The sequence below is a fragment of the Vicia villosa genome, linkage group LG2 (assembly GCF_029867415.1).
Source record: "Vicia villosa cultivar HV-30 ecotype Madison, WI linkage group LG2, Vvil1.0, whole genome shotgun sequence".
Classification (NCBI taxonomy): domain Eukaryota; kingdom Viridiplantae; phylum Streptophyta; class Magnoliopsida; order Fabales; family Fabaceae; genus Vicia; species Vicia villosa.
In genome coordinates, this window is record NC_081181.1 from 144,807,103 (window position 1) to 144,928,998 (window position 121,896).

At 35.3% G+C, this 121,896-nt stretch overlaps 5 protein-coding genes across 7 annotated transcripts; 4 read left to right on the forward strand and 1 right to left on the reverse strand.

Moving 5' to 3' along the window:
* Nucleotides 1-14,401: 14,401 nt before the first annotated feature.
* Nucleotides 14,402-17,058, forward strand: LOC131652322 (pentatricopeptide repeat-containing protein At1g32415, mitochondrial). Its single transcript, XM_058922156.1, has one exon. The coding sequence runs from the start codon at nucleotides 14,752-14,754 to the stop codon at nucleotides 16,990-16,992; it is 2,241 nt and encodes a 746-aa protein (XP_058778139.1). The 5' UTR covers nucleotides 14,402-14,751; the 3' UTR covers nucleotides 16,993-17,058.
* A 1,233-nt stretch (nucleotides 17,059-18,291) lies between these two features.
* Nucleotides 18,292-21,491, reverse strand: LOC131652323 (haloacid dehalogenase-like hydrolase domain-containing protein Sgpp). Of its 2 annotated transcripts, XM_058922158.1 has the most exons (6): nucleotides 21,334-21,491; nucleotides 19,717-19,831; nucleotides 19,405-19,556; nucleotides 19,064-19,325; nucleotides 18,813-18,984; nucleotides 18,292-18,607 (listed from the first exon to the last, which is right to left on the reverse strand). In XM_058922158.1, the coding sequence occupies exons 1-6, from the start codon at nucleotides 21,363-21,365 to the stop codon at nucleotides 18,603-18,605; spliced, it is 738 nt and encodes a 245-aa protein (XP_058778141.1). In that variant the 5' UTR covers nucleotides 21,366-21,491; the 3' UTR covers nucleotides 18,292-18,602. The 2 variants fall into 2 exon arrangements, with proteins under 2 accessions (XP_058778141.1, XP_058778140.1); XM_058922157.1 differs by having other exon boundaries at nucleotides 18,292-18,984.
* Nucleotides 21,492-61,565: 40,074 nt separating this feature from the next.
* LOC131652324 (regulator of nonsense transcripts 1 homolog) lies at nucleotides 61,566-73,680 on the forward strand. The gene is made up of 29 exons (XM_058922160.1): nucleotides 61,566-62,293; nucleotides 64,860-65,111; nucleotides 65,197-65,367; nucleotides 65,486-65,536; nucleotides 65,710-65,802; nucleotides 65,969-66,064; nucleotides 66,226-66,276; nucleotides 66,371-66,489; nucleotides 67,231-67,339; nucleotides 68,166-68,288; nucleotides 68,388-68,459; nucleotides 68,541-68,612; nucleotides 68,741-68,807; nucleotides 69,015-69,157; nucleotides 69,237-69,308; nucleotides 69,380-69,508; nucleotides 69,709-69,864; nucleotides 70,046-70,159; nucleotides 70,248-70,346; nucleotides 70,423-70,500; nucleotides 70,637-70,771; nucleotides 70,990-71,064; nucleotides 71,221-71,332; nucleotides 71,555-71,928; nucleotides 72,026-72,088; nucleotides 72,189-72,260; nucleotides 72,444-72,575; nucleotides 72,664-72,783; nucleotides 72,986-73,680. Exons 1-29 carry the CDS (start codon nucleotides 61,781-61,783, stop codon nucleotides 73,106-73,108), a joined length of 3,786 nt encoding a protein of 1,261 aa, XP_058778143.1. The 5' UTR covers nucleotides 61,566-61,780; the 3' UTR covers nucleotides 73,109-73,680.
* Nucleotides 73,681-81,797: 8,117 nt separating this feature from the next.
* Nucleotides 81,798-82,415, forward strand: LOC131650233 (uncharacterized). The gene is made up of 2 exons (XM_058919952.1): nucleotides 81,798-82,166; nucleotides 82,248-82,415. Exons 1-2 carry the CDS (start codon nucleotides 81,798-81,800, stop codon nucleotides 82,413-82,415), a joined length of 537 nt encoding a protein of 178 aa, XP_058775935.1.
* Nucleotides 82,416-86,422: 4,007 nt separating this feature from the next.
* Nucleotides 86,423-102,267, forward strand: LOC131652325 (uncharacterized). 2 transcript variants are annotated; one of them, XM_058922162.1, is made up of 23 exons: nucleotides 86,423-86,659; nucleotides 87,918-88,911; nucleotides 89,525-89,640; nucleotides 90,742-90,950; nucleotides 92,554-92,673; nucleotides 92,829-92,957; nucleotides 93,071-93,196; nucleotides 93,572-93,627; nucleotides 93,752-93,851; nucleotides 94,220-94,337; nucleotides 94,462-94,671; nucleotides 94,847-95,171; nucleotides 95,448-95,541; nucleotides 95,735-95,843; nucleotides 95,925-96,190; nucleotides 96,312-96,436; nucleotides 96,728-96,962; nucleotides 98,396-98,584; nucleotides 98,673-98,956; nucleotides 99,186-99,393; nucleotides 99,475-99,714; nucleotides 100,559-100,644; nucleotides 101,286-102,267. In XM_058922162.1, exons 2-23 carry the CDS (start codon nucleotides 88,070-88,072, stop codon nucleotides 101,443-101,445), a joined length of 4,347 nt encoding a protein of 1,448 aa, XP_058778145.1. In that variant the 5' UTR covers nucleotides 86,423-86,659; nucleotides 87,918-88,069; the 3' UTR covers nucleotides 101,446-102,267. The 2 variants fall into 2 exon arrangements, with proteins under 2 accessions (XP_058778145.1, XP_058778144.1); XM_058922161.1 differs by having other exon boundaries at nucleotides 87,924-88,911.
* The last annotated feature ends 19,629 nt before the right edge of the window (nucleotides 102,268-121,896 follow it).

The following is a 121,896-nucleotide window of genomic DNA, read 5'->3' on the forward strand; positions in this document are numbered from 1 at the left end:
GAGACTAGGTATAGTGCAATACAAAAACTCTGCCTTTGTCTATATTTCTCTTGTATCAAACTAAAGTATTATATAAAGCCAGTTGATGTTTATGTTTCGTCTCATTGTGATGTGATTAAACACATGCTATCAAAGCCTATATTGCATAGTCGAATTGGCAAATGGGCGTTGGCCTTTATTGAGTACTCTTTGATATTTCAACCCCTTAAAGCAATGAAAGGTCAGATCGTATCAGATTTCATTGTTGACCATGTAGTTGTTGAAAACCCTCAACAATACGTAGAATTGAAGCCTTGGAAGCTATACTTCGATGGTTCAACCCATAAAGAAGGAACTGGCGTTGGAATACTAATAATTTCTCCTGATGGAATTCCAACAAAGCTCAAGTACAAAATTGAAGGTCCCTTATGCTCCAACAACAAAGTTGAATACGGAGCACTGATTGCTGGACTTGAAGCTTTGTTAGAATTGGGGGCAACTAGAGTCGAAATTAAAGGAGACTCTGAACTGGTGATAAGCAATTGACGAAAGAATACAAATGTATCAAAGAAAATTTGATCATGTATTTTGTCATAGCAAATAGGCTGCTCAAAAAATTCGAGTACGTGGATTTAAATCACGTTTCAAGGTTGAAAAATCAAGAAGCGAATGATTTGGCACAGTTAGCTTCAGGATACAGGGTATCAAAAGAAAAACTAGAAGAGCTGATCGAAGTAAGAGGCAAGGCAATGGCTACCAGACTCTCCCCAAGTGACTTGGAGAATTCACAATTAGGTTTTGCCAACAAACAAGAGTTTGAAGTTTTGAATATAGACTCTTTAGCAGACACAGATTGGAGAAGTCCAATTGTGAACTATTTAAAAGATCCTTCGACAGACACGGATAAAAAGGTAAAATATCGAGCTTTATCATACTTTTTAATGGGAAATGAATTGTTTAAGAAAACTCCCGAAGGAGTTTTATTAAAGTGTCTGGACGAAGCAGAAGCATATTTGGCTCTCTCAAATGTACATAGCGGAGCATGTGGTGCGCACCAAGCGGGGCACAAAATGAAATGGCTTTTGTTTCGATACGGAATGTATTGGCTTTCTATGTTGAAAGATTGCATAGAATTTGCAAAGGGATGTCAGGAATGTCAAGAACATGCAGGTATTCAACATGCTCCTGCAAACGAGTTAAGTTCAATAATAAAACCATGGCCTTTTAGAGGTTGGGCATTAGATTTAATTGGATAAATTCACCCCAAGTCTTCTAGAGGTCAAAGGTATATTTTGGTAGGAATAAACTACTTCACAAGATGGGTCGAAGCGATACCACTTGCGAATGTGGATCAGGAGGCTGTGATTGAGTTTATTCAAAAACACACCATATACAGGTTGGGAATCCCAGAAAGTATAACCACAGACCAAAGATCAGTGTTCACTGGGCGAAAGATGCAAGATTTCGCCAAAGATATGGGGTTCAAGTTGTTTACCTCTACACCTTACTATGCTCAGGCAAATGGACAAGTCGAAGCAGCAAATAAGATAATAATTGGTCTTATAAAGAAACATGTAGGGAAAAAACCCAAGAATTGGCATAAAACTTTGGACCAAGCGCTTTGGGCTTGTCGAACATCGCCAAAAGAAGCTACAAACACAACACCTTTCCAATTGACGTTTAGACACGACGCAGTGCTTCCAGTCGAAATATACCTGCAATCAGTCAGGATCTAAAGGCAAGCAGAAATTCCTCCAAACACTTACTGGGAATTGATGATGAATGAATTAGTAGATTTGGACGAAGACAGACTTCGAGCATTGGAGATGATAAAAAGACAAAAATAAAGAGTGTCCAGAGCATACAATAAAAAGGTGAAAGGTAAAACGTTTATCAGTAATGACTTAGTTTGGAAAGCTATTTTACCTATAGATCGAAAGAATCAGGCGTTAGGTAAATGGTCCCCACATTGGGAAGGCCCTTTTCGAATCTTGAAAGTGTTCTCAAATAACGCTTATGAGATAGAAGAATTGGCAGAAGATCGTAGGATTTTTAGGGTAAACGGGAAGTATCTGAAAAGATACAAACCAAGCATTCACGAAGTTAAGATTGCAAAAACGTAGATATTCAAAGGATGCTACGTAGGCCAAAATGGTTGAACAAGCACCAAAATGGCTTTATATTCAAAAGTGTTATGTGATAAGTAAAATAAACACAGACAAAACAGTATCAAAATGCATTTCGTTAAGATTGGAATACATTACATTTCTGGAAAAGATTATGTTTCCATTAACAAAAGGACTACAAATGAAAAGAAATATGCTAGAGATGAACAAAAGGAGGCATTCAGAAGATTTTTGGATAATAAAAAACTAAGGCCTATAACGCCTTCATCAAAGCCTCAAATAAAGTACCCTCTAGTTGACCCTTTGCTCTAAACCCTCCAAGGATAGCAGGGGCAAGCTTTTTGCTTCGAACATGTCTAGAGACCCCGAGTTGCGCATTCTTCTCACTATGCCCTTTTTGAGGAACATGTAGGACAAGAATCTTCCATAAGGAAGACACGTGACCACACCTTGGCGAGAAGCAGCCATGGAGACAGCTTCAACTAGCCCTTTGAAGATCAGCAATGGGAAGTTAATCTTCTTTCCCCGGAGGGCGCAGAGTATAAACTCCAGATCCTCCATCATGATGCTATCTAGGTTATGGCTTCGTGGGCGGAAGTTACCCACCAAAAGCTGGTGCCAAATCTTGATGACTTTATTACTAAAAGGGTCATTTTCCATGAGGGTCCTCAACATACGATAGGTGGTCATGTTGATGGTGTTGTCATCAAAAGCTTCTCCATAGTTTTCACATCTCAGCAAGTCAGAGATGGTGGAAGGAGTGATTGTAATGTGAGCCCTTCGAACCTCAGATACGATAGTGGTCCTCCCTTCCGGATCTATGCGCAGTGACGCAAACATCCAGAAATCTGCTAACATATTGGGATAAACAGATCCCTCCAGGATTACAGGATAGAACCCAAGATGTTGGTTAGCAAAGAGTGCATTGAAGCTGATATGGTTTTCATCAAACTCCTCCTCAGAAAGTTTGAACTCTTTCTTGATACAGGCTCTGATGGTATTGTAGGTTAAGGGTTGCGCCATTTGAGAAAGAAAAAGATTTGGTTAAACTCTGTGTTTGAGAGGATGCAAGAGGAAGAGAGCAAAATATTGATAAGAGTTTAGTGAAAGTGTGAAGAAAGGAGTAGAACGCTAACGCCTTATATAGACTATGTTGGCAGAAGGAACGGTTTATGTCTTGATTATTGATTGGACTGCGTTTGGTATCCCCAAGAGAAGTTATGGCCTCCGCCGTTTCCCGCCTTGGAAGTTGAGAAGTAATCATGATTGAAAACTGATGCACGCACGTCTCAAATAGACGTTTTGAAAAAGGTGATGTCATCATTTAATGATGGTCATGGCTAAGGGAAGTGGAAACGTCAAGTCTAGGTTCAATGGGCTGCGAAGGGTAATCATGTCATGTGGTTACATTTATTAAAATCACTGTGACAAATAAAAATATATTTTGGGCAAATTTTAAGAATTGCTAAAATACTACTCATGACAACTGCAAAATTAGACGTGCGAAAGATAAAATTGCATATAGATTTTGGAGGAAGTTGGATTACAAAATAAACTAAGTACGAAATACAAGAAGAGTAATCTAAGGTCCAAAGTGGCTAATTAAAATCCTTGGGAAGGTTGTCTTTTATCTTCGAGTACTGGATCTCCCATAAGGACATATGACGTTCGATCAATGCCTGTTGTCTTTTCAGTTCTTCGATCTCTGGCACTAGCTTCTGTACCGTCTCGAAGTGTCGAATCCCCGACTGTGCCACTTCAGTTAATTCATCTTGATTGGTTTTTTGAATTTCTACCTGACGAGACTGGGCATCCTTTATCTTCCCTTTGAGTTGCTCAATTTCTTGTTTCCAGGCTTTGATATTCGCCTCACACTCTTCATATTCTCGCTGGTTCTTCGAACGATCGAGCTTAAGGGTGTCAGCCTTCTTCGTTGCATTGTTAGCAGCTTCCCATGAAGAACTGTGAGAATTCATTTTTGCTGTGAGTTGTCCGTCAATATCCCGTTTTCGAAGGAGATTAGATTGGAGTTGTTCAATCAGAGAACTCAATAAAACAATTACTTCTGAGACTTCCACTGGAACAAGAAGTAAGTCCACTTTTTTCAGAAGGTTGTTTAGACCATAATATTTGGTGGAATCCTTGCTGAGAGCTTCGACGAGGTTGGTTTCAAAGAACCTCTCCCTTATCTGATGAAGGGGTTTAGGAATATCATCCTTGTCACCAGCACCTGCCAAGACATCACTACAACGAGGAAGGGCTTTAAAAGCGCTTTTTATAGCCTTTAAAAGCGCTTAAAAGCGCTGTGAAAGCTGGCGCTGGCGTAGCTAACAAAAGCGCTTCTAAAAGCGCTCTGGTAGGCCCCCCCTATAAGAGCGCTTTTCTGGAAAAAGCGCTCTTGTAGGCCCCCCTTTAAGAGCGCTTTTCAGGAAAAAGCGCTCTGGTAGGCCCCCCTTTAAGTGCGCTTTTTCCAGAAAAGCGCTGTTATAGGCCCCCCTGTGAGAGTAAAAAATAAAAAAAAAATGCAACATACTAAAGCGCTTTTGGAAAAGCGCTCTTATAGGGTGGGCTTTAAGAGCGCTTTTTCCAGAAAAGCGCTCTTATAGCCCCCCCTATAAGAGCGCTTTTACAAAAGCGCTTTAGTATGTTGCTTTTTTTTTATTTTTTTTTGCTTTTTTATTAATCTTTGGCAGCGCTTTTACAAAGAAGCGCTTTAGTAGGTGGGCCTTTAAGAGCGCTTTTCAAAAGCGCTTTCGTTGCTAAATGAGGTATTTTAATGTGCAGCCTGTAATTTAATCCTCCCAGTCGACCTGTAATATTTTCGACCTGTAATATGTTTTCAACCTGTAATATTTTCGACCTGTAATTTATTTTCGACGATATTATTTCAGCCATCAGTAAGACAATATATATATATATATATATATACTAATATAATACCATTATAATATCCAAAATTTTATATATACATCATTACAACATCAATAATATTATAGTTCAAATCGACACAAATCCTACATGAAAAAGCGCTTAATATAAAATTGACACAACTCTTCTTTGATTTCTTCCAACTTAAGCTTCGGGTACGCAGCAGCACGAAATTCGTCAAGGTACTACAAAACAAAAACATAATATGAATGATACATTTAGTTAAATGTAATAAATTATATGAAATTATCTTAAGTTATAAATTCATACCGTGAGCGGAATCTCTAATTGATTTGCCTGAAGGATTTCTTTCATAAACCTCAATACAAAGTATCCGCAATCGTAACTGTTTCGCTGTTGCGGACACTACATAGAAAAACAAATAAGATTCTATAGTTGTGCATTGTTTTATCAAGTAGCATAAATATATTATAAGCAACATTGTGAAAAATAATGTACCTGCACTTGGATCCAAGTAATGTTGTTAGATTTAGTTCGGGATACCTGTGCGTCCCGTTGACTTCGGAACACTTGTATTGATCTAATTAACAAATATATAAAAGCATATGTTTAGATCAATCCCACAAATAAGTAAATATATATATAAATATACACGAATATATATTTAGAACGATCCCACTTACAAATCAACGATGTCCTTCATGGCCGGATAATTGGTCCATTCACCATTTACCGAATTCAGATAATACACGACTTCCCTTATAGGGTTGATAGCAAGCAGCAACCAGTGTGCTCTATAAATAAAAACAATAGGTTATATGAAAAATTTGCTATACACAAAAGAAACAGAGATTAGATGAACAAAGAATGAGAAACTAACCCTACTGGTCGGGTATTATACGCCCAAAGATGCAGACATTCTGTATTGCCGGTGGACATGAATCTATCGACTAATCGCTGTCTAACTGATTCCCGTTCCGAAGCAATTGCCATTCCGCTGCAGTGGGCGGAAGACACGAAACGGAATCTGTTAGACAACGGAGTCCCGCGCAACACTCTGTCATACAACAACCTTAAATAAAAACATAATAAACATTAGATTATTTTCATTGAAATGTGTAAATAAATTATATTGTGGGACTAATTAAATAATATATCGGATGAGTGAATATTACCGGATGTATGAGTGCATGTTAGTGACGCCTAGTTGATCATGCTTAAAAATCTCCTCCAAGTCATCAATTGTAATAAGTGACTTGAATTCAATACCGAAGACACTCTCATCCATAACGATTTCACGTAAAGCACCATCCTTCATATCGGACATATCAACCATTGTTGCGAGCGTCGACCGGTACCGAGGCACAAAAGCACCGCCTTTTTTTCCCGCTGGCTTCGGAGGACCAGTGGGTGGTACGGTACGAACTTGACCGCAAACTCAAGCAAGGACACGGCATTCGAAGCGGGTCTTCGGAGTGCTTAACCGCAAACTCAACGAATTCCCATACCCCTTTCTCGTACTGTTTCGATAATCGGTTTGAATTCATCCATGTCTTATCCATGTCTTAATTAAGCTAAACAAATGCTTCTTGGTTTCTCTATCAGGTACTAAGGAATTCTGTCAAGATAATAAATAGCTATCATCATAATAGAATACCTAATCAGAATACCCGATTTCTTAAAGAAGACATTACCTTATTTCAAGGTAATATAAGTCCACAAACCAAAAAATTGGTTGAGAGACACTAAATTGATATTAAATAGAACCATAAACAATAAACTATAAGCAGAAAATAACAAACTATAAGCAAGAAGAAAGGGATAGTAACCTGAATTAGACTTGATGTGGGAGATGGTAGGTTTGAATCGGCGTTGTACAAGTAGAAACCAGAGACTTCAAAGTAACTGTAAAATTAAACACACACACACACGATGCAGTTAAATACAAATATCATAAAAGTGAAGGAAGTATATGCAAACTGTAGCATATTCAACTATTTGTTCAATACCATTATTAAGACCAAAAACTACCCTCTACAGAGGAATAAGAATATATTAGGATTCTAGTTCTACAAAACATTAGTTAGTGGTTGCATTTGTGAAAGCATTTATGAACTGCCTTCAAAATATATGGTTGTTGTGTCTCAATGTCTTCAAGTATTAATAAAAAGAGATAATACTAGTACTGCTAAGCCTCAAACTGAGACTTATCTATAATGAAACAGTGTGCAATTCTCATTAAAAAAACCCTATAAATAGTACCATAAAATATAATAGAAGTAGACAAATCTCACTTTCAATTTCAAAAAGTAAGAGTGGCTAAGCATAGATAGGATAAGGATGGCCACGGTTCAGTCAATAATATTTTATAAGAAGTTTAATTATCAAATACCACTAGGTGGAATAACTTAAACACGTACAGGAAGATGACTGACCAAAATTTATTAACTCAAATAAGTGCTTTTTATTTTATCAAATAAGTGATTTTTTAATAGTCACTAAATCACGAAAGTAACGAGAATTAACATATCTTTTCCATGCATGCATGCTTTGAATTAATAAGAATGTTATTCTATCGTTAATTTCAAAGGATACTATTAAATCTTAATAATCAATAAGATAGCACTCAAAATATCTTCACTAATTTGTCGGTGTCGTGTTGTATTTACACACAACATAACCTACAATCACTCAAATTATCTTCACTCTTTTATGAATATATTTCAACAAGAATCCAATTTCCAAACCAAATATAATCCGGGAATTTTCAAAAAAGAGTCATTAAAATGCAATCCTATCAATTACTATTTCTCTTCCCTAAATGCACCTGGACATGTTATAATATCATCAAGTGTAACAAGAAAATTAGTAAGTAAGCGTCCGGTTCATTCACCATAGATGCATGTTTCGGCATAACCGATCCGATTGTCATATTTCGGCATGATATCTCAACTTCACCACTCAATCGACACTAGTAAAAATAACTATAATGTTTCAGCTTAATTGAAAATGATTAAAACCTAAGCAGTATGAATAAGAAGTATGAAGAGAACACTAGAATACAGAATCCTCTCTCAGCATATTCAAAAACCTAAGCAGTATGAATAAGAAGCAGAAGAGAACACTAGAATACAGAATGATATGAACCAGATGATTCAATATGAATAAGAAGCAGAAGAGACAACATAGAAATTACCTAAAGGGATGCAGCAAACCAGAGGCGGAGGGAGAACGGAGAACGGCACTGAAGCGGCGGAGACGGCACTGCACTGAAGCGGCGGAGACGGCTGAAGGTCGTGGCAGGTCGTGGCAGGTCGTGGCGGAGGTCGTGGCAGAGGATTGAAATTGATTTAGGGAAGAAATTGATTTAGGGATTCTGTGTTATGTCGCGAAGGAGAAGAAGAGATACTGAGAAATATTGGGGCAAGTTTAATTTGTTCTATTTTAAAACACCTACGAGGGCGCTTTTGAGAAGCGCTTTAGAAGGACCCCCTATGCCAGCGCTTTTTAGGAGAAAACGCTTTCGTATCCTACCCCTATAGCAGCGCTTTAGAAAGCGCTTTCGTAGCCCATTCTGTAAGAGCGCTTCTAAAAAGCGCTGTCATACCCACCCCCTTTAAGAGCGCTTTTAGAAAGCGCTTTCATACCCACCCCCCTATAAGAGCGCTTTTGAAAAGCGCTTTCATTACCCCCCCTTTAAGAGCGCTTTTTTAGCGTGTTTTTTTATTTTGTTTTTAGTGCAACCTATAACAGCGCTTTTTACTAGAAGCGCTTTAGTAGGGGTGCTGCTAAAACTTAAATTTGGCGTAGTGCATTCGGAGGAGTTCCAAGGGGCGGAGCGCCATCAATACTCATCATGGTTTTGAGGAAGCTCACAGGATCAGTTTTCTTGAGCTGCTCTAGTTCTAAGGGAGTAAGCATCACAGGGGCTTGCTTCGAAGTAGTCACAGGAGTGACTGTAGTCCCAAGGTTCGAAGTTTCATTAGAACCAGGTGTAGGCAGTTTGGAAGTTTCTTCTGCAGCATCTTGTTCAGATATAGTGTCTTCGCTGCCAGTTGGTTGTCCAGCTGCATTACCACTATTCGAACATTGTCGGTTCTCCTCCATAGTTTCATCTTGATGAATGGGTGGAGATTCATCATTTGAATGGCTTTCTTCAGCAGACGCAGCCGGAATGATGGTTGCAAGAGGTTGAGTGTCTTCGAGAACGGGAGAAAGCACATGAGATTTGTGTTGAGAAACACCTGCGATAGACAGTTAGAATCGATCAAAACGGAGAAAAGGGCAAAAAGCCCATCTGTCATTCGAGAGAGTGGATATTTACCTCGAAGGTTGTCAAGGTCAATGTGTAAACTTGAGGTTTTGAGATCAGAAGTAGCGATACCAGCATCGTCCTGCATTTACAAGGTAAAATGTGAACTTAATCATTAGAATTAGAATGTAAGGAAATGATTAAATTATGAAACCCAAAATACCTTGGTCGGAATGTTGTCTGGACTAGAGTTATGACTCTCCACAATGGGGATAGTGCTAGCAGCCTTCAGGGGTGAGTCCTCAGAAGATACCTTGTCACTCGAAGAAGTGAGCTTCGAAGTCCCAGATCCCTTTCCTTTGACTGAAGGGGTGGCAGCTTTCTGTTTTTTCTTTATTGCTTGTCTAGTACGAGGAGGGGATTTATCCTCATCGTCTGAATCGGCTGTTGGGGGAACTTTTCGCTTCGAAGACGCTGGAGGTTTCAAGCTCTGAAGTACATATTAAAACCAAGTGAGTGATATTCATTAAATTTCACAAGTTAAAATATAAGGTATCCATGTACCGTAGGTTTCTTGCCAGTGGTGACAGAATCACTCCCACTTGCCCTGGTGTTCCTCGAAGTTCCAGAACCCTTTTGTACAGGGGCTTCCTTGATTTGTCTCTTTCGAGCAACAGCTGTGAACAAAATATAAATCAGTATTTCAATAAAAAGGAAAAATTAGTCGAAGGATTGTCTAAACCCCAACCTTCAGATATTGGAGTCAAAATGCGAACGTGCTCAAGATCTATATGAAGATGTCCTTTGAAAATATCCAAGGTATGCTTAGTCGGGACCACTCGTTCAGCGTGTTTTTTAGATTCTTCTTGAAGAATTTTTATGAGATTCCCACACACAAACCAGTCTGGAAAAGGAGGGCTTAAGGCCACCCCAAAATCAACACTAGGAAGTGGAGGAAATTTTGGAGGATGAAGTTCAAAAGCCACTTTATAACGTAGTTCAGGTCGAACAGACGTAGGCAATTTCAACTTATCCAGTTTAGCAGAAAACTTTTCACGTAAAGTAACCGCAGCCTCACGAACGGTCTAACTAAGGTCATCAGGCTTGTAGATAGTTTCAAAGAACTTTTGAAATGCTTGAATTTCTTTAATATGAGTCGAAGTACCTTTCTGGAAATTCTCCTGCACATCAGCAAAAGCTGCAGTTAGTTCCTGAGTAAGGCTTTCAGCATCGAAGATTTGCGCAGAATAATATTTTGTCCACCATTGATGAAAATCTATGGTAGAATAAAAAGCAGGCTCGAAGGAAACGGGAGACAAAGTGGTGATGCCAACATATCGGGAGATTTTTTATTCATATTCATCTTCTGCCAGATGCGAAGTGTGTAGACACATGTGATTCCTTTTGTCATACAAACACTTTGGTTTGAGTTAAACCAGCCCAAATTGTCTTGAAACCAAATTTGGTTGATAGCAAAGGAGACAGCAATGACTTTTTGGAGATCGAAGTCGGTGATATAACAGCTTTGGGGTGAGGAAAGCTTCCCAGATGGCCATAGATTCAGCTTGTTGATCAGGAGAAGTTGCTGGAAACTCTCGAGTAAACCATTCGGGACCCACCTTACGTTGTACAAATGGGGCCATCGAAGGAGTGAATTGATAACGTTTAGCGAACATCATTATGAATGCCAGGAAGGTTTCACGAAGTTTGCCACTTTCTTCCTTTGGAGTTAGGTAAGCCAATCTGGTTCCTTCCACTGTTCGATCCTATATGGATGCACTTTCTTCATCCACAACATTTTTATATGGGAGGTGAGCCTCAAAAGTGGCATTAAGCCATAGTTGCAGCAACCAGAAAGGACCAGCGAAAAGAAGAGATCCTGTTGTGTAGTTCTTAACAAGGTCCGTTGCTTCACCAAGATTCTCATAAAGAAATCCTAGAATCAACTGGCCTAAGTTTAATTTCTTCCCAGCATTTAACTGGTTGGCCATGCAGAGATATCTTTTTGCTACTTGTATGGACCTAGAGCAAAAGACGCATCTCGAGAGCCAAAGTGCTAGAAATGCTATGTGTTCTTCGTCAGAAACGTCTGGGTCTGTTTCGTTGTGGTAGTGCTGAATGAAGGCAGTATAAGTGACTGTTGCTTCGTTAAATTGAATGGTGTCAGTATCCATGAAATTGGGGTCGAAGGTTTCTCCAGTTGGTCGAAGCCCTGTGATAGCAGCTACATCGAAGAGGGTAGGGGTAACCATCCCGCATGGAAGGTGAAAGGTATTGTGAGAAGCATCCCAGAAGTAAACTGACGCTACTAACATGGTTTGGTTATATTCTAAACCTGTTTTGGATAACTGGATTAAATCATAAATCCCTAGTTGTTTCTAAAAAGACGCTTTTTGCTTTTCTACCTTCGTTAGCCAAGCATAATACAGTTCAGGATCATTTGCTAAAGGGATTGACCTAAAGACTTTCACAAAATTGGTTACATAGTTTAACCTAATTTTCTCTAAGACCAAAGGAGTTTCAGTTGAGGTCTCTTTTGGGCTATCAGGGTTAGCTGAGACTGGGTGACCTTCATCATCTATCTTATTCTTGCTAACTAAGGGCCTAGTTTTGTAATAGGCAGGGAAGAATTTACTCAAAGAGGGGTTACTTCCTCCTGGTAACGGACCCATGAAAGCATGAGTTTTTCCAGAAAGTTCAAAAGGGATGATTACCTGAGAAGCGTAGATAACGCGCGCCTCTGCGTCATTTGGGTCTGGAAGATGTTCTTGATTCTTTATCTGTGTAGGACGTTGGAATTTTTGAATGGGTTGAAGAGCATTTGAAGAAGACGCCATGATTGAATTTGATTTGAGAAATAGGTTAAAAGAGGACAAAGAAGATTTTTCTCTTCTGTGTTGAGGATAAAGAAAATAGAAGTGGAAGTTATGCGAGGGTAAAAGTTCAAGTATTTTAAGGTTTAACGGAAACCCTTTCAAATCTTTTGGGTAAAAGTCAAAGACACGTGGCAGATGTTGATTTAATCCAACGGCGGTCGAATAATTATTAGCTTTACTCCTAGTATATAGGAGTAATGATCATGAGGTAATGACAGAACGTGGGAATGTAAGTTCTGAGAGGACATCTTTGAAAATGACAAGACGTTTTGAAAGTAGAGCCATAAATGATTATGACGTTAGTCAGTTGTCTTGGAACTCTCAGAAGTGAGTAAAACAAAATCTCATTATAACAAGAAACGCCTATTTCTCTTGTTATTTGAAACAGGCATTTATTGGGGGCAATTTGTTGGCTGGGGATTTCGTTTGGAAAGAATATCCTTTGAAGAGTTACAAATCGAAGGAAGATGGTTACTGATGACCATTTCTGAGTTTAGAAATGGCTACTGATGCCATAGGACCGTTAGGGTCGAAATTAGTATAAATAAGGGTCTTAATGTTAGGATTCTGGGTGTTCATTTTGTACAAGTCACTCACAAAATCACTCAAGTATCAAGTGTTTAAGAGAACGAGTTCGCTGAGAAATGTACGTATGACACCAACATCAATTTAAATACATTTGTGTTTTCCTTTATTCAAGTATCTTTTCATTATTACTGCTTCCATCTACTTCCTGTTATTTATCTTCTTGCATTCTTTTTGTTGCGTCTAGACTTTAATTTCGAAACACTTTACATTCCTGCATTTTACATTACTGCATATTATATTCCTGCACTTTACTTTTTACGCAATTTACATGCTTTTATTTATGTTTCATTGAAAATTATATTAACTCGTATGACCAGTATTGTTTCAAGTGAAAATTCATAAGATCGAATCACAAAACAAGTTTTCTCGAAGTCAGAACAGGCAAACATGAATCGAATCATTTCAAAAGACATTTGTCTGACTATGTCCTAGGATCAATCTAGTCGATCCTGCGAGTAACCAAAGTATATTTTATAGTTTGGAGGACTAGCGGTTGTTTATCGGAAATCACCGTAAAGAGTATGGGACGGGGTGGATACTATGGGGTCTATATTCGCTTCTTTTAGTGGGTAGTTAATTACCCGTGCCCATTTTCGTACCTATTTTGCGGATTTTTACCATACCCATTATATGTAATTTTTGCAGGTACCCATTAGAGATGGGTCCAATTGTCATCCCAACACACACACACAAATTTTACTATCATCACACAAAGTCCCAAAGATCTCAGTTTTATAAATATTCAATTTGAGATCTAATCTTGGACCTGTCTCTCGAATGATATCAAGGACTTTAGCTACCTCCTCCAAACCTCCTATGATGTTCATATCATCAAGATATCAGACATGAAAAAGAAGCTTAAGAGGATGTAACACGGGATTATAAAGGAACGGTCATAACATGTTACCTTGTTGCACTATAGTGGCTAACATAATATGTCTATCCTCAAGGTACAACCTCACTATCTGACCATAAAGAAACTCAATCCACAAAGAAATAGTTAGGCATTTCACTCTCACCTGCGTAGTATGGCCGATTGATCTACCATGCTAAAGCATACAAATAGTCTACTATGAGGATAGCCAAAGAATCATCTCCATGTCCTTTACTTAACACTATGTTGTAACTCTGCAAAATGGCCTCAGCATCACCCGATATTCCGACCCCAAATTGAAAGTCATTGAAATATTATGTCACATCTTATTAGACTCTTTTTATAACAACTTTGGACACCATCGTCCTCCAAATAGAGTCCACGGTAATTGGATGTATCCCACCATCAAACTTTAATAACGGCATAAAGAATGCACAAGCAACAAAACTTTGCCAAAGTTATCAAACATCTTTCTCAAATCCATAAGTTAATAACTAGATTAATTGCATATAAAAGATCTCTTGTCATAACAAAATCTTCTTAACACAATGCATCTAATATATGTTGTGCTCGCAAAACAACTCTACCGTTTGATGTTCCTTTGAGAAATAGTTTGATGCACTTGAAGATAGTATTAGCTTCATGCATTAGGGGAGGTTCAAAGAACAAGGTGGTCGACATGGTGGGATGTGACATGTACGAGTGTTTAGTCTCCAAAACTTTTTGTTGTATATCTAAGATATGGGACCACTCTATATGGCATCAACACTTTCACAGCTATTATGAAGTGATCACATGCAACCTTGCGGAGGCATTGAGTGATGTTGAAGTTCATATTTTTTGTCTTTCTCCTCGATGTGAACTCCATCATGTTTCGGATCATCTTACTCGGACATTTTCAACTAGCAAGGTTATTTGCGTCTCTCAAATTAGTAAAACGCCTCAAAATATGATGTTGTTGTTCTAAAGACTTATATGATTCCCAAACATGCGATCTCATATATTCTAAGGTTTGACCACCACTTTATAAAAAGTACTATGTATGAGAGAAAACAAAATGACAACTAAGAGATATTAGTGGAAATATGTGATATCATTAACATTTCGAAATTTGCGCATAATTTCCAGATTAAATATAAAATCGAAGAATTGGAGTTTCATGATGCAATGCAAGTTTTTCACCACTCTTCAATCATTCAGCAGTTGATTCGCGGTTGCAGTTTAAGTCTAAGATGCTTTTCTCTTTCAATTTCCAACAATCAAAACCATTCTCAACCCTCGAAACCTCTCTTTCCTTTCCCTCGTAAACACGATTACGACGAGTCTCAGCTCCTCCACTACCTAACAAAAGGGTTGCTTCACGAAGCACGAAACATTCTTCACTATTTCCCATGCGGAAACCTCCACACCCGTGTTGTTCATTGGACTTCTTTACTCTCCAACTACGCAAAACATGGTTACGTAGAAGAAGCTCGAAACCTGTTCGACATAATGCCTCACAGAAACATTGTCACTTACAATGCAATGTTGTCTGCGTATCTTCAATCCGGTATGCTCCAACAGGGTCAGATGTTTTTCGATGAAATGCCAGAGAAGAATGTTGTTTCTTGGACCGCAATGCTTAGTGGGTTGGCTGATGCGGGGAGGATTGAAGATGCAAGAAAGGTGTTTGATGAAATGCCTGAGAGGAATGTTGTTTCGTGGAATTCGATGGTTGTGGGGTTGATTAGGAACGGTGATTTGGAGGAAGCGAGGAAGGTTTTTGATGATGCCCCTTTTAGAAATGTGGTGTCTTGGAATGCTATGATTGAGGGTTATGTTGAAAATGGTAGAATGGATGAAGCAAGAATTTTGTTTGATGAAATGGGGTGTAGGAATGTGATCACTTGGACTAGTATGATATCTGGGTATTGTCGTGTGGGTGAAGTGGATGAGGCTTGTCGTTTGTTCTGGATTATGCCGGAGAAAAATGTTGTTTCTTGGACCGCGATGATTGGTGGGTTCACTTGGAATGGATTCTATCGAGAGGCGGTGTTGCTTTTTCTTCAGATGATGACGAATTCTGATGTAAAGGCTAATGGGGAGACCTTTGTTTCTCTTGTCTATGCATGTGCTGGCTTGGGGTTTCCTTGTCTTGGCAAGCAGTTGCATGCTCAGATGATTGTTAACAGATGGGAGCTTGATGATTATGATGGTAGGTTAGGGAGAAGTCTTGTTAGGATGTATTCTGTGTGTGGTCTTATGGATTCTGCACGCAGTGTGTTTGAAGGTGGTCTGAAAAATTGGGATGATCAATCTTTCAATTCTATGATAAATGGTTATGTTCAGTGTGGTCAGTTAGAAAAGGCTCAAGAGTTGTTTGACATGGTCCCTATTCGAAACAAAATTGCGTCGACTTGCATGATTTCTGGGTACCTTAGTGTTGGACAAGTATTAAAGGCATGCAATTTCTTTGATGAGATGCCTGATAGTGATAAGGATTCCGTTGCATGGACTTCAATGATTTATGGGTATGTTCAAAATGAGCTAATTGCTGAAGCCATAAGCTTATTTGCTAAAATGATGACTCGAGGTGTTTCTCCTATAAATTCTACTTATGCTGTTCTTTTTGGAGCTGTGGGATCTGTTGCATATCTTGATCTGGGTCGGCAATTACATGCTATGCAGCTAAAGACTATATATGAGTATGAATATGATGTGTATCTTGAGAACTCTCTAATTTCAATGTATGCAAAATGTGGGGAGATAGAGGATGCATATAGGATATTCTCAAACATGACTTGTCGAGACAAAATTTCGTGGAATTCCATGATCATGGGCCTTTCGGATCATGGGAGGGCTTTTGAGGCTTTGAAGATGTATGAAACCATGGTTGAATTTGGGGTTTGCCCAGATGCTGTTACTTTCCTTGGTGTCCTAACAGCATGTGCTCAAGCTGGTCTTGTTGATAAAGGGTGGGAGTTATTTAGTATAATGGCTAATGATTATGCACTTAAACCTGGCTTGGAGCATTTTGTTAGCATTATCAACCTTCTGGGCCGAGCAGGAAGAGTGAAGGATGCAGAGGAGTTTGTGTTGAGGCTACCTGTTGAACCAAATCATGCCATTTGGGGGGCATTGATTGGAGTATGTGGTTTGAGTAAAACACATGCAGATGTTGCTAGACGCGCAGCCACACGACTGCTCGAGTTGGATCCTCTGAATGCACCAGGCCATGTAACCCTTTGCAACATATACGCCGCAAATGATAGTCACATTGAGGAGATAAGTTTAAGAAGAGAAATGAGGATGAAAGGTGTGAGGAAGGCACCTGGATGTAGTTGGATATTAGTGAAGGGTAGAGTTCATGTTTTCTCATCTGGAGATAGATTAGATCCACAAGGAGAAGATATGTTGCTACAAATTTGAGGACGAAAACTAAATACTTTTAGCCATAACACTTTGTACATAAAGAAACTGTTTTTGACACAAAAAGATGTCATTGTTAGGTTGATAAGTGACCAGGTTTTTGCCAAGATTTTTCTCGTTACTATTATCAGAAAATAAGGATGAAACTCTAGAAACTATATCGAAGACTAGTGGCGTAGGACTAGGGTAAAAATTAGCTGGCTCTCGAATTTTCACTGGCCTGGCGAATTTGACTGATTTGTTAGTGTTTTCAAATCTGTTTTAGTATTTTAACAATATGGAGGAAGCTATATGTTTGGGTTCATCGGTTGGATCTGCGAGTTCATCCCCTCGCGATGGAAGTGAGAAGTCAGTGAGTGGTATTAAGTTGAATAAAATAGGACAAGAAATTGAGGGATTGATAGTTCCATCCAAGAATGAAAACTTGCTGCAATCTATGGAATTAGAAGTGAAAGACAGTTCCCCTGTATCAGTGCATAATCCGTGGTCAAGTGGAAATAGCTCGCCTTCAACAAACAGCTTGCTGGGAAATATCGTTCGGTGACGTAAGCCGCCGACGATGTGAATAATACTTAAGGCATATACATAAAAGTTTTATTTTCTTTTTCAGTTGTCATTGATGTTTTTATGTGTGATTAAGATTCTAGTTTACTAACAACTTCTGAAAGCTTGTATGCAAAAATAATCAGCAATGATATACAAAATTTTCTATGCAGACAAGATGTAAACTATGAATAGTTACTATTGTATATTATGACACAAAAAGACCAACTTTAGGCTACATTATTTTATTAAGCAAGTACAAATGTGCAAATTCAGATGAGTTATGATGCATCAGTAGTCTATGTAATGCCTAAGGCAGCAGTTGACAGTTTACACTATATAATTATATGCTTCACCCATGTTTATCCATTCTTCAATTTAGTCGTTGGTGTTTTCGCCACGTCTCGTATTTGTAAGCATGGCAGCAAATGTCAATTAAATTTCTAAGTCATTGGTTCTTAATTATAATCACAGCTGCACAAGAATGTTGTTTCCGCTTTCCACTAAAGCAGCCATTGGTTCTTAATTATATTGAAGAAAGCCAGAGACAAGGTAATATTAAGCATCCATATCTTTGAGCTTCGTTTTTGGCTCGATTTCTTCTTCTCTTTCTTGAATCAATTTCTTTCTCTTCTTTTCTTCATTTCTGTTCGTATCTTTGGCATTGCTTGTGGCTTGTTTTTTATAGTCTTAGGCAATAATTAAAGTCATTACAATTTTTGGTTTATACAAACATATAAACGAGTTGCCATGAACTAAACACAAAATACAAACACATCCATTTCTTCGGAAGAACCCATCATACACAAAAATAAACCACAGTTTGAAATCCACTCAGTGTTCAAAGTTCAAACACATAGTACACAATATGCTGCTAACCCAAATTAAGCACAGCTAATAACACTTTAATCAACTTAACAATAAGCTAACACAAACTTCACCTAACTTAATCTTCATTAATTCTCGATCTGAGAATTGAATTATAAAAAATAAAAATGAAAACTCAACTCATGATTTCATTTTCATCTCCTAAATTATGTCAATGGCACTAGTAGTAATTCAAAACTTTAATGAGAACCCAGGGACGTCTCAAGTTTTTGGAGGCCCTGTGTAGATTATTCATGGTTCAATCATGACAAGACAATTAAAGGCCCTATTTAACCACATTTTAACAATGGCAAAGATTCATAAGGCCCTATTTAGTTAAAGTTTAACAATAAAAAATTTGAGGCCCTGTGCGGTAGCCCACCTTGCACGCCCTCAAAGACGACCCTGAAGAGAACCAGACTTGTCAAGTTCTTCCAAAGCTGCCCACAATTTTGGATCATCATAATCTTTAATCAAAAAGGTGGGTTTTGCTTCCATCAGCAAATGCTCTGGGTTTCGGGTAGCTAAACCAATAACAGGCATCCCAGCGGCCACACCAGCTTTGATTCCTGAAACAGAATCCTATGACAAAAACATGGATCTGTCAGAAGCATAATAAGAACAAAATCTATAGCAAGACAGAGAAAAGAAGCAAACAGACCTCAAATACAAATGTGTGATCTTTAGATGCTTTTAGAGCTTCAAGACCTTTCAAGAAGGGCTCTGGATGAGGCTTGGCATGTTCACATTCATCGCCAATAATAACAGCTTGAAAGAAATCTGTGAGACCGAGTTTTGAAAGAGCGAGTTCTGCATTTGGTCTTGGAGCGTTGGTAACTGCAGCTCGCTTCAACCCACGATCTTCAATCCATTTTCTCACTTTATCGAGGCCATTTAAAGCCGTCAGTTGCTCAGCTGCTAATCTAGATAGTCATGAATTATGTTCAGAATCTTCAAATTAAGCACAATGGGGATAGTTCGGAGGAGGAGAGCATGGCTTACCTCCGAAACATGGCTTCCTTATCATCTAAAAACTTTAAGCCTCTCTCCAGCTCGCCAGGAAAGAGAGCCAAGGCAATGTCATTATTATGCTTGCCAGCAACAGTGTCAATAAAAAACTCCTCTGTTATAGGATTACCTCCGTTGAAACCAATCTGGCAACCACCAATATTTGTTAATGCTACCAATTGATCATGTGCTTAGTTGTGCCGATTTATAAATAAATACAATAAAAGGAATATAGTGATAAAAACTTTAATATCTGTACTTCTGATATTCTGCTTTAAACTTCATTGCAGAGAAAATAAGTACTACCTCTTGGAGCATCTCACGGAAAGCAAGATAATGAAGTGGATCAGAATCACAAAGAGTTCCATCTATATCAAAGAGCACTGCTTCAAGTGGAGCAAGTCTGGTGAGAGAACTCTTGCTGCAGCCACAAATCGTGTATTGACCAATTAGCCCAAAGATTAAAGTCGTTGGGTTAAAGCACATGAATGATTATTACATCCCCTCAAGGAAATTCTCTAGGGAATAAAGTATGGATAGCTTACAGGAATACCTTACTTTGTTTTGAAATTTAACATTTTATTAAAAAGAATAGGGATAACAAGGACTAAGCTCTAGACCATGTGGTCATAAGAAAGTATCCTCAAAGCTTATGCTATTTGGGTTAAGTTACATACTATATTTAACAATGCAAAACATATTTCAATTACAAACATGCCAAACCCTTTGTTGCTACTTTGTTAAACAAGAAGAGAGCATTTCGGAAAATACAAAAAAGAATTTTTACACATCACACATGATGCTTTCAGAGTTTACTAGTCTAGGCATTGAGTGTTAAACTGCTCACTCATATAGTTGTTTAAAGGTAAGCCATATAAACCAATGCAAATGAAACTATAAATAAGCCAGTACGATTAATTGATTATTGGATGTTTCTTGAAATATGTAAGATTGAAGGGCATTTGATCAAAATTTGGAACGCGACATTCTAAGATAATGAATCTTTACAAATAAAAAAACACTGATACTTTAATTGAAGCCATAACAACTTAATAGAGATCTCACAGTTAACATTGGCACTACTTAGCAAAACACTGCATACATACCCTTTCCACTAGTTAGCAGTAGAAAATATGTTTAAGTCATGTGTAGTACTCCCTTCGACTCTAATTATAAGCACTCATTGGGAATCCCATGGCGGGCATGACACTGAAGGTTTGGGTCGTAAGAGTGTGTTGTTACCAAGGTAAGAGGTTTGAATCTCGCTACGTGCTAACAATCCTGTGTTGAGTCAATCTATACAGGGCTTTGTTTTGGCTTTAAATGAGCCCTGCTAATGGCCAATAAGATTGATTCCCTTAGATTAGTCGGTTGCTAATGGCCAATAAGATTGATTCCCTTAGATTAGTCGGTTGCAAGCCGGATCATTGTGGGGGAAAATATTCTTAGTATAAGTCTCCTGCATTTGTTATTATTTTTCCAAATATAACCCTATTCAATACAAACTACTTTGCCTTGTAATGTGAAAAATTAATATTGAATGCTTCTTTATACAAAGGACAATTTAGGCATAAAATTATATAAATTGAACAATAACTATGCTAACTTGGATTTAATAAGTGAAATATACAATCTACTGGAACAGATTTCTGGTTCATTGCAGATCCCAAAATTCGGAGCATCTTCAATGGAGTGTAATAATACATTACACAATTACAACGGAACAGAAGAAAAGAAGAGAGAAATGAAAATTAGGAATAACAATTAATTATTGACGATAGAATGATGAGTAAATCAATGAAGATCGCGGAGATATAGAAAATGGGAAATTCTATGAAACGATACAAGGAAGAAAAGACGCGATGATAGAAATGGAGATTGTGATAAATGGAATGAAATTAAGAATATGAAAGGAAGCGTTACCTTTCTTCGATGCAATTTTCAGATGACGCCATGGCTTTTCAAAGTTACGTTGGTGTGGTGAGGGAGAGAGAAGTAGTTATTATTATGCTTTTATACGATGATATTTTAATGGAATCCGCCAAAGAATCAAACTCACGTGGTGCATATGCTGCCTAATATGCCACCCACTTAAAAAAAGAAAATTTCCTTCCAGAATTTGCAAGTTGTGGTGGACAAAATTATAATTCTTATTAGAAAATATTTAATTAATTACAATTCGGTTGATTGCTAATTGTAGTGTTATTTGGGTGATTCAATTGTTTTGTCCAAATAACTCATCGTTAGTTAGTTAGTTCAGTAGTAATTGATCCTTAATTTAATGGGGAGGACCGCAGTCTGTAACCACTTGATGTCAGAATTGACTCCAGAATCGGATTATACCAGTGGTGAAAAATAAAAAAAAAACTACTTTGTCCAAACATAAAATAATAAACTAAAAAATAGTTAATTGTTACTCACAAATTAATCTAACTTGAAAATTTTTAGATTGATTATCTCGGTATTATATTAGACTGATATATTGTTTATTTTAATAGAAGACTCATCAATCGGACGGATTTCACAAATTAATCTAACTTAAAAATTTTAGATTGATTATCTCGGTATATAAAACTGATATATTGTTTATTTTAATAGAAGACTCATCAATCGGACGGATTCATACATTATATATTGATGTGGTTACACGTAAACGAAAGTATGAACTAAATTATATTTAAAAAATAATAATATTATTTAATGAAGTACATTTGTAATGAGAATCGTCTACTATCCATTTCTTGAAAATGAGCTTAAATAACATGATTATTAATCTTCCAAGAACATAATTGTTAACCTGATTTCTATAAAAGTTAAAGACAAAGGATAAACGAAATTGTGAGGAGGTTGATGGCAACCTATTTTTAAATAAGTTTCTCTTATCTTATTTTGGATGTCAAGAATAGTTTGAAATCGGAGGTCTAATTCATGGATCCGTTTCTAATAATTCACAATCAACAACTTTAATCCTATGTTGAGTTTTCGATACTTCTAGATTAGCCGAAGAAGTAATTTTGTCTCTAGAAAGTAAGAAAGTTTTTTATTTTTTTTAACAAATTGAGGTTCTATAGTTTAGCTAAAAATAGAGAAAAGAATAAAGGAAAATTAAAATACTCACTTTACCTTTAATTTTCAATCACTCATAAAAAAAATGTGGCCAAATGAAATAAAAAAATTTGAAAAAAATGAAGCACTAACAGAGAGAAAGAAACAAGCATGACAGTGAGATTTGAGAGGAAGAGAAAAAGAAATTACAGTGAGACATAAAAAGGTGAGAAGAAGAATTATAAACAAGTTTTTAATGAATATTAATTTTAATTTAAACTATTTATGTAATAAACTTTGAGATATGCACTCTCATGTTTGCCAATATGAGAGATGTGGAAAAACTAAACAAAATTGGCTTAATTGCAACTTTAGTCCCCTATTTTCTCTTTTTTTGAATTTTGATCCCCTTATTTTAAAATCATGAATTTTGATCCCTTTTTTAATTTTGTTTTTGAATTTTAGTCCCCCTCCCCATTTTAGACTAATTTTTAGTGACATGGCCATGGATAGTGATGACTTGTCATTTCCATAATGACTAGATTTAAATCAAGTCATTTTAATTAATAATAATAATAATAATAATAATAATAATAATATTTCATTAAAATAATAATAATAAAAACTTAATAGTTTAATTCTTCAATCTGCAAACATTTTCTTTGTTCCCAGATTTGTAGTGTTATTTTGGACATTCTATAGGATTTCTTTTTTCTTTTCCATCTCTTCATTTCCATTTCTTCCAACAATGTCAATGCAGCCAATGTCTCACCGTTCCTGCACATCCCATTCATCAGAGACATATAAGTCACCTTATCAAGGAAATGACCCTTTTTCGCCATAACACATAACAACTTCTTAGCTTCTTTGACCCGGCCAGATTTCGATATCCTATAAATATATCCTATAAATAAATGTAGTGTTTGATAAATTGGGAAAAAAGTGCAATAAATAGATTTGCAAGATTGGGTAAGAAGGATATGGTAAGTGGATTTCTCAGGGGAGAATGAAGAATGAGTTTTCGTCATGAGACAGAGAAAAGTGATGGAATCGTTCATGGTGGAAAGTGAAGTGTATGATTGAAGAAGGGAATTATGAAAGCGGAAATTATTGGGGGCAATTGAGTTGTTAACGATGGAATTTAAAACGGTTATGCGTCCTAGAGGCATGAGGATTTGAATGGGGATAAGGGTTTCGGAGGTTGAGATTCGTGTTGGGGTTTTTGAGATTTTCTTCGAGATTTTTTCTATATATAGCATTGCAGATTTGTAGTGTTTTTTGGACATTCTACCTGTTTGTTTGTTTTTATTTTACTAAATTGATTTCTTTAATTTGAGAGTTTTTGGTAATCATGGGATTTGACTCCAAAATGTTTATAGCTAGATCTGGTTGTCTTCTTCTTCTAGGTAAGTTTTTTTTGGTAATCTTGGGATATGAGTTTTTTTTCCTTTTTTTACTGATTGGTTGTTAAAATCTTTATCTAAAATTCTTCCCTGGAACACCAAACAGTGTTATCACTCCATGGAATTTTCAACTTTTTATTTTTCAAGGTTGATAGGTTAATCTTCATGTTACTAGATTATTGTGTTTGTTTATGTGTTTTGGTTTAAAAAATAAAATAAAATATAAATTTTAAGCTAGTATTTTTAATTTGGTACGTGATTATTTTTCCTTGTTTTGCAAAAAAAATCTGGAAAAAAAAATTATTATGAATGAATTTGGAAGGAAGAAGATAAGAATAAAACAACTTTAATTAAATTTAGAAAACAAATTAAATTAATTTTAATAGAATATTTATGATCATTTAATTTAACTTAATTTAATTTATTTTAGTTTAGTTTATTTATAGTTTATATATTATTTAAATAAAAAATAACTATAAATGATGTGGAAATTGTTTTTTACTACTTACGTAACGCCACATCATCAATTCAACTGCCAGGTCATGCAAAATGACATTTAAATGGGCTGGGGGACTAAAATCCAAAAAAAAAAAACTTGAAAAAGGGACTAAAATTCCGGATTTTAAAATAGAGGAACCAAAACTCAAAAAAAGAGAAAATAAGAGGACCAAAATTGCAATTAAGCCAACAAAATTTAAAATCAAGTTCATTTTGAAGGTTATAGATTGTATGAAAATATGGCTCGTTATGATAGGTGTGAGAAGGTTGGTATGAATTTCTTGGAGGCGGGGAAAGGAGAAAAAATGTTGAGATATGTTGAAAGAAAATTTTCGAGGGAGAATGGGAGAAGGGAGACCGAGATTAGGTCTAGGAAGAATATGGTGTTGGTGAGGGTGAAGGAGGAGGCTATAAGGATCGAATAAGAAAAGGAAAATATCATAATGGTGAGTGTTAAGGGTGTGGTAATTAAAGGGGAAAAGGAGAGGGATGAGGAACTAGTCATTATTTCAAAGGGGAATGGTATGGTGGTGTTAGCCTGGATATTTCAGCTAAGAGGGAAGTAAACAAGGATCTTGGCATGGGAAATGCCAAGTGTTAAAAGCATTAATCAACATTTATTAAACATGTCTAGATAGAAATAGTGCAATCGACTGAGGAGCTTCGACGAACATGATAAGTACGGTTTGAAAAAATCTCAAGAACATGATATCACTCTTCCCTTTAAACATGTCCATAATCTCAAAAAGGGGCTTCGGCAGAATAGTGGTCGACGAAGTCACTAGTCGTCTGAGACTTAGAATATTTTTAGAGGTTTTAAGAGCAAACAAAAGAAGAGGCATCTTAACAGTTACTGAACCAGATAATATTTAGGGGCAGATAGTGGTTCTGAGTAGTTTTGAACGTGAGATAATGAGTTTTAGCAATTTTTAGAGACTGACATTGTGGGAGCGTTTCAAAAGGCATAAACTGCAAGTTTTGATATGCGTCCTTCATCTGAAAGGACAACAGTCGAGGACGGTTATTACAAGACTAGTATAAATAGCATGCTCATGCATTGTAATCAGGATCGCAAAATTTTAATACATTCTCTCTATAAAACTGAAGTACCCAACCTAAAGATCGAAACAATTTGTGAGAAACATGTATGTGTATGCTTCCCCTCATTTCATTGTCATTTCCTTTTCTTAAATGAAACATTTATCATTGTCGTTTTAATATCACTTATTACATTTTACATTTTTGTCTTTTGTCTTCATACAACAGTTGCATTCATTTCACACACATTACTTTTTGTATAATTAATTTGCACAAATTGCTTTAGAGATTTTTCGAGTTAATCTCACCAGCACAGTAAACTATAGACTGTTTTAAAAAATATTCATAAACAAACTGGCACGCCCTGTAGGACCCTTTTGTGCAAATAAAATTAAAACTTTGTGGGAAAGTGGTGCCTTACGTACTTTTATTTATTAGTTCTACATACGTAAAACTATGCGTGTTTAGCATATATGCGTCTGAGGAGTGGTAAAGAAATTTTTGAAATGTCTCACCCAGGAAGAAACCAACCTCTTCCCCATAATAATGCTCCAATTTCAAGAGAACAACATGTCGGGTCGACCGTTGGCACTACGGGGATCTCAACATCTGTTAGAGAAGTCCCTACTGCCATAAGACGTGTATTGACTTCGGCCATCTCCTTAGAAGTGATAACTTTTCCAGCACAACTATCAAGCATTCCCCCCACACCTAGGAGTTCGCAAAACATAGTAGACCAAATGCATCATTTTCATTTAAGGTTTATAATGCCTCAACATTATGGAGAACAACCATATGGCATGTCAACTTCGATGTGGCTAGCCTACAACCAAATGCACCAACATATACAGATAATACAATGGTTATATTGTCACCCGTAAATCCCTATCCAGACCCAAGATCGACCATGAATAACTTTGATCGGATGTGGTTACAACCACGAGGATTAGGATACTTTCCTCTAAGCATGCCATCGTTAACCAATAACTCTCTCCAGTGTGTAAGGCAACGGGTGGACGAAAATAACCATATAATGGTTAATATGCTTACTCAACATATAAGTATTGTATTTCACCCATTAATTCAAAACACAAACCAACGTTGTCAACAATTGACCCATCAAATGGGTAAGATTGTTGATTTTTTTCTTCGTATGCCTCAAATGTCAGTTGCTATAATCCCTAACAATCCTAGGTTTGTCGACCCACTCAAAGTGAGGTAGTAGAAGAAAATGATGGGCGTAACTGCCCTGGAGTGGTCATGGTCCCACGAGGCCAAGACGTTAATTAAGTAATGAGGAATGTCCAACAGGACAATGTCGGGGGGGGGCAAAATAACATAAATAATGTAGTTGAGCAAATTTTGGCATAGAATGACCTTAATGTAGGCCTACATAGGCCAAATTTTGTATCTCTGTTATCAAAATACTTACGGTAAACCGAATTGCCAAGGAGTTGGAAAGTCCCTAAATTCACAAAATTTGCTAACAACACTAGTTAATCTACAGTCAAACATATTGCTAGGTATCAGACTAAAGTATGTGATATAGCCAATAATGAAAATATGAAGATAAAATACTTTCCAAATACGTTAACAAAAATTCCTTTACATGGTTTACCAAATTTCCCCAAATTCCACATTTAATTCGAACCAACTAGAAAGGGCATTCTATGAGCAGTTTTACATGGACCATTCTAAGATTAGTCTCAAGGAACTGGCTAGTGTTATGAGAAATGGTGTTGAAACCATATATGTTTATCTCAGTAGGTTTATGATATTGAAGTTGAGGTGCTTTACTCAAGTACCTGGACATTAGTTAGTTAAATTAGCAACATGAGGTCTCGATTGTTCCATTAGGAAGAAACTAGATACACAATATCTAAGAAACATAGCCACGCTACAGTGGCCCCGAACTATGTCGAATCCCTAGCGTGGAAATTATACTTCGACGACTTTAGCCACGCTAAAGGGATAGGTTTACGGATCCTTATTATTTCCCCCAAGGAATCCCAACCAAGTACATATTTAAAATCAATGGTTGTTGCTCCCATAATGAGGATGAGTATGGAGCTTTAATTATACACCTTTCAATTTTGCTAGATTTAGGGGAAACAAGAGTCGAGATTAAATGAGACTCAAAATTGGTAGTAAAACCATTGACGAAAGATTATAAACGCATTAAATAAAATTAAGTAATATATTTCGTCGAAGCAAGTTCGCTGCTAAAACATTTCGACATAGTTGACATTGAACATGTGCCTTAAATTGAGAATCAATAGGCCAATGACCTAGCCTAAATAGCTTCACGGTATAATGTTTCTAGAGCTAAAAAATGATCATAAGATCTTAAAAAGAAGAAAAGGGAATAAAATTTGGGTTGCCCCTTAATAATGTTGTTTAACATCATTATCTCAATGCCTCATACAACTTAACAATCACCTGATTGAATCTTAATGGTGAAAATGACAAATGTTATAAATACCTCATCAGGGTTCATGTAGTCTTTTAAGTTTTTAATGACATCTTTATGTTTAATAAGCTTCATAATCGAGCACTGGCGGTAGAAAGGCCGATACTTCACGCGAAAAAGCAAATTCTTTTTCTAAAAGATTATCAAGGTGTGAAAGGTAAATTTTGGGATGATCCTCACCAACCTAAGACACAATAAAATAATAACTTTAGTCATAGATTATATGATGTTATATTCATAGTAAAAAAGGGGAAAGTTTAATTAAAAAGAATGTCACATACATCTTTCTTAATCTTCTGTCGTGCTTTAGAAGTAATACCAACAATTGGGACACATTCTTTGTCCCAAACATGAAGTTTCCAACATGACCATCAAAATTAACCTTAATTTTCAATTTTGAATTTACAACATTAGTAAGTTTCAATTAATAGATAGGAAGTAATAACATGAAACATATATTTAGTTGTATGTTGATAACTTACTTTGTAACTGAGACAACCCCATTGCCACCACACTTATAGTACCAACCAAACTTTGATGGCTTAAATCTCTTTGTTGTTCTAGTTGTGGTGCGAAAACAGTCTTGTGGAAAGATTAAAAGCTTGCCGAACTTATGCATTTTAGATAAAAAATATCCACAATAATATAGTTGACCATTGACATAACATTAATTTCAATGATACTCTAGAGTTCCCTCATATTTGTGAAAGAGTTGTCATGTGATCAGACTATAAATAATTTGTTTGTTAATCGCGACTTTATGTGTCTATTAATTTGAGGACTAGAAGTGCACAGTCGTGTCGTGTAGTTTTAAAGATATCAAATCCACAGGGACTATGAATCGATCTACCGTTATCTAGAGTTACTGTGTAAAGGTAAGGCTAGTGATGTTTCAATTGTTTGTAAAGGGGAAACTAAAATCTTAAATCTAGACGAAATATTAATGTGGATATCGGTATATAATTCGTCTAACTTAGGTGATCCGAAGTTCCATTGGCCACGTTCTTTATCAGATCAAAAGTCTTTTATTAAATATGTTTGTTTAAAAGCCCTCCTCTCAAATTCTCGCTCTATTGACTTAGACTACGATCCTAACTCATAATGTACGCTCTCATTGTCCCATCAAATTTAGAAACGCTTTTTGAAAATAACAGAATTAATAAAATTCCTTTTTCATGTAAATATTATTCACTTAAAAACCCTCGTCTCAAACTCTCACTATATTAACTTAGATTATGCTAATATTCCTAACGTACGCTCTCGTTGTCCCGCCGAGTTTAAAAACACTTTTTGAAAATAAATAAATATCTAATTAATTTTAGTACGCTCTCACTGTCCTTAAAACTAATGCCTAGTGTCCACTATCTGGTTTTAAACCTCAAACTCTCGCTTTGCTGATTTTAAACCTTCGTAAGTTTTTAAATCTCAAACTTCCGCTCTGTTGATTTTATAAACTTTAATACATTCAATTAGACACTAAACCATAAAAAGGTGATTTTTAATAAAAACAATATTTAGGCCAATTTATTTCGGATCCTTTGGTTAGATTTATTTACATACCGATATCTGGGTAATTTAGCCAGACATACTTTTTAAATTAAACATGCATAAATGATTTAGGTTTATAATTTCATGCATATTCATTGGTGTTATACCCCAAAATTTGCCCGCATATTTTTTTCAAGAAAACTCCAATCTAAAAATTAGGAGTTTCATATAATCTTGGATTTTAATCCTGATTTATGAAATACTTAGTTTTTAGAATTTTTCTTATACGGTATTTTGGCTCGCTGTTGGATTTACTCTTACGCAAACGCCAAATACTGTTTATTACTTCACACACGCTATTTATTTGAAATTTATTTACAGATAAATAGTACTGACGCAATTGGTACAGAACTAAATCTTTTGCAGGCGCAGAGTCCAGGATTCAAACTGTACTGGTAACAAGTACATTATTATTAATTTTTGTTTCCCACTCACTCTTGTACTATATTCCATTATTTTCAAAATCTTTTCAAATCTCTTTTTCAAAAATCAAATCCTAACTTTATTCTATACATCTCTCTTTTTCCCAAAATTTTCATTCACTTTCTTTCAAATCTTACTTCCACTCAAATTTTTTCTTTTATACGGAATCACTTCATTCCTCAAGGTCTCTATCCTTCTTTTCATTCTATAAATACATCTCATTTTTTCCATAAAATCTCACATCAAATTCTAACTCATCTCTCAAATTTCTACTTCATATTCATTCTTTCTTCTTCCCCGACAAAATGGCGAAGCGGATAGAAACGTGTTTTCTTATGGTCATCACCGTTGTGGTGGTAATCATGTCTTTCTTCTGTCTACATAGCCCCGAAAAATGTGGACCTGGGATGTTGACACTCCCAATCATCTACATGTTATTGTTTATAGCATGGGTTATTAATCGTCATTCTAAAAGTTTGCCGTATCTCTTATTTTCTTAAATGTACCGTTTACTCGTCGTACTGTTCATTATAGTATGTAATATTTGTACTATCAGTATTAAATGTTGTACTATTTGTCATACTGTTGCTTAATTATCCAAATAATATTTTGTGTGTTTTCTGCCAGTTAAATTTTTTTTTCTATGCATTAAGTGATTTTCAGGGTTATTATCGGTAATTTTGCTCGCATACGGTATATATCATTTATTTATTATGTCTGTGTTTTTCTAACAAGTCATGTAAATAAATTTTCAACATTAACAAAAACAAACAAAAAAACAACAAAAAGAAAATTAACTTTGACTGTTGATTTTTCACTCTACATTAATACCTGAACAGTCAGTTGACAGTCAAACTGCTGACAGTACAATTCTCAGAGTTTTGTACCATCAATCAAATCAATCTTTTGCAATTCAAAAATTCCAAGATTTTTGTCCTAGAAGTCTTCTGAATATCACATGATTAGCAGAGACTCAACAATGCACAAAAATCAGGTACGCTTAACTGTCTCCTACACAAATAATCCCTAATTAGGGTTTATTGTTTTTTCAGGAGAAACAAGTTTTTGAGACCTCAAATGGATTTCATGGACCTCCATACATCTCAAAGTACCATCATACAAATTTTCAAACTTCAATTCACTCAGACGCACCGTCAGCAGCTCAAACAGTCAACAGACGTCCCGTTTGACCAAAAAAGTCAACAGACAATCTAAAATGAAATTTTTTGTAAACATCCATATTTTATCAAAGGATTCATCATTTTATCATTGGATGATCATAATTCATCAAGGAAATATCAAAAATCAACAAAACCCTAAGATTCAAAATTAGGGTTTTCTCCTAAAAAGTCAACTGAACTTTGACTGGTCATAACTCTCTCATCCTTCATCCAAAAAATTCAAACCAAAGCTCATTTTGAAGGAAATTCAATTATCTTTCAAATGCAATTGGTCCCATGGTCATTACATTCACCGTTTGAAAAATATGGACAAAGACATTACAGGTCATTTTCAAAGTCAACAAAAAGACACTTTTTTCAAAAGGACACACAAGGAGCATCAAAAATAATTATGACATGAGACCAAGGACATTGGTTAGAGGACTCTTTGAGGTTTCCAAAAAGTGAAAGATCTCCTTCATATGACAAAAATTGAGGGATTTACACCTTGTTGAAGTTGGCTAAATTTTGGGAAAATGCATAAAACCAACATTGATCAAAAATGTATTTTTTCCAAATGGGGCCAAGTTTTCATAGTTCAAACATGTTTAACATGATATAATGGGCCTCCCACGACCAAGACAAAGCCCACATCATTTTTATTCATTTTTGGTTTAATTTTATCCCATTTAAGATTAAATTGAAAATGGAAAATGGAAGGATAATGAATGAATTAATTTCTAAGCATGACTCATCAAGGGAATCAACCAAAACTCTGCCCCAAGCCAAGTACAACAGAAGGATGGTGGAAAGTCAAGCCATGGTAGCTTAAATGCAAAGCCATATGTGTTGAAAAAGTCAAGAATTCAACAAAAGCACTTAATGCTTTCTAGCTTAGTTCTTAAGCACTTCAATGCTTATATAAGAGCTATAACACTTCAGTAATAAAGGGAACACGAATTCAGAGCCAATAGAATGCTTATACCACTCTTGTAATCACTTGAAATTTTGAAGGAAATTTAGAATTCGAATTTTAAATTATAGCTAGTTTCAACACAAACTAAACACTTAAACACATTCCCTAGCTCTCACTGAACATAATCAGATAAATTGCAAGTCTTGAAACTTACTGAATCGAGCTACACAGGTCACGATTTGTCCAAACCAAAATCAGTTCGTATTTGATCATACACGCATGCCTAGCAAGATGTAGACATATATTTGAGTTTAGTTTGATGTGTAGATCATTTCTGGAAGTTTGATTGAGTTTTGGGTGCTTGTATACGTGGTTACCATTTTTAGGGTTCTTAGATCCTATTTAGGGGTTTTTCGTTACAAGCAAAATTAGAAGAAACTAAGTGTTATACCCCAAAATTTGCCCGCATCTTTTTTCAAGAAAACTCCAATCTGAAAATTAAGAGTCTCATATAATCATGGATTTTTATTTCAACAAATATCCTGACATATGAAATACTTAGTTTTTAGAATTTTTCTTATACAGTAATTTGGCTTGTAGTTGAATTTATTCTTACGCAAACGCCAAATACTGTTTATTACTTCACACATGCTATTTATTTATTTACAGATAAATAGTACTGACACAATTGGTACAGAGTTAAATCTTTTTGCAGGCGCAGAATCAGGAAACTCAGACTGTACTGGTAACAAGTAAATATTAGTTATTTATTATGTCTGTGTTTTTTTTTAACAAGTCATGTAAATAAACTTTCATTTTTCACATAAAACAAAAACAAAAACAACAAAAAAATTAACTTTACCTGTTGATTTTTCACTCTAACTGCTACGTCAATACCTGAACAGTTAGTTGACAGCCAAACTGCTGGCAGTACAATTCTCAGTGTTTTGTACCATCAATCAAATAAATCTTTTGCAATTCAAAATTCCAAGATTTTTGTTCTAGAAGTCTTCTGAATATCACGCGAATAGCAGAGACTCAACACTGCACAAAAATCAGGTACGCTTAACTGTCTCCTACACAAACAGTCCCTGACTAGGGTTTTCTTGTTTTTACAGGAGAAACAAGTTTTTGAGACCTCAAATGGATTTCATGCACATCCATATATCTCAAAGTACCATCATACAAATTTTCAAACTTCAATTCACTCAGACGCACCGTCAGCAGCTCAAACAGTCAACAGACGACCCGTTTGACCAAAAAGTCAACAGACAGACAAAAATGAAATTTTTTGTCAAAGTCCATATTTTGTCAAAGGATTCATCATTTGCTCATTGGATGATCATAATTCATCAAGGAAAGATCAAAAATCAACAAAACCCTAAGATTCAAAATTAGGGTTTTTGCCTGAAAAGTCGACTCAACTTTGACTGGTCATAACTCTCTCATCCTTCATCCAAAAAATTCAAACCAAATCTCATTTTGAAGGAAATTCAATTATCTTTCAAATGCAATTGATCCCATGGTCATTGCATTCACCATTTGAAAAATATGACCAAAGACATTACAGGTCATTTTCAAAGTCAACAAAAGACACTTTTTTCAAAAGGACACACAAGGAGCATCAAAAATCATTTTGACATGAGACCAAAGACATTGGTTAGAGGACTCTTTGAGGTTTCCAAAAAGTGAAAGAACTCCTTCATATGACAAAAATTGAGGGATTTACACCTTGTTGAAGTTGGCTAAATTTTGGGAAAATGCATAAAACCAACATTGCTCAAAAGTGCATTTTTTCCAAATGGGACCAAGTTTTCATGGTTCAAACATGTTTGCCATGTTATTATGGGCCTCCCACGACCAAGACAAAGCCCACACCATTTTTATCCATTTTTGGCTTAATTTTATCTTATTTTAAGATTAAATAAAAAGGAAAAATGGATGGATAATGGATAGCTTACAATCTAAGCATGAGTCACCCAAGGAATCTCTGATTTTCTGCAGAGGATTGAAGCACAAGGCAAGAGAAGTAAAGAAGAGCATGACTTGGTCAAGTTTTCAAAGATTTTTAATATTTAAAAATCAAAGTTTCAATAAAGCTCATCAATGCTTTTAGCTTAGTTTTTAAGCACCATGTAGCTTATAAATTAGGTAGCATACTTCAATGTAAAGGACACACACGAAATTAGAGCAAGGCATAACATAGAATCACTTCATATTTTCAAAAAATAATCAAAGAAACTTCAAAATTCGAATTTAAATTTGCAGCTAGTTTCAAAGCAAACTAAGTCCATAAATCACTTCCTGGAACTTATTTGAGTAAGTTCAGATCCATAACCAAGTTCATAGAGGCCTGAAACTCGAGTTCTCTCACTCTCCGATTTGGTAAACTTTCATTGATTTCAAATTCAAATTTTATGCGTTGTTAACATGTCTCATGGTTATGGTTGAGTTTATAATCATCATCAGATCAGGTTTGAACCCTAGCATGGGAGTTCTAACGTCCTGAACATAGGTTGCCATTGCCAACCGTGAGTTTATGTTTCTCTTTGAATCTCTTAATACAAGTACTTTCAGTCCAAACTAACCTCACCATTGGATTCCCAGACCTCGATTTAGGGGGGTAGGGTCTTCATTTGGTGTTTAAACTAACGTTTTCGCAGGTTTGGCAAACCACCTCGCCGGAGAAGACAACCGGAAAACACTGTTCCGGTGGTCAGCAAGGCTAGGGCGTGGTTGACTGCACGCGTGGCTCCTTCCATCTCTCTCATTGGCCAGTCAACATGTCCAAGGCTTGCATGGCAAAATGAAAAAACATGATTGGCTCTGGTTTAAAACGTGGACCCCACATGATTCAAATTCAGAAAAAAAAAAATAGAAACAAGTGAAGTGGGCCTGTGCGTATTGATATCCACACCCCTGGTTTCTGGCCCAAACGCATCTTTTGAACTAAACTTAGTTCTTTTCCATATTTACTTAATGCACCCCCCTGCATGTTTTAATTAATAATCTCTATATTTTGCATTTTAATTAAAATCAACCAATCACAAAACACCAAAAATATTTTATTTTTTAGTTTTAATCTGATAAAATATTTATTTATTTTTAGGCATAAAAATATTAATATTTTATTTAAATTAAGGCTATTTTGTATAATTAATTAGTATATATTTATATATTTGCTTTTTAATTATTCTTAACCAATCAAAAATCATAAAAAAAATTGTTCTTTATATTAAATGTTGTTTATATATTATAAACTAATTTTGTACATATTTTGAATAATTTTCTCTTTAAGTTTTAATTATTTGTATAATTATTTGTATAATTATGTATTAATTAACTTAATCAATTTCAAAAATTCCAAAAAATTAGTTTTGTTTTAAAATTAATTGACAAATATTTTGTACATATTTTAAACTTAATTTCTAGGTTTAAATCATATTTTCATCTTTTTTTCTTCATTTTAATTTAATTAATCATGCATTTATTATAATTAAAATCAATCAAAAAAAATAAAAAACATGCCTTTTATTCTTATTGCAATTTAAATTCCTAGATAAATGTATAGGTTGTCAAAATCATGTAAATAGGCTAGTTTACATTTCCTGCACAATTGATGTAATAGCGTAGATTTACTTTCCGCACTTTACATTTCCGCATTTTAATTTCCAACAAATATAAACTGCGTGTATGTCAAAGATAAAATTGAACCGTTAGATCACTAACTTCAAAGATAAAATATCTGAATACAAACACAATCACACTTGCACCTCTTAAGCTAATCCCTTCTCATTCTTTTCAAAATCAAAGTCAAAATTCTACTGTTTCGAGTACAAAATCGAACATTTTGTTTGTATCCGGTGAAAGGATAGATTTTTAAAGGAAATAGGATAAAGACCTTACAACTCAGGGTAGACCTCCTAGTTTGCTTGCTCAAATCAAAACAAACAAAATTCTCATACATTGTTGTTTTTCAAAACAAAACTTTCCAAAAAGACAATATTTTGTGTACATCCAAACACGGATCATTACAAAGTTAACGTTCTTTTCAAAACATCTTTCGAAAGATAAACAAACATTTTGTATACATCCGCACAAGGATCATTACAAATTCAATTTACAAAGGTATTTGAAACCACATATGAGCATTCTAAAGCAATTGAAAAGTAATCGAAAAACAAGTGAGCTAAGCAAACTTAAGAGCCCATGGATAACCATGGATACAAAGGGTGCTAACACCTTCCCTTTGTATAACCTACCCCCTTACCCAGAATTTCTTAAAGGTCTTTTTTCTGTTTCTTTTATAAACCTTTCCTTAATTGGATAAAATAAAAGGTCGGTGGCGACTCTGTGAATTTTCAAAAATGCGAAAGCATAAGCGATAAAAAAGAGTCAGTTCACGTATCTCTCCCGCTCAGAGGTATGGCCCGAAAAAACGGAGGTCCACACTAAGGCCATATTCGAATTTAGGGGAGAAAACCCAGTCAAAAAAGCATATCGCGAAAAATTTATGTTTTGATTTACCCCTGTTCGCTATTTTTGCAGATTTAGGGTTCATCAATTACAACGCTTTTGCATAAAAGCGCTGTTAAAATTGGTGTCTGGAGGTTGAAGACGAAGACGTGTCCCCTCCCCATTGGCCAGTCTGCGCGCGCGTGTTTTTAAATAACCTCGGATTCAGTGTCTGCATGTGTGTCACGTGTGGTGGTCCCTCACAATCTGAGCCATCTGATCTCACTAATTCACTCATCCAACGCATCAGAATGAAGCCCTATACCATGGAACATATTTTAAACTTAATTTTTAGGTTTAAATTTATTTTCATCTTTTTCTCATTTTAATTTAATTAATCATGCATTAATTATAATTAAAATAAATCATCAAAAAATCCAAAAACATTTCTTTTATTTTTCTTGCAATTTAAATTCCTAGATAAATGTATAGGTTGTCAAATCCATGTAAATAGCGTAGTTTACATTTCCTGCACAATCGATGTAATAGCGTAGATTTACTTTCCGCATTTTACATTTCCGCATTTTAAATTCCAGTACATATAAAACTGCGTGTATGCCAAAGATTAAAATTGAACCGTTAGATCACTAACTTCAAAGATAAAATATCTGAATCAAAACACAATCACACTTGCACCTCTTAGGGTAATCCCTCTTTCATTCTTTTCAAAAATCAAAAAATCAAATTCTACTGTTTCAAATCGAACTTTTGTTTATATTCGGTGAAAGGATAGATTTTTAAAGGAAATAGGATAAAGACCTTATAACTCAGGGTAGACCTTCTAAATTGCTTGCTCAAATCAAAACAAACAAATCTCTCATATATCGTTGTTTGTCAAAATAAAACTTTCAAAAAGACAATACTTTGTATATATCCAAACAAGGATCATTACGAAGTTAACGTTCTTTTTTCAAAAACATCTTTTGAAAGATAAAAACTCTTTGTATACATCCGCACAAGGATCATTACAAAGTCAATTTACAAGGTATTTGAAACCACATACGAGCATTTCAAAGCAATTGAAAACAAGTGAGCTAAGCAAATTAAAGAGCCCGTGGATAACCATGGATACAAAGGGTGCTAACACCTTCCCTTTGTATAACCTACCCCCTTACCCAGAATTTCTAAAAGGTCTTTTTTCTGTTTCTTTTATAAACCTTTCCTTAATTGGATAAAATAAAAGGTCGGTGGCGACTCTCTGATTTTCAAATACAAAAGCAGAAACAAAAAAGAGTCAGTTCGCGTATCTCTCCGCGAGAGGTATGGCAAAAAACCGAGGGCGACAGAACTAGCGACTCTGCTGGGGACATACTTTCTAAAAACAAAATGTTTTCAAAAGGGGTTACCTTTAGAGAATAGATCACTCCGATGTTTTCAATTGATTGACTTGATTGCTCTATTTTTCAAAGGTTTGTTTGGGTATTTTGCTTGTGTGAAAGATTCTAACCCGAATCTCGAGATACCTTAAGTATGTGACAATAGACCAAGGAAACTGTACGGCATGTACCGATACGGTTGATCTGGTAGTCACCGTTAGTGCGATACTTTGGTTTATACTAATGTCCCTTGAAAACGATCAAGGAGTATATTAGGCTTCCGAAATGTCATTAAACACTAATTTGTCTTAGAACTTTTTAGTTGAATTTAACTTGTGGCGTATTAAGTGGCTAGCTTTGAAATTGATCGAAGTTAGTTATCCTCGAGGAATATTTTGATCGGCCGTCCGAGCGCCATATTGAGATGTTACTTCCAAGGATCATAGAACCCGAATACTCTTCTAGGACATGTTTTAACCAACTCAACTTCAATGGGGAGGGTATCACCTATCAGCTTCATGCAAGCCTTTAAACCTAAGGTTATTGTTTGATTTGTTTGTGTGTGCCACATGTTTGACATCATAACATCATAAGCATCATAAGCATATCATTTTCTCATTAATCATTTCAAGGATCAAAGAGTTTACCTTTGTTTATTATTACAGGTAATGGCTCCCGCCACCAAAGATTACATCCGAATCAACATCTCGACGGTGCCATATGAACTAAAAGACTTAGTATCAGAATTCCCTAGGAATGCGCAATTCACTGAAAAGCACAGTCACCTACTCCATTTGGTTACCTCAAAATTTGAAGAAGACATGATACGGGTCCTGTTCCAGTTCTTTGATCCCGAACATCATTGCTTTACATTTCCAGATTACCAGTTACTACCCACCTTGGAAGAGTTTTCTGAACTAATTGGGTTACCTGTTCGAGATCAATTACCTTTCACTGGTTTAGAAAGGATTCCAAAACCTGAAATCATTGCTGTAACACCCCTTTTTATACCCCAAAATATTTAACAAATAATCAGAGAATAACATGCATATAATTCAAAAGGGCGTCACATTGATGCTTTTAGAAGAACTAAAAACCTTAAAAAAAACTGACAGCATTTATCTATACAGCACAATACTCCTGATCATTTTTAATAACACTCAATATCAAATCACAATTTAACCTGGATATGCATTCACAGCGGAAAATATATGATACTCATGTGATTTATAATGATTCATGTCCCATACCATGATCATACATCGTCTAGTAGTCTCAATCCAACATAAAACATGATCAAAAGGTTTGGCTTGTAAGCCTCTCAAAAGACATGTAACCAATAAATAAGTTCACCAGTCATAGCATAATACATACACAAACATACATGAGTTCAATACACCTAGTCTACCCAGTGTTACATGACCAGAGCATCGACTCACTACCTAATCTCCAATAACCAAGGAAGAACCTCCGGCTAGGTCACACGCGGCTACTAAACTCCAGAGCCTGCATGTCGCCAAACGAGGGCAACATTAAAACAGAAGGGTGAGAATACGAACCATTATGAAGAAAGTATAACAGAATATAATGGTTAAATCAACACTTCAAGTAATTAGTCATACTATGTAAAACGGAATAGATAATAGTAATCAACACATATTTCACATGTTATCGAGTATACAACAAGCTTAAATAGTATAATATTTCAATTATACTATTATATTAATCTCAATTAAGTACACAATCATAACTCTCACATATTCACACATCTAATCAAATAGGCATTCAAACTTCACTCGTTTCAATTATCAAACTCATACACATATCACAATTACATCAACTTCACATACTCAATTATCGCATAATTTTAATGTGACTCAATGCAAGATATGTGACGCTATGCACGTGGTACCAAATTGTGAACCCAAGGTTTCACCGCTTTCCGATTCAATATCTAGAATCCAAGCCACGCTTCCGATCCGGACAAGACCAAAGCCCACCAAACGTAAACATATAGTTTACCGCTTCCGATTCACTCTAGAATCTAAGCCTCGCTTTTGTTTCAAAGCAAACCACCTTTGTTTCAAGGCACACCATGATATGAATGTATGTACAATGTTAACAAACATATGCAATTAAGATCATCTCTACCACCTTAACTCTCCACATATCACAATAATTCAACTCTATGAATTATCCACCAATGTACATAACATTCACAACACACACACATCATTCACGTATAAGAGGACAATTAATCAATTACGATTCACACAATCCAATTAACACTAGTATCCATACTATCTCATGTTAATTCTCATTTTGCCAATTATACATAAATACACACTTTCAACATCGAGCAATTAATCATTAATTTAATGCCAACCAACTAACCATAGAGAATCAATATTCGCACAACATCATGGCATATACATATATTATTCTCAACATACATATTCAAGCCAAAACACAATTATGGACGGAATCCTCAAATTATCGTAATCTACCGACAAACAGAATAGTCGATCCAACTTCAAGTATATTCCAATTCAATTAAACTTATTGCAATTGATTTAACTATTAATTAAATCAACTAATTAATAATTACACTTCATTTATTCTAAGTTACTAATTCATTTTCTATTCCTAAAATTAATATTTAATATAAAGGGTCATGCTAACGAGTGCCCCCGGGGCACTCTTTAAGGTTTCCAAATAAAGAAAATATTGTCTAAATAAATTAATCATTTCAATTTCCAATTCATTAAATACAAATACTTCCAATAAAACATAAATTTTGTTACTTAAAAGAAGTCAATTATTTCTATTTTTAATTCAATGAATACAAGTATTAATAACAAAACATACCATTTTTATACTCTTAACCAGTGCCCCTAGGGCACTCGTTAGCATTGCCCTAATATAAAAGATATCTAAATCCACACTATTTTGGTCGGTTCGTAAATATCACGTTTAAACAAAATAACATCACCATGTTAATCTACTAATTAAACTTAGCTATCACGTAAATTTTCATTAAATTCCGGACAACTAATTATACCGTTTAATTCGGCTATTTAGATCCAACGGGACTGTTTAATTGCACAGGTGATAACATTTGTTTAGTATCCATTTTTATTAATAAAACAATATGGCATGTTATCACCAAAGTAGTGTTTAAAACAACAAAAACAAGTGACAGTATTTTTTTTCGGTTCCTGCAATTGGTTAAGGTAGCTACAGGCGGTGCATTAGAGGGATAGAATCATGTTTGTAATTGGTCAAAACAACACACCAGCATCCAAGTAATTAAATAAGGGAATAAAGGAAATATATACTAGGATGACATGGATCCACGTTTTCTATAGCTCGGGAAAACAACAGTAACGGACAATTAAATAGATGCTGGTACCGTAACATTTCCTATCACCAAAATGTATTGGTGTTCACGCTTTTGTTAGCCAATAGCTAGTCGACAACAACATGTTCATACAATAAAGTGTTGGTTCATGTTTCATCTATAGTAACTATAGCAAGTAATTGATAGAAACAAACAAGCATGTGCTAGCTATACAACCAGTAATATCATTCGCTAGCATCCATCCCTGTCCGACATCACTGCATATGCTTGTCATCATCCAGTGTTTCATTTGCCATTTTCAAAACTATATGAACACAGCACATTTGTTCCGCCATTAGCTTTGTTTTAATTTGTCAATTTCTCAACAGATCTCAATATACTAATTAGAAATCAAAAACACATATTTTATAATTTCAAGTATGGGTAAATAATAATGTTAATCTACCAATTACCCCATTATACTAGCCCACAATGATTATGGATTCTCCCCCTTACCTCTTGATTTCTCCTCCAAAACCCTAGCTTTCCTCTTCTTGTTCCTCTCCTCCACTTCTATTCTTCAAAACCAGCAAAAATGATAAATGATGTCTCTACCCCTTGTTTCCTCTCTTACTATCTTTATTTATTATATTGGGCTTTAAAAAATTAATAACACCCCCCAATTGCTTATCACTCCAATAAATAGGCCCAATTAATAAAATAGAGTAGTCAAATAAATAATTATGCTCCAACAAATAATATTATTACCCTTAATATTATTTTCCGATTAATCCAATTAAATCCGACTTTATCTCAAATAAATAAAATCCAATAATAATATTATTTCTAATATTATTTCTCTACATACTCCACTTTATTAATTCTTCGATTAACCGAATAAATTCCAACTTCACTTAATAATCCGAACACGTTTCTCAATAACACCGACGATCCAATTAATTATCAAACTTCGTCCAAATTAAGTAAATAAATCCTTATTTAATTTAATTAGTCAGTTAATTAAATTCGGGCTGTTACTAGCTCAAGTGGTAGTGGGAATGGATTGAACATGTACTTGAACCCCAGGGTACATGGTTCGATTCCCACGAAAGGCAAAAACTCTACTAGTGAGGGGGGTAGAGAAGATCATGAGGTGACAGTGTCGGGAACGCCGAAGGCTCGGACTGTTACAATTGCTGCTGCCTTACATTTGCGAAAGTCAGAAATCGAGTCCAATTGGGAAACAAAGAGTGGAGTTAAGGGTTTGCTTGTTAAGTTCTTAATGGAAAAGGCTCGATTACTACTAGAAAACAAAAGTTACCCAGCTTTTGAGGAGGTTGTGGCTCTTTTGATCTATGGTTTGGTTTTATTCCCTAATCCCGACCAGTTCATAAGTGTGCACATCATCAACCTTTTCCTAACCCGTAACCCGGTACCAACATTGCTGGTAGACATTCTACATTCTCTACACACTCGTACCATGAAGAAACGAGGAACTCTTATGTGCTGTATACCACTACTAGCTAGATGGTTTACATTTCATCTTCCCCGATCAGTGCTGAGAAATGAACAAAGAATGCAATGGTCTCGCAGAATTATGTCTTTGTCTCATTCAGATATCCGGTGGAACAACTTCTTTCAAAGAGACATTACTATCATTGATCATTGTGGAGAGTACCCTAATGTGCCACTCCTTGGCATCAAGGGAGGCATCACTTACAATCCCTCTTTAGCTTTACGCCAATTCGGATATGCACGAAGAAACGGTCCTCATGACATGATTATCCGTGGCATTGTGTTTGATTACGAGGATGATTCCCATAGACACCGACGAAGGTTTATACATGCGTGGGGCAGTGTCTATAGAATAGAAAGCAAAACTTTGGGGCAATGGAATTCTATTCCTATGGAACCTTACCTCAGATGGGTGCGGGCTCATGCTCAGAAACTTATCATGCCATATCCTGCTATTCTATCTGTGACTATTGAACCAAAAGTCGAAGGAGACGAACCTCAAGTTATTCTACATACGGATATGCCAACTGACCTGGAAGAGTTGCAGAAATCTTTGGTACAACTAAAAGAGGAAAGAGACACCTTCAAAGCACACTATCAAGACTATGAGAGAAGATTATTGGAGCTCACCGGACAACTCCAAGAAGAGCAGCAGATCAACACATTCCTGGGTGTAAAGAGAAAGCGTCCATGGGAGACCTGAGGGATCATTCATTTTCTTTATTTATTTCTGTTTTGTAAGCCCGAATGAGGCAAAGAAAAAAGAAAAGAAAAAAAAAGAAAGAAATAAATAAATTGTTTAACTAATTTTTGTTTCTCCTTTGTTTTAACAAATCTAAACTCTAAGATCTTTGAAAACATTGCATATACATTCCATTCATAAGCATTGCATATACATTTCATTCATTCATACACATTGCATAACAGGTTCACATGACGGATTTCTCATCTCCTCGCTGTTTATTTCAGTCAGAAGAGATGGAATCTGAAACAAGCATCAAGAATCTCGAAGCACAGAACGCCCAAGTTCGAGTGGCAATTCTGGAACTGGCAAAGGGGCAACAAGAACTGAAAGCCCTGATGATCAAGAAGAAAAAGAAGCCCAAAGGATCTGTAGGCTTGAGCCAACTGAAAAGAAAGATCAAAATCCCAGCCAAAAAGTTCAAAAAGCCACCGATCCCTGAAATAGTCGGTGATGGTGAACAAGGAGACAATCACAGCAACCAGGGTTCTGCCAAACCCTCTCTCTCTTCTAATGAAGAAGATTATCATTCTGGAGACGAACAGGATGATGACGAATACCAGCAGTTGGAAGAACGCATGAAAGCTATGGAGATACAAAAAATACCTGGCTTAGATTTCAATGATCTGGGACTCGTCTCAGATGTTGTTATCCCTCCAAAGTTCAAAGTTCCTATCTTTGCAAAATATGATGGAGTTTCTTTCCCAAAAATACATCTGAGGTCCTATATAAGGAAGATACAACCTCATACAACAGATAACAAATTGTGGATTCACTTCTTCCAAGAAAGTCTGTCGGGTACACAACTCGAGTGGTACTACCAGCTGGAAAGTACAAAAGTTCATACCTGGGAAGATTTAGCTGCTGCTTTTTACAAACAGTGTCAATACAATGCTGATCTTGCACCAACCCGTACTCAACTAAGGGGCATGTCCATGGCACCAAAAGAAAGTTTCAAAGGATATGCACAAAAGTGGAGAGATGTGGCTGGAAGGGTTCAACCACCCTTATCTGATCGCGAGCTAGTCGACATGTTCATGGGCACTTTAACTGGCCCTTTCTATAGTCATTTGCTGGGAAGCTCATCATCAGGTTTCACTGACCTGATATTGACTGGAGAATGTGTCGAAAGTGGCATTCAGAATGGAAAAATTCAAATAGGCTCTTCTTCTGGTACTACAAAAAGGCCCATTATTGGGAGAAATGAGGTCAATACAATGCAAATTCAGAAAGGTTGCAAAAGTGAGCAACACCAATCTGTAGGGGCAGTTCTGATCTCCGCATCTGTACCTCAAAAAGACCAACAGCCAAAATATACGCGTCGACCGGATGCGCCAAGAAGAAATTTCACCAGAATCAACATGCCAATCTCTCAGGCATTGCAGCATTTGCTAAAAGCCGATCTGATCACATTGAAAGACCCTCCAAAGAATGTCAATACTTCCTCTCTGAGTTATCGCCCCGATGCAACATGTGCGTATCACTCAAACTGTCCAGGACATGACGCAGATCACTGTTGGGCCCTGAAAAATAAAATACAAGACATGATAGATGCTGGGGAAATTGAGTTCGATCCTCCAGAAACTCCAAATGTCATCACGGCACCTATGCCGAAGCATGATAAAACTGTTAATGCTATCCTGGACACTATTTACATCTATGATGTGAACGAATTGTCAACTCCGCTCCTCGAAGTCTAAGGAAAGCTAATCCAAGCTGGTTATTTTCCAGGTTGTGGCCCTGATTGCTTTTATTGCTCATACCTGCCCAACGGTTGTGAAAATCTGAGAATGGGAATTCAAAAGTGGATGGATCGCCGTATCATTATGTTTGAGAGGCTCCCTTCTATGGACGTGTTATGCGAAGTCTTTGCAAACGGGATGAGAATAGCGGATGTCTCGGTGATCTCCAGCTTACCATTCAAAATCTCTACCAAGGCTCCGTTCAAAATTTCTGCTACACTCAAAGTGGCATCAGTAATCATTGCTAGTCCAACTCCATTTCCATACTCCTCAGACAAAGCTGTCCCGTGGGGTTACGACACTAATGTTTATGTCCATGGAGTTAAACAGGGTATCTCGACTGAAGAGGCCACGAAGTTAACTGCTCCAACTGTGGATAATATTGTGGGTACCAGCAAGATCACGAGAAGTGGAAGGATCTTTTCACCAGAAATTTCTCCAAATGTTGCTGCTGGTCCAGTCCAGGTCCCAGTTCCTAATCAAGATGTCAACACTCGAGGCAAAGAGCCACAAGTTGAACCAGTTCAAATACCGGTGGAAATCACTGTTGAGGATATATCAAAGCAAGAAATGGAGGAAATATTGAAAATCATCTGCAAGAGTGATTACAATATTGTCGAGCAACTGGGGCACACTGCTTCAAAAATCTCAATGCTATCTCTGCTAAAATATTCAGAAGCTCATGCCAAAGCTCTGATGAAGTTCTTAAAAGCTGCGCATGTGCCTCAAGAGATTTCAATTGATCAATTTGAAAATTGTGTTGCCAATCTAACCGTAAACAGTGGCCTTGGTTTCTCTGATATTGATCTAACCCCTGCTGGGAAAAATCACAACAAAGCCCTATATATCTCCATTGAATGTAATGGCACCACTCTATCTCATGTGCTGGTAGATAACGGTTCTTCTTTGAACGTATTGCCAAAAACAGTACTAGAAAAGCTTGACTTCGAAGGAATTGTGTTACAACCAAGCGATGTTGTGGTAAGAGCCATTGACGGGTCAACAAGAACGGTATACGGAAAAGTGAATCTCCCAATCAGAGTGGGCTCTCAGATCTTTGATTCTATCTTTTACGTAATGGAAATTCACCCAGCATATTCCTGTTTACTTGGACGCCCTTGGATACATGGGGCAAACGCTGTAACTTCTACCCTGCATCAGAAGTTGAAGTATCCAGTAAAAGGAAAGGTTGTCACAGTTTATGGCGAAGAGGAATATGTGGTTAGCCACCTGAGCAATTCCAAATATGTTGAGTTGGATGACGAATTCATCGAAACTCCCTGCCAATCTTTTGAGGTGGTCTCTCTAGATGTCTCTGCCACCAAGCATATTTTTGCTACTCCAACTACAACTATGGCTTCTCTCAAAGATTCCAAAGCTGTGATCGAAAAAGGTGATTGCACAGTATGGGGACAGCTCCTCGATATACCTTACAAGTCTGACAAGCTAGGCCCGGGCTATGATAGTGGAAATCAAACGAATGATCAAAGTCCTTGTTCTGGAGGACTAATGTCACATTTCACCAGCCAAGGAGTGAATGCTATTGAAGACGATGTAGTGCTCTTGAACCATATCATTCAGCCAAGGAGGGAATGTGGGATACTTTGGGAGATCCAAGCGGCGGATATAATTATCAATATACCGCACCTCAGAGTTCTTTTATTGCTATGGAAGATATTACCCCAACTAGATGGGGTGATCAATTTGAGAATGACAAAAGTCTCACAAGTCCCAGCACTCAGCAATATCAAAATCCACCTAAAGAAATATGGGATACGCTAGGAGAGCCAAGTGGCAAATATGACTTTATGGTGAAATATTCCGCTCCTCCGAGCTCACAAATAGCCATGGAAGACATTGTCCCAACTGGATGGGATGAACATTACGACGACAATTTTACTCTTGAAGAAGCCAGGGAAACACCAAATAACGAGGGTTACTTTCTGTCAGAATACACACCTCACCAGGATACATAAGTCTCTATCCAAAACATCATCCCGACTGGATGGGACGGCCTTATCGAGCATCTCGCTCAGCCAACAGAGATATCTCAGCCTGGGCTCTCGTATCCAGCAGAGTATATCACCTATCCCGAAAGATCACCAGCTCATTTCCCCACCAGAGAAATCAATGTTGTGGAAGATGAAGAAGACAACTGCAACTGGAACAGCTGGATACTCCCTGCTCACAGCAATGGATTGAACAACTGGAAAGCTGAGGATGTGATCTCCTTTGATCAGGAGTAAATGCAATTTCCTGTTTTCTTTGTGTATATTGTGCAAAGATAAAAATGGTTCCTGTACTATCGAACCATGAGCTTGAAAGCCGTGTGCCTTGCCCGAAGCACACTGGTCCTTTTATAAGGGCTTGTCATATCATGATCATGTTCATTCAATAAAATCATGGGACGTTTGCATATACAAATTTTGTGATTCTTTTTATTTCTTTGCTTTCAAATAGCTATGTTTTCTCACACATACCCACATAAATAAAATGCAGATTCACATTCACGTTGGATCCAGTTGATAACGATTCTGCTATTGCCCGTCATGACTTTGAAAATCCGATCTACCAAACTGAGGACGAAAGTGAGGAAGATTGTGAAGTACCAGGAGAACTTGCAAGGCTGCTAGAGCAAGAAGAGAAGGCTATACAGCCTCATGAGGAACCAATTGAGGTTATCAACTTGGGCAGCAACGAAGAAAAGAAAGAAGTCAAAATAGGGGCTGATTTAGAACACAGTGTCAAGCAAAGACTAATTCAAATGTTGCAAGACTACGTCGAGATATTCGCCTGGTCCTATGAAGATATGCCAGGCCTTGACACGGACATTGTGGTTTATCGCCTGCCAATTAAAGAAGGTAGCACTTCAGTCAAACAAAAACTACGGAGGAGTAGGCCTGATATGTCAAAAAAGATCAAAGACGAGGTTGAAAAGCAATTCAATGCCGGATTCCTGAAAGTTGTAAGTTATCCTCCTTGGATAGCTAACATCGTGCCTCTACCTCAAAAAGACGGGAAAGTCAGAATGTGCATAAACTATAGAGATCTGAACCGGGCAAGCCCCAAAGACGATTTCCCTTTACCACACATCGATGTATTGGTTGACAATACCGCACAATGCAAGGTATTCTCCTTTTTGGATGTATTCTCAGGGTACAATCAAATCAAGATGGCACCCGAAGACATGGAAAAAACAACCTTCACAACACCTTGGGGAACCTTTTGTTACAAAGTAATGCCCTTTGGTTTAAAGAACGCAGGAGCAACCTATCAACGTGCAATGGTAACTCTGTTCCATGATATGATTCATCAGGAGATAGAGGTGTATGTCGATGATATGATTGCAAAATCCAACACCGAGGAAGAACATCTGGGTCATCTACACAAGCTATTTGACAGACTCAAGAAATACAGGTTGCGACTGAATCCAAATAAGTGTACCTTTGGAGTAAGATCCGGCAAACTCTTAGGTTTCATCGTCAGCAGCAAAGGTATTGAGGTTGATCCTGCCAAGGTCAAAGCCATTCAAGAAATGCCTATACCCCGTACTGAGAAACAAGTCAGAGGATTCTTGGGACGTCTGAATTACATGGCCCGATTTATTGCCCACATGACTACTACTTGTGTGCCGATCTTCAAACTGTTGAAGAAAGATCAAGTGGAAAGGTGGAATGACAAATGCCAATTAGCCTTTGACAAAATCAAAGAGCATCTCCAAAAACCGCCAATCTTGCTACCACCTGTGGAAGGAAGACCCCTGATAATGTACCTAACTGTGTTAGAAAATTCAATGGGGTGTGTATTGGGGCAACATGACGAGTCCGACCGAAAAGAGCATGCAATCTACTATCTTAGCAAAAAGTTTACCGATTGTGAAACAAGATACTCACTACTCGAAAAAACTTGCTGTGCCTTAGCATGGGCGGCTCGCCGACTAAGACAGTATATGCTAAATCACACCACTTTCCTAATCTCCAAAATGGATCCTATCAAGTACGTGTTCGAAAAACCTGCTCTCTCTAGAAGAATAGCAAGATGGCAAATGATCCTAACAGAATATGACATTCAATACACTTCACAAAAAGCAATCAAAGGAAGTGTGGTAGCTGATCATCTGGCTCATCAAGCAGTGGATGATTATCAAGCATTGAACTTTGACTTCCGAGATGAAGACATTATGCTAGTCAATGACTATGAACAACCAGGACCGGAAGAAGGACCCGAGCCAGGATCCCGGTGGACTATGGTTTTTGACGGAGCTTCTAACGCACTTGGCAATGGCATCGGAGTTGTGATCATTTCCCCTACGCCCGAATATGCTTTATGCTTTAACTACACTAACAATATAGCCGAGTACGAAGCATGTATTCTGGGTCTCAAAGCTGCAATTGATTTAAGAATCAAGTTCCTGGAGGTCTACGGAGACTCGGCCTTGGTAATTTACCAAGTCAAAGAGGAATGGGACACGAAGCACCCGAATCTAATTCCTTACAAAGAATATGTGCTGAGTTTGATTCCTTATTTCGAAGAAATCACTTTTGAACACATCCCACGCGAAGAAAATCAACTAGCTGATGCCTTAGCTACCATGTCATCCATGTTCAAAGTCAGGTGGGACAATGAGGCTCCAATGATTACCATTTACAGACAAGATGAACCAGCCTATTGCAATGAGATCAATGCTGAAGGAACAGAAGAAAAACCATGGTTCCATGAAGTAAAAAGGTATCTCGAAGCTCAGGAGTATCCTGAAGGGACATACATCAACGACTGAAAGTTTCTAAGAAGATTTGCTACCAAATTCTAAGTAATGGAACCCTATACAAATGCAACCATGACTCGACTTTACTTCGTTGTGTAAACAAGAAGGAAGCAGAACAGATTATGGAAGACATACATGATGGTGCCTTTGGTACTCATTTAATTGGACATACAATGGCTAAAAAGATCCTCAGAGCAGGTTATTACTGGTCTACCATGGAGACAGACTGTCATCATCATTCCAGAACCTGTCACAAATGCCAGATATGCAGACAAGATACATGTACCTCCAGTTCCGTTAAACGTCCTGACGGCTCCTTGGCATTTTGCAATGTGGGGTATTGATATGATTGGAGAAATCAAGCCTACTGCCTCCAACGGACATCGCTTTATCCTAGTCGCTATTGATTACTTCACTAAATGGGTAGAAGCAGCTTCTTTTGCTCCTGTTACCAAGAATGTTGTGGCCCGATTTATCAAGCACAATCTCATTTGTCGGTATGGAATTCCCGAAATGATCATCACGGACAATGGCACAAATTTAAACAACAGAATGATTACTGAACTCTGCACACAATTCCATATCAAACATCATAATTCCTCTCCATATCGACCAAAAATGAATGGCGCGGTGGAAGCTGCCAATAAAAACATCAAGAAAATCATACAAAAGATGACAGTAACCTACAAAGACTGGCATGAGATGTTACCTTTTGCTCTTCATGGTTATCGCACATCTGCGCGTACTTCAACAGGGGCAACTCCATTCTCCTTAGTCTATGGTATGGAGGCAGTTCTTCCAATTGAAATTCAGATTCCTTCCCTAAGGATTATGAAAGAAGTCGATCTAGACGAAGACGATTGGATTCATACTCGGTTGGACCAGATAAACTTGATTGATGAGAAAAGGCTCGCAGCTATTTGTCATGGTCAGTTGTACCAAAAGCGTATGATCAAAGCCTTCAAATAGAAAGTCAAAAGTCAGGCATACCAAACTGGTGGCTTCGTTGTCAAACGCATCATCTTACCACAAGGTGATCCCAGAGGCAAGTGGACTCCCACTTATGAGGGACCATTTGTAATCAAGAAAATATTTTCCGGCGGTGCCATGTTGCTTACCACTATGGATGGCGAGGATTTCCCACACCCTGTAAATGCAGACATAGTCAAAAAGTACTTCGCTTGAAAAGAAAAGCTCGCTAAGTTGAAAACCTGAAAGGCAACTTAGGCAAAAAATGAGCGTCTCGGTGGATTGAAAACCCGAAAGGGCGATCCAGGAAAAAATTAGAGACTAAAATAACACTATCCCGGTAGGCTGAAAACCTGAAAAGGCAGCCTAGGCAAAAGTTAGGGAATAAAGCGTACAACTATGTTCCGTTCAGCTGCCTACTCACCGTCAAGATTCAACATATCGAAGACACCGATCAGTCCAATCACTTTCTTCCAACAAGTGAGGGATGAGATGCTCGGAGACAGATTGGCAATAGCAGAATTGAAACTTGACTGGATTGTTTTCACATAGCTATTTATCTTTATCAATATTTTCCAAAAGTTTATGACAATTTCCTACTACTAGGATTTTTTTGTCTCCTTGTACTAATCAGCCTATCATGGCTCTTTTTCAAAAATCAATGCAGCTTAGGCTCAAAATCAACATTTTCACTTTTTCTGTTTTGAATACGTAAACGTCCCAATGATAATTTTGAATGAACATGTGCATTTGAATATGATTGATGTTTACCAGGAAAAACAGGAATAGCATTCAGGTAATGTCCCAATCATTTGGACATCATCCCGAAACCAGCATCCAAAAAAAATCCCCAAGAGAAATACATTTCTCAGTAAATTCCTCAATAAGATTTTCTCTCCCAAAAGAAGTGATTCGAGAAATCTTATTCCCCCAGCAGGGCTGTTCCAGATTACTATCTCCAGAAGGTGTGATCTCCACACCAAGACTTGGTTAGATAGTGCATCGGAGGATTATGCATCTTCCTCATTCCCACTTTAAAAGGGCATCAAAATCAGAACTTCCAATTACCTTTCATCCCCAAGCGGTAGTCAAAGATCCTTCAACAGAGTATCATGGTTCTCAAAGAAGGTCCCCAGCCGAGGGTACTCAAGCAAGACGACAAAAAAAATCATCAACGGTCACAATACCTTCATGTCCAGATGACTAGCAGGGATTTATTCTCCCAACTAGAAGCTTGATATACTCAAAATCATACATTATGCACCATAAATCATACATCATACATCATACACCACAAATCATACATCATACATCATACATACACAGCATATAATGTTTCATGACAAACGCATACATAACATGCATATCTCTCCTTTAGTTCGAGAATCTCATACATTACATGCATCATAAACATTGCATATCACTAACTTGATTTTTTCAGGCAAACGGATATCTTCAACAAAGATGTTCTCAATCACATGCAGTGTTCCACTGAATTCTATTCAGACCAGCAGTCCTCTCAGATATAATCAAGCCGAAGATTCATTCTGAAGAGATCTCTCTTTCCAAACCACTTATCAACTCAAAAAAAAAACAAGCAACACAGATCTAAAGTCGATACCTCAAACAGTTCCATAACGATCTACCATCGAAGATCTAAAGCTGATACCTCAGACGATTCCAGAACGATCTACCATCGAAGATCTAAAGCTGATACCTCAGACGGTTCCAAAACGATCTACCATCGAAGATCTAAAGCTGATACCTCAGACGGTTCCAAAACGATCTACCATCGAAGATCTAAAGATGATACCTCAGACGGTTCCACAGCGATCAACTTTCAAAATCTAAAACGGAAAAACTTTGGACAGTTCTGTAACGATCATCCTCCAAGACCTAAAGCGGTAACCTTGGACGGTTCCGAAACAGTCAACGCAGAGGTTTTCAAATCCTTCATTAAGATATAATCAATGGATTCATTCTGATGAACAAACCATCAAATACAATTGCCAGATGGCATCTGAAAGGCCCATCTCAGGTAATGTTTCAATCTGCCAACAACACTTCTCAAACAACATTCAAAGACAAATTCCAGCATCTCTTCCGATCAAGGTAAGTGCAAATTTTCAGGGCATCTAAATATTCAATCATCTTCTACCTTCGGATTTCAGACAATCTCCTCAGGTTTAAGAAGATTGAATAGGGGCAACTGTTATACCCCAAAATTTGCCCGCATCTTTTTTCAAGAAAACTCCAATCTAAAAATTAGGAGTTTCATATAATCTTGGATTTTTATCCTGATTTATGAAATACTTAGTTTTTAGAATTTTTCTTATACGGTATTTTGGCTCGCTGTTGGATTTACTCTTACGCAAATGCCAAATACTGTTTATTACATCACACACGCTATTTATTTGATATTTATTTACAGATAAATAGCACTGACGCAATTGGTACATAACTAAATCTTTTGCACGCGCAGAGTCCAGGATTCAAACTGTACTGGTAACAAGTACATTATTATTAATTTTTGTTTCCCACTAACTCTTGTACTATATTCCATTATTTTCAAAATCTTTTCAAATCTCTTTTTCAAAAATCAAATCCTAACTTTATTCTATACATCTCTCTTTTTCCCAACATTATCATACACTTTCTTTCAAATCTTACTTCCACTCAAATTTTTTCTTTTGTACGGAATCACTTCATTCCCCAACGTCTCTATCCTTCTTTTCATTCTATAAATACATCTCATTTTTTCCATAAAATCTCACATCAAATTCTAACCCATATCTCAAATTTCTACTTCATATTCATTCTTTCTTCTTCCCCGACAAAATGGCGAAGCGGATAGAAACGTGTTTTCTTATGGTCATCACCGTTGTGGTGGTAATCATGTCTTTCTTCTGTCTACATAGCCCGGAAAAATGTGGACCTGGGATGTTGACACTCCCAATCATCTACATGTTATTGTTTGTAGCATGGGTTATTAATCGTCATTCTTAAAGTTTGCCGTATCTCTTATTTTCTTAAATATACCGTTTACTCGCGTACTGTTCATTATAGTATGTAATATTTGTACTGTCAGTATTAAATGTTGTACTATTTGTCATACTGTTGCTTAATTATCCAAATAATATTTTGTGTGTTTTCTGCCAGTTAAATATTTATTTTTCTATGCATTAAGTGATTTTCAGGGTTATTATCGGTAATTTTGCTCGCATACGGTATATATCATTTATTTATTATGTCTGTGTTTTTCTAACAATTCATGTAAATAAATTTTCAACATTAACAAAAACAAAAAAAAACAACAAAAAGAAAATTAACTTTGACTATTGATTTTTCACTCTACATTAATACCTGAACTGTCAGTTGACAGTCAAACTGCTGACAGTACAATTCTCAGTGTTTTGTACCATCAATCAAATCAATCTTTTGCAATTCAAAAATTCCAAGATTTTTGTCCTAGAAGTCTTCTGAATATCACATGATTAGCAGAGACTCAGCACTGCACAAAAATCAGGTACGCTTAACTGTCTCCTACACAAACAGTCCCTAATTAGGGTTTATTGTTTTTTCAGGAGAAACAAGTTTTTGAGACCTCAAATGGATTTCATGGACCTCCATACATCTCAAAGTACCATCATACAAATTTTCAAACTTCAATTCACTCAGACGCACCGTCAGCAGCTCAAAGAGTCAACAGACGGCCCGTTTGACCAAAAAAGTCAACAGACAGTCAAAAATGAATTTTTTTGTCAACATCCATATTTTGTCAAAGGATTCATTATTTGATCATTGGATGATCATAATTCATCAAGGAAAGATAAAAAATCAACAAAACCCTAAGATTCAAAATTAGGGTTTTCTCCTAAAAAGTCAACTGAACTTTGACTGGTCATAACTCTCTCATCCTTCATCCAAAAAATTCAAACCAAAGCTCATTTTGAAGTAAATTCAATTATCTTTCAAATGCAATTGTTCCCATGGTCATTACATTCACAATTTGAAAAATATGGACAAAGACATTACAGGTCATTTTCAAAGTCAACAAAAAGACACTTTTTTCAAAAGGACACACAAGGAGCATCAAAAATCATTTTGACATGAGACCAAGTACATTAGTTAGAGGACTCTTTGAGGTTTCCAAAAAGTGAAAGATATCCTTCATATGACAAAATTTGAGGGATTTACACCTTGTTGAAGTTGGCTAAATTTTGGGAAAATGCATAAAACCAACATTGATCAAAAATGTATTTTTTCCAAATGGGGCCAAGTTTTCATAGTTCAAACATGTTTACCATGATATAATGGGCCTCCCACGACCAAGACAATGCCCACATCATTTTTATTCATTTTTGGTTTAATTTTATCCCATTTAAGATTAAATTGAAAATGGAAAATGGAAGGATAATGGATGGCTTAATTTCTAAGCATGACTCATCAAGGGAATCAACCAAAACTCTGCCCCAAGCCAAGTACAGCAGAAGGATGGTGGAAAGTCAAGCCATGGTAGCTTAAATGCAAAGCCATATGTGTTGAAAAAGTCAAGAATTCAACAAAAGCACTTAATGCTTTCTAGCTTAGTTCTTAAGCACTTCAATGCTTATATAAGAGCTATAACACTTCAGTAATAAAGGGAACACGAATTCAGAGCCAATAGAATGCTTATACCACTCTTGTAATCACTTGAAATTTTGAAGGAAATTTAGAATTCGAATTTTAAATTATAGCTAGTTTCAACACAAACTAAACACTTAAACACATTCCCTAGCTCTCACTGAACATAATCAGATAAATTGCAAGTCTTGAAACTCACTGAATCGAGCTACACAGGTCATGATTTGTCCAAACCAAAATCAGTTCGTATTTGATCATACACGCATGCCTAGCAAGATGTAGACATATATTTGAGTTTAGTTTGATGTGTAGATCATTTCTGGAAGTTTAATTGAGTTTTGGGTGCTTGTATACGTGGTTACCATTTTTAGGGTTCTTAGATCCTATTTAGGGGTTTTCGTTACAAGCAAAATTAGAAGAAACTAAGGCCATATTCGAATTTAGGGGAGAAAACCCAGTCAAAAAAGCATATCGCAAAAAATTTATGTTTTGGTTTACCCCTGTTCGCTATTTTTGCAGATTTAGGGTTCATCAATTACAACGCTTTTGCATAAAAGCGGTGTTAAAATTGGTGTCTGGAGGTTGAAGACGAAGACGTGTCCCCTCCCCATTGACCAGTCTGCGCGCGCGTGTTTTTAAATAACCCTCGGATTCAGTGTCTGCATGTGTGTCACATGTGGTGGTCCCTCACAATCTGAGCCATCTGATCTCACTAATTCACTCATCCAACGCATCAGAATGAAGCCCCATACCATGGACTTTATTTAATTACCACATCTGATCATTATCTTTATATTTTCTATTTTTATTTTAATTTCTTTATAAAATTAATTAAAAATAGTTTTAAATATCCAAAAAATACACAAAAAATATTTTTAAGTTGATAAAATAATATTTTATTTTTCTTCATAATTTAAATATTTTGTATAATTAATTAGATAATATGCATATATTTATCTTTTAATTATTTTAACCAATCCAAAAATCATAAAAAAATTTGTTCTTCATATTAAATATTGTTTATATATTATAAACTAATTTTATATATATTTAGGATAATTTTATCTTTAAGTTTTAATTATTTGTATAATTATTTGTATAATTATGTATTAATTAACTTAATCAATTTCAAATCAATTTCAAAAATCCCAAAAAAATTAGTTTTGTTTTAAAATTAATTGACAAGCATTTTGAACATATTTTAAACTTAATTTTTAGGTTTAAATTTATTTTCATCTTTTTCTCATTTTAATTTAATTAATCATGCATTAATTATAATTAAAATAAATCATCAAAAAGTCCAAAAACATTTCTTTTATTTTTCTTGCAATTTAAATTCCTAGATAAATGTATAGGTTGTCAAATCCATGTAAATAGCGTAGTTTACATTTCCTGCACAATCGATGTAATAGCGTAGATTTACTTTCCGCATTTTACATTTCCGCATTTTAAATTCTAGTACATATAAAACTGCGTGTATGCCAAAGATTAAAATTGAACCGTTAGATCACTAACTTCAAAGATAAAATATCTGAATCAAAACACAATCACACTTGCACCTCTTAGGGTAATCTCTCTTTCATTCTTTTCAAAAATCAAAAAATCAAATTCTACTGTTTCGAATCGAACTTTTGTTTATATCCGGTGAAAGGATAGATTTTTAAAGGAACTAGGATAAAGACCTTATAACTCAGGGTAGACCTCCTAATTTGCTTGCTCGAATCAAAACAAACAAATCTCTCATATATCGTTGTTTTTCAAAAATAAAACTTTCAAAAAGACAATACTTTGTATATATCCAAACAAGGATCATTACGAAGTTAACGTTCTTTTTTCAAAAACATCTTTTGAAAGATAAAAACTCTTTGTATACATCCGCACAAGGATCATTACAAAGTCAATTTACAAAGGTATTTGAAACCACATACGAGCATTTCAAAGCAATTGAAAACAAGTGAGCTAAGCAAATTAAAGAGCCCATGGATAACCATGGATACAAAGGGTGCTAACACCTTCCCTTTGTATAACCTACCCCCTTACCCAGAATTTCTTAAAGGTCTTTTTTCTGTTTCTTTTATAAACCTTTCCTTAATTGGATAAAATAAAAGGTCGGTGGCGACTCTCTGATTTTCAAATACAAAAGCAGAAACAAAAAAGAGTCAGTTCGCGTATCTCTCCGCGAGAGGTATGGCAAAAAACCGAGGGCGACAATTGGCATACAATAAAGATCATGCAATAGTTAGAATATAAATAAAAGTTGTAAATAAGAAACCTGAATAATAAAAAACTGAATTAATCCTTGGATCTTCAAGTACTCGAACTTCCACCGTAAATCGGTCGGGTCGTTCTTCAAATATTATTCAACATAAAGTAAAAACCAAAGAATAAAATACTTGAAACTAATGTAAGGTTAGATTAGTTAAAGATTCACAACAATTTTCGGTGTATAAATTGTTGTGAGAAAAATAAAAGAAAAATAGAATGCCAAAAGTAAAATTGCTGAAAGAAATTGCAAAAACAAGGAAACTAGGATTGCACTTTTTGCTGCTAAAAAATTCGGAACCCTTCAATGTGAATTCATAATTGTTTTTATAGTCACATGTAGTAACTGTATTTTCTTCTCACGTTTTTCCGTTCCCGATTTCTTCTCCTCAAATATAGTCCTCAATTGACTTGGAAAGTAGCACAAAAATAGGGGACGTGGCTAGATTCCGTGAACTAGTCAAAAGACGAGCGTCTCTTTTGGGTGAGGGAGTGGAGACGGGCGTCTCCACTTGGTGACGTGGCTGGAAAGGTGTGAGACGGACGTCTCATTTGCTTGATGTGGAAACGGCCCATTGGGCCCTAGAGACGGGTGTCTCCTTCTTGCATTAGGTGGGAGTTCAGCTCCTTCGTGGGTTGGGCTTAAACTTGTGGTTTTAGTATATTTCTTCTACACCCCCTCTTGCTGTTTATACCTACTTTCATTTCTTTGGATTTTTGGATGAATTCTTCTCGATTTCTTTCCTTTTTTTTCAATCGATCTTCGAATAACCTAATCAATCTGAAACAACAAAAATACTAGTATAATACTAAAATAAAATAGAATAATTAAAAGAAAATGCTAACATTATTTATGATAATTAAGTCAGGTATACTATATAAATTCGTGTTATCATTTGTGACATAGCTTGAGAGGAGGTTTAAAACAATTGTGTTAAACATAATGTGTAAGCAGAGTATTTAAAAGGATTACAGTGATGCTAAACATGCATTATTCCAATGCTTTTACTATAAAACAAATCTTACTTTGATTTGAATTATTCTACTTGCGGATGTTCCAAGTTGATGTGGACTCCTGTTTCATTCCAAGCATTCCACATGGTTGGTTTTTCAGATGCTTATTGACAATGGAAAGAAATGATCTTTAGATCCTGCATAGAAAACATAATGTAATAAAGAACGAACTATAGGGTAATACAAATACCTAGGTTTTGTTTACACCTAACATGGGTGATGATAAAAACTCTTGGACCGTTAGTTGTGTTTGATGTGACATGGTTGGGAAGTTTGGTTCTATGATCCTCACAAATGGTACAAAACACAAGGTTACCATGTTCATCACTAAGTACAATGTTGACACATGTTTTCTTCCCATTCCCATCAAGCATGACTTGATGACCTCATGCAACACTCTAATAACATCTAAGTAAAAATAACATTGCAAAATATATCAAAATCAAAGATATTACAACATAAACTACTATAAGGTGTGCAAGGAATATCTAAGTCGTTAAAGAAATAGATATCCTAAAATATAAAGAAATATCTAACAATTTAAAGCTGCAAACTTTGCCATCTAGAAACTCAAAGATTAATTTGAATTTGTATTGATGAGGATGCACGTCAGATAAATTTGGCTTATAAATTGGTACGGCCCCACTGAAAAGAAGTATAAGTTTTTTAGGGAAAATTATTCTCCAATAGTTTACCATTGTAAAAGGTATAAGTATGATTTTCAATTAGTTGCTTCATCCAATCTTTAAAATCTGTACGTCAGGTCAAAACATGTATCTGATCACCCTTCAAAAATGAAAAGTATCAGGACTATCTTTAAAGTTTGAATAATGTTAAATAAATCAAACAGACTAAGACTAATTTCAGACGAAAGGTGAATTTATATATATATATATATATATATATATATATATATATATCGGAATCTTGAATAACCATCTTAATATGCAACTATCAAATAGGCTCTTTCGCTGTCCATAAGTCAATGATTCAGATTGTCATTTCCATAATTGATTGCCCTTATCCTAATCTTTGATCGAAATATGTAGTCTTGACATCTAATAAAAAAATTATTGATTAGAAATGATATCAAACATATAAGTGTAGCAAAGTAGCAAAACATGGAAAAAAGAAGTAACAACACATAAGTAGCAAACATATCAGTAACCTATCAATAAACTTAAAGGAATACATTGATGGACCAGGTTTAAAAAATGGTCTTGACATGCAATAAAAAACATCTGAACATAAATGATATTGCCATAAAAGATTTCTAAATAGTTTATGTATGTATAACATATCAGTCAAGCAAAGTAGTAAGACATGGTAAAAAAAGTAGCAACATATAAATGTAACAAACATATTAGTCAAGCATGTCAATAAACTAGAAGGAACAACATAATGTGCCATAGTAATGGCAACAAAAAAACATAACAACTAACAATAATGGACCAGGTCAATAACAAGAATACAATAACTAACCATGTAGCATAGTAAACAACAAGAGAAATGCTTAGAGGCAAGAGAAAACGATAAGGACACTAAACCAAGGAAATAAACACATTTAGAACATATCAATCAACCACATGCAAAAAACAAAATAAGAAAAATAAAAGAAAAAACATGTACAATAAACTAGACAAAAATTTAAAATCAAGTACGACCAGATGTAAACATTGACAGACTTAAAAATCATGTACAACAACACTTGACATATGAAAGAACAATATGTCTTAGTCTATTAAGTAGTAAGCCAAAAAATGATATACTTATCATGAAAGCATGTTCATAAAGTTAGTCATTGAGTAAAATGATATGAAGAAAAAACACAAAACCATGTCCTAGTCTTTTGAGTGAAACGATACGAAGAAAAAACACAAAACATTTAGACAATTGAAAACACTAAACATAAAAAAACTTCGGTTATGAAAGAAAAATGCTCTGTCATGGTTTGTTGAGTAGTAAAAAAACGATAAAATTATCACAAAACCATGTTTATAAAGTCAGTTAGGGAGATACATCTACCTCAAATAACATTTTGTGTTTAAGTGCTTAAAAAGATGAAAACTTTTAAAACTGTTTTGAGAAACAAATGAAAACACTAAACATTAGAAAATATTAACTTTTAGGAATCAATAATGAAAGGTAGGGAAAGGAAAAAAAATAAAAAATAACAAATCTTGATAGACAAAATGCCGTGTAGAACTAGAGCCAATTGAAAGAATGGAAGAACAAATAATACAATATCGTGATGGAAGAAATACATGTTTGGAAGAAAAAGAAATGGTTGAGAAGATATAATCCGGTGATGAAGAAGATGAAATGTAGTTTGAAGAAAACTTAAAAAAAAAAATGAAATAGAAGATAGAACGAGAGAGCATTGAAAGTTTGCGTTTGTTTTCAAGAGAGAGAATGAGAGATAAGTGAAGTTATATTTAAGTGATATGAAAAATTAAAAGGAGGGAAATTAAAAAAATAGTATATAACTGTGATTTAATTGGTTAAGATGAAAATTGAGAGTCAGGCTTAACAGACTTAATTTATGATTTAATATACCATCTATAAAATATCAATTAATTATTTTTGTAGTGTAAATGATTTAAATGGTTAAAGGTAAATTCAATATATTATTCATCTTAGCATATTCTTCTTAAGAAAAGTTTGTCTGCAATTTAAAATTAAAAAATATATAAATATAAATTATGTGCGGCACGTGATAAGTGTAGAAAACGTTCGGAAATCTCACGTGAGAATAGAGCACGTATAATCCCCAATAAGCCCCTCAAATACACGCGTGTATACACGCGCTCACACGCGCACACAAGTTCAACCTCCGGTTTCACACTACGGTACTTGTTGTGTTCTATGTGTCTCATTCTAATCTCGTGTGTTTCGAGTCTCTCTTCTCTCTCTGTTTTTCCTCACATCCAACCCTAACCCTAATCACAAAATTTCATAACCCCTTTCTCTCATTTCTCATATAATAACAAACAAACACAACGCACTCTCTAAACCCTAACTCCAATACTGAGAACAAGATCGCGCGATTCCGAAAACCCTTATGCGATGGACTCACAGCAGAACAACCTATTTGACACGGCTTCGCAGCCTGACACAGGTAACGATGCTTACACGTTTCTCGAATTCAACACTCAAGGCGAGGATTTCGATTATCCAGAGTTCCGTGACCCGATTAGGTCACCGGTAGCATGGCCTACGCCCTCCGATTCACTCGCTGACCCGTCGGAAAGAGGCGGTGCCGGTTCGGATCACCAGTCAGATGCCTCCCCGGTTTCGGCTGCTCCTGGAAGCGCGACGAAAGGTAGGTCGGGTAGCGGGAGTGGAAGCAGCAGCCAGATGGTGGATTCGCTTGCTGCCGGGATGAGCGGGTTGAATTTTGAGGATACCGGTGATGATGATAATTATGAGTTTGGTAAAGGGGATTTCACTGAACATGCTTGCCGTTATTGTGGGGTGTCTAATCCAGCTTGTGTCGTTAGGTGTAATGTACCTTCGTGTCGCAAATGGTTCTGTAATTCCAGGGGAAACACTTCTGGATCGCACATCGTTAATCACCTCGTGAGTTTTCTTTATATACATTATCTTTTTTGTTTTAATTTTTTGTGGTGTTTGATTTTTGGATTTTACTCGTCCCTTGTATTTGGGAATTGGGGCCAGTAGTGAATGACCTGGGTAATTAGAAGTTTGAATTGAACGTAACGTGTAATTAGATGTAGTGGGTTGAAGTGTGATCATGGCATATTCAAATATTTGTCATTCAGAAATGTCTTGTGTTTGTAACTGGATATCAAATAATTATCCGTCAGAGTTGGGTTAGTTGAGGGGCTTCTACAACAGTTTTGTTTAAATCAAACTCGGGTTTTTTAATTGATTTGGTTTTTAATGGTTGGTTAAACTTTATCAATCTGGATGAATGCACCAGGAGAATAGTTTTGCAGCTCTCTGTGTCCATTCTTCATAGGCTCTTGATTACTTTTTCTTCTGTTTATGAAACTTATTATGTAGCCTTTGTATTAGGCCTCGTGAAATCTATTATATAGCCCCTTGGCCTTTGTATTATGCCTCGAGTGAAATATATCATATATCCCCCTAATCCCATGTTTCTCTGTGAATTGTATAATGACTACCCTTTAGCTCTGTTAGTCTATTCATAATTACTATTAATCACTTTATTCAAGAAAACATTAATGTATTTTTTCCCATCACCACCCCCTTACTATTTTCCAATTCTTTAAATTTCCCTTCCCAATGTCATTAATGAAGAACAATTTATTATTTCATAATTTCTCATTCCCACACATAATTAAACATTCATTAGTCTGAGTGAAATAGTCAAAACATCGTTTAATTTGGGATTCCTTAATCGGAGGGAAATGATCAAAACATCATTTAATTTGGGATATTTGGGCACATGCTTCCACGCTTGAATTTTATTATATTATTAACTATATCATTACACTTTTTTTGTGAAGGTAGTATTTGATTATCCAATGTCTCATTCCATGATTTATGATTTATTACTCTATCTTGATTTTAACTAACTCGTACTGAATGAAATAATGTTAGTAACATTTCATTTGATGTTTAATTTGTCATCAATGATTAAAAAATTAGCTGTACGGTGTGTGTAAAGCACAAGCAAGATTCAATATGCTATTTAGCTGGACAGTTGAAATTGTGACAATTTTATTGTTTTTTATGACTCAAAGGTTTTGATTGGCATATCTAGTAGATTTTCTATTCCCACATTTGATTTTCTGATTTGCAATTTGTGTCTATTTATTCAAAGAAAATTCCCGAATGTTGTGAAAAGTATATTTCTTCATTTTGATTGTACTTATCCAAACTGGATCTATTGTAGTTCAACCGAAATAGCCATTGAAATAGGTAATTAGGGAATTGTCCGAGTTATCCAACTTATTCAAATGCTTCTTTTTTGCAATTAAATTGTGATCCATGGCTAATTTGCCAGCTTCTCTGTGATTTGTTTTTCCATGCAACAAATTTGTTGTATGAGTGCTTTCCTAAGGAGCAATGGTTATGTTTTCGATGCTCTAGTTGCTTCATGTTTTATTGTATGCCATTAATGTTGTTGTAATGGTAATTGGTTTGAATTGTAGTTACAATTTTGTGGAATTGTTGATTTTAGAAAATAAAGAAAACATGATGAGTAAAAGAAGAAATCTAATGAATATGGCTCCTATAAACTTCTAATGGAAAACACGTTATCTTAAGTGTTGATGATAAAATGAACTATTATTATCTCAACATGCTTATGATTTATGATTTGTTAAAGTATGGGTATGGGAAATATAATGTATAGTTTTTTTCTCACCAATATATGTGAGGTAGGTTCTTTAGATCTATAAAAAAATATCAATTTGGAATTTGCATCTATGCCCCTCTAATTACTTTTTTGGATAAATTTGAAAACTTTTTTCTCTCTCCCATTTAGCTTTGAACTGCTTTAGCTCATTTTGTTGTGCCTTAACTTGGTGCTGATTGGTACCTCATTATTGAAAATCTAAGAAACAACAACCTCTTGTAGCCTTTTTCACTAGGTGGATGGATAGATGGATATAACTTTTAACATAATGTTCAATCACAACTCTTGTCTAATGATAGACTATTTTGACCAAATCTCTCTTATAGGTTTCACCATATAGTTTTACTCGGTGTGTCTACAACTAACTATCACGCTATCTTCTCTCACGGGTATTCTCCTTACTGGTGCTTCTATAGGTCTTCTCCACACATGGTCCACCATATAAGACGAAACTACTATATTTTCTACTGTAAATGCTAATTTTGTTCATGGTCTAAAAATCAACTTTCTCTCAAATGCTCTCATTCCTCATCTTGTTTGTATGACTTGTTGTCCATTGTGACATTCTCATCTCTGCAACTGTCGGTTAATTTAAAAGTTCTAACATATGTAAGCAAAAAAAACCTGTTTGTGCCTGTACTAATATATCAGTTGGCTCTCTTATTTTTCTTATTCTATTTTATATTGTGGCCAAGCAACTGAATTTTTTGCCCCTGTATTTCATGATTTTAGTTTATAACAACAGTATTTAATGAGTAGTTGTTGCTTGGTTTGCTGTGGATTTTGCTGTTCATTTAGGTTCGGGCAAAGCACAAGGAAGTCTGTCTGCACAAAGATAGTCCACTGGGAGAGACAATTCTTGAATGCTACAACTGTGGGTGCCGTAATGTGTTTCTCCTTGGATTTATATCTGCAAAGACAGAAAGTGTAGTTGTTCTTCTTTGTCGGGAACCTTGCTTGAGTGTCAATGCTTTGAAGGATATGAATTGGGACCTTAGTCAATGGTGTCCCTTGATTGATGATAGGTGTTTCTTGCAGTGGCTTGTCAAGGTTACTATCTTTCATACTTTCCTTTGTGTTGATTAATTAAGGTTATGTTTCTTGTTTATCTTTGTGACAATGTGGTTCTCTGCAGATTCCATCTGAACAGGAGCAGTTAAGGGCACGCCAAATAAGTGCACAGCAAATAAATAAGGTGGAAGAATTGTGGAAGACAAACCCTGATGCTTCGTTTGAGGACCTTGAGAAGCCTGGTGTAGACGATGAGCCTCAGTCTGTGGCTTTGAAATATGAAGATGCATATCAGGTGTGTTAAGGATCGCTTCCTGATGGTTACTTTTCTAATACAAGGAGGATTTCACAATTTTCATGGTTTACTGCTTGGGTCTTATATTCGTTGTTTCTTTTTTTCCTTGTTATCACAGTATCAAAATGTATTTGCACCTCTCATCAAGCTTGAAGCTGATTATGATAAGGTAATATTTTTTCCTTTCTCCTATTGTATAGTCTTGTACCTTAGCTGTCTAACATGTTATTTCTTCTTTTAGTTCTTTTTATCTTCTCCAACTAGAATTCTTTTTGGATTAATCCTTTAGTTGCATCTTCTGTGATATTTCTTTGGTATCTTATGTGCGCTATGTTGATGTAGATGATGAAAGAATCACAAAGTAAGGACAACGTTACAATTCGATGGGATATTGGTCTCAATAAGAAGCGTGTTGCATATTTTGTATTTCCAAAGGTGCTATATCTTCTTCTTGCTGTGCACTAATTACTGCTATATTTGATGGGATATTATCTTATTCCATATTTCTCATCCCGCTGCTCGACAGTTTTTATTTAATATTTTCTTTATTCTTTTGTTTTCTCTATCTACTTCATGATAAACAATGTGTGTCATATTGTAGGAAGATAATGAGTTACGGCTTGTACCTGGTGATGAGCTACGTTTGCGTTATTCTGGTGATGCTGCACATCCTTCTTGGCAGTCAGTTGGTCATGTGGTATGCACGAGTCAAGAGAACTCTCAAGATGTTTAAACTTTTAGACATTGAATATCTACCTCTAACTGCTGGAAATATTGTTAATAATAGATGCTGTTTCTTTAATTTTTGGAAATATCGTATGATGTAATTGCGTGAAGTGATCTGTATTCTGATTTCAGATTAAGCTAACTGCACAAGAAGAGGTTGCGTTGGAACTTCGGGCTAGCCAGGTAAATTAGCTCTTGTACTGGGTTGCTTGTCTTTGGACTTAAACCTCCCTATCTGTATCTAGTGCTCTTTAATCATTGTCCTTGATGTGCTCAGGGAGTTCCAGTTGATGTCAACCATGGTTTTAGTGTTGATTTTGTCTGGAAAAGTACCAGCTTTGATAGGATGCAAGGAGCTATGAAAACCTTTGCTGTTGACGAGACAAGTGTCAGCGGGTAAGTTGTTCCTACTGGGTTAGCTTTAATTTGATTAATTCTGATGCCTTGCATTTAGTTCTTTTTATTTTATATTGTATGTTTTGCCTCATAAATTGAAGGTTGTAGTGGTCATGATTGTATTTTTAATCAAACGCGCTTGCTTTCATTGCCAAGGACATGGCTGTGATTCTACATTTAACTGTTAATGGGAGTGTAATTAGGAATGGGAGGGTAACGATAGAGTATATGTTGTATCTTCTAATGTCATGGTACAGAGTATTATTGTCTATTAGTTAAGTCTTAAATTATACTGGGGTATATGTATGACAAGGGAGCATTTCTATAATTAAGAAGCATTTATAAAATATCATATTTGTTGAGTAAATTATGAGACCTCCTCGAAGTTATGATTCTTTTATGCACTATTATTATTGGTGGATGGCAGATTATGGCTACCAGTAAAAAATCCTTCATATAAATTTGGCGTTGAGGCGGTATAATAGGCGTTGTAGCATACGGCGGTATAATAGGTGTTGTAGCATACAGCAGGATAATAGATGTTGTGGCCTATAGCATGATAATAGGTGTTGCGGCCTATAGCGGTATAATAGGTGTTGTGGCCTAAAGCGGTATAATAGGTGTTGTGGCCAATGGTGGTTGGCTCAAAAATCTGCCATGACAGACATTTGACAATATGTTCTAGTGGAATTTTGCTTCACATTCTGTTTGGATTTCTTATGATCACTTGTTAATATGCAGGTATATATATCACCACTTACTGGGTCATGAAGTTGAGGTTCAGATGGTGCGTAATGCATTGCCACGTCGCTTTGGTGCTCCAGGGCTTCCAGAACTGAATGCATCTCAAGTATGCCATTATTTCATCTGTTATTTTATTTTACGCGTCTTAAAAATTCCCTCTTAATATTTTTGATGTTGTGCTGTTCTTTTCCCACTATTGCTACCGATTATCTGATTCCATTCATCTGCTGCTTTAGTGTATGTTTAGGTGATTGGGAATAGGACTTTTTTTGTCAGAAAATTGTCAGAAAAGTGCCCTGTTCTTTAATATTTGAAATTGATGTGGAAACATATTTCACTTAAAACCTAATAATATTAATACTATATTGGCAACAGTTATATTAAAAAAAAATTCTGGCCAGTAGCCATAATATTCAAGTGGGATATAGAAAGAGTATCCAGGGAATAAAAGCAACCTAATCTCCAAAATACGGAAATTTGAAGCATGCTGGAGGATTTTGGAGGGTTAATTGAAAATATGTTACTTCCATTTACTGTCTATGAAATCCCTAATGTATGGGGAAAACTTACCTTTAACTTTATCTTCCTCTCCATTAAGTGATCCGGGTCCAGCCATATATGCCTCTGTCTGGGGTTTGATATTTTCCATTTTTGAATATTATTTTTGTGGGCAACTTAATATTGTAAATTATTAAACAATCCTAAATAAAATTGGAGAAATACCTTGCCATATTGTTTTGTGTGAGATTGTACTCTTAGAAGTAGAGTTTGACCTAACTCATCCATACAAAACCGGCTTGTAGGGTGAGGATTGCTCCCACTTATAAACATATTTTGAGACCCCGTATCCTTATTAATACGGGACTCTTCAACCGGTACCATAGCAAATATGCATATTGAAATTGATGTCAATTCACCGATCTACTATGTAGGTGTTTGCTGTCAAAAGTGTTCTTCAGAGGCCTATTAGTTTGATTCAAGGACCACCTGGAACTGGTAAAACTGTAACATCTGCAGCACTTGTATATCACATGGCCAAACAAGGACAGGGACAGGTATATTCATTCCTAAACACTGTCTAGATGTCATTTGCTTTTCTCCTGTGATTCTACTATTCATTAACTTCTTTCCTCCTCTCCCAAATTAATTTTCAGGTTTTGGTTTGTGCACCTAGTAATGTAGCCGTGGATCAGTTGGCTGAAAAAATAAGTGCTACTGGATTGAAGGTATGTCTGCTGATTACTGTTCAAAGCTGGTTATGCAGGAAAATAGTGAACCTCAAATGTAATATAATGCTCCACTTCTAGGTTGTGAGGCTTTGTGCGAAGTCAAGGGAAGCTGTGAGTTCACCTGTTGAGCATTTAACTCTTCACTATCAGGTCAGTGTTCTGTTTTTTACTACATTTTTTCTTCATACATCATGGCCATTCTTTTTATGTATTTCTGCTCTCATGATGCATATGGTGATGATCTTTACAGCTTGATGCATGTGAATGGTGTCTTGCAGGTTCGACATCTTGACACATCTGATAAGAGTGAACTTCACAAGTTACAACAGCTGAAGGATGAACAAGGTTCGGCCCTTTTGTTTTGCTCAAACTCTTAATTGAAACTTGAAGCATTGCCTGATTGGCATACTGAGTCAAATTGTGGTGGATATTATAGTGTATCTATTTAATTATGATTTTCACATCTTTCTTATCCAATCAATTGTGGAATTTAATATTTCCCTTGACTGGGAGAGGCTAAAAATGACAATAGTTTTATTTAATTATTTTCAGGAGAACTTTCTAGCAGTGATGAGAAAAAATACAAAGCACTTAAGCGGGCAACAGAGAGGGAGATTTCTCAGAGTGCTGATGTGATTTGCTGTACATGTGTTGGTGCTGGAGATCCTCGGCTTGCAAATTTTAGATTCCGTCAGGTTGATATATTATGTTAACTGCAATGTATAACTGCTATATTTTGGTCAAACCTGACACTGTTGATATATTGTTTCAAAGGTACTTATTGACGAGTCCACTCAAGCAACAGAACCTGAGTGTCTCATTCCTTTGGTTCTTGGAGCGAAGCAGGTACTTGTCGATCTGAACATGTAATTTGTACATTTTGATTGACGTGTTTTTAACAAGATGCTTCTGTTTAGGTTGTTCTTGTTGGTGATCATTGTCAGCTTGGTCCAGTTATTATGTGCAAGAAAGCAGCCCGTGCTGGGTTAGCACAGTCACTTTTTGAACGCCTTGTTCTACTTGGTGTCAAACCAATTAGGTTGCAGGTAAGGGGCTTTAGTTTCCAATTGAAAATTCATGAATAAAGCTGTTTTAAGTTGCTATCTTGCATTTGTTGACTACCTGCTTCATTAGTTCTGTCTGGGTTAGAATATCCCATACGGAGTTAGTCTACTTTGACTTATTTTTCTGAAGTTGGTTTGCTGTACTGACCTATAAGGTTTCATTTTATTCTTGCAAATATCAGGTTCAGTACCGAATGCATCCATGCCTTTCTGAATTTCCCTCTAACAGTTTTTATGAAGGCACCCTACAAAATGGTGTTACTGTTAATGAGAGGCAATCCACAGGAATTGATTTTCCATGGCCTGTACCAAATCGTCCCATGTTTTTTTATGTTCAGGTATTTTATTTACATATATCACGTACGTGAATGTTGTTTACTTTTTTGTGCCGCAAATATTTATATGGGCATGAATTTGAAACAGTATCATGGTTTTGGGTTAATTTTATTTTGGGCTGTGTATCCTAAATTTTGTTCATTGTACTTCTTTATCATTTTATTATCAACCTGTGTTTTATAGATGGGACAAGAAGAGATAAGTGCTAGTGGAACATCTTATTTGAATAGGACAGAGGCTGCAAATGTTGAAAAGATTGTAACTACTTTTTTAAAAAGTGGCGTGGTTCCAAGTCAGGTATATTTTGAAATGGAAAATAATCATTTGTGATTAAACTAATGCAGTAACTTGTAAATATTAATATTTTGTTTTTCACGTGAAACAGATCGGTGTCATAACACCTTATGAGGGGCAAAGAGCTTATATCGTAAACTATATGTCAAGAAATGGCGCTCTTAGGCAGCAACTGTACAAGGAGATTGAGGTTGGATACTGATACCTTGGTTAACATGCTATGTTTGACCTGGCCACATTTACAACATTAATTTAATTGTTATCAGGTTGCTAGTGTTGATTCCTTTCAAGGAAGGGAGAAAGACTATATCATTCTATCATGTGTTAGAAGTAATGAACATCAGGTTGTCAACTTATCCTGGGTGGCTTTGTATTAGCATTTGTTTCCCATTTTTCATAATTCTCTTGCTTTAAATGTCTGCGTGTTATTATTATTTAAAATTTCATGGATAAATTGTTTGACTTCTATACTTTTTTTAGGGAATCGGATTCCTGAATGACCCTAGGAGGCTCAATGTTGCTCTGACACGAGCTAGATATGGTATTGTTATACTGGGAAACCCTAAAGTTCTTAGCAAGCAGCCTCTGTGGAATGGTTTACTGACTCACTATAAGGTAGTTTGTATGTTCTAAATTCTTCTGCAGTTGGTACCGATTTCTTAAAATATAAATATATCGTGCCTCCAGGGGCTCGAAGTTTATTTGAAATGTTTGTACGAAATTCAGAAATCATATATTTTACTTATTACTTAAAGTTCTCCCTCTTATAAGGGTGATTCCATGCTAATCTTCTTTTCTGATCAAGCTATACTTTCCCCGTATTTTCTTAACAGGAACATGAATGCTTAGTTGAAGGGCCTTTAAATAACTTGAAGCAGAGTATGGTTCAGTTCCAGAAACCCAAAAAGGTATGTGTTAAAGGATTGCAAGCGTTGACTTTTCTAATATTGCCTTATGGAAGGGTACTGTTGAATTTAATGCATTCAGTAGCGTGCTTTTCTGTTGACATATATTTTTTTTATCAAGATTACATGTCAATGTCGAACTTGGTTTTATTGTTGCAGATTTATAATGAACGTAGACTTTTTTATGGGGGCGGACCTGGAGTTGCTGCTAATGATAATTTTGGTTCTGGTGCTGGCACAAGTTCAGACCGGAGAAGTGGCCGAGGAAGGGGTATGTAAATTATAGTTTTTTGATTGTTTTTTCCCTTTCTAGACACACTAGATTATCTTGTGGTCTAACTACTCGCGTCCCACCTAAATTCTTCTAATTTATAGCATTTCAAAACTTTGGTTGTATCTTTCAAATTGGTGTCATCTATTCACCCGATTATTGGAGCTTTTGATATTTCAATCACTTAGATTTTTTGACGGAAATTTTTGCTATTGACTTCAGGATCTTATATACCCTCTGGTCCACCAAATGGAAATCACAAACCTGGACTGCATCCTGCTGGATTTCCTGTGCAAAGGGTTCCATTGCCTCCTTACCATGGTGGTCCCCAATCTCAACCATATGCCATTCCCTCTCGTGGGGCTGTTCATGGACCTGTTGGGGCAGTTCCTCATGTTCCAGCTCCAGGGAGCCGTGGTTTTGGGGCCGGGAGAGGTAATTCCGGTGCTCCAATTGGAAATCATCTTCCACACCCACAAGGCACACAACAGCCTATTGGGAATCTGGGATCCGCATTTAATTTCCCTGCATTAGAGAACCCTAACAGCCAGCCATCTGTTGGTGGCCCATTGTCTCAACCCGGCTTTGCTAATAATGTATGCTATTTTTCTGTTTGAACTTTATGTGTTCTATCTTCATGTTGATGTTTTTTCATTGCCTGGTAGGTTCTGATTTTCTTTTTGTACATATTAGATGCCGGTCCAAGGGGCGGGGCAGTCATTCCGAGATCAATTTTCTGTTCCTGGAATGTCTCAGGTACTATAGTTTAGTAGGAGCTTGATTTTTTTAAATGTAAACTGGGTTCATATCATTTCATTCATTATCATCAGGAATTAATTTGTTTTAATTACATCAGGACTTCTTGGGTGATGACTTCAAGAGCCAAGGATCTCATGTTCCTTATAATGTAACTGATTTCTCTACACAGGTGTGTGAACTATTATATTTAATATTCTACCTGACAAGTGTATTTGTTTTTGAGACCTAAATAAATCTTAGTAATCAGCAAACCGGGCATCTGGTTCTATTATTTCCTTTTCATTAATAATATGCATCAGATGTTCACATTATATGTTATTTTTATGCCTATTAACACTTTGGCTACCTAAAGGCTTCTCAAAGTGGATATGCTGTTGACTATGCAACACAAGGAGCACAAGGTGGATTCCCGGGCAACTTTCTTAACCAAAATTCTCAAGCTGGATATTCACGCTTTGGTTCCGGAAATGACTTTATGTCTCAGGTTGCTAAAGTTGCTAAAGAGCCAGCTATTTCCCTGCTTGGGCTGTTTTGTCCTTGTTCTGATTTTCCTTTTCTCTCTCAATTTGCAGGACTACATGGGCCATGGATCTCAGGGCCTTTTCACTCAAGTGGGGTTCAGTGATCCCTTGCAAGATGATGCAACACAGAACCATTTCAATGTGGCTAATTCTAACCCACTTCAATCACAGGTTTCCTTAGTTCTAACTTTTTTTTCCACAAAAATAAATAATAGTAGTAGCTTTTACTTAAAAAAGTTGATTGGATGCGGTTGTGGTTACCACCCAATTTGCTGTTAAGCTTGGTTGGCCTTGTCATTGCTGTTTGGTGCATGAATTTTGGTGCATGAATTTTGTTCTTTTTCTTCTGGTAAATCCTGTGTTTTTGGCACAGATGAATTCTCTCTACTCCCAGCCATTTGCCCATTACAACACACAGCCACTGAACATGCAAGCTTCTCAGCCACAGCCTCAGGGTCAGAGCTCCCAGAATCAAAAAATTCACTACAACAGTTGAGGAACTTTGGGAGCTGAACGTGGCTTTGATGGGTTATAATCTTTGCAATCAGCAACTGGGTTTGTGCCTATCTTTTGTGCTGCTATATGTTTGCACAAGACATCCGAAGGATTGCCTTCTTGTGGCACCCATAGTGAAGGATTTCATATAATATGTTTTGCGTTGGTGGAATTGTGGGGGCATTGAGAAGATACAGTTAGGCACATTCCAGGCTGAAACATGAAAGGTTAACCCTGTTACCTTACTGAAGTTTTGTATTGTTTGGGATCAAGGTGAAATTGTTGGTGAGAGCATTACATGGAAAGGTTTTGTCGAAAGGGTTTCGATCTTGGAAGCAGACAATGTTGTCGGTGAAATACTGAATATAGTAATCCATACGGTACCAATAATCGCCAAATGGATTAGTTGTATAGAAGGCAAGCCAGGAATGCGGTGAACCCTTTCAGCTCTTCCTGACATGTAATTATACTCATATTTTAAGACATTAAAATGTGTCTGAAAGCTATATTATGCAACTCTTGTCACTCACAATTAGTGGCATATAAAGGTGTGATGATTGATTTTCTTGTAAATTAGGTTTGTTATGTGCAACCAGACTTGAATGCTCGAAGTTTAAATTACTTTCATTGCCTGGAGAAATCATGCTTGATACTCATGAATTAAAATACAAAAATGTTGTATTTATGGTCAAATGTTGCTGGTTAAATTTTGTTAAAAAATTTTCAACTACCACGAAGCTTTTTTTATCAATTGGATAATTGAAGTTAGACTTTTGAATAGAACAATATTTGGCTAGGGTTATTTATCTATTTGTCAAAATTTAAGTTTTGTATGGGAGTTTGGAGGAAAGAGACCAGACTTTGAAAAATGAATTTAGTGATAAGAATAGAGAAATTTAAGGGATAGGGTTTTTGGGGTTTATTTTTATTCATAATATAAAATTCTTCTATTTTAGGGAAATTATTATTATTTTTAAATATAATAGTATTGCCTAAAGAAAATGTCCTGGAATCCATCCGGCCTGAGAGCCTCGTATGGGACGCATATGATTTAGATCCATCTTGATTTCCTTGAGAGCCTCGTATGGGACGCATATGATTTAGATCCATCTTGATTTCCTCAACTCAACTGTAACTATTCCTTCTGAGCATCCTCCATACCACGAAACCAATCCAAATAAAAATCGCAAATAGATCCAAAAAAATTGAAAACCGCAAAAAATTGAAGTTTATTGGATATGTTTGGATGCCATTTTGTGCAAATAGATCCAAAAAAATTGAAAACCGCAAAAAATTGAAGTTTATTGGATATGTTTGGATGCCATTTTGTGAGAACCGCACGGTTCGGATCAGATTTCGGATTGATTTTTCAAAATCGATCCAAACCGAACCGCATGTATATGTATTTTGTACTTATTTATTTTTTATTAGTATGATATGTTACATAAATTTATTATTGTATGATAATTAATTTTTTATCTTATATATTAGCTTAATTTAATCTATTTATTTTTATTATTTCAACTATAATCGAACATTTTCATTTTATAATATTAACTTTTAATATACTATATAATATATATTATATCAAATTTATGATTTATTAGTATTTTTATAATATTAATAAAAATATAATTTGTAATTTGGTTATCCAAAAACCGATCCAAATCAAACCGCATTAAATTGGATCGGATTGGATTTTTTTTAACATATCATCCAATTTTTTTTTTAACATATCATCCAAAACCGAACCAAACCGCAAATAAATTTATTTTTGGATCGGATGAGTTTTTACCTTAAAACCGATGCAAACCAAACCGCAAACACCCCTATTCCTACTCTGCTCCGTAACCCCTATTCCTACTCTGCTCCGTAAAAGCAATTTGCCTCATTAAAACATTTTATTTCATAGGTATTGTCATTTTCCTTCCATGAAACACTGCAATTAAAGATACTTCAAAAAACTATTTTAGATTCATACTCCTTTCTCTCTATTCAGTAAAACTATTTTAGATTCAACATTGTAATTAAAGATACTTCAAAAAAAGCATCTATATAACCACAATTATATGGCCAATCAACAATAAATTAAATAAGTTCAAATAAATTAATTTATCAACAATAAATTTTTTAGGAACACTATCTCCCATGAAAAGCATCTATAATATTGATTATTTTATAAAAAGTAGAACCAAATTTAAGTTATTTATAAAAACGAAAAAAAAAACATATTTAAGCCTTAAAATTTTATCAATTTTATATCAATTGGCAAATATTATATCAATAATTCGAATTTCTTTATCTAAGTTTGAATTTTATAATTATAAATATGTAAAAACGAATTTAAATTTAATTTGTATATTTTCATAACTCATATAGTAAGTCGAATATATTTTAAAAAATAGTTTTAAAAAGTGATACTGTTAATATGTTATTGATTGTATATGTAGAAATAAATTATCCTATTAATATATAAAATTGAGACTAATTACTATGTTTTGTCAGGGCAAACAATTTTACACTGCTAATTCATCACTATCATCTGTTTGCATTATTTTATAGATGGTTAAAATAAAGGCTAAACTTTTCTCAACATTCAAAGTCTACCATTAACTGAATATATATAATTATTTTACATCATCAACATTTTAATTAAATTTTATAAAAATTCCATTTAATAGTTTCTTAATCCCTTTCTTACTTTAATTAAACATGTAATTATTTATTGAAAAAAATGTGTTGAATATTCAATCGTACGATTATAATATTATTTTTATGGAAAATTAAAAAATTAATATTTAATATAAGCATTAACCCAACAGTTTAATTAGTAAAATTTAATAATACAATAAATTATTAAATCGAATAATTCAGTATTATAGACTTGTTTGTTTCAGTTTTTTAAAAAATAAATTTTATGGTGTTATATATTTTGTTTAAAAAAATTACAAATTTTTTCTATAAAAAATTTAAATGAAAAATTGATTTGATTTTTTTTAAATGTTATTTTATGTATTTCAATATTTTATTGAAAATTTTTGAATTTTAAAATTTAAAATTTAAAAAATTTCTTAATTTTAAATACTTTAGAATAAAGAATCATTTTTCTGATATAATTATTTGAAACAATTTCAATTTTGATTATGTTTGATCTTTAATAATATATATTTATGTTATAAAATATCAAAATTAATTTTTCGATTTTAAAAAACAAATATAAAAAATTATTATTTTTTAAAACTAAAACAAACATATCCAAAATTATAGTTATTTGTGAAATGAATTGATTCATTCTCTTCTTTTCATCTTTAAATAATACTATCTTTAAATATACTATCGTAAGTAATATGTTGGCACAAGATAATGTAAATAAATAAGACACATGTTCTTGTATCAAACAAAGTAGTTTTAGCATACGCACGGCATTATACTCAAATATAAATATCCTATAGAGACAGAAGTGGACGCTTCAAAAGAAGAATGAGAGGATACAATTTTTTGGATTTTCTTGATCAGCTTGTGGAAACAATTGTCGTCAAATCCAAAAACTACTTAAATATAATTCTAGTCTCATTCAGTTAATAAAGCACGCAACGTGTGGATTTGCTGAAAAAATTGCAAATTCACTAATAAAATTATTTTCAACACTCTGTTTCTATCTCACACGTGTATGTGAACATGCGTCCATTTGTACTAGCATAATGGCATATTTATGGACCCAAAATTGGATTCACACTCAATTGATGTGTATGCAAAATATATCCAAAATGAGTAAAGGTTAGTTAGTGCATGGAATTATGTTACATATATGTGGATGGAGACAGACACGAGTAATATGAATGATAGTAATTAGTGAGTAGGATCTAATTAGTTAGGATAGCGTGGTGTTTGTTTTCATGTAACAATTAACCTTTACTCATTAGTTAGGATAGCGTCTTTACCTCCACTTTATCTATAAACAAAAATTCTATCGCAATCGTTTATCTTATTTTCGGTAACAATTTAATCATTTATTTTCATTTTTGGTTAGGTCCTTTATCGCACAAAGTTTTCTTTTTTCTTTTCTATTCAAAAAATGTTACATAAATGTTATTAGGGGATGCTTTAACATTTTCCACTACTATCATCTGGAATCTTGAATTAATTTGGGTGTTGGACTGATAAACTTATAAGCCTACTCCACTCCACCATATTAGAAATCAACACGCCGTTTCAAAATCCCTCTCCAGCAAGTGACATTCAATTCTGATTCCAGAAGGAATAAATTTATTAAATATAAATAAGTGTTGTTCAAATATGATTAAGTCTAATGCTAGTGAATTGTTAAGTATAACCAAGAAATAGTATAAAAATTATTGCCTTGAATTAGAATTGAGTAACAAATATTGTATATATTGCCACAAAGATTGTTTGCATCTTATGGGCTAATGATTTAGAAGAAATGAACTATCTATTACGAAGGTTAAAGTTCTTATTTATAATAGACAAACTATTTTACATGTCTGATGTGAAGAAAATATTCATCAACTATCTTAATTTAGTTTTGATGAAAACAAAAATTTATTAAAGAAAAAAAATTGAAATAAAAAACAATAATGTATAAGTTTATGGATATTTTAGAAGAAAAGGAAAATGATTTTGATACTAAGGTATTCAATTGTAATTTATTATGCATATCCTTATATGCTCAAAAACATTTATCTTTTCATCTTTAATGTTGTTCTTAAGCATTCATGCATTTAACCACTCAATTCAAGCCTTTTTAAAGCATATTTTTCAAATTTTATAGGGTAATAATCGATTACACTTTTGGTGTAATTGATAACATACACATTCTATTAGAAATTTTAAAACATTGAATCTACACTTTTTAAGTCAGGTAATTGGTTAACTGATGTAAGAAATTGACTCTGTTTGAAATTTGAATATCATTCTGCATTTTTTAAATCACGTGATTGTTTAACTGATTTAAGAAATTGGGTATAAGATCTAGAATTATGTATTTTCATGAACCATTGTCATTCTAAACTACTGCAAACCTTTATGAAACAGTCTCAAATTTATGCATTTTTTCACAAAGGTTTCTTAGGATGTATTTAAGGCAAAATAAATCAGTTTTCCAATGACCTCTTTCATTCTAATTTAAATACAATTCAAATCTATCTTAAGTGGTTCATTCATCCGAAACTTTGAAATTTTTTCTGCATAATTGTTGGATTTCAAGTGTGAAAGTTGTGCTAAAGCCCCACATCGACTAGGAATGAAGGAAATGTTTGGTTTATAAGAAAGGTGACTAATATCCGCATTGCCTTAAGGTTTTGAGTCGATATGTGGTGTCAAGGTCTCTTGTAACTATGGACATATGGACCATTGACACTTTCAGACCTCGCTCCCCGGGCTCCCTAACAAGTGGTACAGAGCCTTGATTGGCTCGGTAGGGAGCGAAAGTGGATCCTAGTGTGAGTCAAGGCTAATGATGTGGGTGACTCGCATTTATGTGTGTGTGTGTGGGGGGGGGGGGGGGGGATTGTTAGATTTTAGGTGTGAAACTTGCACTAAATCCTCACATCAACTAGGAATGGAGAAAATATTGGGTTTATAAGAGAGGTGCCTCATACCCCCCGCTGCCTTAAGATTTTGAGTGGATTATAATAATATCTTTTATAATATATTTATAATATTTGAGAGATATTATAAGATTATAATAATATCTTTTATTCTAACAATTAAGGAGATATGTTTTGGGATTTGTTGGATTTTGACTATTATATGTATCTCTTCTGTTATTATAGTGCGACAATTTTAAAGCTTTAGAGAAAATGGAGAAATAAAGGTTTAGGGAATTCCAAGGGAAAACTTAGAAAGACAAAGGTTTTTGAGAAATCTTTGGAATTATCTAAGGGGATTGAGAAATAGTTCTAAATGCCTTGGGTTTGAGTGATTATTGTATTGAGAGGTGGAGAGGTTGAGAAACACTTGGGTTTGAGTGATTCTTATATTGAGATGTGGAGATTTAGTATAATTTTTTTGTTGTTTTTATATTTTTATACTTTATATTGCTAAGAATAAATTATTTTCATATCTAAAAAAATTTAAAACATAAAGCAAAAATGAGCAAACTTAATTTAGTCTATTTTAAATTGCATCTCAAAATTACATCCCATATATGACTATACTTATACAAAAATTATCTCAAAATTGCATCTAAAAAATTATCTTAAAAATCTCTAAGATGATTAATGTTAGATTTCAAATGTGTTGTATTTTTTATTCATCAACTCTCATTATTTTTATGAGACTTATTTTCACTCATGCCTTAAAATCAACTTGTTGATATTTAAAAAACATCAATGGCTAGCAATCATCTGCTAGGGTCTGTCTCCACAAACAAAAAAAAAACTAACTGAAGAAGAAGACCAATTTGAAAGGAGTACTAAAAAAGTAAAATAAGGTAATCATGTTATGGTGGTTGAAAGAGATCACACTGGTAAAACTATGTCCTAAAAGGATATGGTGACTGGAACGAATGTTGCGATGGGATCGGAGAAAGAAGACACTGAAACAGTTATGATGGATCAACTTATTGGAGAAATTGAAGGGATGGAAGTGGAAGAACACATAATGGGGGGGGGTATGAATGCCTGAATTTTGTGCTATCAGATGAAGAGGAAAAAAGGATTCATCGGCCATGGAGGAGAGGTGTTATTGTCAAGCTGCTAGGACAGAAGATAACATATAAAGCCTTGGAGAATAGACTGAGACAAATGTGGGTAAGGAAAGGAGTCATTAGTATAATAAATCTAAGCAAAGACTTTTATCTAGTGTCATTTTCTCATGAAGATGATAAAAGAGTAGCAATGGGGGACGAACCATGGTTTATATATGATCACTATCTGACTCTTAAAGATTGAAGAAGTTACAGTTTGGATAAGGATTGCAGGATTACCTATTGAATACTATGATGCAAGAGTGTTGACTTTCATTAGGAATAGGCTGGGCAAGTCGGTGAAGGTTGACAAAAATACCGTGAAGCAAGAAAGGAGTGTAAGTATGCCAGAATGTGTGTGGAAGTGAACCTGACGAAACCGTTGCTTGCTATGTTCTCCATAAAGGGTCGAAGTTACAAGATTGAGTATGAGGGACTTCATTTGTTATGCCACCAATATGGGAGATATGTCCATTACAAAGAAGGATGCCCTATGTTAGTGGAAGGAAAAATGGTGGATCTCAATCGTAGGCTGGAGATAGGAGAGAGTTCTACCTCAGAGATTCATACTTCGAATGGGCCATATGTTATGGATAGTCTGTGGATGGTTGTTTAAAAACAACGGCGAGGTAACAAAATATCGAAAAGCAGAAAAACAATGGTCCGGTGAGAAATAATACTATCAATAATTTGAATGGATCTCGGTTTATTTCCTTATCAAGAAAAGATCAGGAAGTTAATGATGGTATAAAGAGTGTTGATGGTGGTGTCGATGAGGTTGATGGGGGCAAGATTTGTGGCTTACTCAAAAAGGCAAGTGTGGATTACGAGAACAATAAAAAAAGGAAAGAAGTTAATGCAAATATAATTAAGGAGAGAGAGGAAGAAATATTGAGTAAAGATGTTGTGGAATCCTTGCATGGCATGGGGATTAATGAGGTAACCATTGGTGGAGAAAAGGAAAACAAACATGTGGGGATACAAGACATCAATTTGAACAACAAGCAGAAATACAAAAGTATTGATGCAAAAAAGGTTTTGAAACTAAAACTAGAAACGCATGTTACAACAACATTTAAGGGCAAAGGAGCTAGTAGGACCAAGCATGCAGCAGAAGATGGATTTAGAAATTACCAACAGAAAGTGGTTGGCCCTTATCAGTTAAAGAATACTACGCATCATGTGAAGGACAATGCAAAGAGAATCTCTGGTGCAAGAAAGGCTCACACCGTGGATGAAGGAGAAGATTTTTGACTCAATTTTCCTGATATCAAGTTGTCCCAAAACATGAGTAACACCTGTAGTGATATTGCCATCAGTACAAGACCGCATGATAAGGATAGTCACAAAATGAACTCTATGCTAGATATGATAGGGGGTGGGGTTCACAATGAGGATGTTGAAGAGTGCTAAGAGGAAAATAGTCATGGAATTAAGAGACAATTGGAAGACATGGAAGTGGTTCGGGAAACTCATAATGATTGATTGGTTGAGGGCCCAAATTTTTTTATAGTGTTGATGATGAATGTCCAAAATGAAATAATAGTTTGGAATTGTATAAGAGCAGTTGGAAAAGCATTCTATAGATATAGTAAGCATTATATAGAATTGTATAGGCCTACTATATTTTAATTATGGAAACTAGGTGTGATTCTGCAAAATTGACTAAAAAATTCAAGATGTTGGGGTTTGATGGATTGATTTATATGGAGAATCAAGGATATGTAAGTGGAATTATTGCAAGCTAGAAGAAGCAATTCTTGTTAGTCAAGTTTGATCAGAAAGCTATGTAATACTTACATTTAATTGAGAGTCACCAGAACAAAAAGGTGGAGTTAAAGATTATTACTAGTGGAATGAATGTGCCTTGGTTAATAGCTGGTGATTTTAATGGAATATCTAATATAAGAGATAAAAAGGTGGAGTTCCTACTTATGCTAGAAAATGCCTCAGCTTCAGAAATCGAATTAATGACTGTAAGTTAATGGATCTTGGAAAGAGTGGGCTGAGATTTACGTGGAAAGGACCTTTATATCATGTAGGACAAATAATTTATGAGAAACTTGATAGAGCAATGTGTAATGATATTTGGAGATTGGAGTTTCCGGATGCATACATGAAAGTTTTAGCAAGGGTTGAGTTCTCTGATCATCATCCCCTTATGATCACCTTGGATCCTTCTACTAATAGGAAAGAAGAGAAAAAATTTAGGTTTGAGAGTGCATGGATAATGAATGATACTTATCAGAATGATAAGCGAATTTACATGAATTTGAAACAAGTTAAAGAAGATATCAAAGAATGGAAAGAGGATACCATGGAGCAAATTATTCGAAGAAAGAGAAAAATTATGGCAAGGCTTAGTGGTATTCAAATTCGTTTTCAAAGAAATGCTTAGAATCCAGGTTTGAAAAATCTTGAGCATTTTTTGCAGACTGAAATGACTGATATTGTCAAAAAGAAGGAAGTGATATGGTATCAATGTTCAAGGGCTGATTGGCTTATTAACAGGGATCAGAACACTAAATACTATCACATGAAAGTTATTACGAGGAGGCGCATAAACAAGATTCTTATGCTGCAAGACTTGAGTGGCCACTAGATTGAAGATGTTGGAGAGATTCATTAAATGATTAATCAGTATTATAAAGAGCTCTTTTCCTTGGGAAACAGTTGGAATAACTGGTATCAATCACCCATCACTTTCCCAAAGTTGGACGTGCTTGATAGAGAAAACTTGGAGGGTGTTGTGACTGATGAGTTATATTTTTGCTATGCATTCGTGGAAAGCGCCAGGACCAGATGGATATCCTGCAGGCTTTTATAAAAAAATAATGGGACATTTATTTAATTCCCAAAGTAGATAACCTGGTGAATGAGAATCCGTTTATACCTATATCACTCTGCAATACTATTTATAAAGTGGTGAGAAAAATTATTGTGGAGTGAATTAAGAATTACATGCAGAAGTTAGTTTCGCCTTATCAAATCAGTTTTGTTCCAGGGAGAGAAGTTCACGAAAATATCATTATAGCTAAAGAGGTCATGCATATAATGAATAAGAAGAAATGGAAGAAATTATTCTTTTCTATTAAAGTTGACTTGTCTAAAGCTTATGACAAGTTAAATTGGGAATACATTCTGAATATCTTACGTGAAATTGAGTTGCCCGATAATATTGTTAATATAGTAATGCATGCAATTACGAGTGTGAATACGAATGTCAACTAGAATGGCAATATGAACGAGTATTTTTGACCTCAGCGTGGAATACGCCAAGGGGACCCAATATCTCCATATCTGTTCGTGATAGGGATAGATAAACTGCCGCATTTGATAGAGCACAAAGTTTAGAATAAGAAGTGGCGAATGTTCAGTATGGGAAAACAAGGGCCTCTTATCAGTCACCTTATGTTTGTCGATGATTTACTCTTGTTTGGTGAAGCTACAGAGAACCAAATGGAGCGTATCATGAGTACTTTAAGGACCTTTTGTCAAATGTCTGGCCAGGAGTTAAGTAAGGAGAAAACTAGCATTTTGTTTTCCAATAATGTCAAAAGAGGAATGAAGTTGAAGTTTCTTAACCTCTCAGGTTTCAAGGAGATGCATAATTTTGGAAAATATCTAGGTGTGCCTCTTAAAGGAAGCAAGATGAAGAGTACTGATTACCATTACTTGATAGAGCAGTCATCGACCAAGTTGGCTAGTTGGAAAACCAACCATCTTTCACTAGCTGACCATGTTACCTTGTGCAAGATTATGCCGCGGGCGGTTCCAAAATATCCTATGATGTCAGATATGTTTCCTAAAAAGTGTGTGGAGGATATCCATGGGTTGTAGAGAAATTTCATTTGGGGTGAAACCAACAATAGCAAAAAGATTCATGTAGTTAACTGGGACACCATCACCAAGCCAAAGACGTATGGTGGTTTAGGTTTAAGAAAATTTGACTTGATGAATAAAACATGTATTGCAAAGTTAAGCTGGAAAATCATATGCAACTCGAATGACTCATGGTGTAGGGTTTTGAGGAGCAAATACCATTTTGCAGATTCTCTTGCAAATCTCAATTTCAAAGTGTCTAATTCAGGACTTTGGAGGGAGATTATTAAAACTGCCCCGTTTATTATGAGTGCAGGTATTTGGAACATCGGGGATGGGCGGAATATCCATGCTTGGGAAGATAATTGGCTGGAAGTTGGAAGAAACTTGCTGGACTATCAAGTCAGTGTACCAGAAGAGTTGGAAGATGCTAGAGTTTGTGACTTGATGGATACTAGTGGAAATTAGAACTGGAGCTTACTGAAGCCATGAATGCCTACAAGAATCATGCAAAAGATGAAGGCTATTTTAACGCCTAATAATGGGGAAGCTGGAGATGAATTTGCAATTGAAACTAAACTGGATGGTTCTTTGGCAGTTAAGCATATTTATGTGCATGTGTTTAGATTATGTAGGATCAGAAGATGAGGATTGGAAGAGAGTTTGGAATCTGAATGCCCCTAAAAGAGTCAAGAGTATCATGTGGTTGCTTAAACATGATAAACTTCTAACCAATGCTAGGAAAAGTAGGAAGGGATTGATGGGCTCGACTATGTGCAGTCTATGCGAGAAAACAACAAAAACAACAATTTATGTTATGCATAACTGTGATAGTGCAAGACAAATGTGGACTTCTCTTATCCCACACGGGCAAGGTGGTTTGTTCTTTGGGAAAAATTTGCAGAATTGGTTTAAAAACAATATTAGAAATCGTTCTTGGAGTAGTATTTGGGCTATAAGGTGTCATGCTTTATGGACTTGGATAAACATAGAAGAACACGATAATAATTTCGTGAGGCCTTTTAATACAAGTTTGTGGATTATGCAGAAGGCCAAAGATTACCAAGATTCAAAAGGGATGGATAAGCGCTTTCAAGTTAGAGAATCAGTGACAAAGATGATTATGTGGATGCCTCCAACTAGCCATGTAGATAAACTCAATATTGATGGTTCCTGCAATATTTAATTTTCTCTTTGGACGACCCTCCTTTGTACAAAAAAATAAAATAAAAGTCAACTTGTTGATTTTGAGTTATCTTGCATTTGAAGAGAACCTTTTGAATTTTCAAATTTCAAATACAAGAGTATCTTAACACACTGGTTATTATTATTATTTATTATATTTTTACTTTGTGCACTCTGGTTCCTAGGGGAAAGGGGCCCTAGTAATCCAGAATTCGTGCCGAGAGGTAGGGGTGGGAATAAGCCAGGCCGGCCTACAAAGGCCGGCCTACAGGGGCCTATGGCCTAGCTTATATAAGACCAGACTAGACCATGTTTATTTAAAAAAAAGGTCAGACTTAGGCTTTTTTAAAAGCCTATTTAATAAAATAGGTCAGTCTTAGGCTATTAAAAAAGTCTATGAAGCCTTATAGGTCGGTTTATATTTTCATGTATATTAAAAATAGGCTAAATAGATCAGCATATGTTTGCATGTATATTAGAAAAAAGGCTTAATAGGCAAGCCTATATATGCATATATGTTAGAACAAAGGCTAAATAGGTCGGCTTATATATGCATATCTAGGACGACTTATAAGGCTTTTTAAATAATATGGATTAATTGAAAACCATAATAAAAAATAGGCTTTTAAATAGGCTTTCAGGCCAGACCAGACTTTCAAAAAGGTCAGGCCAGACAAAAAAAAGAGCATATCATAGGCTACTGGCCAGACTCAGGCCTTTCAAGTAGTATATCATAGGCTAGGCTGGTCAAATATTGTTCCTACCTGAAATCGAACTCGGTATTCCCCGAACTTCATCCTTAGCAGGAGTTCGTTTACCACTCGAGTCCAATTGCCTGATTTATTATTATTATTATTTATAAATTAATTTGAGAATAATTTCCTTTTTGGTACAATAAAAAATGAATTTATCAATCAATTCAAAACAAAATATAAATTCAACCAACAAACTTTTTTCCCATTTAAAAAAAGAGTCCACTCTTTAATAGACATGTTAAAGAATTTGGATTTTATTTATTTATAACTCTTTATAATACAATTACTTAGTCTTTTATTTTTATTTTTTATGAAAGAGGATAGAAATCTATAAAAAAAACTACAACTGTACAATGCAATTATAGTGACGACTCATCTCTACATCATCAGCAACAAGGAAACAATCAATTTGAGCAGAAAATTACTCAAACAATTAAATTTGAATCCTTCATCCTAAATTTCCAAAGCCGACCTTAGTTCATGATAATAAGTGTGACACACTGTCTTTCAGTGAATATCACTTCAATTTTATATAATGTAATATTAATTATTTTTTAAAAATCTTTTAATAATTTTTTAAAAAGGTTTTTATTGTTTTACAAACGTTTTTATTATTTTTAAAATCTATTACTATGTAGTACTGGAGCAAGTGTAACCGTTCCTAGTACGGAGAGTAGTAGTAGCATACAGCTAGACAAGTGAAGGTGACACTGAAAAAGTAGGGTAACCCTGAAATTATGAAGAAGAAGGAGGGTAGATAAGGAGTATATACCAAAATTAAGGTTCAATCATTCATTTGCAGTAATAATATAATAAAAGTAATAAAAGCAGCGTAAATGACTGAGATAGATCAGTGTCCAGCTATACAAAACGTAGCTTCCATTGGACTCTTTTTCCTACGTTACTCTCTCTCTCTCTCTCTCTTTCGTTCAAAATTCTTCATTCTCTAAAAATTTAACCAAAAAGTTAAAGCAAAAGTGAAACAAAAAACGATTCTCACTCACTTGGACTATCTGCTTCCAATTCTTTCAACCCCAAACCAAACAGATTCTAAGATTCCTTCTCTCCGATTTTCACTCTTACGGTTAGTTGCTTCATTCACTCTTGCTTCAACTACTTCGATCACCTACTTCTTGATTCGTTGTTAGGTTTTTTGCTTCGTTTTTCACTTGATCATTCCGATCGCATTGCATGAGAATTTGTAATTTTGTTTTCCGTTTTTTTTTTATTCCAATTCTTCTGTGAATTGATTCGTGATCGAGGTTTGCTTGTATGCTGTGGACTTGAATTTCACTGTTGTAGAGGTTTCTAAATTTTGGATAATTCGGGATTTTAAGGAATGATTACGAATTGACAAATAAACTACTTATGTAATCGATGAAGTATTTATTTATATATTTATTGCTCTGAGAAATGAAATGGAAGGTTATCAGAAAATTAGGATATATATGCATACTTGTGCATAACATGCTGCCAATTTTAGGTTGTAGTATTTTGTATGTACAATTCAAATGGTAAAATGTTGCACTGAAATTTGATGTATTTTGATGCGAGTTCAAACCAGCGATTCTCACTCTGTATGAGTGACTTTTGGAGCTAGGCTTTTTAAAACAAGTGTTTAGTAACTAATTTATTAATGCTGTTGAATAAGAGTATTAATCATTCTTTGAAATTTATTTTTGGATGAATAGGGCAATCTGAAGCAATTCATTGCCCGGATCCATGTTGTAATGAGGTTGATGTTATGCTAGCTTTTATAAGAGATAATGTCAATGGCATAGTTAAATATATGTGGCAGCAAGAGTCAGTATTTGGTTGATTGAGATATATGGTTCCTATGTTACAGTTTTTAGCTGACGGAATACCATTTTTGGGATCCAAACTTTCCTGCAATCTTTAACATGTGATAAGGTGTTCAACAATTTAGAATGACTTCAAACTGAGGCTACTAAAATGGTTAATTAGATTAAGTCATTTGTCATTGAGTGCCATAGTTATACTTCAAGCTGACGAAATATATGGACATGTTCACACACATTTAAGATCTGACTACACTGTGACATTGTTTTTCATGGGTTATTTGATTTTATTGGAAATTTCTTCGTTGGATATGTTATCTCAGTGATATTTCTGATGTGTGATGTTGTTGTCTCTGTGAACATTAGCAATCTAACTTAAAGTTTCACAAGATTATACGGCCCACTTTAGTTTGCTTTATAATAGCACACTGTATCTATATGTAAATATAACTTACTGAGTAATGGTTGTTTTAAGCTCTAATATATGCGAAAGTATGAACCTTTCTGTTTCTCTTATTGACTGATAATCTCCTGTATATTAAGTTGCAGAATGTATGTATAAAAGTGACTTCCTTTAGTACGCATCACTATGGAGGTGGCTTTCAGAATAACTGCCGATGGTCATTTTCATAGAGCTGATTGAAACTTTACATTGATTCTGAGTTCTACTGCTACCTACGGTGCCGTAGGTGGTGATGCTCTCTTCGGTGATGCTTAAGTATCTCTGGTGCTGCATTATATTGGGATATCTTCATATATCATGCCTTTCTCTTAGTTCAGGACAACATTTGAACAGTGGCACTGGCTTGGAAGTCTTTTTGGGTTACACCGACTCACTAATTAGAGATGATTCTCAACTTGATGAATTTGCATTTGCTGAAACATCAACTTTGTCACTCTCAACGAATGAGTCTGTTTCTTGTGAGGACTTGGAAGGTGTAGGATCTTTTAATACGACATGCTTGCTGAGCTCAACTCATTACTTGAAATCTGATATTCTCATATATGGTGTTGGAAACCTGGAGATACTTTCCCATGTTTCACTTTTATGTCCTGTTGATGGGTGCATGATTAAAGTCAATGTGTCTGGCAACATTAAACTTGGTCAAAATGCATCTATTGTTGCTGGTTCTGTTATTTTATCAGCCGCTAATGTCACTATGGACTACAAGTCTTCTATAAACTCATCAGCTTTGGGTGGACCGCCACCTTCCCAAACCAGTGGCACACCTGTTGATAATGTAGGAGCCGGTGGAGGGCATGGAGGGCGTGGTGCATCTTGTTTAAAAAACGATAAGACAAACTGGGGTGGTGATGTTTATTCATGGTCCACGTTGTCTAAACCAAAGAGTTACGGGAGCAAGGGTGGTGGAAAATCTACTGAAAAGAAATATGGAGGGAATGGCGGGGGACATATTGAGCTTATAGTGAAGGACACTCTATATGTAAATGGGTCTGTTACTGCAGAGGGAGGAGATGGAGGGTATGATGGGGGAGGTGGTTCTGGTGGAAGTATTTTGGTATATGCCGTAAAATTGTGAGTATAAAGTACTTGTCAGTCTGTAATCATGTGATCATATATACCTGCTTTTCATGTTATGGCTTCTAAACTACTTTTAAGGTGTCTGTAACTATTATGGTTGTCTGTAACTATTAATTGAAGAGGGGCATTTCTAAAGCCTCTGAAGTCGCTCTTACTAACAATTACTATTTGCTAATTTCTAGTTGCTACACTATAATTAGTAGTTTTAATACATATAAAAGGGTTCCGAAGTGTCAACGGTTAGATAGTAGCATACTCCTATATCTCTAAAAAGGAAAATTATGTTAATAGTGAATATTAGAGATTTGTGGTCTCTGCTGACGATGACATATTGTCTAAATTTCTGTTTACATGGATTTCCTTTGGCATTTGGCCCATGGTCATTTACAATTTGCATATGGCATTATTATTTTTCTTCTGAAGAAGTACTGATATTTTTGGAAATGTATTGTCCAAGACAATATAATTTGTCTTTATTGAAGGTTTTTGAGTATTTCTAGTTTTTACTACTGTCTTTATGATAGATTTATCAGGGAACTAACACATGTTTTCTAGTGTAATGTTCTTGTAACATTCTTACGGCCTTCATTTTTTTGGATGAGTGTAGGAAGGGATATGGTACTATAAGTGCTGCTGGTGGGATGGGATGGGGTGGAGGCGGTGGAGGGAGAATATCACTTGACTGTTACAGCATACAAGAAGATTTAAAAATTACTGTCCATGGTTTGTTCCCATTCACTTTTTGTTCATAGTGGTTAAATCAATGATGACTCCTACTTGATGTTTAATTCTACTGTAAAAATGTTAATTAATCTTTGTAAATCATAATGCCAAAGTTTAGAAGTTCCTTTGAACAAAATAAAAGTTGTTCGTAATTTTTTTATATAAGCATAAGCCAAATACCCCGTATTTACTGAAAGAAAATGAACTTAGGTAAAGGAAGGATGCTTCTTTCCTAAAGGAATAGAGAATTATATAATACTTACTAAGCTACCTACAGGCTACAGTAGGTGATACATGAAATGTATGAAAGGAAAATTTTCATTTTTAATTGAGAACCTGGCCTGTTTTTAATCCTTTAAATTTTTTGAGTACAGAGTGCTGAATTCATTTGTCAACAAAAGCTCTCAACTTGCCAGGCTTTCAATTGGATTTTGAGTATTTCTTGAAAGTTGTTCTCCTGTTTTAGATTTCTGGAATCAGTCCATTATTCCATGTTAGAGTCCATTTTTATGTGATTGGCTTTCAATTGTCACATTGATGTCCTTAGTGTCAATCAAGTATCTATTTCCGTCTCTTGCAAGTTGCAAGCTTAATTCTTTCAGACTCTGAGGTTGTGTGTCAACTGTCAAGTATTCTGCATCAATTTCTTCATTGGCAGATGCAGTGGGGACAATATGGATGAATATTAAATAACAAACTAGGATAGGAGAATGGGTGAGAGAAAACAGTTAGGTGGTTTTTTCAAATAATTTAAGTTTGTTTTACTATGAAATTACTTTATTACCTTCTGGTTTTGTGTTGTTAACTTGAAGGATTGCCCTTATATCCTTGTGAAAAGAGGTGGATGCCGACCGCTGCCCAAACGCAAGAAGTTTAATATTCCGCTTTACACATCTGCACAAAACCTGAATCTTTTGGCGGTGTTGATGTTGCACTTCATGTTTTTATATATGTTCTCTTTGTACAAAGTTTTTGGCTGACACTGTAATAGTTGTATCTTCAATTTTTTCAATCCATATAACATGCAAGCATACTTTATTTTATTTTGTAATCAGAATTACAGAAAAAACTTCTATGTAATACGTGCATTTGCTGTGACAGGTGGTTCGAGTATTGGCTGTACTGGGAATTCTGGAGCAGCTGGCACGTATTTCAACGCAAATTTACTAAGTTTGAGAGTCAGTAATGACAATGTGTCAACAGAAACAGAAACTCCTTTGCTTGACTTCTCAACCAGCCCTTTATGGTCAAATGTTTATGTGGAAAATAATGCAAAAGTTTTGGTTCCACTTGTTTGGTCCAGAGTTCAGGTAGGAAAATTTTACATATTATGTACTATGACAAACAGACATTCATATTTTTTTTTTTGAAAAGTTGTTTATTTATAAGCATCAACATGTTTACACTTTACATTAGTACAAAATGCTATTAAAATTGTTGTTTGCCATTTTATTACTATTTTTTACGCATTTTTCAGAGAATTTTGGTATGATAGACAACTTTTTTCATAAGGCCACATATCACATCCACTTCCATGTTTCACAAAGCATCCTTAAAGTTTTTGCCATTTTTTTTTGGGGAAATTCAAATGATCTGTAAGCTAGATTATTCAACTTGTCTCTCAAAGGCCCCATGACATTGAAGCACGGTCACGGTGCATATCTGATTCGGCTATATGTCGTTCGTTGAAAAATATAGGATACAACATATTTAAGATACACATATAACAAAAATCAAAATAAAAATATAGCTCTTGAACATTGCCACATATAAAATAGAATTGCAAATCATTGCGCGCAAAAACCAAAATCCAAACACAGTTTTTAGGACATTACTAAATATTAAATAAAATTTTCATATCATTGTGTTGCTTCTGGTTCTGGATAACTGGTCTGGATGTCTCTCTGTCTCCTCATGGTTATTGTAGTGCTGTGTCTAGAAAAAAGAGTAGAAAAAATGGGTAGTGCAATCAAGGAGGGGAGCAGAGCACACATTGGAACTGTGGAAAAAAATATTTAAAATTGGTAACCGTGAAATTGAATGGATGCATTAAAATTTACATGTACTATATCAACTAAAAGAAAGAGGAAGTAATTGGAGGAGAGAGGAGCAATCAAGGAGGGGAAAATCTTGATTCATGTTCTAGAAATTGAACAGCCATGAGCTGACTCGCTGTATCCGTGGCGAGTCAACAATGTATCAGCTTTTTTGTTTTATTATTTTTAAAAAACTGATACTCCTTCAATACCTATCAACGAAGTATCGTGATGCATTAGCATATCAGTACGTGTCTGGTACCATTTGGATGCATTTTTTGCATATCCGTGCTTCACAGCCCCATAATAAGTAAATATATATATCAAGCTTGGTTCATATGACCTATATTCTTTGTGCCAAGAGAGGGTTGTGATGGAATATATATAAGTAGGCTAGTCATATCTTGTAACTATTTTAGTATGGACTTTTTTATTTTTTTAATTACATTATGACTATATAGGCATATCTATTGTGTAACTTAGACAAATGGATTCAATTGTATGTGTATCTTTTCTTTCCTCCTTAGCAACTTCTGTCTATCTTTGAGTCACTATATAAAACGTTGTGTGTGGGACTATGACAGAGCCATGGCTTTTAACAGTATATATCAATGCTAGTAGAGATTCTTGCAGTGTTTCCCATAACTTGTGGATCACTACCATGGCTTTGTTATGAAGACCCAATTGTTTTCCTTATAGAGGGTTTTCAAGAAAAAAGGTCCCGTGTGAAATTTATTTCTTTAATCCTATTATTGTGTTTGAAAAAAATTTCATTGAGCCATTATAGTTATTTTGTTTAATTTGTTTATTAGTCCTTGCAACTTTTAACCCTTGTAGCCTAACATATGATATTTATTTGAATTCTCTAATTATGAAGGTAAGAGGCCAAATTAGTGTATATAATGGAGGGAGCTTAATTTTTGGGCTGTCTGATTTTCCAATTTCTGAATTTGAGCTTGTTGCTGAAGAGCTTTTGTTGAGTGATTCTATCATAAAGGTACAATATAGCGATTCAAAGTGTTTTTTGTGTAAGTGTTTTGGTTCTATTCTCATTCCATTTAGGGGTTCTTTGTTTTAGAATACTATTTCCGCGAGCTTTAATTTCAGCTGTCAGCCTATTATTTAACAATTTTTTCTTTAATATATCTGAAGGTTTTTGGGGCATTTAGAGTTGCTGTTAAAATGCTACTCATGTGGAACTCCACAATACAAATTGATGGTAGTAAAAGTACAGTTGTGTCTGCTTCAGTACTTGAAGTGAGAAATCTTGCTGTCCTAAGGGTAAATTGTCTTAATCATTAATTCAAGCTATGTGGTATTCTTGGATACAGAACCATATTTCATTCTTTGCGGATCAGAGTGTTCATGGTGATTGTGATTTCTTACCTTTACAGCAAAGTTCCGTCATTAGTTCAAATACAAACTTGGGCTTATATGGTCAGGGACTGCTACAATTGACTGGTAATGGGGATGCAATTAAAGGCCAGCGACTATCCTTGTCTCTTTTCTATAACGTAACTGTAAGTAATTATAAATGCAATGATATTCTTATAGCCTTTTAAGGATTTTTACGTGTTACAATAGATTTATATTACATTCTTCTAGAGTTTTAATTGTTTAGGGCTATCTCTCATGCCAGGGATGCCAATATCCAAAAGATAATATCAATATTCTCTTTTAATCGTTCTGCCTGCCATAAGTAGGAGCAAGAATCTACATGACTAACTTATAGATGGATCAGAAAGATCGAATTTTTAGCATGCACATATTCTATTTGTTATCTTTTCACAGTTTTTTGTTCTCTTTTCATACTACAGCAAGTTTTGTGGGCTGTCACTGTTTCCCAAACTCATGAATTTGTATGCAGCATTTTAACAGCCCTCCTCTCCTGACAGGTTGGTCCTGGTTCTTTACTTCAAGCACCTTTGGATGATGATGATAGTAGAGGCACGTAAGTATGACTGCTTTGTTGTCCCACTGATTGACTTAAAATTTTTTCCATCCAGCCTCTGATCACCTATGAAACTCTAAACTTAATTGCTTATATTGTTTTGTTTTCTTAATTATTTTTGTAGGGTGACTAAACATCTTTGTGAAGCGCAGAGATGCCCAATAGATTTGATAACTCCACCTGACGACTGTCATGTCAATTATACTCTATCCTTCTCACTTCAAGTAAGATTTGTTAATAGGGCAGGTTGTATTCTTAGACATATTTTATTTAAAAAAACAAAATTCCTGTACTATTTTTGGGTTTTCAGTTTATAACACCCTGTTGGAACCTCTTCCCCGCATTTTTGTTGCATTTAATGCAATTTTTGATGCACCAACTATCTCAAAAGCTTAACTTGTTAGGTGAAAGTATGAAGAGTTTTAAACTTCATAGAAAAAAAGTGATCTGAAATACCCACAAGTACAGTGCATTTCTCACAAGCACAACACAGTCAACTTTTTGGTTGGGCATTGCTTTTTTATTGGGATTGCATAAAAAGGATATTTATGTTCAATTAGAACCTTATTGTGAGTTCTTCTGAGTTTTTTAGATTTGTCGTGTTGAGGATCTTAGTGTAAATGGCATTATGAAGGGAAGCATAATTCATATTCACAGGGCAAGAACTGTGGTTGTTGATACCGATGGTGTGATTACAGCCTCTGAATTAGGTAACTATTTTTTTTTTCAAAATCCTGTATTCCTGGTTACTTTCTACTGATGGTGTGATCTTAGTCAAAATGCTAATTGCCAAAAAGGATATTTTTTAGATTTTGATTAGACAGACCTTTTCAGGTTGCACTGAAGGCATAGGTAAAGGGAACTTTTTAAATGGGGCTGGCGGCGGTGCTGGACATGGTGGAAAAGGAGGGTCTGGATATTTCAAAGGGAGAGTGAGTACTGGTGGTAATGAATATGGAAATGCTATTCTTCCATGTGAGTTGGGAAGTGGAACTAAGGGCCCTAATGAGTCATATGGGCATGTTGTTGGAGGAGGGATGATTGGTAAATAGTTTTAAATACTGGAGTTTATATGTTTCAATAAAATGGATTATCTAGGTTGCTTCTGATATTAACATGGATGCAGACTCTATATGTCTGCCTCTTCTTTAAATGAAGAAAATATCTATACTTTTGTAATATTATCTGATCAAAGTTTTTGTTGTTTAAATTTGGCTAGTGATGGGATCCATTCAGTGGCCACTTATGAGGCTTGACCTTTATGGATCCTTGAGGGCCGATGGTGAAAGCTTTAGCAAAGCAATAACAAGCAGTGATGGCTCTTTGGTTGGCGGTCTTGGCGGAGGTTCTGGTGGAACAGTTCTTCTTTTCCTTCAAGAATTCAGGCTTATGGAGAGATCCTCTTTATCTATTGTTGGGGGTAATGGTGGATCCCTCGGTGGTGGTGGTGGAGGAGGAGGTCGAGTTCATTTCCATTGGTCAAAGATTGGTATGGGGGAAGAATATGTTCCTGTTGCAAGTATTACCGGTACCATGAACTATAGGTATGCGTAATCACTTTTCTGTTTTCGGGTTAATAATCACTAATCAGAGCACAATTGAAAGTTCCTGTGTTTCCTTGATCTGTAACACTGTTTTCAACTTTAGAGGACTAATGAACTGACACCATAATCTATTGACAACCAATCTGGTAATTTTTTCTTTTAAGGAACTTGAACCATGGTTAGTTAAATAATGTAATCGTTATTTTGGTAAAAAAGTATTGGACATTTTCTTTAAATAAACTGCTGAAAACCACACCTCTTCATGATTTTAAACAGTGGAGGTGCTGGGGACAATGGTGGTTTTCATGGACAGGAGGGTACCATAACTGGGAAAGCATGTCCTAAAGGCCTGTATGGAATCTTCTGCAAGGTTTGTTCCTTTGGTTATTTTTTTGTTCATTTGTTTTTGCCTAGACTGTTGGATATAAGTATCTAAGTATCACTTTCTGCAGTAAAGAAAAAATATGGAGAAACTAGTGAGCTCTGCTTAGAAAAATTGTTTTTTACGCCCTCTTGTGAGTATTTTCAGAAGACATAATTTTCTGCTCTTGTAAAATTTTCAGGAATGTCCTGTTGGTACTTACAAAGATGTTGACGGTTCTGATGCACATCTTTGCATTCCTTGTCCTCTCGATCTTCTTCCAAATCGTGCAAATTTCATATATAAACGAGGTATCTTTGATGGTTTATATTGGCTTTATGTCCCTACCTTTACTCTATCTCTAATTTTTAATGTGGTTCTTTTCATTGCAGGGGGAGTTACAAAGCGCACTTGTCCATATAAATGTCTATCAGATAAGTATGGAATGCCAAATTGCTACACACCTCTAGAGGAGCTAATTTATACATTTGGGGGTCCCTGGCCATTTTCATTGATGTTGTCATTCATTTTATTGCTTTTGGCTCTGCTACTAAGTACTTTGAGAATCAAGTTGATTGGTGCTGGTACATATCATAGTTCAAGTTCAATTGAACACCATAATCATCAGAGTTTTCCACATCTCCTTTCTCTTTCTGAGGTACTATTCTGATACCAAAATCTGCACTGTTTAATTAGGTATTTATGTGGAAATAATTGACCCTCAACACATTATGTCTGAAACTATTGGATGCTTTACATTTTATGTTTTTGAAAACTAGGTGCGTGGAGCCAAAGCTGAAGAAACTCAAACTCATGTACACAGAATGTACTTTATGGGTCCTAATACTTTCAGAGAACCCTGGCATCTTCCTTACTCGCCTCCCCATGCTATAATTGAAATTGTGTAAGAAAACACTTATTCACATGTGTGCATGTCATGATTCTGATGTTATTTTGCCTAGTGGACCATGTGCTGATAAATACTGAACAATGTATTTATTTTAGTCCAAGTCAGAAATCTTTGCTGTTGCTAAAAATCATGGCTATTCCACTTAGGTGGAACTTAGTTTATTCTGTACTTGTTGAATTCTGATATTTGCCACCAAACAAGTTTTTCTTAGTAGTTTCTATTGTAAAAGACCTCTTGCCACAGGAAACATGATTTTGATTAGGATTTGATCTGAATGGGATGCAGGTATGAGGATGCTTTTAATAGATTTATTGATGAGATCAATTCTGTTGCTGCTTATGATTGGTGGGAAGGATCGGTGCACAGTATACTTTCAATTGTGGCATATCCTTGTGCTTGGTCTTGGAAGCATTGGCGGCAAAGAGTCAAAGTTGGTCGCCTTCAGGAATATGTCAAGTCTGAATATGACCATTCTTGTCTACGCTCCTGTCGTTCCCGTGCTTTGTATAAAGGGATGAAGGTTTGACTTTTAAAACATTTAACATCCTGGAGTAATTTCCATTAATTCCTAGTTATTCACTTTTACCGTTGTAGTTTTTCTTGCAATAGTTAGAGACAATGTAGAATGATGTAGGCAAGAAGAAGCTTTTAGGATTTAACATATTGAAATTTCGTTGTATCAAGGATTTAGTTATAATGATTAATGAGTAAGTAGACTGAAGGTTCATTTGGAATTTGGAAGTGAGAGTAAGGGTGATTTGCTGGTACATAAGGCTTCTTAGCTAAGATACAAACATCCTAGCTAAGATAGAAACATCCTGATAAGAAATGTGGTTGGGCCTAACTCAACCCTACAAAACCGGCGTGTAGGGTGAGGATTGCCCCCACTTATAAGGACATGTTCAAGCCATATATTGTCCGATGTGAGACTCTTAACACACCCCCTCACGCTCAGGACTAGACAACTGGAGCGTGAAAATAAATGGTGGGTGGCCCGATAGTAGAAACCATAGAAGGTGGCCCACCGGATCTTAAACGAGGCTCTTGATACCATGATAAGAAATGTGGTTGGGCCTAACTCAACCCTACAAAACCGTCTTGTAGGGTGAGGATTGCCCCCACTTATAAGGACATGTTCAGGCCATATATTGTCCGATGTGGGACTCTTAACACATCCAAAGAACAATCCAAGACCAATAATGCCTGGTCTGCTCATAATAGCATTTAAAGTAAAGGAAACGACCAAGTTAATCCTAAATTGATATAAAAAAACTTAAAAGCTTCTAGTAAATTTCATGGAATAATACAGTCATCATGAAAAATTAAAGCTAACCTAAAATTCTAAAATGATTTGATTTTTAATGTTGTGATTTATTGATGCTACTGCATCCTATTGATGCTACTGAATACAATTATATTGACCTTTTCACTATCAAAATTTCACTTTTGGTTTTCCTTGGAATGGTTTCCGTAAATTGCATATGTTCTTGAGCATGGTTTGGTATAAGCACAAGCAATAGTAGAGATTTGTACTGATGTATTTTTTCACCCATATTCTATTCATTAAAATGCTTCAACTTCTAAGAATTGTATCTTGATTAGTAGTACACTACCAGAAAGTTTGTTGGTTACTTCTTTGTGATTATCTAGAGGCTCTATAAGCATTCAGTATGTTCACATAAAGCTTGAAAGTTACAACATGGCTGTATCCAAATTCAGAGGATGTTGTCATGTTTATTAGACTGCGTCCTTTTATTTTCATACTAGACGATTATAAACAACAGTGTTATTTAAGCATATGGAAATGTGACATGTGATTTGTATTCTTCTGTTTCCTCCGACAAACTGGTATTTGAATTGAAGACCTTGCAATTAAAAGGTTTTCATATTATTAAGTGACACACACTTTCATCCAAATCTTAGTGTCTTTAAATTAAGAAACAATTGATGCAGGTTGGGGCAACTCCAGATTTAATGGTAGCATTCATCGATTTTTTCCTTGGTGGTGATGAGAAAAGATTAGACATTGTATCAATTATACAAAAGAGATTTCCCATGTGCATAATTTTTGGTGGGGATGGAAACTATATGACGCCTTACAATCTTCACAGTGATACACTTTTGACAAACCTCCTTGGCCAGGTGTCTTGATTATTCCTGTTGTTAAGATTTAGTCATTATTTTTTCTGTATAATAACGGACATATAAATGCCTGATTTTATATTAACAGCATGTCCCAGCAACAGTTTGGAATCGGTTGGAATCTGGACTAAATGCTCAGTTACGGACAGTGAGGCATGGTTCAATTCGTACTGCACTAGGTCCTGTTATTGATTGGATAAATAGTCATGCAAATCCCCAACTTGAGTTTCACGGAGTTAAAGTTGAGCTTGGATGGTTCCAAGCAACAGCTTCTGGTTACTATCAGCTGGGCGTTGTGGTAACAGTTGGAGAATATTCTCTTCATGATTTGCACCAGTCTGATACGTGGGTTGGTACTGACGAAGCTATGAGGTAATTTATGACGCTGAGTTAATGCCACATACATTCAGACTGTAGCTAGGCTCATTCCAAATTCCAATGATAGGGGTTGAGATCAACCATCTCATTTTGAATTTCTTGATTCCTTGATGTTGTTTTCATACCTCCAAGATGGAGATTAGGACGACAAGAATTCTTTTTTTTTAATATAAATACCTTAAGTATAGTAGCTTCAAGGGATTTTGTTTTGTGCTCATGACAGGAAAAATATGGCACATGGAAGAAAGAATCTTCAGCAAATACAACATAATTGGCCATACATGGGCAATGCCTTATCTCTTAAAAGAATAACTGGAGGTATTAATGGTGGCCTCATAAATGATGCTACCTTGAGATCATTGGACTTCAAAAGAGACTATCTATTCCCACTTTCTCTGCTGTTGTGCAACACTAGACCTGTTGGTCGTCAGGTAGTTAAATTGTTTTAGGTGATCCACCTCTCCACAACTATAAACTGAACCATTGTCTAATACATGACACATTTGTTTCAGGATACTGTGCAGCTGCTGATTTCTTTGATGCTTTTAGCTGATCTTTCTGTCACTCTCCTCATGTTGCTTCAGTTCTACTGGATTTCTCTTGCAGCTTTTCTTTCTGTTTTATTAATTCTCCCTCTTTCTCTACTGTCTCCATTTCCTGCCGGTTTGAATGCTTTATTCAGTAAAGAACCTAGAAGAGCATCACTTTCTCGAGTTTATGCACTGTGGAATGCTACTTCTCTGTCTAATATTGTAAGTTCTGCTGGTATTGCAACATCATTTGGTATAATTTCTCATTGCATGTGTAAAGCAGATGAGAAGCAGTAAAAAAAGGCTTTGTTTGTAGGGAGCAACCTGCTGTAGAATTATGGACTACATAAAACTGCTGAAAGATATTGTTAAGCATATGAAAAAGTTCTAACTGCTATAAGGCAATTACTTGGAAATATCAAAGTTACAATTGAAGCTACAATTAAGCATATAAAAAAGTTCTAACTGCTAGTAGTACAGAATTTTCATTTGAAAACACAATATTCTGTGGTAAAATTTTGGGATACAAGGATAATAGTGCTGAGATAATAGGGTTTTAGATAAGGAAGAAACGAAGAGAAAGGATAAAGACTTTGAGTTTTTGAGTTGATACATACCAGGCTAGGTACTACCATTGTTTAGAGTTTCAATTCTAGGCATATTGAATAAGGACAACAACAACTACAACCAAGTCTTATCTCACTAAGTGGTGTCGGCTACATGGATCAACATCTTCCATAATGTTCTATCCAGGATCATGCTTCTATCTAAAACGTCAATCTCAAGATCTTTCTTAATAACTTCTCTTATAGGTTTTCTATGTCTTCCTCTATCTCTAGCTGTTTGACTCCCCTCCATGTGATCTACTCTTCTTACCATAGAATTTACATGTCTTCTCTTTACATGCCCAAACCACCTAAGTCTATTTACATCATCGTTTCTACTATAGATGCTATTCCAACACTCTCTAATATTGAATTTTAAAATTGTTAAGATATATTCTTTCAAGCATCATTTTAAATATATTTCCCGCTTATCTAACATGTGTGTGCATGGGTGTATGCAGGGAGTCGCATTTATTTGTTGCCTCCTTCATTATACATTATCTCATATTCACTCCCCTGATGAGGCAAGTACGCGGAATGTTAAGAGGTAATCAACTACTTAATGGCATCGTTTCATCTCAAACAACATGTTTTACAACCTACCTGCATTCTTGTTTAAATTTACTTGTGTCTAATAGTACATTAAGAAATCAAATCTGAAGAATTATTGCATCATCTTATCCATTCTGCATATACATTTTGGTAAGATTTGTCTGAGAAAGTATATGTATAATATTCAATATAGCTGAAACAAGGATTTACTTGGGGATAGTTAGTCATGATTGAATTTTCAATGCTACATGTTATTTCTAAAATCATTTTTATTCTGTATTTTTACTACCGTTTTACTTGGATTACACTGATACAAGCCAGTGTATCCATGTTAATGAGCTCACGTTGAAATATCATAAAATACTGTCACATTGAAATACAGCCTCTCTTTTTCAAAGCAACTCTCAGATTCAATATTGTCACAATTTTCCAAAGCAGATATAGATGTTTTGCAAAAGGTTGTATTTCACTGAATTTTTTTTAATGGGGAAGAATATTTTAAGGTAGAAAGATTTTAGAGTTCAGGAATTTCCACTAACAAAAAGGCATTTCCTACAGTCATGTCCTCCCTGAGTTCTTGGTGTATTTTTTAACTTGGTACTCTATTTTTAAACTTTTAATGGAATGCTCTTGCAGGGAAGATGATAAATGTTGGCTTTTGCCGATCATCCTTTTTTTATTCAAGTCGGTACAAGCCCGTTTTGTCAATTGGCATATAGCGAATATGGAAATCCAGGATTTTTCTCTATTTTGTCCAGATCCAGATGCCTTTTGGGCACATGAATCTGGTTTATAACATTAGAATGTGCAGAAACATCCACAAAGAGGCTTCATTTAAAGTGGTCGCAAGGATTTGTAGCTGCCTTACCGTGTGAATATACTCAGGAGATGTACAGGAGACTCAAGTACAGGTTGTGCACTTTCCGCTTCATTGTAAAAAAAGAAAAGTCCTAGATTCAGGGGATAGTATATTAAGAAAGAAAGATGTCTTTTTAGTAGTTTTGTTTAATGGTGGTAGCCATTTCCATCTTTTGTGTATTTTAATCTTAAATTTCCAAATTTTGTATATCATTTTTTGCCACTAAATTAAGATGGTTAGCCTTTACTAAAAAAGTTAATGAGTAAATTATAATTTTTGATCCCTAAAACTTAGGGTCCAACAATTTAAGCTATCAAATTTATAAGATGAACAGAGTTTCTTAAATTTAAGAAGTTTATAAATTATGAGATTTGTCCCATTCTTTTACACTGAATGTCAAAGCTTACATATTTGTTTATTGACCAGTTATTCAGCAATACACCAAGTGAGTTTTAAGGGAAAAAAGAAAATTAAAAAAAAAAAGCAATTTCTCATTGCACCCTTGTACAATTGGGGCATTTTAAAAATTCCAAAATGTCCTTATGTGAATTAGGAGATAAATCTTCGAACGCACCAAACACTAGTTTTTGCCTAAATTTAGTTTGAAAATGTATCTCTGAATTCACCGTAGGGTAAATTCGCATATACATCTCCGAACTATGTGTGTGGAGTTAATTTGGAGGTGCACCTCCGAATTATTGTCTGTGTATTTTTTCTAGAACCACTTTACTAAGATTTTGTTGTTTTCAATCCAAACTAATTTTAATTCGATTAAAATTGTCATTATTTATTTCAACGATTAATACAAACGAATATGATAGAACTCAGCAATGCGTTAATAAAACATAATATTGTAGAAATTGAATATAATGGTACAACAATTCTTCTCCAAGTCAATGAAAAATAAACAAAATATAATCGAAAGCATAGTCTACTGAGTATGCATAGTCCTAACACCCCAACTCCTCCTCTGTCTACGGTAACCCATAACATTTCCTGCTTCGGTAAGAATGGAACATGTTAGGGCAAACGTTTCACCGCCACCTCTCTCAAACAACCCAGACTCTAGGTCTTGTCTTGTAATCCGCATAATGTTTTGACAAATCGATAACAAATAAACGACATGGTCATCCATGACCTACTCATTCTCTAGGATCTCCTCATGAGTAAGCTTAGGTGGACGTCTAGGAGCGTCTAGTGTCATATAAGGGTGTGACACAACAAATAGGAGCAACCTAAAGGAGGAGACCTCAGATGTGGCTTCCTGACTACGGTACTTCTTCGGTGCCAGAAGACTCTTAAAATCCTCCAGAATGTCATCCAATTCTCTGCGGATAATACTAATAGGAGCAACCTAAAGGAGGAGACCTCAGAATGATCTGCACATACCCAAATTGTTGCATGCACCGCTTAGGTATATATCTGCACATAATATTCTCACATGATATAACATCAAAATAAGCTAAATGAGAAACTTACTCAAAAATGTGTTGATGAGGGTGTAAAGTGACCTGATGCTGAATGCAGTAGTTAGAAGGAATTGAGAATGACAAGATACAAGTAAATGTTGCTTCAAAACTTGACCTTGAGTGGGAGTTGAAAATGGATAGGGTGAGATAGAGAGAAAGTTTTGATTTTTTGAAAAATGAAGGAGAAGAGGGAGAGTCTGGTGCGAGTTTTAAATATGTTCACCTAGTTCAGAGATGCATCTCCAAAATAATTTTTTAAATTAAAAAAAGGTTAATTCGGAGATGTATCTCTGAACACATCCTACAAAGTCCTTCGAGGATACATCCCCGAATTAACTTGTTAAAAGGGATATTTTGTGCGTTCGGATATACATCTCTCAAAACATGGAGCATTTTAGAAATTTCCCACAGGACCTGGGAGAAAGAGTAAGGATGCACTGAGAAATTGCCATTAAAATCTAAGTGTTGCACAAAAATGGGTAAGTGTTATTACCATAATCTCTTTATTTGGTCCTTTGATTGCGGTGAGAATGATTGTAGTGTCAAATATTATGGTCCTCAAATGTTTTTTTGTTGTAGACTTCTATGATGTTTAACTTATTGATTGTTTGACCATCATAAGTACTCTTTCATTGGATGTTCTTCTTCTCACCATCATTGAGATGAAAAGCAGGAAAAAATGTGTATAAAAAACATTGCAATCAAACACACTCATATCTTACATATTCTTGTGATCAACTGTGAAACTAGTCAGCTTGAATGCATCCCTCAGAATATGAGAATTTAACCTGCCACTCCCAAGATTATATCGGGCATATTTACATATTTTATTAATTCTAAAACGACTAATGGATAAAGTTGGGTAAAAATGTGAGAATAAATTTTTTATAGTTCATTGAAAATTTTCGGTAACATTTCAAAATTATGGTAATTCATTTTAAAATTGTCGGTATAAGTATAAAATTATACCGGTTTATTTAAAAAGACTGGTGTCTTTGAAATAATACTGATATTTTGAAGAAATACCATGTGATATTGGATATTTAAAAAAAATGAAATTGTCGGCAGTTTAATTTTTCAACAATTACGATTTTATCGATAATTTTGCACGACTGTGATTGCACTGACTCTTTAATGTGGTCTAGAATGAATCTAAAGTTGTATAAATAGGGGTCATGTGTTGTGAAGAAAAATATATTACAATGCCTCAATTTTTGTTTAAGGTAGAAGTGTAATTCAAAAGGGTGAAACCTTCTAGAGTTTCGGCTTTCGAAAGGCACCGCATGTCTCACCGTCTTGAGATCCAAGTTGAATTTATGTTGCACGACACCGAGAATAAAAATGTGAGTAAGATCAAGTTTTGTGCAAGATGGATTGATATTGATGGAAAGGTAAAATACAACCTTATTGAGTTGAAGACCGATTAAGATTTGAAGGTTATGTGGAGAACATTTCACCGTAAGCTAACTGAGGGACCGGTCGAGTTTGATGCACCAATTTCAAAATTTATCGACGACATAATCAAGCTATTGAAACGTCCAGAATCTTCTGGTAGTGTCTAGGTTTTGTTATTTATTATTATAAATTTATATTAGTTGTAATGTGTTAAGTTATGTTGATCTTCCAAACATGTAATTGACAAAAAATTATGCATTAAAAAGTTTGGTGCTATAAAGTTTGAGCACAAAATATACAAATAATACAAATGTAAAATCAAATATCTCAATAAGTGTCCCACGGGATATTTGTGTTGCCTTCAATAATTTGGTAAAAACCTCATCATCTGGGTTTACCAAACCCATGAGTTTATCCATAATAATATGCAGGAGTTGCTGGTCATCAACAACAGGTGGAGGCAAAGGTACGTCATCCGTAGGTCCCCCATCATCGTAAGGAAATTCATCATCTGATGCTCAATAGGTGGAATGATGCGAGTGTGTGATACAGTAAGGTACCACTCCAAGTAACCATCCTCACGTTGCGTAGGGTGTCGAACCTCCACCGCACCATCTCTAATGGCATGGACATAACCGATGATGTTATCCTGAAACCATTTGTCAATGCCCTCTGCTGGAACAATAGGAACTAGTAGTGAGATATCCTTGACATACCTATACTAGCGCAAACATCTCTAAGGTAAGTGTCTTGCACTTTTGGTCACATTATTTAGGTGAGATCTCCCTCCACTTTCGATTACGTGTTGTGCTCACTAATGACGCCGCACAACTTTAATTAATTTATTATATTTTACATTAAATTTTATATTAAAATTTTGTTCATGTTATATTTTATCATTTAAATATACATAATATTACTAATTATTAATTGAAAACACAATTGTCACGGTACTACTGACCTTACTTGAATGGTTGAGAAATTCATCATTATTAACCATTAAAGGAACGACTCCTTACACCCTTATATGTATATACCGTTAGGGGTGGCAAAACGGACCGCCTGCTCCGCCCCGCAAAAAAGAGGTGGGGCGGGCAAGCCCGAAAAGTGAAATTGGGCTTAAAAATCTAGCCTGCTCTGCCAAAGTGACGGGCGGGGGACTTGCCCGCCTATTTTTTAATTTATTTTTTTCTTCATTTTTTTAATAAATGAACAGATTTTTTTTTTTTTTTTTTACATTTCAATTAGATTTTTCACTTATTTTTTATAAAGAACAAATGTAAGAACAAGAATTGATAGAAGATAATATAGCTAACAATGGAATGAAAATAGTAATGATTATTTTACCATGAGATATTTGGTTTGCTAGGGAAGATAATTGATATGAGGCAAGGTTAGGAAGAGTTAGGAAGAATAATGCAAAAAACTATCAGTTATGGTGTAGTTGGTATAACTTAACTTCATCCTAAAAATTTTATCTTCTTTTCTGCTCCTTTAATATTTATTCACATAATGCAACTACTTAAACCTTTAATATTGTAACATGAAAGATTAATTTACTCTTTGTTACTACTATTCTATTTCAAAAACTATCTTATATTTGGTGAAATGGAACACAAGCAAGAAAAAAGACAATGGTAACCATAATAATAGGTCTGGTAATGGTATTGATGTTACTCTAGTATCTCCTAATGTTTCGAAATCGATTTCGCCAATTTCTTCTGCGGTTAAGGGGGAAATATTAAAGCAACCCCGTGGTCAGCCGCCTGGATCGAAAAACAAGTTGTTGTTGTTGTTGGGGTCGATTCTTCCCTCACCAACACCACCAAGAATCACTGGCTTGACGATTTACTTAGCAGGTGCTCAAGGACAAGTTGTTGGAGGTGTTGTGGTCGGTGCACTTTGATTGCTTTAGAACCTGTCATCATGGTTGCATCGTTCATGCATGCTACTTTCGATCGCCTGCCGCTGCAAGACGATGAACTTGCTATTGCAATACAGAACCAGTATTACCAAAATGGACGCGCACAACATTATCTTGATATCTTTGACTTATATGCAATGGCGCAGAACCTAGAGGTGGCAAAACCGGTCGTGGTCCGCGGATGATCTGGTGGGTCTGAGGGGCGGGCTGAAATAGGTAGGTGGGCCCAAAATCTCAACCCAACCTTCCATTTTGTGGGGGTGTGCAGGCCGGTCTAGCGGGCCACAACCCTTTTGGCTACCCCTACATACCACACCCTTGAAAATCTGAAATTGTCCTTCATGCATTCGGAGATGCATCTCTGGACATCATCTACAAAAAAAGGGATTTGAACTCGACATGAAAGGGTTTTAACTTGAGTTACATAGATGAAGTAACAAATGAGGTCATGAAAACTTGCCACTTTACCCCTCAATTTTTGCATAATCGAGGGTAAAGTGTTCTTCACATGGGATTTGATCCCCAGTTTATACAATTTTATTACTTTCAAAGTTGGATGACGCCCCCTCCCCCCAATTACCTCACGATTATTTGAGAAACTAAGGTAATAGATTAACATTATTACCTCGGTTTAAAATAATAAACGAGGGGAAAACATTATTATTTATTTATTTTTACTTTTCTATATTTTGGTTTGAACCTGTATTACATAATCATATTTTGACAATTTTTGAAATAAAAACATTATTAATGAACCATATTTTGGCAATTTCTGAAACAAATACTTTGTACCTTTTTTCAATTTCTCAAACAGAATCATTGTACCAAAAATATTAATTGTTTACACCATTTGCAAAGCCAAAATGGCACGTGTACACCTTATAATTTTACAACAACTAAAAACTAAAATGCAATAACCATTTGTAAATGATAAACCAACAAAAGCAATGACAAAAATGCAAAGTCATGTAGGTCGTCCATAAGTTCTCTTATGTAATTTTTCACCGATTGTTAAACACATATAATTTGAACCACATTTGAAACCAATTAAGATCATCAACAACCCAATGAGCATCATCAGGATCAGACTGATACCTACTTATCACACTTAAAGCACACGAGACATATGGTCGAGTACATAATATGATATACATGATAAATCCTATTGAATATGAATATGGGATCTAATTCATGTTATCCCTTTCTTCCATACTTGAAATGAGTTCTATTTTTTATAGTCACAAGTCATGTTGCAGAAGTATCAATCTTTTCTTGGAATCATCCATATTAAATTGTCTTTGCACTATGTCTATGTATCTACTATGACTTAGGCCAAATAAATTTTGACATATATCTCTATAGATATTTATTCCTAATATATAGGTTGCTTCTTAGAAAATCATCTCACTGACCAAGTTATCACTTACTTCAAGATACAAACATTATTTCTAATGAACAATATGTCATCTACATATAGTATCAGAAACACGATCATGCTTCCACAACCTTCTTGTGAACACAAGGATCACCATCATTTTTAATGAATCCATATTGTTTTACAATATCATCAAAATGAAGATTCCTGCTTCTAGAAGCTTGCTCTAGTCCATATATTGATCAATGTAACTTGTATATCTTCTTGGCTTCTTCTGGTATGTCAAATTCTTCAGGTTGTGTCATGTCTACATCCTCAAAGATATTCATATTAAGGAAATTAGTATTTACATCCATATTCCATATTTTATAATCATGATATGCAGGGATACAGTTGGTGAAGATGTTTCATCATAGTCAAAACTGTGAATTTTTTTATAGCCCTTAGCAACCAATTGTGCCTTATAGGTATGTACCTTTCCATCTATGCAATTCTTATTTTTGAAGACCCACTTGCATCTTATAAGATTAACTCCTACATGAGGCTCTATCAGGGTCCAAACATAGTTTGTGTACATGGAATCCATTTCAGATCTCATGGCTTCTAGCCTTTTCTTAGACTCAACACCAGTGATAGCTTCTTGATAAGTCACAGGCTCATCTTGATTCATGAGTAATACATCAACTTGATAAATTATTAGTTTCACATTGGTGACATATCTTCTTCTCTCAAACACACCATTTTTTTATGGTGTTAAAAGAGGAGTAAGTTATGATAAAATCTTGCACTCTTTTATATGGTTATCACATTCTAGGCTTAAATACTCACTACCACAATTTGATTGAAGTGTTTTAATATTCTCTCCTAGTTGGTTTTGAAGTTAATTTTTGAATTCCTTGAACTTTTAAATGTATTCATATATACTATAATCATTAACAAATTAATGAAGTATTGAAAACTTCCCCTGACTAGTGTGTTAAGTAGTCAACATACAACTATATGTAATAGGGTCAAAAGATCACTAACCCTTTCACATTTTTCTCGTGAATGAGGACATTGCCATCTTTCCAATAAAATAAGATATGAATGTCTCATATGATTCATAATCTAAATAGTTATAGATTCCATCTTTATGGAGTTTGAAAATTTGTTTCTCATTTATGTAGCCTAGCGACAATGTCAAAGGTAAGTCGGTTACAACTCTTTAGGTTTCATCCTTAGTATTAATGTTATAAATTGGAATTACATGATCAATGACTTACAATCCATTTTTTTATGCAGTAGCATAAAATATATCATTTAAATACATAGAACAACAATTTTTCTATATTATAAATGAAAATTTTAACTTTTTCAAACAAGAAACACAAATAATATTCATGCTAATTGTAGGTACATAATAGATGTTCTGTAAGTGAATTAATAAATCTGTAGGTAAAGTCAATACCTAAGTTCCTATGGCTAAAGCAAATCTTTGCTCCATTTCCAACTCGTAGATCAACTTCACATTTTTTTTATTCTTTGTTCCTTTTCAACTCCTGCACATTAGTACAAATGTGAGAACCACATCAAAATCCAATATCTAATACCCTTGATGCAGAAGTAGATAAATTTACATTATAAAAATATATATGAACTTAAAGTCTCTACTCCATTCATTTTATTTTCCATGTACTTTAGATAATTTCTATTCAAATGTCTGATTTTACTGCTGTAGAAGTAAGTTATATCCTTATCTTTACCTCCACTAGGCTTCAATGCACAAGTTGTAGGTCTGGGTTTATAATCTTCCTTGCATTCCATTTACTACCCTACTTGTTGGACCTTTTATTCAACTTCTTTCCAACATTGACCATGAGAATGGTCTTCTCTTTTGATTTTAGATTGAAAATTTCTTTGTAGACCCCCCTATGGGGAGAACCTGTAGCGAAAACCCAAAAATACCCCTACTTCAGAAATGTATTTCCAAAGTAATTTTTTTTCCAGATTTTCCCAGAATTCGGAAATACATCTCCGAAAACAATAAATATAGGGTGTTTTCGGAGATGCATCTCCGAAAGCTCTGAAAATTAAAAAAAAAAATATCAGGTATTGTTTCGGAGATGTATCTCCGAAATAACCTGTTATTATACAGTTTTCCCTCCTTCACTATTTCATCATTTTCATCACAAACCCTCTCCAAAACCTCCATCATTCTCAATCAATTTTTCGTCTCAAAATCAAGTTTCAAACGGTTGATCATACTAAAGGGAACATAGAAAGCTACAATTTGAGGTAAACATCATTCATTTTATCTCTTACTACACTACATTATTGATGATTTAGTGGACTGAAAACTACGTTGGTTCGGAAATACATTTCCATAATAAATCACCTAACAAATTTCAGAAATGTACTTCCGAAATAAGCCCTGACAGAAATAAAAAAATAGTTTTAACAGCTTTAGTATATTTTTGCATATGTTAGGTATGGTGCATCCGAACAACATTGTCACCGATGAGTTAGAAGTTTCGGAAGGGGTCAACATTGATAAAGAGCCGGTTAACGATGTTAAAAACATGATCGTTGCGGTGGATGTTCGACAACAATTTACAAATGATACGAGCTTCTCTTGTCGTGAACATTTGCTTGATTGGGTTCGAAGTGAAGTTTCTAAACTTGGATTTGGCATTGTCATATTAAGGTCCGACAATGGAAGTAGTAAAAGGAAAGCTTTTGTCGTGTTGAATTGCGAGAGGGGTGGGAAGTATGTACCAACAAACCGGGTGTTAAAACACGAAGACACGGGATCAAGAAAGTGTGGGTGTCCGTTTAAGTTGTGTGTGACTCGAAGGATTGATGATTTGTGGCGTTTTAGCGTCATTTGTGGAGTTCATAATCATGCCTTGGAAAGCAAGCTACACGGACATCCAATTGCGTGTCAGTTGTCCCACGAAGATAAGAATGTTATTTCGGACTTATCGATAATCAAAGTGGCGCTGAGAAACATACTTGCCGATTTGAAGCGAAAAAAACGGATAGTGTTTCAAATATAAAGCAAGTATACAATGGACGACACAATCTTAAAGTCTTGAAAATGGGCACGAGGTTGAAAATGCAACAACTTTTGAAACTTTTGGGCGATAACCAATACGTTTCAAGCTTCCGAACGTATGAGGACACAGTTACGGTGCATGACATATTGTGGACTCATCCCGGAAGTATCAAGTTGTTCAACACTTTTCCAACCGTTCTTTTAATGGATTCGACGTACAAGACCAACAAGTATAGGCTTTCGCTTCTAGAGATTGTCGGTGTGACCTCGACGGACAAGACATTTTCAGTTAGATTTGATTTTTTGGAATGTGAGAAAGAAGATAACTTTACATGGGCTTTGGGAATATGTAAGTCTTTGTTGGTTGATCAAAAGACTATGCCAAGTGTCATTGTTATCGATCGAGATAATGCTTTGATGAATACGGTCGATACCGTCTTTCTGACATCGACCGTATTACTTTGCCGGTATCACATAACGTGCAATGTGAGAAGTAAGCTCAAAGATGCGGTTGGCACGAAAGAAAGAAAGGATGACAACGGTAACATCATCAAAGCCGGTGTTGTGGTGGACAAGATTATGGCTGCATAGAGGGAGATTTTAGATGCACGTTCTGAAGAGTTATACACCGAGAAAGTGGTACAATTCCGGACTTTATGTGTTTCTTTGAACACTTTTTGTCATTACGTCGAGAGTACTATCCTTGACAAAGTAAAAGAAAAATTTGTTTGTGCTTGGACGGATCGAGTAAGACATCTTGGTTGCACTACAACTAACCGAGTTGAATCCGCACATGCGGCGTTGAAGAGATGGTTGGGTGATAGCAAGGGGGATTTGTGTCGGAGATGGGACACTGTGAACCAAATGCTCCAAAATCAACACAATGAAATCCAAACATCATTTGGTCATAGCAAGACGGTTATGGAACACCGGTTTAAGGGCCAAAATCTATTCTCGCAATTGATTTACAACATATCCCATTCGGAATTGAATTTTATTTTTCATGAGGCCAAGCGGGCGGAGACAACGGGGCCGGATAGTTCAAAATGCGGGTGCACAATTAGAAAAACCTACGGGCTTCCATGTGCTTGTATACTTTCTAAAAAGATGAAGTTGAATTCACCGATACGAATGGATGAAGTAATTGACCATTGGAAAAAGCTCCGTTTTGATGATTTCGAGCCGCCAAAAGAAAATGAATCCAAACTTACCATCTCCGAAGAGTTGGAAGTGATAATGGATAAGTTTGCTAAAGCGGATGACACCATGAAAATGCACATAAAAGAACAATTGCGAAAAATTGCATTTCCTGAGACCACCGATTTGAAACCGCCATCTCAACCGGTTAAAACCAAAGGTGCGCCTAAAAAGCCGAAAAGTACCCAAGATGACACATTAACCAAACGAGATCCTTCCTACTTTGAACATGTTGATGCATTGATCCCGGATTCACCAACACCAAAGTCCAAGTGTAGTGCTAACAAAGGAGCCCGTATTTCGAAGCCGCCACGCACACCTCAGATCAAAAAACCTCCGATGATCTACATTGATGAGATGCCGCTTTTTATGCACAAGTAAATTGATAACATAGTTGATGTTGGCACCGACGGTAGTTGTGGGTATCGGGTCGTTGCCGGTTTGCTTGGAAGAGGAGAAGAAAATCACACTCTTATTCGACGGGCACTTATTTCGGAGTTGACTTCGCATAGTGACATCTATGGCCGACTTAATGAAAATCAAGAAAACTTTCAAAAAATTCATGATTCCCTTGTTCCATCACTAAACGGTCACACCCCGATTTCGAAGTGGATGTCATTCCCCGATATGGGCTATCTCATAGCAAGTGCGTATGATCGTGTATGTGTCGATTTGACGAGATTTGGATTTTCGTACATTTTTCCGCTTCATAGTCGTCCGCCTTTGGACGCGTCTAGTCGCATCATTTGTATCGGGTATCTAAGATCGCGCAACTTTGTACAGGTTTTTTTGAAACCGGGGTGTCCTATACCGGCTACTTCTTGTTAGTGGATGACACATCATACAAATGAGGCGGAGACTTGGTCGGATCCTTTTGTTGAAAGAATGGCGGAGTTTGAAGAAATGATGAAGCAAGAGCGTGAGGGAAATAGAGAGCGGTCGAAGAACTTACCGGTTTTAGATTTGAGCGCCACCGATTGGTTCGGAGAATTTTAGTTTTTACCGGACCGTTTTTGTTTGTAATAACCGGGTGTGTGTCATTTTTTGTATGTATTGTCGTTTATAATGTAAAATCAAACTGATTCAATACATATATAATATAACTATATTTTATGTTGTCATTGTTTATGTTTTGCTTATGTTTGGTTGAATTTGTAGTTATTTGTCAAAACAGACTGCACAGCTCAAAACTCAAAATTTCAGGTCTGTTTCTGCTTAATTCGGAAGTATATTTCCAAAATTTAATTGTTTTTGGGCTGAATTCGGAATTACATTTCTGAAACATCCACTGAAAGCAATATAAGGTTTGTTGGGTCATTATTACTCCAATAAGTCTATAAATACTACTCCAATCCTTTTCATCAATATCAAGCCACAAAACAACAATGACACAAACCTATTTTCCAATACTTGGAAAATCGGAAGGTTGTCAAGCTTGAGTATCGCTCGCCTTACCTTAATGACAAGGGAGACGTTCAGTTCATCCCATTTGAAGTCAAGAACGACGAAGATTTAGCGATTTTGTGGACAACTTTCGACCGATTTTCTTCGAAGGGTCCGATCGAGTTGGATGCAAAACTTCCAAGATCAGGGGCCGACGTTATCAAAATATTGACTCATCCACACCTACCCGTGTTTAACAATATGTAACTTTAGTTTTATGTTATGTGATGCTTGTAATTTCTATGATTTATAATAAATCGATGTGTTGTTGTTTGTTTCATTGTTTCTACATCAGAGAAGATTTCGGAAGTACATATCCGAATTCTTCCAAGGGGGTGTATCCGGAGATGCACTTCCGACTTCATCTTTTTTCTGGAAAAATAACTTTATTTCGGAAATGCATCTCCGAAATCACCTTTTTATAAAAAAAAATGGTGTTTCGGAAGTGCATCTCCGAATTCACCTTTTTTTTCATAAAAAGTTAACTTCGGAGATGCATTTTCGAAATATAGGGGCATTCTGGAAAATTCGTCGCGGGTGACCAAGAAGAGAAGGAGGTCTATAAAGAAAATCTCTTTAGATTTTGCTCGCAATTTCTCAACATACCTAGCATCCCGGGTAGAGTTTTGTCCATATCATTCGTATTAAAGTGCTTCTTGACACAATAATCTACATTTCAAAGTGTAAGTATCATCAAAAACATATCTAGTTAGGTATTTAGTTAAACACCCACCCATTGTTTTCCTAAAACCAAATGACTATTAACATTTTATTCAAACAATCTTGTTGAATGATTTTCTAGTGGACCCAGATCCATATTTCACTTGGTTTTAAGTCAGTGGTTGACTAACTATACAAAACTTAATTATTTAGGTAAGAACTCCTTCAAATTGTCTATAATACAACTCTCACGTTTTATCATATGATAAATAACTTCTTATTCTAACCCATCAAATGGATTGTTCCTAACTCTTATATATATATATATATATATATATATATATATATATATATATATATATATATATATATATTCTTTTTATAATTTATTTATTTAAGTTAAACCCAAAGTTTAGACATTGAATATTATATTTATCCGATCACATCTTACTAATATAGAATATGCACCTTGTGGTGAAAAAAATTACATTATTCCATACCGACTCTTTAAGAACTATACTCTAGCATGCAAAAGGAATTAGACTCTGTCAAACGTGTTAAATCACTCGAACGGAACATTCAAGTGTTACAGTTCTCAAGATTCGTAATGATGACACCTCTGAAAATATGTTTGAAGTATGGGGTATTAATTGCGTGAATCCCTAAGAAACTCGAATGTCTCTTTTTTTCTCTATTTTTTTCTATTTTTTTCTAATATTTTACAAACTTTATTAGTTGTTTGAGAAATATTAGAAGTGTCCAATGAATAGAGAAATATTGTCCTCTTAGGACTATTCACCATAAAGTTGCAGATCAGACTTTTTTCTATCTGTCCACCCATCAGACATGATTGAACAGTCAATTCTCTTCCAATCATCCTTAAAATCTTCAACCATTTTTTCAATTTCATGTACTGCTATTTTCAATAGCTTGTCTCTGATATCATGATAAGTATGAGGTTTGTAGTCAATTCCATATTCACAATTGTATCACACAGGTTTTGCAAATGGGAGATTTTTTATACACTTAAATGGAATGACACTTATGTAAAAGAACATTGGAACAAGATCATATGCTACCTCCTTTAGAGGATTTCTAATCATTTGATTAATTGTTGATTAAATCCCATTTCCTTTTTGCTGAGTGTTGTGTATCTCCAATATTGGATTTCCCCCATCAAAAATTTCAACAATTTTTCTTTTCATCATTGAAGTCTATTTACCTGTAGCAACTATATTTTGCATTATTAATTTCACATCATCTGGAACTTGTGTACACATCTCAAAATCTTCGCTAGTTCCTACAAGATGATGTTTGATTTTGAAAATTCTCCCACTAATGATTTTTTAGCAATAGCGACATTTTACTATTTTAGCATCATTGAAAATCTACATCACATAGTTCCACCTAATATTATTCATATTACCCTTAATATTTGTCCTCCCTCTTCCTCTAAATGAACAAGAACCAGACCCTCCAACACCACTCTCATTCTTTGTCATGGATGTGAATCTAACAAATAAAAATAATCAAATTTAAACATTTTTAACTAATAGAGAATAATTTATCAAAAGGACTACCAATCATCATTAAATTAAAAAAAACACAAGAAATCAAAGCAACTTCTATTAAGTCAGTATTTTAAAATAATAAGAACATATGATTATATGCTACTTTCAAGCACTCAAGTAGCATTCAAACACATAGAATAACAAAAATAGTAACATTGTAACAATCACAAAGACTAAAACCACTGTTACATATAATCACATAATAACAAACTATAGTAACATTGTGAAAAGCATATAACAATCACAAAGCAAAAGCATCATAGAGACACAAAATATTGCTCATTTTTATTTTAGAAAAAGACTCATTTAGATACTTACTAATTAAAGAAGAAGGCTCACAGAATCTTGACATTGATGTAAGTTATGAAGTTCTCGTGTCAGATGCTAACAAAAATCATGAAGTTCTGACACCAGATGCTAACAGAGATGTTGTAACACCCCAAATTTTGAATTTGTATTGTTTTGATGAATAGTGGTGAATGATTGTGAATTTTGATGTTTTGATGATTTTATTGAAGTTTAGAGGTATGTTTTCTTGGGTAGTACCTTGGATTAACTGGTATGTTGAGTTAATTAATTAAATAGAGTTTAATTAGTAATAATATTGCCGTGTTGAATAATTAAGAAATTGGTTATTCATTTAGTGATTATTGACTATAATATGAATAAAATAGAATAATAAAATAAATGGAGATAATAGTATGGTGTAGAGTAAGTGAGGAAAAATTGGGAAAACCCAATTAGGGGTCCAGGGTTTAAATTAGACAAAAGAGAATTGGAATTTTAGAAACGCTCATTCTGTACGATAGTTTTTGGAAGAAAAGAGAAGAGGCTAGGGCACAGAAGAAGAAAAAGAAGAAGAAGAAGAGAAACCCAGTAGATTTTGGTAAAACGCTAAGAGAAATAGAACCCAACCATGAATTAAGGTAAGGGGAGTTTTATCATTGTTATTATAATTGATTTAAGGCGTAGATAACTGTAGGATTATTGGGGTTTTATTAAGTTTTGATAAATAAGATAAACATGATGATTTAATGTGGTACATGACTCCAATTGATGTATAAGATGCATAATGATTATAATTGTTGGTTTTGTATTGGTATGATGATGATCTCGTGATACTGATGTGGAAGGAATCAAAGGGATGATTTGGGTTTTGATTGGGGTTTTGGGGTTTTAATCCTATAGAATAATAAGGATTGTATTAGGATGATGTAGTTGATAACCATAATTTAGGCATGTATTAGAAGGCTTAAAATTGTCTAAACTAATGGAAAAAGTGGGTTTTGGGGTCAGGAAATCGCAGACCTAGAAACACAAAATCGCAGATAAATTCTACATAATAAAGCTATGCGTCGACTCGAAGAATCCTTGCGCCGACTCATGCAGGAAAAATACCCAGTATGAGTCAACCGGAGGGTCGACCTGAGCACACTCGAGGGGACAGAAACAGCTATGTGTCGACCTAAGGAGGTTATGCGTCAGAGCATCACATACCAAATTTTGACATATTTTCCGAAGGCCATAACTTGAGTTCCCGGACTCCGATTGATATCGTTCAAGGTGTTGGAAAGCTAACGTAATGAAATATAGCACAGTGTAATAAAATGATTCATAGGATGTAGTCTCCTAGTATTTGTATTAGGAATAAGTGATGAGACGATGTAGTGATAACATAGTAAGTATGTTTATTGCTATGAATTGACATAACTATGTCATGATATAACTTGATATGTGTTTTCCTTATAACGATATGATGTTATTGAGATGATGATGTGTATTCTTCTTATGATGAGATAATGATGTCTTAGGATGTATTAACAATAAGTATGCTTTTATTATAAAGTTGAACTAACTATGTCATGTCGTTACTTAATTTGTGTACTATGATGTTTGATGTTATTGTGATGATATATGCATGTATGAAACATGTAATGAGGTATGATTAACATGATGAATTAATGTTGTTATGATGATGTGTGTATGTATGAAACATGTGATGAGGTATGATTAACATGATAAATTGATGTTGTTATGATGATGTGTGTATTATGAAGCGTGTGATGAGGTATGATTAATATAATGAATGATGATGCATCTTGACTATCCGTGGTCGTGTTTTATATGGTGTTGCGCATCATGCATTAATAGAATTTTTCAAGACAAATAGCCCAGTGGTGTTTTACAGGATAATGACCCAATGACGGTTGTAGGACGATCCAGTCTAGTGATAGCCTTAATCCCATAGTCTGGATTAAGTGCAATTTGTGATGTGCTCCATTTCCAAATGGGAATCGATCCTATTGGTGAGGATCTTTTAAGAATAACAATGACTAAGTCATCAGTGATGTTTTGGTACCACATGCATGAGTCTAATGAAGTAACATTTCATTATTTGGGGCATTGCACAGTACTTGGATTAAGTGATGTCTTTGATTGATTCTTGGAAGATGATGTTTGGTATATTTTAGGTGATATATTGATTGATTCTTGGATTTATGATGTTGTGACATGAAGAACTGGTGATTGTTGTTATGTGATGAAATGTAGTAAATGATGTTATATGATTATTGTTTCCTTGATATGACTTCTATATCTATTTATTATTTCTTTTATATTGATTATGATTTACTCACCCTTTCTGTTTGAATATTATCTCTACATGGGTAACGCGCAGGTGATCAAGTTTAGTGCAGGAAGCACAAGAGGTAGCTTCGAAGTGCGCTATTTAGTTTTCGTTGAGTCTAGTGGGTCTTGCTCTGATATGTAACGTCGGGGTTGGGATCGATTGATTGTGAACCTTGAGCATTTTGTTATTTTAAAAATTATGTATTAATTTTATAATCATCAAGTTATAAACACGAAGTAAGATGATCTTATCAATGTTTAAACTACCTTTCATGGTAATGATTAATTTATGAAGAAGTTTCTAAGAGATATTTACTCCGCTGCGAAGTTTGAAGTAATTTGTTTCATGGCACTAAAGATGCTACTTATGTTTAAATATTTTACAACTTGTGTTACAGAGCAGGATTAATTGTTATATGAATTTTTATGAAGATGTGACATCGTTGATTTGTTTTAAGTTTATTTATTTATTAACAATATTCGTGAAAATCATGGAGTTTTAAAAAGGTGTTACATTAGTGGTATCAGAGTCGGTCGGTCGGTCCGACTGGGTTGTTTAATGTGGTTTGTTCCTTAGTACACGACATGTGTGTGAAACACTGTCGGTGCTTGTTGGTTTTTCTAGCTGTTTGTTTTCAGGAGTTGGTTTGAAGGAAGTAGGGGAGAAGAATTTTCTTCTCTCAGATGTTTTTGTCGTGAAGTGTTCGTTCGGTGTGCCGCTGATTGCAAGAGTACAAGTGTTGTGGAGCCGATATTGTTTCTAAATCTGAAGAGCATACGAATTTGTGATTCTTGTCGGTCGATCATGTTGGGATGTATTTAAGGGATAACGATCATTTATTATTAATCTTTGCTTCTCGGAGAATAGAGAGCATTGTGACAGCTAGTGATATGCCAAGTGATGTGTGTTCCCTGATATTTTTCCTGAATATATCTGCGGCTTGCCTCCGGAGTGTGGATTTGAGTTTGGTGACGGTGGAAGATTGGTGTTTTTATCGGCTAAGCAAGTAGACAAATTTGGGAAAGATGAAGTGATGGTGTTCATGGTGTTGCTTTGTTGGATACTCAAAGTAAAGGAGTAGTTAGTGAGATGCATGTCGTGTGTGAATTTCCAAGATGTATTTCCAGATGACATCAGTGATGTACCTCTAGAGTGTGAGGTAGATTTTTCCATAGAGTTAGTACTAGGTACGAGTCCGATGCCATTGGCTCCTTATGGGACGTCAGCGTCAGAATTGGTTGAGTTGAGGGAACAATTGGAAGAATTGCATGAGAATGAGTTTGTTTGATCGAATATTTCTCCATGGGGTGCGCCTGTGTTGTTAATAAGTAGAAAGAGGGATGTATGAGATTATGTGTGGACTCCAAGCAGTTGAACATGGTGACTATTGAGATCGAGTATCCACTTCAAAGGATGGACGATTTGATGGACCAACTAGTAGACGAGTATGTCTTCAGTATAATCGAATTGAGGTTGGATTACTTTCAAATTAGGGTGAACGGTGAAGATAGTTAAAGGGAAGTTTGTGGAACACGATGGAGGGATTACATATACTTGGGTCAGTTCTTTGCGGTGTTATATTAAGAACATTATGATTCGATCTAAATCGGAATTTTGACGTGTTGGACGTTGCGAATTGAAATTCAGCATTGAAAGGAATGAGGCTTTGTACTATGTTATCAAGGTATAGATTACGGTTTGACGAGACGAGTAATCAGAATATGGACGTGTTGGACGTTGCAAATTGAAATTCGGCGTCGAAAGGAATGAGGCCTTATGCTAAGTCGTCAAGGTGTATATTATGGTTTAAAGGGATGAGTTACCTGGAGTATAATATTTTGGGTGATAGTATCTATGAGTCCATCCAAAGTAGGTACAGTTGTACGTTGGAAGGCCTGAAGTTGGTTACGAATACTAGAAACTTTTTGGGCTTAACTAGTTACTATCGTAGTTTGTTTGAAACGAGGTCAAGTACGATATGTTGTTAATGAATGAGTTAAGGGAATGAGATGGTTGGTATTAGGAAGTATGTGAAGGTGTTAGAGGAAGCGCATGGAGATGCAACTTATGTCGATTACTAATGATTAGAGTGACGATAGCTTTGAGGAAAAGAGAGGTAATGGTAAAGGAAAACTAAATGGGTTATAAATGTTGTGAAAGTCCTTGACATGGATGAAGACTTCAATTGGAGTGAAACGAATTATAATGTATTGGGTATATTATCATTTCTTGAGTTAGAAGACACTTAACATTTGTGTGATGCTAAGTGGGTGTGAAGTAGACCATGTAACGTATTTGGACGATGGTGTCTCATTGACAATATCAAATGAGAAGGAAATTGTGGATGCAGTTGTAAACCTCAATTGAGATTATTGGACCATGATGCTTTTGGTGACTTTGATGTACAAGTTCTAAAAGGACGCTATTATAGCTTAGTAATGACGGTTTATGCCCCACGGTGATTTCTGGCTACCTATTAACAAATTGAGGAACTGATCACCCTTATTCTCTTGTTGATAGTCGACGGGACCGCATTGGATGGGATAGACTTGTCTCGCCAGATTGATGGTGTGTAAAGTGTTTGATGTTTTATCAAGAGGATAGTCGTTTACCTTTTTGGTGTGAACCTATTGGGAAAGTGACTATGAAAGAGCTGGGACTCATTGAACAATTTGAAGACTTGAGTGTATATGCAAGCTAATGCCGCATAGTGGAAGGTTGAAGATATCAAAGGTGAACAATGATTGTCTGGTGGGTATGAAAGAGAGTCAGAATCTAGATGTGAAACTTGTAGATGTGGTAGTTGGTGAAAACCAAATGAGGACAGTAACTTGGGATAGATGTTTAGAGTGGCGCAACTGAAACGTGATGTAGCATAGTTCATTATATGGTGTGACTTGTTAGGAGTCAAGAGTTAAACATTAGAAGTTTGCGGGACCAATGCAAACCATTGGACATTCCATAACGAAAGTGATAAGCGAAGGGTTTATGTATTAATGTTGTTACTGCCATCTTAAGATATGTATTAAGCTACATGTTTGATTGGCGGATTGTTGATAGCGTGATGTTGTGTTATTGTGAGGTTGCGTGGTGTGATATCTAACTTTAAAGATGTTCATTGTGAATTGTTGTGATATCATAATATATGTGTTGAAAGTATTTTTGGGTAAATATTTTCGGTAATATATCGTATCCACAGGGATTGGTTAATATCACTGCCGTTCTATAGTTGTTTATTTTGAGTTAGGAAAATTGAGTTGGTTTGTTTTATGATTCTAATAATATCAAAAGTAAACAATAAATTAAAAGCGAGTAATGAACTGTTGTTAATGATTAGAGAAATATGTTGAACCTTAGGGTTCATCAACCTACTCCTATACAATTATTACTTAATTCACAATTGAACAATCTTTTAAATCATTATCTTCACTTATCCTCAAATAAGATTCCATGTCTGCAAATCAAATTAGATAACTTTTACCGGTATGAGATTCGATCTCTCCAAATATCAATAACGATAATAGTAATTAAGAACGATAATTATGAAAACCCAATTACAATTCCATCTCTGCAAATTGCAATTGAATCAATATAGTAACCTAGGGCAAAAGTTAAATCCTTTCTTTCGATCAAAGATTCAACGATAATTTAAGAATAAAAACAAGATTTCTTATTGATAATGAATTCAAAT

Excerpts from the sequence above, each read along its gene's own strand:
- LOC131652322 (XM_058922156.1), top strand. The coding sequence starts at position 14,752 with ATGCAAGTTTTTCACCACTCTTCAATCATTCAGCAGTTGATTCGCGGT.
- LOC131652323 (XM_058922157.1), bottom strand. The coding sequence starts at position 21,365 with ATGGCGTCATCTGAAAATTGCATCGAAGAAAG. Across the intron at positions 19,557-19,716 it reads TCCGTGAGATGCTCCAAGAG|ATTGGTTTCAACGGAGGTAA; the intron begins GTAGTACTTATT and ends GGTGGTTGCCAG. Across the intron at positions 18,985-19,063 it reads ATCACACATTTGTATTTGAG|GATTCTGTTTCAGGAATCAA; the intron begins GTCTGTTTGCTT and ends TTTTTGTCATAG.
- LOC131652324 (XM_058922160.1), top strand. The coding sequence starts at position 61,781 with ATGGACTCACAGCAGAACAACCTATTTGACACGGCTTCGCAGCCTGAC. Across the intron at positions 70,160-70,247 it reads GTGGCGTGGTTCCAAGTCAG|ATCGGTGTCATAACACCTTA; the intron begins GTATATTTTGAA and ends CACGTGAAACAG. Across the intron at positions 70,347-70,422 it reads AACTGTACAAGGAGATTGAG|GTTGCTAGTGTTGATTCCTT; the intron begins GTTGGATACTGA and ends AATTGTTATCAG.
- LOC131650233 (XM_058919952.1), top strand. The coding sequence starts at position 81,798 with ATGGATCTTGGAAAGAGTGGGCTGAGATTTACGTGGAAAGGACCTTTA. Across the intron at positions 82,167-82,247 it reads GAAGAAAGAGAAAAATTATG|ACTGAAATGACTGATATTGT; the intron begins GCAAGGCTTAGT and ends CATTTTTTGCAG.
- LOC131652325 (XM_058922162.1), top strand. The coding sequence starts at position 88,070 with ATGCTCTCTTCGGTGATGCTTAAGTATCTCTGGTGCTGCATTATATTG. Across the intron at positions 96,963-98,395 it reads CTTTGTATAAAGGGATGAAG|GTTGGGGCAACTCCAGATTT; the intron begins GTTTGACTTTTA and ends CAATTGATGCAG. Across the intron at positions 99,715-100,558 it reads CTACTTCTCTGTCTAATATT|GGAGTCGCATTTATTTGTTG; the intron begins GTAAGTTCTGCT and ends GGGTGTATGCAG.